Source organism: Pseudoliparis swirei, chromosome 9, assembly GCF_029220125.1.
Source record: "Pseudoliparis swirei isolate HS2019 ecotype Mariana Trench chromosome 9, NWPU_hadal_v1, whole genome shotgun sequence".
NCBI classification, from domain to species: domain Eukaryota; kingdom Metazoa; phylum Chordata; class Actinopteri; order Perciformes; family Liparidae; genus Pseudoliparis; species Pseudoliparis swirei.
The window spans coordinates 8,393,302-8,529,962 of record NC_079396.1 but is presented as its reverse complement, the minus strand read 5'-3'; the positions used below and the strand labels follow the sequence as shown (position 1 = coordinate 8,529,962).

At 43.2% G+C, this 136,661-nt stretch overlaps 7 protein-coding genes and 1 pseudogene across 12 annotated transcripts; 1 reads left to right on the top strand and 7 right to left on the bottom strand.

Moving 5' to 3' along the window:
- Nucleotides 1-36,336: 36,336 nt before the first annotated feature.
- On the bottom strand, nucleotides 36,337-49,975 carry zgc:136971 (S9 family peptidase). Its single transcript, XM_056424135.1, is given in 15 exon segments — nucleotides 36,337-36,790; nucleotides 36,916-37,022; nucleotides 38,023-38,125; nucleotides 38,205-38,398; nucleotides 38,569-38,657; nucleotides 38,982-39,062; nucleotides 39,514-39,574; nucleotides 39,651-39,772; nucleotides 39,869-39,906; nucleotides 40,298-40,369; nucleotides 40,371-40,623; nucleotides 45,669-45,744; nucleotides 45,834-45,908; nucleotides 46,430-46,569; nucleotides 49,635-49,975. Coding segments are annotated over 15 exon segments (1,632 nt in total). The 5' UTR covers nucleotides 49,756-49,975; the 3' UTR covers nucleotides 36,337-36,690.
- A 2,579-nt stretch (nucleotides 49,976-52,554) lies between these two features.
- On the bottom strand, nucleotides 52,555-65,199 carry ifrd2 (interferon-related developmental regulator 2). Its single transcript, XM_056423686.1, has 12 exons — nucleotides 64,751-65,199; nucleotides 59,641-59,757; nucleotides 59,376-59,460; nucleotides 58,600-58,724; nucleotides 58,319-58,476; nucleotides 57,577-57,630; nucleotides 57,160-57,338; nucleotides 56,917-57,025; nucleotides 56,646-56,780; nucleotides 56,359-56,487; nucleotides 54,270-54,362; nucleotides 52,555-54,052 (listed from the first exon to the last, which is right to left on the bottom strand). The coding sequence occupies exons 1-12, from the start codon at nucleotides 64,791-64,793 to the stop codon at nucleotides 53,972-53,974; spliced, it is 1,308 nt and encodes a 435-aa protein (XP_056279661.1). The 5' UTR covers nucleotides 64,794-65,199; the 3' UTR covers nucleotides 52,555-53,971.
- Nucleotides 65,200-67,023: 1,824 nt separating this feature from the next.
- On the bottom strand, nucleotides 67,024-73,973 carry amt (aminomethyltransferase). The gene is made up of 9 exons (XM_056422270.1): nucleotides 73,660-73,973; nucleotides 72,372-72,539; nucleotides 71,741-71,821; nucleotides 71,405-71,536; nucleotides 71,242-71,320; nucleotides 70,598-70,743; nucleotides 69,791-69,976; nucleotides 69,445-69,595; nucleotides 67,024-68,824 (listed from the first exon to the last, which is right to left on the bottom strand). The coding sequence occupies exons 1-9, from the start codon at nucleotides 73,783-73,785 to the stop codon at nucleotides 68,649-68,651; spliced, it is 1,245 nt and encodes a 414-aa protein (XP_056278245.1). The 5' UTR covers nucleotides 73,786-73,973; the 3' UTR covers nucleotides 67,024-68,648.
- hyal3 (hyaluronidase 3) lies at nucleotides 73,836-81,289 on the bottom strand. Its single transcript, XM_056423762.1, is given in 4 exon segments — nucleotides 73,836-73,892; nucleotides 80,463-80,756; nucleotides 80,759-80,988; nucleotides 81,070-81,289. Coding segments are annotated over 4 exon segments (801 nt in total).
- si:dkey-20d21.12 (uncharacterized protein LOC556245 homolog) lies at nucleotides 76,662-80,332 on the top strand. The gene is made up of 5 exons (XM_056422278.1): nucleotides 76,662-76,983; nucleotides 77,360-77,432; nucleotides 77,645-77,790; nucleotides 79,623-79,841; nucleotides 79,931-80,332. Exons 2-5 carry the CDS (start codon nucleotides 77,428-77,430, stop codon nucleotides 80,065-80,067), a joined length of 507 nt encoding a protein of 168 aa, XP_056278253.1. The 5' UTR covers nucleotides 76,662-76,983; nucleotides 77,360-77,427; the 3' UTR covers nucleotides 80,068-80,332.
- LOC130199071 (N-alpha-acetyltransferase 80) lies at nucleotides 81,156-85,248 on the bottom strand. Of its 3 annotated transcripts, XM_056422277.1 has the most exons (5): nucleotides 84,864-85,248; nucleotides 83,326-83,426; nucleotides 82,504-83,170; nucleotides 81,354-81,375; nucleotides 81,156-81,210 (listed from the first exon to the last, which is right to left on the bottom strand). In XM_056422277.1, exons 2-4 carry the CDS (start codon nucleotides 83,328-83,330, stop codon nucleotides 81,358-81,360), a joined length of 690 nt encoding a protein of 229 aa, XP_056278252.1. In that variant the 5' UTR covers nucleotides 83,331-83,426; nucleotides 84,864-85,248; the 3' UTR covers nucleotides 81,156-81,210; nucleotides 81,354-81,357. The 3 variants fall into 3 exon arrangements, with proteins under 3 accessions (XP_056278252.1, XP_056278250.1, XP_056278251.1); XM_056422275.1 differs by lacking the exons at nucleotides 81,156-81,210; nucleotides 81,354-81,375 and having other exon boundaries at nucleotides 82,082-83,170; XM_056422276.1 differs by lacking the exons at nucleotides 81,156-81,210; nucleotides 81,354-81,375 and having other exon boundaries at nucleotides 82,082-83,170; nucleotides 85,014-85,248.
- On the bottom strand, nucleotides 84,107-84,233 carry LOC130200212 (U5 spliceosomal RNA; annotated as a pseudogene).
- A 673-nt stretch (nucleotides 85,249-85,921) lies between the features above and the next one.
- prkar2aa (protein kinase, cAMP-dependent, regulatory, type II, alpha A) lies at nucleotides 85,922-132,130 on the bottom strand. 4 transcript variants are annotated; one of them, XM_056422272.1, is made up of 11 exons: nucleotides 131,467-132,130; nucleotides 130,378-130,645; nucleotides 103,344-103,379; nucleotides 93,925-94,061; nucleotides 93,073-93,179; nucleotides 90,557-90,698; nucleotides 89,909-90,010; nucleotides 89,296-89,370; nucleotides 89,129-89,194; nucleotides 88,544-88,682; nucleotides 85,922-87,405 (listed from the first exon to the last, which is right to left on the bottom strand). In XM_056422272.1, the coding sequence occupies exons 2-11, from the start codon at nucleotides 130,610-130,612 to the stop codon at nucleotides 87,281-87,283; spliced, it is 1,164 nt and encodes a 387-aa protein (XP_056278247.1). In that variant the 5' UTR covers nucleotides 130,613-130,645; nucleotides 131,467-132,130; the 3' UTR covers nucleotides 85,922-87,280. The 4 variants fall into 4 exon arrangements, with proteins under 4 accessions (XP_056278247.1, XP_056278248.1, XP_056278246.1 ...); XM_056422273.1 differs by having other exon boundaries at nucleotides 130,378-130,649; nucleotides 131,899-132,130; XM_056422271.1 differs by having other exon boundaries at nucleotides 130,378-130,649; nucleotides 131,467-132,129.
- Nucleotides 132,131-136,661: the final 4,531 nt, after the last annotated feature.

The window sequence follows — 136,661 nt, the reverse complement described above, 5'->3', positions numbered from 1 at the left end:
TGTATGAGAAATATGGAGCAGATTCCATTATGTATGGCTGAGTTACAACAACGTCAATTTTCATGGCGAATGGCGTTTCTTTCCAAAAAAAAATTAGCATATGGAAAAATTAGCATATGGATGTCTTCAGGGTCATTATGTCATGATGTATGAGAAATATGGAGCAGATTCCATTATGTATGGCTGAGTTACAACAACGTCAATTTTCATGGCGAATGGCGTTTATTTCCAGAAAAAAAATTAGCATATGGAAACATTAGCATATGGATGTCTTCAGGGTCATTATGTCATGATGTATGAGAAATATGGAGCAGATTCCATTATGTATGGCTGAGTTACAACAACGTCAATTTTCATGGCGAATGGCGTTTATTTCAGCAAAAAAAAATTAGCATATGGAAAAATTAGCATATGGATGTCTTCAGGGTCATTATGTCATGATGTATGAGAAATATGGAGCAGATTCCATTATGTATGGCCGAGTTACAACAACGTCAATTTTCATGGCGAATGGCGTTTCTTTGCCGGTCCGGCAAACGCACAAAGTTTAATATTATTGAAATATTTTAAGGCCATTTCAAGACAAAGGTCTCAAGACCATATAGGCCAAGTTTGGAATGTATCGGGTTTAAGCTCTAGGAGTAGTTAACCCCTAAAATCATGAAAAGATTGATTATAGCGCCCCCTAATGTTCAAACGTTATGAAAAAATTAAGGTAGGTTAAAGGTGTCCTTGTGGACATAGGCTACCAATTTGGTGAGGATAGTCCAAGTGATTTGGAAGTTAGGTGTCTTTACAAATAAGGCCACACCCCTTGGATGTTCATTGGTCCATATCTTCTCTACGCAATGACATATTAACTATCTTTCAAAGATTTATTATGGCATTGAATCAATAATGAACCACAACAAGTTGTATATGATTCGGACCAAGCGTTTAGGAGAAGTTGGAAAAAAACAGTTTTTAAAGAAATTCAAAATGGCGGGAAATCTAAGTAGGCGGAGTTTAGGGGTCTGAGAGGCTTTTTTGTAGAGCTGGTCAATTCTGACCTGTGGACCAAATCTCAAGTCAATCGGTCATCGGGGGAAGAAAACTATTGCTACTGAAAAAGAAAGTTTGTAGGGGGCGCTATAGAGCAGACATCAATTAATGATCACGTTACATTAATACGGGAGAGACTAATACATGTTTGACTGCCCGTGTTCATCTCTTTAAGGCCCTGTTTTCACTGATGCTTTCAAAAATAAAACTACACATGACTCTGTGTTGCACTTGTAGACCTGCAGAGGAGTTGGGACAACATTGACAATATTTTGTTGAAATCCTAAGGTTCTTTTGTCTTCGTTTTTGGTTCTGAAATGTTTTGCAGGAGTGATAAAGGCTCAATAACTCCTGCATTCTGTTTTCTTACGCCATCCCCCTTGAACAAAAGCAGTTTAGTGCTGCGAGAGCAGCAACACATGCATGAGCAGGTGTGAGTACAACACGTGCACATAACCATTCAGTGTTAACAGCCCATCGCTGCCCGGAAGAAGTGACCTGTGCAGGTGTAGAAGTTCAGGCCCATTGACCAAACACACGTTGTGTCTGAAGCGTAGAAAGTACTGAATGCTGTGTTGTCTCTGAGTAGAAAGGCAAGAATCCACTAATGAAGAGCTAACATCCACAAAGACGTGATTAATGTTCCTCTCTTCAAGTGAATTGGTCTTTCTCCGTTCAGTCGAGGGTTTAAGACGGATATGTTCCTTTCAGTCCGTGACATTCTGCTCTCTGAGCACGTCAACACCTGATGAGTTTGAATCATTGCATAAAAACCTACATTATGAGAAATATGCAACATTTGACTTACTTTCCCCACAATCATGGATTACTTAGTTAACGGTTACAGTAATGGGATCAAACGTTGTTATTATTTTCAATCATGAGCAGCCAAAGAGCCACATATCACCCTCAATGGGTGGGACCAAAACAGAAACCCAACTCCAAATGCATGATAAGGAATGATTTCATGATCCGCATATATGTCAAGTCAAATATGCTGATCAGAAAATCAGATTTCCACACTGGATCGGTCATCAAATATAGAAATAGGTTATCTTCTGTGGCAGCAGTGAAACAGATGAAAGAATAACACTTTGCCTGCTGCTGAGATGTAGGGCCCTTAAAAAAACTTTGATTCACTTCACTTAAATATTAAATGGATATATAGATTGCACAAGAGAGTGCAATGTGTGTATGTGAACATCTAGCAAGATGTGTTGCTTACACTCCTGATCCCAAAAAATGAACCAAAGCCAACAATGTTTTTCTTCAAGCATGTATGTTTTTATTTATTTATTGTTGAATTCCTTCCATCTGGACAAAATTGAGGAGAAGTAAAGGGGTCAATTTATCACTGAGGGCTCTTTGGACTGAAGCAATGACGGACGATGTGACCTTTTGTGCCCTCTAAACGGGTGGCTGAATCGTTCTAACGAAGTCTTTTAATAATCTTCCCACTCAGACGGCTTATGACGTGAAAACATCAGATAGCCAAAAAGAAAACCAACTCATCCATTTTTTCACGTCGGAAGCAATTTCAAATATGTGATTTGTCAAGTTCTATTCTAGACTGTGTGGTCTGTGAGCCTCCAGTTACTTTGGGGAGGTCTGACCCCTGAGTTCCTGCTCTCAACCCTAAAATACAAACACACACACACACACACACACACGCCTCCCGCTTCTCCTTTATCACATACTGTTTCCTCCTCTCTGTCGCCGCTTTCACCTCTCCACTCTCTTTCCTGGGTTCCCATTCAGCCGGCCGCTCTGCTGCGTTTCCTTTCCAAACAAACGGCGTCCGTTTTCTTTCTCTTTGTCGATTTTGAAAAGAAACTTTTTTTTCCGTTTGTGTGACGAATGCGCGGCGTGCGTGTGTGAGCGAGAGAGCAGCGACCCTGAAACCGCTCACAATATGTCAAATTAATGAAAGCTACACCTGCCTTCTTTTATGTTAGTAAAACAAAAACAAAAACAAGTTTAAAACAGATAACAAACTAGCTTTATGATCGTGTTTCTATAGTATCTGCTTTGTGATAGGGTTGACATTTCCTTTTTTAAATTCAATAGCGATTTCAATAAGCGTTCCAAAAACATCTCTTTTCTTCTTCCCAGAATATCTGTGCCTGAATACTGTCTCCTAACGAGCACCAGCAAGTGAGGACACCTCTTTGAGCTCTCCCTAAGTTTGGCAGAAACGGAGGGATTCCTTACCTTCAAAAAGTGTATTCATCGATGTTCATCAACCTGAGCTTGGAAAATGTGTGTGTTTGGGTGGGGGGTGTAGGGAGGGGGGGGGGGGGGTGAGAGTGAGTGAACTGCTAATTGCTTCCAGCATTCTCACTATGTCGTTATTATAATATTTATTATTCCGTCTGGACGCACATTCAGGGCTTAGTCACATCTTTCAAACTTTACGGGTTTATTCGATTTTTATATGCAAACACACATGCTAACCAAAACACACAATTTACACATCTTACACACCTCAACACATTCAAGGGGACTTATTACAAGCTACTTTAGGTGCGTTACCAGTGTGATCAGTGGGGCAGATTTATATTAAATATGTTCATGTTGACTACTTTCTTTGAGCAATTGATAATTCAGTCACTTTGCTCAAACAGTTTTCATTAAATGGAACAGTATAACCCCATGAAGTCAAGAATTTATTGCAGAATTGTTCTAATAAACTGCATTAGTTCTAGCTCAGTGTAAAATGACTGGCAACTGATTATAACTTACTTGCCAAGCATCCATCACTCCATTGTTTTGTTTAGCACTCTCTAATTCATCACTGTGGGGATCCTCTTTTCTGTTTATTCACTCACAGCAGCTGTCACTTCTGATATTAAATGTCGTTATTCCCCTTCTTCTTTTGTCCTTACAGAACAATGTTGTGAGCTACACAAAAAAATATTTGTGTAATTTTTTCCTTTCACTTAGTTGTGCAATAGTGCATTACACAGCAAAACAAAGACACATTTATATTTAGAGTTGTGCAGATTTTCCCTTAATCTGCACGGCCCAAAGAGAAGCCACATTACTCTACTGCAGAACTATTGTTAGCCGATATCCCAAATTTAATTTAGACTACATGAACTCAATGGTCTGAGGGTTATACCAGGGAGCAAACCTCTCTGGCTCCTGAACGCATCATCTCACTCTTCCGGTAAGCTCCGGTTGCCAGCTCAGCAGCGAGCATGACTTCTTCTTCTCTCCCTCCCGCTCCCTCTTGCTCAGTGTGTCTCATGTATAGTTATCCCTCTGCCTCCCTTAATGATAACGATACATGCAACAAGTGTAGTTTATTTGCTAGGTTGGAGGCAGGTCTAAGTGGGTTAGATGCACGGCTCCGCGCCATCGAAGCTCAGACAGCTATGCTAGTTAGCCCGCCCTCTCCCGTAGTCGGCGCGGAGCTACAATCAGCTGCTAGCTGTTCTCCGGTAGTCCCCGAGCAGCCGGGAGGGTGGGTAACTGTTCGTAGGAGTAGTAAGTCTACACAGAAGCTCGCTGTGCACCAACCACTTCACGTTTCCAACCAGTTTTCCCTGCTCAGCGACACACCCGCTGAGGAACACACCCTGGTTATCGGGAGCTCGATAGTCAGGAACGTGAAAATAGCGAAGCCGCGGACCAGAGTCGTGTGCCTCCCGGGGGCCAGAGTGGGCGACGTGGAGTCTTGTTTGAAGCTGCTGGCTAAGGACAAGCGGAGATACAGTCAGATTGTAATACACGCCGGTGGTAATGACGCCCGAGCCCGTCGGTCAGAAGACACTAAAATTAATGTGGAATCCGTGTGTGCTTATGCCAAGACGTTGTCGGACACCGTCGTTTTCTCTGGCCCTCTCCCAAATTTGCAGACAGACGAATTGTTTAACCGAATGTCGTCTTTCAACCGCTGGCTGTCGAGGTGGTGCCCAGCGAATATTGTGGGCTACGTAGACAACTGGAAGACTTTCTGGGGAAAGCCTGATCTGATGAGGAGAGACGGCATCCATCCCACGTTGGACGGAGCGCATCTCGTTTCTGCAAACATGACCAAGTTGATCAACGGACAGCCATATCTGTGACAACGCAGGGTTCATGTCAGAAAGCAGAAACAGAGTAGCCCCACGCCCCTGTCATCCCTGTCACCCAATGTCCCCCATAGCACACCCATCCCCCGGAGCCTCCGCCCCCTCTCACCCCTCTTGATTCATGTTGTCTAACTGAAACCTGGCTGAGCCATGAAGAATATGTCTGCCTAAATTTATTGACTCCTCCAAGTCATATTAATACTCACATTCCTCGAGGCACCGGTCGAGGAGGTGAAGTAGCAGCCATCTTTGACTCGAGCCTATTAATAAATCCTAAACCTAAATTAAACTACACCTCATTTGAAAGCCTTGTTCTTTATCTTTCACATCCAACCTGGAAAACACTACAGCCAATTCTATTTGTGATTCTGTACCGGCCACCAGGTCCATATTCAGAGTTTATATCTGAATTCTCAGAATTCATATCAAGTTTGGTTCTTAAAACTGATAGTTATTATTGTAGGAGATTTTAATATTCATGTGGATGTTGATAATGATTGCCTTAGTGCTGCATTCATCTCATTGTTGGACTCGATTGGCTTCTGTCAGAGAGTACAGAAACCCACTCACAGCTTTGGCCACACGCTTGATCTTCTTCTTACTTATGGCGTTGACATTGAGCATTTGAACGTCTTCCCACAGAATCCTCTTCTGTCAGACCACAACCTCATAACTTTTGAGTTTATACTACCGGAGTGTACACCGTTAGTCAAAAGTTTTTACACCAGATGTCTAACTGACAGTGGTGTAGCTAAATTTAAAGAAGCGATTCCTTCTGCATTTGATTCAATACCACGTCTCAATATAACAGAGGACTCCTGGTCTAACTTTAGTCCGTCCCAGATTGATCATCTTGTTGATAGTGCCACAGGCTCACTGAGAATGACACTGGACTCGATAGCCCCTCTGAAGAAGAAGACAGTGAGGCAGAGGAGGTTTGCTCCCTGGTATAACCCTCAGACCCGCAAACTGAAGCAAACGTCACGAAAGCTTGAACGCATATGGCGTTCAACTCATCTGGAAGAATCCCGCTTAGTTTGGCGAGATAGTATTCCTATAGACCTCAGTGGTAATGACTTTATGAAATTCTTTAATGAAAATATTTTAACTATTAGGGACAAGATTAATAATCTCTTGCCCTTAACCAGTGCCAATCTGTCCTCAAGTGGAATGGCCTTGGAAACCGCTCTATGCCCTGGTGTATATTTGGATGGCTTTTCTCCCATCAACTGTGACCAATTATCTTCAACGGTTTCTACTTCTAACACGTCTACCTGTCTCTTGGACCCCATCCCGACGAGGCTGCTTAAAGACGTTTTGCCTTTAATTGGCAGCTCTCTATTAGATATTATCAATGTGTCTCTGCTAACAGGCCACGTACCACACTCCTTCAAAGTGGCTGTTATTAAACCTCTCCTGAAGAAGCCCACTCTGGATCCAGAGGTGTTGGCTAACTACAGACCGTTCTCTAACCTCCCCTTCCTCTCCAAGATCCTTGAGAAAGTGGTCGCAAATCAGTTGTGTGACTTTCTACATCAAAATAGTTTATTTGAGGAGTTTCAGTCAGGATTTAGAAAACACCACAGCACAGAGACAGCACTGGTGAAAATTACAAATGACCTCTTAATGGCAGCAGATAAAGGACTCATCTCTGTACTGGTCTTGTTAGACCTTAGTGCTGCATTCGACACCATTGACCATGACATCCTATTACAGAGACTGGAGCAGTCGATTGGCATTTCAGGCACGGCACTAAGTTGGTTTAAATCCTATTTATCAGATCGATCTCAGTTTGTATTTGTAAAGGATGACGCCTCGATAACCACCAACGTTAATCACGGAGTTCCACAAGGTTCTGTGCTTGGACCAATTTTATTTACCTTATACATGCTGCCTTTGGGCAATATTATCAGGAAACACTCCATAAACTTTCATTGCTATGCAGATGATACTCAACTATATCTATCGATAAAACCAGAGGAAACCAACCAACTAAGTAAAATTCAAGCATGTCTTAAAGACATAAAAACATGGATGACCTGCAACTTCTTGATGTTAAACTCAGACAAAACCGAAGTAATTTTACTCGGCCCTGAGCACCTCAGAGATCAATTATCTGGTGATGTGGTTTCTGTAGACGGCATTGCCCTGGCATCCAACACCACTGTAAAGAATCTTGGCGTTATCTTTGATCGGGACTTGTCCTTTAACTCCCACGTAAAGCAAATCTCAAGGACTGCATTCTTTCATCTACGTAATATTTCAAAAATCAGGCACATCTTGTCACAAAAAGATGCATACAAATTGGTTCACGCGTTCGTTCCTTCGAGACTGGATTACTGCAACTCCTTATTATCAGGCTGCTCTAATAAGTCTCTTAGGTCCCTCCAGTTGATCCAGAATGCTGCAGCTCGTATTCTCACTAAAACTAAGAAAAGAGATCACATCACTCCTGCACTAGCTGCTCTGCACTGGCTCCCCGTAAAATCAAAAATCACTTTTAAAATTCTTCTCTTAACGTACAAAGCCTTGATTGGTGATGCACCATCATATCTTAAGGAGCTTGTAGTACCATATTACCCCACTAGAGAGCTGCGCTCACTAAATGCGGGACTACTTGTAGTTCCTAGAGTGTTAAAAAGTAGAATGGGAGCCAGAGCCTTTAGTTATCAAGCTCTTTTATGGAACCAGCTTCAAATTTCAGTCCGGGAGGCAGACACAGTCACCTCGTTTAAGAGTAGACTTAAGACTTTCCTCTTTGACAGAGCTTATAGTTAGGGCTGAATCAGGTTCACCTGGTCCAGCCCCTTGATATGCTGCTATAGGCTTATAGCTGCCGGGGGACGTTTTAGGATGCACTGAGCACCTATCTCCTCTTTTTTCTCTCCTTAGGGATGAATTTTCATCTCTCAATCACACGTTACTAACTCTGCTTTCTCCCCGGAGTCCTTTTGACTTCACGTCTCATGGGGTCATCGGACCCTATGAGACGGCATAGATCCTATCTGCCTGATGGATCATCGAGGTCTGGGTCGTGGAATTCCTGCTACCGACTACGCCACTGTCCTGTTGAGACTCCGCCCACTGTTGAGACTCCGCCCACTCCTCCTCTCTATCGCCATCTGCCTGATGGATCGTGGAGGTCTCCATCATGGAATATGCCTACTACCAACTATTCATACACTGTCATATTCATTGAATGTATTTTAACTCTGTCCTTCTGTACACATTACATCTATTGCACCTGTCCATCCTGGAGAGGGATCCTCCTCTGTTGCTCTCCTGAAGGTTTCTTCCCTTTTTTCCCCCCTGAAGGGTTATTTGGGAGTTTTTCCTGATCCGATGCAAGGTTTTGGGGCAGGGATGTCTATGTGTACAGATTGTAAAGCAAGACAAATTTGTAATTTGTGAAATTGGGCTATACAAATAAACTGAATTGAATTGAAACTCCTCTGCTTTTTTGTGCTTTATACCCTCCGGCTGTTCAGCACACCTCCGCAGAGCTGCGTGGCATACAGTCTTTATGTTTGTAACGAGAGAAGGATACAAGGAGACAATAGTTCAGGAAAGAAGGTTTGAGACCTCTGAGGAGTAATTCAGTGGGAGAAGACGCAAACATAAACCAAAACACCTCATATCTAGTTCAGACTGAATTCAGATTTCATAAAATAGTGTATTACTGCAATTCATCACAACATACACTGTAGTCCTTCACAGAAACCTGCAGGCTTCTACACGTGTGACTGAACACGCGGTGGCTTGTGTGCATACGTGTGCTATTTTGAGTGCACGAGCATATCTGTGCATGTGTATACCTGTGAAGGAGTGTGTGTCCCCTCCAGTTTCTGGATACGTCCTCTTACTCATGCAGACTATTTCATCATGGATGAGCTGGGCTGGACCCACGAGGCACGATAAACCTCTCAGCGCCGACGGGACGATGAATCTCACCGGGACGGAGAAGGTTAAACATGATTGATGAACAGAGCTGGTACATTCACCTACATGCGGGAGTAAGTTAGCAAGCAGCAACTAGCGATAGAGTTTGGACACTAGATTTTTATATTTTGACAAAAAACTTTTTTCGTTTGTCTATTTTTTTCATTTTACTTTTTTAATTTCAAGAAAAAATCAATTTGAGTCTAGTTCTAGTCTGTTTATTTGTGGGTTTTAATTTAAGAGTTGATATATTCTTTTATTTTTATTTGGAATTTGTACGTCCATTTGAGGTAATAACCGTCACTATCTTTGTAGAGTTGCTATGGTTACAAGTGTTGCTCTTTCTATTGTGAGGCTAGTGGAGGAATATGACTAAATGTATTTTTTTTTTTATCAACCCATAATAATTGTGAAAGACAAATGAGCAGTTTTTTGCAAAATCTTATTCAACGACCAGCATGTACACCTGCAGGTCCTCAAGAGCTGATTCAGTCACTTGACCTGTTACACGACTCTTCATACGCATTCGGGCATTCAGGAACCTCAAAGGTCAGCAAAAGTAAACACATGTATGGACTAACAGTTCCTGCAGTAATACACCAGACTGATTCTCCTTATTGAATCACGTTATCATTTCAAAATGCTGTTGTTTATATTACAACGGCTACCTCTACACTCCACTACAGAGCAAACAATTATGTATCTATTAATAATGAATAACCAACATTCATGAACAATATTGTTTATATGTATGTATGAAGTTAGAGCATGTGTGAAAGAAGCAGGAAAAGCAACAAAAAAGACGTATTACACATTTTTGTCACAGACACTTAACAGTATAGAATGTTGAGATTGAGTGCAGATCCATTTACACTTTATTTTGGCCACATGCCAATCATCACATAACTCTTCAATGTCACATTTACAACCATCATGAAACAAAAGAGCTAGAAACAGGATCTAGGAAATCTTCCACACGGGAGCAGCTTTCAACAGCATGACTGATAAAGGAAAACAGATCATTTTACACTGAATGCAGGCCAGATGCCAATCACTGATGAAATTATAGGAAACCTTTAGCTTGGAAAACTTGAAAGAAAGGTTACAAATTCAAACATTAGGTCCTCACATTACAAAATCAAATTGAGTTGGCCTCTGGACTTGAAATGTAATAACTTAATGGAACTGGTGTAAGAATGCAAAGACAAACACTGTGGATGGCATGTACTGTTGGAAAGATATACTATCCATCTCTGAAGTAATTTGACTTGTGTAAGTACAGCACAATATCATTTTTTTAAAGTTTGATGCCTAAAACTAGGAAGCAGCTGTGGATGTGTCATCAATGTATTTCAATTTACTTTCATTGGAAAAACGGGAAGAAATGTAAAAAGTGCTTTATGTCAGCTTATTTCAGTGTTTCAAAGAACATGTGATCATATTGCCTGGTTTTTTATGTGACCTTACCTTTTCGTGGTCACAGTTTTCTATCTACCATTATTGTGAATTAATGTTTTAAATTAAACCTGTATTTTTTGTATGAGTTGCATTTGTTCAGAATTAGAGTAATGTATCACAAATGATTCCCAGTATTTCACAATACTATAACTCACACCACCATTGTTTTGACATCAGGATTTTTACGATAGTGATTAAAGATTAATTTCCGAGGAGTTAATGATGAAGTTGGACTATTGGCTCATCTGGACAAGTAGCAGCCTGTTTGGCCCACAGGAAGAGAAGAGCTGAACTTACCTGTGAGCTCATCTTGCCCCAGGGCAGCACGGTCAAAACGTACTTTACTTGGGCCGAGAGCATTCGGGGGGGGGGGGGGGGGTGTAAAGGTCAAACTAAAATATAATAATAAACAGTTGAGGACACCATCACTCATTGATTCACCATTTCACTCTGTGATTATCATCCTGTGGTGTCAAAAGTATTCTATGCTCATGTAGAAGAGGAATTCACACTAAAATATTCCTATTACATTTTCTAAAATACATAGAGTAGGTTTGTTTAGATCATTAAGCATAATTACATGTTGTGATCAATACTAGCTATAACTGCTTGTATATATAACGTAACCTATATATAAGAGAACCATTTTTACTGATGCTGAAAATAATATGCCATGCTCGTAACTTACCCGTAGTCCCTGAAATTAACCTGTTATTTGGCAGTCAGTATATATGGGAAGGGGTTAAAGGTCAAAGGCTAAGGGTTAGGGGCCAGAGCGATGAGCAGGGCAGTAAAGAGAGAGATCTGCACAGGCATGCCTCTACCTCCAGGGCCTGATACCATGTTTATTCTCTAAACAAAGACAGCATGTGAAAGAGGCACATAATACACAAAAGTAGGACTGACTGCCCAGACACACACTAAACAAGACTAAATACAACATGACACTCACAGGTAGTGTATTTGTATTTTATCTCTTGCTCTGACCCGTACTTCCCACCATTTCTCCCTCTTACTCACATCTTTTTAAGTTACATTAATTGACCCGTTTCCAGGCTTTGAAAACTTACAGTAAACAGGGTCCTGTCTGAGAAACTAGAGAATGGGAGGAAATGAGAAAGCCATTCATTTTTTCCCACTGTAATTGGAGGATACAATTTCCCTCAACGCTTTGTATGATTTATAATGAGATCTAATGACGCTTTATGTTAGCATTCCCAGGATGAGGTTATGTAAAGGTGGTAAAATAGTGATTTCATTCACTAAAAGTATTTACAAAAGAAAAAATAGATATACCCTGATATAGATATTAAGGCCCTGTTATATATATATATATATAACATAGCCATAATATTTAGTTCTGTTGACTTTATATATAAATATAGTTATGTTGACAGAGATATAGATATATCTAAAGTCAACAAAACTGCTCAATCTTAGTTTGAAGCAAGATATTGAGAGCTCCTGTGACATGAGGCGAGTGCCTTTATCTCTAACTGCATGATTATATCCTCTATGCTGGCCGGTCCATAGTTGATTGCAAGGGAGAGAACACATTCCTCTTCTTACAAAGGTGTGGTTTAGATGTAGTGGCCCCTGAGAACACCCCTCAGGCCTGGATAATTGGAATGTCCCAATCAGGCAGTCGAAAGATAAAGTGGGCTAATAAAAAGGTTCTGTGTGTCTTTATATCCTGAGGTTAAACAAAAAAAACTGTAAAACATCACCTTCAATACACTGGTAGATGGTGTGATTTAATGCTGCCACAATCTGCCCTCAGCAACAATTTTTGACTTGTAATGAGCAAATATAGCATGCCATCATGCTAAAATAATATGGTTGTCAGGTTCTTGTGACGGGGTGAGGCTCAGGCGCAGAGTGACAGGCTGGACGCAATATAAATCACAAAAAAGCACTTTTTAATGAGGCAAAACAGTTTACAAAAAAACAAGGTCCAAATTCAGGGCAGGCAGTCAAACAGGCAGAACCAGGAACACGGACAGGACGACGGGAAAAGGACACGGAACTAGAGACGACAATCCAACAGGAGACAAGGGAAAGACTGACACAATATATAGGGGGGTAAACAGGTGTACGACATCAGACAGTAACGAGACAAGAGTGGCTGAGGGCAGGTGCAGGGAATTAAACAATTAAGACAGAAGACACAGAGGAGACATAGGAGACACAGAGCACAGGAGAAACAGAACAGGGTGTTACATTGGTGAGCATGGTAAATATTATACCTGCCAACCATGACCAGATTAGCATTGTGTGTGTGTTGGCCTGATGACATTAGCATTTGGTTTTCAAGCACGATATTCTCATTGGGTGGCAAATATGGCTCTAGACTTTTAGTTTAAACATTTATTTATTTTTTATTTTCTTCAACTTTATTTAAACCGCAGGGAGACATGTCCATGCATTGAAAATATCCTAAAATATGTCATAACATTAAAACATCTTACAACTAGTGGCACCTCACAAGTTTCTGGGATATGTTTTGGCTTCAATGCTTGCGCTGTTAGCTAAAGTTGGATAACTAAACTTGGACTTCACCTGTGCGGCTCTCAATCATATGCTGGCTCCCTTAAATGTCTGTTTGTGGACCCCTGATCTTTTAAAAATGCTATTAATAGTTAGTGTGCAAGTTATAAATCATTGTTGGAAAACACATTTCTTAAGATGTGACAACACAAGAGTGAAGGTCTGATTTGGTTTAGGTGCAGTCCTCAAATTAATAATCACGACGGCTTCGTTACTTAAATCCACATATCATTTTGGGGCGCTCGTTGAAAAGAGTGATGCTGTTGTTCTTCTTGCCAGAATGGTTTCTCTATTTTACGTATTAATTGTGAATTAATTGTTGTGGTCTTTGTTGGTAGTTTCTTCTGAAACTTGTTACTTATCTTAACTCGTAAATACATTAGGAATTAGAAGTGATTTACACGATCAGAGTTTCCATTGAGGTAGATGATAGGTTCAGGCGTGTGCAGGTCAGGAATAAAGGTTCGGTTGGCATATGAACATTATTTATTGGAGAGTGAGTGTGTGTATTCACAAAGGTGCGACAAGCTGCATAATGCTAACTTCGCCCCCAGAGCACACAAGCCACAAGCTGGCCCTCCTCCACATGGGAGAAGTCACTGGCAACACTTCCCTAGTACTCCAAACACAGCTGTGTACACGCCAACACACACACACACACACACACACAGACAGTAAGCTGGCAGAGGAAACACACCTTACAGTGATAAAACGTATCAGTCTCAAATCTGGCGCTCACACACCACAATCGTACCTGGTCTATCTATACCTGAAACACACATTAGCCAAACTGATGATCAAATGTGAAATCATCAATAATAATAGTCTAATACTAGAGCACAAGAAAATGAAAAAGTCTGAATAAAATATTATCGTACTGCTCATGGGTGGAGTTATATCGTACAAGTTTCATTCTGTAAATGTTTAAAAACAGTGACCTTTCAATATCCGTAACCAATGTATCCGTACTATCTCTGTGCCACCTTCATATCCTTCACTTTCCTTCCTTCCCTCTCAGTCCTTCTCCTTTCCTTCTTATCACAAAGTAAAAGAGGAAGGGACTGTACCACATCGAAAAGAAAAGGACTATTTGTTGGTTTAAAAAACATTCATGTCTCAACTAATCCCAAATGTTTAAATTCTACTAAACTCTTTGAAAGACCATGGAGTGTGCGTACGTGCGTGTGTGTGTGTGAGAGGGAGAGGAGAGAGAGAGAGAGAGAGAGAGAGAGAAACACTTGCAACTTTGAATCCAACTCCTAATGATGCTCGGCTGGAGGTTTCACACCTTGTGTCCCTAGACTGACCAATGGCACACAAGGTCAGCATGTAGCCAGAGTGTGGGCTGATCCAATCAGAGGAAAGTACAGCAGTGGGGCAAGGGGTGTAGGAGGAGGTGCATTTGCTCCTTAAAATCCTTCTCAAATTCTTATGATGGAGCATAATCGGATTCTATGGAGCTTAGTGGGATTTTACCCCAATAAAGTGTCTTATTATTATTATTACTAGGATTTCTTTGTTTAGCGGTTGCCCTTATCTCCGGGCTGAATTAGGGGGATTATTCCTTTATTCCACACTCCCACTAATAATTCTGAGAAACTGTTTCCTCAGTAATTAGGTCTGTGCAGTTTCCCACAGTAACCACAATATTGTAGTTATGAATCTGAGAGGTTAAAGGAAATACATACTACAGCTTTTTGATTTTCAATTATTTCCCCTCATTAACATTTTACTAATCACGTTTCTGTATTATTTTCTTACAATTGGGGCTAAATTATTTTGACAAATATAATGCTTTGCGATATTAGAGGGAATGATCATTTTCACATATTTATTCTCATTTTCATTGATAAACATTAAAAAAAACTGAGTGCAGTGTAGAATATGACCTGTGGTCAAGCTTAAGTCCTGCTTTTCTGCATCAGCGGGAGACTGACAGGCACGGATAAACTTAGGGAAACTCTGAGATGTAGTGATGATGATGATGATGATGATGATGGATATTACCAAGTACACATCTTTATAGTGCGATACAGCATTATATATTTTCCGTTTTATTTTTAGTGGACCCTATGAGACGTGAAGTCACAAAGACTGCGGGGAGGAAGCAGAGTTAATAATGTGCAATGGAGAGATGAAAATTCATCCATGAGGAGAGAGAGGAGGAGAGAGGAGCTCATTGTATCCTAAACATCCCCCAGCAGCTATAAGCCTATAGCAGCATATCAAGGGGCTGGACCAGGTGAACCTGATTCAGCCCTAAATATAAGCTCTGTCAAAGAGGAAAGTCTTAAGTCTGCTCTTAAATTATGGTGTTTTTTTATAAATGCACTCCCTCTTATCTTCATCTTTTGTCTGCATCTCATTTTCCCCGGTGTATTCCTCTTCACGGCTCTGCTACACAATTTACTAATTACCTTCGCATTGAAAATGCGGAAGGTTATGTTTTGATCGCCGTGTATTTATTTATTTGTATGCGTGTTACTCGCACAACTCAAAAAGTATTAAACCGAATCGCATGAAATTTGGTGGGATGATTGGTTATTATCCGGGGACCAGTTGATTAGATTTTGGGATCGATCGGGTCAAAGGTCAAGGTCATGAAAAGGTAAAAATCTTCTTTTTACCACAGCGCGATCAATTTTTACCTTCGCATTGAAAATGCCGGAAGGTTATGTTTTGATCGCCGTGTATTTATTTATTTATTTATTTGTATGCGTTTTATTCGCAAAACTCAAAAAGTATTTAACCGAATCGCATGCAATTTGGTGGGATGATTGTTTATTATCCGGGGACCAGTTGATTAGATTTTGGGATCGATCGGGTCAAAGGTCAAGGTCAAAGGTCATGAACAGGTCAAAATCTTTCGCAGAACTCAAAAAGTATTGAACCGAATCGCGTGGAATTTGATGATTGTTTATTAGGGACCAGTTGATTAGATTTTTTTGGGGATCGATCGTCAAAGGTCAAGGTCAAGGTCATCAACAGGTCAAATCTTCTTGAATCGCATGAAATTTGGTGGGATGATTGGTTATTATCCGGGGACCATTTGATTAGATTTTGGGATCAATCGGGTCAAAGGTCAAGGTCAAGGAAAGGTCAACATCTTTTTTTTACCATAGCACGATACATTTTTGTCCAATTGGCATGCAACTAATGCCAAAATGTTCATAATTCAATGCCCAATCTTGTGATATGCGAAGGTATGCGCTCTACCGAGTGCCCGTTCTAGTTATCCAATTGGCATGATGCAACTAATGCCAAAATGTGGCTGCGGCGAAGGTATGCGCTCTACCGAGTGCCCGTTCTAGTTACATATTGCATTTCATTTCATTGCATTTTGTAACACTGGACTTAGACTCCCAGAGGTACGCCGGGCCTGAGTTGAAGACTTTGGACTTACTTCAATATTGGGGCATGAAACATGTGCAACACAATGAATCAATTCCACCTTTGCAACCATCTCTGTTGTGCTGAGTAAACAGATTCTTCAAATTGGAATTCATCAAAAATAAATTTGAAATGAATGTCATCTAATGGTGACATTGGATATGTGTGTCATCTGTTTTCCGGACCACAGAGAGGGAAGGAGGGAAAGAGAGAAATGGGTTTTCGTGGGCTGATAACCGTTTAGGGGCTTTATCTCATTGTCTCCGAATGCCAAGGACGAACTGTGGCAGGCACACGAGCCCGGTCACAGTCTGTCAGCTCAAGCCTTGTTCATCCTGTGATGACTTCAGATTCAACATCAACCTCCAGCCACAATAAGGGGAACACACACACACCGTTTTAAAAGCCTAAATGTCCCTCTCCTTCTGGAACAACATACACATAAATGCCACTTCCGCCTGGCTACATGTGACCATCAGTCTCCAGCTGGTTTAGAGCCCTAATGTGTTGATGCCAGTGGAGCACGGACATGGTGAAGACACTGCAACAGCTGCTTGGTCTTTCAATCACATTCCTCGACCACCTTTTCTTGCTTCACCTCACAGCCCTCATCTCTCACGAGGATGTACTGCTACTTCACAAATACACAGTGTCTATTTAAAGAAAGGTGGTGTAAATTAGTAGCCTCAAAACATCTTTATGCAAACTTTGACCTAATGTATATTGCTATGGATATGAATTTAACAACCCAAATGTATAGCTCACTGCCATTAGGCCGACCTGTTTTCAGCTGACATACCAGTCGTCCCACTGCGACACCAGTGACGTCTAACCATTGCTAGCCACACTCGTAGCTCTGCTTCTAGATTAGAATTGTCGGTTGCTCAATCACACTGTTAATAATCTAGTATATAATAATCTATTTAGTAGGAGAAAAAGCTACTTCTGAATCATTTATATTGGTACAAAGTTAATGTTATTAGTCATTAAATGATATGACGCAAAAGAACCAGATACTCTCTGGTACACAGCTCCCACCCACCAAATACACACATGCAAAGTGCCTTCACATGAAACCAACCGCAACACAAACAAGGTGTGCGATACGCTACAAATGAAGAAGATAAAGTGGAGCCGAGCCATGGCGGAAAAAAACTCCTTTCCTGACTTGGCAGGTGCTCCTACTCGGCACAAAGAGCATCTGTCACGCTCAAAGAAAATTACGAAAGGGTAAACTCTAGAAAATGACTGTATACAGTCCAGGCACGAAAACAATAACAGGCAGCTAACCAGCCGCCTGGCACACGCTGCCATCTGAGTTCAGGAGGCGGATGCAATTCACGCAAACATTCAAGATACATATGGCAGAGAGAGAACCATGTCCTTAATCAAGCCTAGTGAATTTATCAACGGTGTGTGTGTGGGTGGGTGTGGGGTGTGTGTGTGTGTGTCTGTGTGTGTGTGTGTGCAGACATGAACAAACAACTCACCTCTCTATCGACAAGACAAATGAAGTGTAAAAAGGGACACGTGTGCTACAGTGTGCTCACGTCTGATTTTACAGGACGGACTGGAATGCAGTTGTTACATGAAAGCCTTTTTGTGAAAAAAAAATCTATACATTTTTTTTCTTCTATCTGCCATTATCTAAATACACAGCAGAAAACACGCAGAAAACACACACCAACGGGTTTCTCTTGCACGCAGTCAGATGCAGACGGAGATGGTACAGACAGGCTTTGATGTGGAAATCAAAGAGTTTTGAGCAAACACACAAAGTGCATCAAACTGTCATGTTAGTGTATGTTTAGAAATGAGATCTATCAAAGTGTGACTGAAAATAGAGACAAGTGGCTAATTGTACGGCAAACAGAGAAGTAGCTCACAACTGAAATCCGGGATCAAGATACAACTTAAATGCTTCCAACTTCCGCTGGTTACAGAGACTTTTCTGTGTCCCGCGGTTCAAATAAGGATTGCGTCAAAAGAAATAACACTTAACATATTTCAAATGCGCAGCCAGCAAAAAAACTAAATACATGGAATGACTAAATAATTCCCGGATGAAAAGTGCACGAGTAATGAAAAGCAGGAGCAAAAGTGCTGGAAAGTTGTTTTGCTGTGGTTGGAGCCGCAGTGCTGTAATCAGCATGTGGGCCGACATCCTGATTACAGTCCAGCATCGCATTCCACTTCTGCTACAGTCAGCTGTGATTAGCATGTGGAGAAGCCTGCAGGGGTGTGTAGGTGTATCTCTGTGTGTGTGTGTGTGTGTGTGTGCACCTGCTCTTGAGCTTCTGTTTCTAAATGTGAGCATAGTGACCTTTTATGTCTATGTGATTGTCATTCTGAAATTTTGTGACGAAAATACACCTTTTTTTATCATCTGGATATCTCATTTGCCTCACACATCGTGCTGGTGATGAGTTCTGTGTGGATGTGTGTGAGGGGATTACCTCAACCGGATACTTATCACCAGTGGCGGTGCGTCCATAGAGGGCGCTAGGGCGCCGCCCCTCTTAAAATTTTGAGATGAAAAAAATTAAAATAATAAGAATTATATATCCTGTCAAAAAATATTATATTGACGTGCTAAATGTGTGTGGGAGACAGTCAGCCTGTCAACAACCACTTAAGTTAAATGTGACATAAATAATATATCGCCACTCATCATCACGGAGAGAAGCCCCTCCCCATTTTCGGGGCGCCGGCCCAACATGTGTGTGCGGCAGCGAGCAAACATTTCACGGTCGTTTCGGCAAGCACGGCTTCTCATTGGCGGATGTAACGTGAATCTTGGGGCGCAAAAATGTGCGCCCTGGCCAATGACATTGTTTCTTATTTCACGTGACTGGACTATTCGGCCAATCAGAGACCGGTATCATTCCCTCAGCCAGAGAGCTCCACGGAGCTACGCGAGCAGGTTGCTAACCGGAGCTGTCAGCTGGAGGCTCAGTGAGTAATGCGCTGTTTAGTTTCCCCTGTCTGTTGTTCCAAAGTCCTGGGACTGAAACTCTCTGGACTACAACGGGGTGAACGATCTAAAGAGCTTCAGACAAGTGTAAAGCACGAATCTTGCCGCAGTTATCTAGCTAACAGCATGAAGCTAACTAGCTAACAGCATGAAGCTAACCCTGTTTGCAGAGCAGAGCAGCAGAAGGAGACCGAACTGGCATCGCAAACACAACGAAGAAGTTCTGAAAAACAGACACATTCCCTCAAGAATAATGGAAACAGGCTGGTCACAGACATGATTGACTTTAACCAGAGAGTTATTGAGAAGTTTGCCAACTTTAAAGAGAGGAGGCTACTTTTCTTTACAGTAGTGGGTCTACTCTGTCAAACACCCAATGTAACATGTGCTGCATCTCTTTCTGACTCTATTCTGCTCTGAACCTCTTTCATTTGAGGGTGAAACTTTTATTTTGCAAACCTCTGAAACACAACCCAATGTTCCTTAAAGCTGCTCTGAACCTCTCATGCCCAAAGTTACAGTGTGTTGATAGTTGTTATTGGACAGTGTTGAGCACGCTGTGTTCTTGAAATAAAGCTTAGTTTTTTTGCAATATTCTACTCAAAACCTCTTTTCTTCTCATTGTTGAGTGCTATTTAAACTGCGTCGCCCAACTGCGCGCCCCCCCCCAACAAATTTCACCAGCCGCCACTGCTTATCACCTGTACCAGCCAACACTACGTCATTCCGTCACTGACGAGATGAACAATACGCTGTGTGATGGCAACAGCAGAGTATCTGCGTATCACAGCAACACCCAAGGGTGCTGTTGGAGTGACTCATCACTCCCAGTTGACCCAGATTGTGGGGAAAAAAATTTATGTGCAAACGTTTATGACTTTTTGAGAAAATGTCTTGACAGCATGAATTCAAACTTTGAAAAACTATTTGGGAGAACAAGATGTGAAAAGTCAAGCCCGACTTCTTCGAACCTTGCAATTTCTTTCCTCTGTTGGGATGACTGTGATAATACGATGTGGGGTGATATTGGGGTTTGCGGTTATCATGCTCGAGGCTTAATGCTTATCATCTGGAGATAAAGGTCATGGGGGAATGAACAGAAGTGCCTTGTGGGAAGGAGGCAGTAAAATGGTGAAGGCAAAGAAAGAGGAGCACAAGAGCAATGTCACTCTTTTAAATCGAGAGGGAAAGGACAAAACGAGAGCACGCTTTGGAGGAGGGACAGAGAAGCTGAGACGTACATCTGCAGCCTTTTAGGTAAGAAGCTGAGAGGCGAATGGAGAAAATGAAGAGTGACGACTTTTCACTTAACCCCGTAGTTAATCTGTCCTCACCTAGTAATAGCTGCCTCTTCTGTCATTCAGTCTCATCACAGCTCCAGGCTTCTCACTCACACTGCTCTCTTGCTGTCCATCACTTTACCTTCTTTCTCTTTCTTTCCTCATCCATCCATCCAAGGGCCTCCCTCCCTTCACCTCTGGTCACCGTCCACTGGGGTGTGAGGAGAGGCAGGTTCTGGCAGGCCCTGTGTCCTCCAGGCCTCCTTGTCTAAACACATGATCACATATATGAGGGACAGAGTACCTTTGCACTTGTGTCATAAATCTCTAATCAACCATGTCTGGCAACATCCTGGAGGTCTGCAGGTGGATGCATTTTGTGCAAAGACATAACCACGAGAAGAAGAAGAAAATGTTGTGCCACATTCACGCAGTACGTTTAGAACTTTTCCTTGTGTCCTCTGTGACAGGTTACACGAATATCTAACTGCAAGTGCAAAAACAACGCCAGGACATAAGATAGAAGAAGCCCACGGTCCATCTTCAAATTCTCAACTGAGAAGGATACTTTAAAAAAATGTTTTCATAAGATGCTGGTACTTAGAAGTTCATATCTATAATTATCAAGGGTCTCAAAATAACCCCCAGATTTCCTTTTAAATCCCCACACATTGATTCACACACAACGCACACACACACACAAACAGGCAGGCATGAGGTACTTGCATTAAGCCACGCACAAAAATGAAAGCAGCCATACAAGCGCACAAACACACACACACAAAAACACTCACGCAGCTGTGTTATTCAGCTGTGTGCCCCACCGCTTCTCAGAAAGCTTGTTTTTCAGAACTTGTTTGTGTGGACCTCACAGAGCTGCAATGCACTTGTGAGTAATAACTGTCACTCCTGTCGAGGCGCTGAGTTGATAAATGACCTGCTGCGTGTAAAAGAATTAACATCTGGGTCGAGAGAAGTTCGTCTTCTTTTCTGATCTGCTGAAACCACTTTTTTTTTAATTTAGATTTTTCCTCGAAGCCCAGAAGTCCTGACATATTTGCTCAGAGATTTCGAAATACTAATCCCAAACAGCTGACTTGTGTCATTATTGAAGTGGTAATGATCTCATCTGTGTTTATGCCTTACATATTACATATTCATACGATTCTATTTTACTAAAGTGCCTACATGCTGTAACGTTGTTGTTGTTGTACTTCGGCCAGACGGCATTTCACTTGATTTGAACGTGCGTCTTTTGCTGCTGTTACGGTTACCGGTAAGTACATTGCACATCATATATCAAACAAGTCTTGTTGAGTATGTGAAAAAAACAAAATAATAAATATAAATAAAAAGCAGGTCCCATAACAGGCTTGTTCAGTATCAGTAGATGTATCCTCAACATTTTCCTAGTTTAGTTCTAGAAAACCACATCAAGTTTAAGATGGTCATCGTCATCATCTTTCTAAATAGGATTGCATTGAAAATATCTCCGAACCTCGAAGGGATATCTATTAAAATGACAGTTCAAATATGACAACAATCAATTAGCACCCTGTTGAGTGCTGCTGGTGAGGCACGTGTGAGGTTCTGGGACAGGGATGTTGTATGTGTACAAAGGTACATTTGTAATTTGTGATTTGGGGCGATAGAAAAAACACACAATTGAATTGATTTAAATATCACATTGTAAAGTTGTGCTCTTCATTTCTTCATGTAGGAAACACGAAAAGCAGAGCAGGCCGGCAGAGAGGGAGGTGGACACAGACCGTGTTTGTGTTGGTAAGCTGTACATCTCTTCACAGCCCATTGAACTGGTCAAGGGAGGAAAGGTGTGATGGATGGAGCGAGGACTGGAAGAGAAGATGGGCGGATAAGCTCATGGGCGCCACAAATTACAGTTAGGGAAAGAAACAGCTGACTCGGGGGGCAGAAAATGTAAGCAGCGTATTTTGTTTTCTGGTGGAAAATCAGAACTGGGAAGGTCATTTGTAAACGTCCACGCGTGTTGACAGAATGCAGGTCATTTCAGATGACACATGGCATGTACAATCTTTGGTAAGATTAATGGTTCAGGCTGTTGTTGATGTTGTTGTTATTCCATATTTTAACCCAAGCAATTTTCAAGTAATTGAAAAAAACATTGTAGGCCTACCCACAATATTTACATTATAAAACATCTGTTACATGAATCACAGGAAAGAAGACAACAGAGATGAGCCTTAAGAATATGCAATCAAATACATTTAAGAAATCTTTGTTGTATTCTTTTTGAAGAAAAATGACGTATACTTAAAGAGTCAAAAGCAGATGTTTTTTAACTGAGTGCACCCTGGGGAGGCACGGAAGAGTTGAGGAAGGGGTACGGAGGGAAAGACCCCATGTGAGATGAAAGGCGTGGCTGTACTAGAAGCAATGAAGTTTTTGTAGTTTAGTCTTTTGATTTAGCCGCTTATTAATGCCCAATTTCCTCAACTTGCATCAAAAAATCCTATTAGTTTTTGGAGTCTATGATGTTCATCGTTCATGTCATAAATCCACAGAAAAGACAAAAAAGACGCTCCCTATAACTCCAGAACCTGTGAATTATCTCTAGTCATTGCAAACAGCTGAACAGAGCTCACCTGTGCCAGAAAGCCTAACATGTGAACAACGAGGAGCAACAGCGACAGCCTGAAAACAACTTGGCTGGAGCAGCTGATTGAAACACAACTCTGGTTATTTATTGTGAAACATGCATCCATCCGCTGAGAATATTCTAAACAAGCTACAGGAGAGGCGGCTTCAGGGGCTATTATCTCTTTTTATGGATCTCATTTGTTTCTCCTTCTTTATGTCTTTTTGAAACTCACACACAGAGGCTGATACTTCAACAAACACATAAACCGATAGAGAGTACAGGACATATTTTGCTCTGAGCCTGACTGACAATGCTTCGAACAATGTGCCAGAAATAGTGGCATTTAAAGCCCCATTATGTAGTTTTTCCCTTTTAGCGCCCCCTTCAGTTTGAGGTACACTTGTATTGAGTTGGGATCATGTGTTGTCCTGTATTATAATTATTTTATAAAAGGTGACGAGGGGGAGGTGACGCAAGGTTTTTTTTGTTTGGAGCGCGCTGTCTGGTGAGCGGACTCAGAACGGCAGCAACCCGGCGACTGTTTCTATTTTGGATTCATACCAACAGGCGGGATCACTAATAGAAGACTGCGCAGGAACACTGTGAACTGGGCCCAGCACCTACCGGACTAGGGTGAAGTAGCGCGGGGATTGAACGCGGCGCCTCGCCACGTTTCCGCCTGGTCGGTCAGCTGTTTGCCGGCTTTTGGGGGGAGGGGGGTGTGTGCGCGTGCAGTCATTTACTTTTGTTTTGGGGGACTGCAAAGACTTTGGGGACTGTCGGGATCCGGGGATTATACTTCGTTTTGAGTGGGTTTGATTGTTTGTAGTGTATGTGTTCATTTTGGGGGCTTGCAGATGCATTGAATTTGATTTAATATAATAACATTTGGGTTTCCGCATATCGACTTTTTCTTTTACTACCATTTGAGCAGAGAGTTAACACCAGAATTCGCAGATCCGCCCATTCCCTTTTTTTTAGCGTATTGTACCTTTTCCCCTTGATTGAGTTGCTAAGGGCGAATTGTTACAACATAACCAAAAGAATGACAACATTTAGTTTAGATGAAATACCGATCGAGTTTTCAGCCTATATACGTTGTTTTCTAAATGTGGAGTACGTGTGATCGAATACAATATTGTTGACAACACCAAAAAGCTACATAAAAAAGCTACCCTTATACTGTAGCTGCGAGCGTGGACTGGCACTATATGACATTGCGTAATCACTGCCAGAAAGCAGGTCGAAGTACATCCGCCCCGGATCGGGCGGCCCCAGAATCCTACATAGCGGAGTTATTTCCCCACAGACCCCCGATGGCAATAGCGGAGCCGCAAATCGCCATATTAAAAGTCATTGTAGCGGCACAACTTTTTTCAAGCTGTTATTTTAAGGTAGAATTGTTACATAATGTTACTTTAAGGATGTTGTTTTATGTCTTTCTTATCAAGATATGTCAGGTAAATTCTTAACTGCAATACTCTTATATTTTCATGTTTTTCCTCTATTGTCTTGACCCTTGCTCTTATAATTGTTAACTGCTTATTATGGTATGGAGCATGAGGGGGGTACTTTTGAGGCAGTGGAAGGCACAGGTTAGCAGATGGGACAACAGGACATACATATTGAACCTATAAATGAGGGTGAAATAATCATTTAAAAGGGACAAACAACATTGAAAAGGACAATGAGCTTGAACAGATTGATATGCTCAAGTATAAATCTTTATAGTGCGATACAGCATTAATCTGTTCTCTATCAATATTTATTTCCCATGACGGCTGACCCCCCTGAGCGGTGCTGCAAAGTGGAAACAAGTGAGCATGTTGCGAGACAAATGAGAGACCATCCATCCATCTGCAGCACATATGAGCATTAAACCCAACCATATGTGAGGAAGGAAGTTTTTATTGACCATTACGTCCAATTTCTGTGCATATTAATTCAGAAAGAATGCCACAGCTGTTTTCCACTACATGGAGCAGCTGAGCGTTATTCACTTTCTCACAATGAAACTATTCCTATAAAATTATCCATAACTACTTTATGGCTAAATTCATAATTATGTCATGGTAATTTAAAATGCATTGATTTGCTCAGATGTTTATGAAATTCCCTGACTTGCAAAACTCTATGATATCCGATAAATTTCACGACCTCTAAGATATTAGCTTGTATGGAAATAAAGCAGTTTCCAAGTTAAAGAGCATTCCACAAATATTATGTTAATATCGCAACTATAGAGCGTATTCACGTGACGTCAGAATCTCAATCGCACCATCTTGGGGTCCACTTATTAAATGTCAGAAGAAGTTGACCTCTCGTGTCCGCTGTTTGATTATGCTAGAGCCCAGCAACCTCATGTCCTTCTGCATTACCAAAGAAAGATTTCAGCGGTTGGAATTGAATATTCGCAACGCTTTTTTACCTGATTTTACTCGCTCAACACTTTATGTAGTTAATTCGCTAGTTACCCCTAGTTACCAGCACATAGCCCGGTCACATTCCTGTAAAACAGTTTTCATTTCCGCTATCGACCATGGGACATTAACAACTATTTCTGCGTTATACTTGTTGTGGAAATACCACAAATGTCGGAACATCAAGCGCCCCGTGTCTGGGTTCATATATGATCCGTAGTCGCACAGCTCCGCCTCCAGGACGAGTGTCTGGATGAAGCCGCTTCCAGCTCCTTCAGGACCAGCAGTGTCTGTTTGGTGGCCGTGCTGAGTGCTGTTCCCATGGAGCCAGTGTTTTACCTTGAAATGAATCACAGAGTAAAGGCAGACATCGCCCGACGGAGTTGCCACGTTCATGGCTTCCTCCCAAGTTTCCATCCACAGTTCCTTTTGCGCAAGTGAATGACATTGATTTTCGCTCGGTGAAAAAGAAAAGAGATTATTGACGAGTGTGTCAATGGAAACGTGCCCACAACCCGATGTGTCAACAGAAACACATGAGAACAGTCCTAACGCTCAGACGCCGAGTGAAGCCGGAGTAGATGCATGACAAGTTGAAGTAATAGCCTGTCTTGTTGAGCTGATAAACCCATATTCTGAATCATTAGTCCCACATCCAACAATGAGGCACAGTACCACAATCACAAGGCACACCGCTTTGAACTGAAATCGTGTCTCCTTCAGGATATAATGGTCATTTAAGGGAAGAGCGGCATACAAACAAGCAAAACAATGCCGTGGTGGGACCCCAACATGGCCGCCAAAGGTTGTTGTGGTCACGTGAGTGAATACGCTCTATAGTCTGTTTGCATGTGAGTGTGCCTGTGAAAAAGCAAAGTGTATTTTACAGTGTTTGCCAGGCATGACGGACACCTTCACTGAATCCCGAGACGGATGAAACTCACACCATGATGCTGATGACACGAGGCCTCCCCTGCCAGCTGGCAGGGCCCATCACGACCTCTCCTCCACCCCGGGGGGCCGCTCATCTCCATGTGGAGTGTCACCTGACACATGGAGAACAGTAACGTTATACCCACTGCAAACACAATTAAAAGCTTGTTCGGACATGAAATAATAAATGCATGCACTCCCAGCTCACACACACACACACACACACAAATACACATGCATGTAAAGCCACACGAAAAAATTTAACTTTATGAGGGCTGAAGGAAAAATTGGGTTGTGCATTACATTAAAAACACACCTCCACAGCCATATTATTTTTAAGTTAAGGAGAGTGAACCCTGAGGAGTCTGGTGAAGAACGATCAGTTATAATATCTTCTTGCTGGCATAAAGGCTATAAATAAAGTCTCAATCGATAAAGAAAGACTTGGCACTCTCAAAATGTGACTACAAATATCATATTCCTCTTCCGGTATGTTTGATGTTGTTCTGTCATTGCGCTCTAAATGTCCACGTATCACTTTGCTCGGCAGCTGGGTCTCTCATCAAATATTGGTCAATAAATACTCATCATTCCCACTTAAGAGTGGGTGATTTCTAATCATTTGGTCACCTCTGACCTTTCATCTTGTGCCACAATCAGGTCCAATGCTTTTTTTCTTAAACAACAATGTCATCTAATTTCAATGTAAGTATCTCAGTACTTGAAAATATGAGATTGCAGATACAAATCACACACACACACACACACACACACACACACACACACACACACACACACACACACACACACACACACACACACACACACACACACACACACACACACACACACACACACACACACACACACACACACACACACACACACACACACACACACACACACACACACCTCTTTCTTTCTTTCTTTCTTTATCCTGCCACTTCCATTCAATCAAGACCTCAATCAGTGAAACCAATTAACTCAGAGGTCTGTCTGACTAAAAGCCTCAAACTATGCTATCCATCACATCACCAGTCTCTTTATTTTTTGACCACACAAGGAATTTACACGAACAAAGAGCCACACAAAAGCGCACATCAGTGTTGTCAGCATCAACAACTGCTTGCCTTGCTCCTGGGTCAAGGCCATTAGATCGGACCACCCTGCTGACTGGTTTACCCTTCGAACCTCCACTGAAACTAAATCCAGCAGGGGCCACCACACAGAAATACCGTAATGTCCTCTCTCAAACCCACTATTATGGTGGGGAAAAAAACCTCACAGGCAATAACACAGAATACATTTATTACATTAAGAAGCATTTGTGTGCAGGCGAGCACCGAGTCACAGTGTAGCGAGACACTTCAGCACAGGAAACGCCGAGCAAAAGGCAAAACATGTTAAAGTTAGACAAGTATAGCATAGACACACACTATTTGACTCCCACTAACTTTCTACTTTTTGAATCTATAGGTACTTTGAGGATACAGTAGGTTAAATATTCAGTTCGGAGCAGTTTGGCTTTATCAAAAGTCAGCAATTCTAGCACTGTGTTGAATTATTAATAAATACATATTTGAGTTTATGCCTTGTTTGTGTGTCTATATTGTATATGAGCTATGTTAGTCTGAACATATCCTTGTCAACATGGATGTGTGTGTGAATTTTAAAATGTGTCTACAGTAAGTGCCTGTGCAGTGTAGATGTGTGTTCAGTGTCTGTATTCAAACACGTGAATGTGTGTGTGTATATGTTTGTCCGCATGCGTGTGTGTGTCCGTCCTTAGTTTTTCCCTGACTCGGCTGTTTAAATGATCCAGAGATCAAAGTGTGGAGAGTTAGTCGAACACTGCAGTGAAGTTTCAGCAGCTGATGAATAAACATGAGGAGGGACGTTTATGCAATGCACACAGCACAATAAACACTGCCGCTGTGGATGGACCGCCTGCTGAATCTCAACATGGGTTCAGAAGGATGAACACAGATGTGCACGTATAGACACACACACACACACACACACACACACACACACAGGGTCAACACATTTGTTAAGCGCACACTTCCACAGATATTTTTGTGAAGAACAGAACAACACAAGAAAGAACACACACAGCACACATACTTCATAATATAGTAGTGTGTGGTGTGTGTGTGTTATGCGTGTGTGTGTGTGTTTCAGTAAGTGGGACTCATGCCTGCACACACAAAGGCACACACTTCCTCACTGTCTGAGATCCCCTGATAAATCAGAATGAATGTGCGCACACACACACATAAATGCACATGCACACATGAACGTACATGAGAGAAACACCCCCCCCCCCCTCTCTCTCTCTCCCCCCTCATAGAGAACATGACGCCTTTGGCAAACAGTCCACTGATGGATAAAGTGTTGTGGACTTCAGCAGCGAATAGCAGCTTAGACGCCTGCCAGACTAAACAATAACGATAATATCCCACAGGGTAGAAAAAGAAGGAGAAGACAAAGTGTGTGAGAGATGGGAGCAAAAAAAAGAATTATCTCCTTGAAACTTGAAATTAATTAGTAAGTCTGAAATCAAGCAAAGATCAACAACCTTTCTAGTGTTGCTTTATGGAAGTGGATCGTTGCCCAGCCAAATATTTGAGAGAGACAAGACAGACTTTCACCCAGTAGACCGCTGTTTCTGTATTTCGTTTTTAGAGTAAATTAAAATAAAGGATGATCTTTTTTAACCAGTTGTGTTGACTATCCTTCATCAATCCTTTCATAAAAACACAGGACATTCACCCAGCAGAGAGACATTTGTATCCCGTGTGAAACCAGCTGTAAACTTTGACTTCATGATGTTAGTAACGTTGTCATGATTGTTACATAACATTAAGTAAAAAAGTCGTACATGTGGTTGTTGTATATTGCTAGTTACTAAAATTGGTGCATTATAAGTCACTCATTTCCAAACAAAGATAATAATGAGTTCATTATTGTGAGAGGAAATAACTTTTCTGCCACACTTGTGATGCACTTTATAACATGAACGAAGTAACAACGTTACATCGTTTAATATCAAGATGGCCGACGTCAGACCACTTACGTATATGGCCAGAACGATGTGGCTAGCTGGTTTGTCCGGAAACGGGATGGCGGCCATGTTAAACCTTTTCTTTGCAGAATGAAGTTCACCACTTAGAGCCATTTAAATATTGCATTTAGTACAATAACAGTTATGTAAAATGATGCCGAACATGTTCACTCTTTATTCAGCAGTGTGTCAGGATTTAAACTCCTGTTCCCAGACCCTCTGAGCAAAGTACCGACCTAATATTAGATATAGATTTTTGCAGCTTCTTACTGGCATCACTATACAGGCCATGTCGATATAAGCCATTAAAACATGTGAGTAGGTTGCCTTATAAACACAGCAGCAAACCACAATTCAATGTATTGATATTATATTATTATATTAATTGCATAGTTAAAGACAAAAGCATATACATCACATACTCACAATGGTACAGACACGCACACACACACGCACACAATGTGAATCACTGAGCAGTGTAATGACAGGTGTCTCTATAGCAGCATCCCTATTGGTTTAACTAATGAAAGAGCATCCCATCTCTTAACAATAAATTATGCATCGCACGTATTACAAAACGCTCCACTGCATATATTATTAATACAAACACACACTGTATACACGTATAGACGTATAGACACACACACACACATTGCTGCCTTGAACGTGAAAAACTCTGAAATGAACTAACGACTCTTAATGTGAAGAAAATACTTTTGCTATGTATCACTTTTATGGGGCATTTGAAGTATTGTTTTTCTGACCTGTTCTAGAAGATGTTGGGAAACATGACGTCCTCTGAGTCCTTGCAAAGGTCTTAGAAGAGCAGAACAGGGGGCCACTCAATTCCAGCAATTGCCTCTGTATGTCAGGTTCTTGTGACAGAACTATAGAAACGACAATCCGACAGCAGACAAGGGAAAGACTGACACAATATATAGGGGGGGGTAAACAGGTGTACGACATCAGACAGTAACGAGACAAGAGTGGCTGAGGGCAGGTGCAGGGAATTAAACAATTAAGACAGAGAAGACACAGAGGAGACATAGGAGACACGGAACACAGGAGAAACAGAACAGGGTGTTACACTGTATACAGGACCACTTATGCCCAAGCTATAGTTTTAAAACACTGACTTTCACATTATCTTTCATGATAAACATGATGACAAAAAGAGCACTATTGAACTGAAGCTCTGTGTGTTTTACAGTAAAGAGTCCATTGTACATGGGCTATAATCTTAGAGAGAACTGCCCTTTCAAGGTTCTCTGTTCATATCCTAAAATCCTAAAATAGATACAACAGCTCCTTGCCATTTTTTCTTATTAGGAATAGTATTTGTTTGTATTAGTTTTTATTATTATAAGTTAGTCCATGGTTGAGTGAAGTTTTCTCATATATCAATGAAGGCTTCACAGAGGTCCGGTGAGCAAGAGGTCAACGGTGAGGAGTTCAATCAGAAGAGAGAGAGAATACCTGAAAGGGTTAGTGTGGAAAGAGAGGACGCTTTAAGTGCTCACATTTTACAGCAGGAGGCTCTGGATAAAAATCAGACAAACGAACTGCCTCTCAGCTCTCGTAAGGTTCCAGGCTCTTGGAGGGAAAAAGGCCGCCCATATATGGGCTGTATTCGTCTTCTATCCCATCAGGCGAGATGCAACAACCAAACATGCTAATAAAATCCAAATAATTATATGAAGGACTGTGGATGTGCTGGCGATGTAACCTTGACATCGCTTCTTTTTGGTTATCTTTAATTGCAATTGATGAGAAGGAGTGAAGGCTGGATGCAGGCTGTCAATCAAACTACCAGATGTTCTGCTCGATGTTAGCAAGCAGCATTTTAGTTGGTTATCTCACCGACACAGTGGATAGTTTACCGCAAGGGTGAGGCCAGGGAGATAATGCCAGACTTATGGCAATCACTTCATCTGCAGGACTTTCTTCAGCGAACTGATGGAGGGAAAAGAAGCCTCTGAAGCCTCAAAGCGGTCTGCTATGTGCAACTTGTAAGACAATCTCTACAAAGAGCAGCTTCATCTGGACTGAAGTATTTTCACGACTGTATTGGGACAAATTTATTAGCTTTCAGAGGTTTTAACAGATGGCCAATGTGGGGTGAGTTTAAGAAAGGCCAGATAGGCCTATATGTGGAGACTTTGAAGAGATATCGTTAAGAAAGACTTTGAGCAGTGAAAAAAAAAATTCTATCAAATTCAAGTTAAACAAACCATCAGGTCATTTACACATCTAGTAACCACAGCAACAAACGGCAGCACCAACATTTAAGAAATGTAACTATATCAACTGGACGAGGGCTTTGCAGCTGTCCCGTCCTTCTTTGGGTGTATGCTGTTCAAAAGAGGCTAAAAGCCTAATCTATAACCAGGAGCCAAGAAATCTCCTCCTCATATTATCCTGCATGGCACCAGGACAAAGATAACTTAGGACGCAGCTTGGGAACATGGAGATACAGGACGAAAGGGATGATGGAGGTGAGCCAAACGTGTGTGTGTGTGCGTGCATGTGTGTGTGTGTGTGTGTGTGCGTGCATGTGCATGTGTATGTGCATGCGTGTTATGGAGTGCAGTCTACAGCTATTTTACATCATCCCACCAACATCTGTTTCCATTTCACTTTGCCAGATTATGCTTTTATTGATAAACCAACTTTTCCACCTCAGGGAAACATAAAACACGTTTTATTAATTGTTTCTAATAGAATCAAAGATTACACAAGATTCCAAATGTATGAAAGAAGTTGATTTACAATTCTTGGAAATGGGTAAAACATACAGTATTTCACTATACCACAACAAAAAAGGATTGATAAGGTGCCTCACCAGAATCTGAAAGCAAGCACAAATCAGACCCCAAACCCTTTAGAGCACCCTAATGACCACCAAAAGCCCCCCCCCCCACCCCCCAGACAACAGCTCAACCTATTATAAAACAAACTCAAAGACATTATTGTCCCAACCAGCTGCTTGTAAACCCATTTGAATCCGATAGACAAACCCATGGTTCTGTTGGGATTCATCAGCATTTTAAAAAGTAAACAGCTGAGGAAGATTTACCACAAGAAAAAAAATAAAAGATAGCTGAAGTGAGAGAAAGTAACAGACGTCCGAGAAGGAACGGGGGAGAAATATTGAGAAGGGGGGGAAAAGTGAAAGGCCGCGACACACAGCGCTGACTTAACGGAACGTCCTTTCTTGAGTCGTTCAAACTACTATTAACAGTCAAAGGGATAAATAAATCAAAAGGGAGATGGTAAAATGCTGCTTCCCCCCGTTAAGACCTGTGTTCACAGGCTTGTGAATGAACTCTGTGTACACACACACAAATGCTGTTTTGCGGTTAAAAAACAGGGACACAAAGGAAATAACGAGGACGGAGGGGAGTCAGAGGAGGAGAACGTAACTGGAAACAAGAGGCTAAGGGCCACCTTTGAAAAGAATCATAGAAGCCAGACTGTAAGGAGTCATTTTGACTCGCGCCTCTTTTCAAAAACACACACTCATGAACGCGTATTGTCTCGGCACACACACACACACCCTCTGTCCACAGGTGAAGGTCATGGCTCAGAGGAGTGGACGAGAAGAGGGGAAGATCCCATTTAACCAAGCAGATGTTGGAACTCGACTCTAAATCAACCGGCTCTTCAGACTCAGATAACATTACTATATTTGGTTTACAGTTGCAAAATTTGTTTTCCATCTCTATCAAATCTAGTGCTGCACCAGGTACGGTGTTTTCAAAAGGACAAATCTAACCAATAAAAAGTACCTATTATCAACTTGCTGTGTTGATTTAGCCCAGGGGTGCTCACACTTTTTCAGAATGCGAGCTACTTATAAAATGACCCGATGCGCACAACAGCAACAGCTGTAGATACGATCAATAACAGACGGCTATTTAATTTAATAAAAGAACAAAGACGTGCTCTTTAAGAAAAGGGACCTTAAATTACTTCTGCTGTAATTTGGCGCTATAGAGAAAATTACAGGGTGGCGGGCGGAGATTTCAGGGGGGCGGGACACTTTTTTTTCATGTCATGCGATCTACCAATACTACGCCGCGATCGACTGGTAGATCGCCGCGATCGACGTATTGAGCACCCCTAATTTAGCCAATTTAGGAAATGTGCTAGTTAGCTTAGCACAAAGACTGGAAACTGGGGTAACCGACTAGTCTGCCTCTGTTCAAAGGTAGCAGAATCTGCCAGCTCCTCCAAAGCCTTTCTAGTTGGCTGCCAGACAAACAGATATTCCAGGAAGCTGCAGCACAAAGCCACATCACAAAGATCATACCCATACCTCTTGTGCTCAGCCAAGCGGCGAGCTCCATATTTAGCAGACAAGCATGAGAGTGGTCTCAATCGTCTCACCTCAACTCTCATCTGAGTGTGAAAGGTCCAAAAGGTCCAAATGATCCAAATCATTGACCAGACTGCCCAAATCCTCATAGTATTCATAGTGCTATGTAGAGATGCAAAGATACAGATATTGGCCTTGTGCTAACTCAGATATCTGGATCGGGAATCTGTGACAATCAGCCGATCAATACAGGCACAGCTATGATTTCGTTGTTTTCTAATTAACAACAGGACAGTTTCCACTTGTATGAAAAAATAAAAAGACAGAATTTGAACATTGCCATAAAATTGTCCATGCAAATTCATATTGCTCAAAGATTGAACACCTTCCAACATACGCTTCCCTCTCCAGCACCATCCTCAGGCCAAAATGCCTCCTGGTAGGAGGATTCGTTATGAAATTTGCTGAGTAAATTCATGCTGCCCCCCTTGGGAATGACGCCTTCACTCTGATGTCCGTTTTGTAGGACAATGCAACCTCCTATCAAATTGTATTCAGCTCTTTTCCCATTGTCCTCTGCCGTGCCGAGGGGAAGCACCAGAACAAACCAAGTCCAGAAGACTCTTTGTCCCCTGCGGCGTCAGAAAACACACTTGCACTCTTTCCTCCCTTTGTCCGCCCGCCTCCTACATGCACCCGGCATGAGCATGAGTCTTTCCCCTGTCTTCAGCCTTCAACAATGCTTCATCTCTGTGCCTCGGCCCACACACCAGAATACCACAGCGTGGCGCCCTGAACTTCTCTCTCTATCTGGCTCGCTCATTGTTTGGAATCCCCAGTCGCCTCTGTCTCACTCCTCTTTTCTTTCTCTGTCGCTTTCTCATCAATGTCTCTCCCTCCCTCTCTCGCTCTCTCTATTTCTCTCTCTATTAATCTCCATCCTTTTATCCCTCCATCTCCTAAATTGGTGACCTCACCCAACACCCACATTAGAGTGACTTCATCGGGCAGCAGCTGCAGTCAAGGCCGCAGAGTGTTGGCGGATGGGGACAATTAACACCGCCGGTGTGTCTGGGACGCCGGGGTGAAACCACAGAGGGGAAACTTCTGGAAGCCGGCAACCACCTCAGGCTCTCATCTCGGGCACTTACCCCTCCAAAAGTTGGCATCTGTGAATTTTATTTGGGGGCAAATGTGGGTCAGTGGTTAGCAGGTCCGTCTTTCAATCACAGGATCAGCGGTGCAATCCCTGCCGACGCTAGCCCTAGTTGATGTGTCCTTGAGCAAGACACGAATAATGTTAGTCGCTTTGGATAAAAGCTTCATGTAATATAATTTAATGTGTCGCCTGCAGCAACTGAAGAAATGTCTGAGAAGTGAGACTGTTCACGGCACATAGAGTCTCAACAACAGAGATAACATGGTGACCGTATTCTTTTCACAAGAAAGGCGGGCCAGGGTTTGCTTGTGAAAATAAAGCTTTGAGATCTTGAGTTTGCATGAGGGTGAAAAAGTGAAAAGGTGCCTAATGGAGGAAAAAACGAGCTAAACAAGTGTGTGGCTGTTTCGCTCGGCAGATATTTACTACTCTCTAACAGTCTGTGACGGTTAACTTGTCGAAAGGGTTACAGTAGGTTATTGGTTGGTTTTGGGAGGAAGGCGGCCAGGAGCCTAAATGAAAGGCTCCAGATGAGGTTTCGAGTAGTTTGGGTGTTTCACAGCTCTGCAGGGGGTCTGCGTGGTTACACGGGTTCAAACGTCTAAGTCTTAAATGTGACTGTGTGCGTTACATGCAACACTTTAAGCTCAGGAGTTTCTTTTCCTTTCCTTTTTTGGACAAGAGGATCTCGCTTGAATGAAACAGAGACACTCATTTTAATGTGTATGAATTGATCGTATCCTGATTCACACAAATACATTACATTTTGTATATAAAACAGCCATATACAACTCACAAAGCTGGTATGATAAAGGGAAGCTGAGTGGAATAAATGTTCAGATAAAAATGTTTCTACAGATGGAGACTGCCATCTGCTGGACATTGTGCTAATTACATTTATCGTATAATATCTTTGCCAGTCTGTTCTCCTGTCTGTCTGTCTGTCCGTCCATCCATCCATCCATCCATCCATCTATTATATTGGGATGTGAGGGAAGAATAATAAATAATACATTTGTTTTATAATTGTAGGGATAGCATAAATACATTTACAGTCAAAGCTCAGGGACGTTTTCATAAGCATCACTGTAACCAAACAAGACTCTACGCATTAACACAGGTTTAATAAGATATATTTTTTATTAAATGCTTTGATTAGGAAAAGTTATTACAAAATGTAGTACCTTGTCACATATTTCTTTGTTGTCAAAAAGGCAGAGGTATGTTCAAAATTAACAACTGCTGGAAACTAAATGTATCCTCTCTCATGAGCAACAGATTGCCTTCAGCAATTACATTTTCAGTTTCAATTCAGTTTATTTGTATAGCCCATTTTCACAAATTACAGCAAAGCTTCATCACTGTGTGTGTGTGTGTGTGTGTGTGTGTGTGTGTGTGTGTGTGTGTGTGTGTGTGTGTGTGTGTGTGTGTGTGTGTGTGTGTGTGTGTGTGTGTGTGTGTGTGTGTGTGTTTAGAGATGCTGGTGCAGCCACAGCACCGTGTTGAGGAAGCAGTCGGCCTGTGTGTCCACTCTGGACAGAGAATGACCATCTTCTGGAAACCACAACAATCTGGATAGACAAACAGAATGATGCTAAAAATCTGTGTTTTAATAATCACAATCTTTGTCTTGAATCAAATCCTCTGTTACATTGATGACATTGTCCAGGTGTGTTTATTGGGTGCTCTGTTGTACCTGACAGGTGAAGCTCTGCTCTTCAGTGCTTTATAGAGCTCCAGGCCCTGGTGAGGAGACACTCGCCGGTCTCGGGCCACCAGCATCAGAAACATCGGCGCCTTGATCTACAAACAAACACGCAGATGAACACACTGACGTGAAATCGAGTGTGTGTTGGCCCAGGTAAATGCCTTAAGAATACCAAAACCATGACATCCACTTGTGAAGTTTGAGCTCTAATGAGACTGCTGAAGACTTCTCTCTTGTCATCGAGGCAGCTTCATTCACAGCAGAACGGAAACTAGAAAACATCTCCTCCAGGTGCGTGTGCGGCAACCACCGCTGTAATGTTTGACTGAATGAATACAAACTGCAATTGTCTAAAACGTCTCGGATGTATTTTTTACTTTCATATCTCATACAACGCTTTTTCACTCGTTTTAAACAGCTGTCGGCACCGGCTTCGTGCTTCAGCTGTGTCTCAAGGGCTTAACTGCAATCTGAAGCTTTTAAAGTGTCTACTTGCGCGTCAACACGATACCAAATGGCAAGGCAATGAATAAATATATTTGGATTAATCATGATTAATCCACAGAAACCTGTGATTAACCTGATTAAAAATTGTAATCGTTTCACAGCCCTAATATATTTATCTACATTTTGCAACCATGTGCGGAGCAATGTGCTCCGTCCAGAGACCAGTTTGTGAAGCCAAAGACTCGTCCTGACTTTTGTGCAGCAGCTGTGAAGCAAGAGGCAGGAACCTCTTGTTATTGGAGTCTTGTTGCTGTGTTTATTCATGAACAGACCGTAACCTACACTGTACATCAACAGCCACTAAACAACTTCACTGAAAGCCTTTCATTCTGCTCCAACTGCCAACAGCTGTCTGCTTAGAGTGAATGCAGCAGCCATCCCTCCCTCCCTCCCTCCCTCTCAGGCAATCAATAAAATATGTTTTCAAAAAGGGTAAATCACTGGAGTCACAAGAGGTCCTCGTGCATCCAGGGGGACCAGATGATGCAGCTTTGGCTGTAACACAAATGCCCGCGCTCAAACACATCCTCTCCTCCAAGGCCGGTTATCATGAGCAAAATACTGTCTCAAAGGTGTTGCGTGTCTGACCTGAGCAGCATGTGTGATGGGTGACTTCTCTAACATGGCAGCCAGGGCTTCAGCAGTGGGTATCTGGTCATACGAGTACTGAATGCCCACACTGGTGTAACGCCTGGAGACACAGAGAGTGAGAACATTCAAGTGGTTTGTGTGCGTGCGTGTGTGTGTGTGTGTGTGTGTGTGTCTCACACCAGTCTACTTTGTCACTGGTGCCCAATAAAGTAGCAGCATTAATGACAGGGTTCCTGGCTGCACACGCTCGGTAGAACTCCGGGTACTGACCAACCAGATGGCAGGACAGGAAACCCCTGTGAGAACCACCAATCACAGCCAACCGATCGGGGTCAAGGCCGATGTCTCTCTGCACCGCAGTGCGCACCGCGGTCTGAGTAAAGACAAATTAGTTTCAGTTCCAGGGTGACAATGACCCTTTTACCACCACAATCATAGTCTCCAGTCCTCAATATTTTGAATTCTCAAATATTTCACAAATTCTTCTTACGTACACGTTTTTGTTGCCTACGCCACTCTATCCAGGACTGTGTTAGTTATTACCTGCACATCTTTTACATCCTGGCTTCCGATCTGACCGATCAAGGATAAAATGCTGTCCTGGCCGAACCCCGTGGATCCCCGGTAGTTCACTGAAGGAGACGGAAAGAGGGAGAGAGAGGGAGGACATCTTGATCAAAAGAGACATGGAAACATTTCTGTCTGTAAAACTATTTTTTCTTTTAAAAAGGGGATCAATTCAAACTATTTTTACACTAATTTTATATCTACTGTATCTCACACAAAGAAGAGTTTGAAGTAAACTATGTCCTCTTGTTATATTTGCAAAATGCCATCTCCATTTCAAGTTTAAGTATGCAAGTGTGTGTGTGTGTGTGTGTGTGTGTGTGTGTGTGTGTGTGTGTGTGTGTGTGTGTGTTTGTTTGTTTGTTTCTCTGAAAACAGAGGGATCTCACCCATGAGCACAGCAAAGCCCAGTTTAGCCAATCCAGCTGTGGTGCAGTTCCACTCTGCTGGGAACTGGGAGTGAGGCCCACCTGGAGGAGCAAAAAAACAACATAATATTAATCAAGCAATTTGAAACAAATAAGAAACTAGAACGGGCACTCGGTAGAGTGCATACCTTCGCATATCACAAGATTTGGCATTGAATTATGAACATTTTGGCATTAGTTGCATGCCAATTGGATAAAAATTGACCGCGCGATCGTAAAAAGAAGATTTGGACCTTTTCATGACCTTGACCTTTGACCCGATTGATCCCAAAATCTAATCAAATGGTCCCCGGATAATAACCAATCATCCCACCAAATTTCATGCGATTCGGTTTAATACTTTTTGTGTTATGCGAATAACACGCATACAAATGAATAAATAAATAAATAAATAAATACACAGTGATCAAAACATTACCTTCCGCATTTTCAATGCGAAGGTAACAAAGAAGCCAACATTACCAGCCCGCTAGACTAATAGAATGTAACCTACCAGTCTGTGGTGTGTTGACAATGTCCAACAGGGTGGACGTCCTCCTGCTGCCCAGGTCCAACTGTGGAGGATTAACAGTCACTGTTAATCAAACGAAAACACACACACACACACACACACACACACACACACTGTACCTGCTGCAGACTGAGGCACTGGTTGTGGGGTCCAAACACTCGACCCTGCAGGTCGAGCAGCGTGGAGCCGTCTGGACTAAGCCTGGGACAGGACACTGACAGGTTGTCCCCAGACAGACACTCTGGTTTGGAGGGAGGAGGCAGTTGAGTATTCGAAGGAGCAGAGAGTGTGTGTGAGTGTGTTGAATTAACAAAGACAAAGAGACAAAGGTGCTCACCACAGTTTCCATACAGGTCGAGCTTGAATAACGCTGACCTGAAAGAGAGTTTTAGGAGTCAGAGAGATCAAAATAATCCGTAATCTCCACTATTTACTTGGAGCCCTGCTCTACAAAATCTTTATTCTTACGACAACCACATTAATTTAATGTTTAATATACTGCTCAAGAAAATGACCTCCCCTGCCACCAACATACTGTCTGATCTTTGTATGTAAATACGGCCATTTTTAGGGCTTTTATATGAAGTATGTATTAAAAAAAGAAGAGTCAGCAGACCAATGCGGATTTAATGGTTTGGGTAAAAGGAAGCATTAGAATAAGTAATGTGCCACTATCATTTAGGTCTTTTTTTATTTCTCCAATTCTTTTAAGTTGCGGTTGTTTTTCATGCCGCCTCTGAATCAGACAACAAAGCATTAATCTGACCTGCGGTTTGAGCAGAACCGCAGCCCGAGTCTGAAAGGTTTGTGGTACCAACCGACAAGAAACTCAGACTTTATTATACAAAATGTACTATCCTTCTGATGTATTTACAATCGACATGTTATTCATTTGAATGCACATAAAGAGCAGGCCTATTAGTTGTGTGTGTGTGTGTGTGTGTGTGTGTGTGTGTGTGTGTATGTGTGTGTGTAATACCTTCCTGCATGCAGATTCCCCATCATGCTTTTCGATTGGTGTGTTCGTAATCTTCTCAGCTACATACAGCAGTTTGTTCTCACACTCCGACCATGACAGACAGCCAAACTGGGCTGGAAGCACGCACACACACACACACAGACACACACACACACACACCAATAAGTTTGAAGATAAGCACATGAACGCATCATCTCACTCTTCCGGTAAGCTTTGGTTGCCAGCTCAACAGCGAGCATGACTTCTTCTTCTCTCCCTCCCGCTCCCTCTTGCTCAGTGTGTCTCATGTATAGTTATCCCCCTGCCTCCCTTAATGATAACGATACATGCAACAAGTGTAGTTTATTTGCTAGGTTGGAGGCAGGTCTAAGTGGGTTAGATGCACGGCTCCGCGCTATCGAAGCTCAGACAGCTATGCTAGTTAGCCCGCCTCTCCCGTAGTCGGCGGAGCTACAGTCAGCTGTTAGCTGTGCCCGCGGTAACCGTGCAGCCGGATGGTTGGGTAACTGTTCGCAGGAGTCGTAAGTCTACACAGAAGCCCGCTGTGCACCAACCACTTCACGTTTGAACCAGTTTTCCTGCTCAGCGACACACCCGCTGAGGAACACACCCTGGTTATCGGGAGCTCTATAGTCAGGAACGTGAAAATAGCGAACGCGGACCAGAGTCGTGTGCCTCCGGGGCCAGAGCGGCGACGTGGAGTCTTGTTTGAAGCTGCTGGCTAAGGATAAGCGGAGATACAGTCAGATTGTGAGCCCGCGAACTCACTAAAATTAATGTGGAATCGGTGTGTGCTTATGCCAAGACGTTGTCGGACACCGTAATTTTCTCTGGCCCTCTCCCAAATTTGCAGACAGACGAATTGTATAGCCGAATGTCGTCTTTCAACCGCTGGCTGTCGAGGTGGCTGCCCAGCGAATAATGGGCCACGAGACAACTGGAAGACTTTCTGGGGAAAACCTGATCTGATGAGGAGAGACGGCATTCATCCCACGTTGGACGGAGCGTCTCATTTCTGCGAATATGACCAAGTTGATCACCGGACTTAATCTATGACAACCCAGGGTTCAGATCAGGAACCGGGAGCAGAGTTGTAGTTTAACACCCTTCTCTGCTCTTCCATTCGAGCAGTTACCCACCCTTGACTTTAGAGTAGAGACTGTGTCTGTCCCACGGCCACTTCAATTAAATAAATCAAAAGTAAGCAGAAGAGACAATAACCTTATACAAGTTAACACAATTATTTCAGCAGTGCAACAAAATAGGTCTATTAAATGTGGTCTCCTAAATATTCGATCTCTGTCATCTAAAGCTGTGTTACTGAATGATTTAATATCAGATAATCACATTGATTTATGTTGCCTAACTGAAACCTGGCTGAGCCATGAAGAATATGTCTGCCTGAATGAATCGACTCTCCAAGTCATATTAATACTCACATTCCTCGAGGCACCGGTCGAGGAGGTGGAGTAGCAGCCATCTTTGAATCGAGCCTATTAATTAATCCTCAACCAAAATTACACTACACCTCATTTGAAAGCCTTGTTCTTAGTCTTTCACATCCAACCTGGAAAACACTACAGCCAATTCGATTTGTGATTCTGTACCGCCACCAGGTCCATATTCAGAGTTTATATCTGAATTCTCAGAATTTATATCAAGTTTGGTTCTTAAAACCGATAAAGTTATTATTGTTGGAGATTTTAATATCCATGTGGATGTTGATAATGATTGCCTTAGTGCTGCATTCATCTCCTTGTTGGACTCGATTGGCTTCTGTCAGAGAGTACAGAAACCCACTCACAGCTTTGGCCACACGCTTGATCTTGTTCTTACTTATGGCGTTGACATTGAGCATTTGAACGCCTTCCCACAGAATCCTCTTCTGTCAGACCACAACCTCATAACTTTTGAATTTATACTACCGGAGTGTACTCCGTTAGTCAAAAGTTTCTACACTAGATGTCTAACTGATAGTGCTGTAGCTAAATTTAAAGAAGCGATTCCTTCTGTATTTGATTCGATACCACGTCTCAATATAACAGAGGACTCCTGGTCTAACTTTAGTCCGTCCCAGATTGATCATCTTGTTGACAGTGCCATAGGCTCTCTGAGAATGACACTGGACTCGATAGCCCTCTGAAGAAGAAGACAGTGAGGAAGAGGAGGTTTGCTCCTGGTATAACCTCAGACCCGCAAACTGAAGCAACGTCATGAAAGCTTGAACGCATATGGCGTTCAACTAATCTCGAAGAATCCCGCTTAGTTTGGCGAGATAGTCTTAAAACATATAAGAAGGCCCTCCGTAATGCCAGAGCAGCCTATTACTCATCAATAATAGAAAAAAATAAAGACAACCCCAGGTTTCTCTTCAGCACTGTAGCCAGGCTGACAGAGAGTCACAGCTCTGTGGAGCCGAGCATTCCTATAAACCTTAGTGGTAATGACTTTATGAACTTTAATGAAAAGATTTTAACTATTAGGACAAGATTAATAATCTCTTGCCCATAACCAGTACCAATCTGTTCTCAAGTGGAATGGCCTTGGAAACCGCTGTATGCCCTGGTGTATATTTGAGGATTTTCTCCTATCAACCGTGACCAATTATTTTCAACGGTTTCTACTTGAACACGTCTACCTGTCTCTTGGACCCCATCCCGACGAGGCTGCTTAAAGACGTTTTGCCTTTAATTGGCGGCTCTCTATTAGATATTATCAATGTGTCTCTGCTAACAGGCCACGTACCACACTCCTTCAAGGTGGCTGTTATTAAACCTCTCCTGAAGAAGCCCACTCTGGATCCAGAGGTATTGGCTAACTACAGACCGATCTCTAACCTCCCCTTCCTCTCCAAGATCCTTGAGAAAGTGGTCGCAAATCAGTTGTGCGACTTTCTACATCATAATAGTTTATTTGAGAAATTTCAATCAGGATTTAGAAAACACCACAGCACCGAGACGGCACTGGTGAAAATTACAAATGACCTCTTAATGGCAGCAGATAAAGGACTCCTCTCTGTCCTGGTCTTGTTAGAATAGAATAGAATAGAATATACACTTTTATTTATCCCCAAGGGGAAATTAGTTCTCTGCATTTAACCCATCCTTAGTTATTAAGGAGCAGTGAAGCAACTGGGGTTCAGTGCCTTGCTCAAGGACACTCGACTTGCAACTAATGGATCGAACCCACAACCCTGCGGTTGCAGGACGGCCCTCTTACCCCACTGAGCTAAAGCCGCCCCAAAAGACCTTAGTGCTGCATTCGACACCATTGACCATGACATCCTGTTACAGAGACTGGAGCAGTCGATTGGCATTTCAGGCACGGCACTAATTTGGTTTAAATCCTATTTATCAGATCGATCTCAGTTTGTATTTGTAAACGATGACGCCTCGATAACCACCAACGTTAATCACGGAGTTCCACAAGGTTCTGTGCTTGGACCAATTTTATTTACCTTATACATGCTTCCTTTGGGCAATATTATCAGGAAACACTCCATAAACTTTCATTGTTATGCAGATGACACTCAACTATATTTATCGATAAAACCAGAGGAGAGCAACCAACTCTGTAAAATTCAAGCATGTCTTAAAGACATAAAACATGGATGACCTGCAACTTCTTGATGTTAAACTCAGACAAAACCAAGTAATTTTAATCGGCCCTGAGCACCTCAGAGATCAATTATCTGGTGATGTGGATTCTGTAGACGGCATTGCCCTGGCATCCAACACCACTGTAAAGAATCTTGGCGTTATCTTTGATCGGGACTTGTCCTTTAACTCCCACGTAAAGCAAATCTCAAGGACTGCATTCTTTCATCTACGTAATATTTCAAAAATCAGGCACATCTTGTCTCAAAAGATGCAGAAAAATTGGTTCACGTTACTTGAGACTGGATTACTGCAACTCCTTATTAGCAGGCTGCTCTAATAAATCTCTTAGGTCCCTCCAGTTGATCCAGAATGCTGCAGCTCGTGTTCTCACTAAAACTAAGAAAAGAGATCACATCACTCCTGCACTAGCTGCTCTGCACTGGCTCCCAGTAAAATCAAGAATCACTTTTAAAATTCTTCTCTTAACCTACAAAGCCTTGATTGGTGATGCTCCATCATATCTTAAGGAGCTTGTCGTACCATATTGCCCCACTAGAGAGCTACGCTCACTAAATGCGGGACTACTTGTAGTTCCTAGAGTCTTAAAAAGTAGAATGGGAGCCAGAGCCTTTAGTTATCAAGCTCCTCTTTATGGAACCAGCTTCCAATTTCAGTCCGGGAGGCAGACACAGTCACCTCGTTTAAGAGTAGACTTAAGACCTTCCTCTTGACAGAGCTTATAGTTAGGGCTGAATCAGGTTTGCCCTGGTCCAGCCCCTTGATATGCTGCTATAGGCTTATAGCTGCCGGGGACGTTTAGGATGCACTGAGTACCTATCTCCTCTTTTTCTCTCCTTAAGGATGAATTTTCATCTCTCAATCACACGCTACTAACTCTGCTTTCTCCCGGAAGTCCTTTTGACTTTACGTCTCATGGGGTCATCGGACCCTATGAGACGGCATAGATCCTATCTGCCTGATGGATCGTCTGGGTCGTGGAATTCCTGCTCATGACCACGCCACTGTCCTGTTGAGACTCCGCTCCTCCTCCCCACCGCCATCTGCCTGATGGATCGTGGAGGTCTCCATCGTGGAATATGCCTACTATGAACTATTCATACACTCTGTCATATTCATTGAATGTATTTTAACTCTAAATCTGTCCTTCTGTACACATTACATCTATTGCATCTGTCCATCCTAGGAGAGGGATCCTCCTCTGTTGCTCTCCTCCAGGTTTCTTCCCTTTTTTTCCCCCTGAAGGGTTATTTGGGAGTTTTTCCTGGTCCGATGTGAGGTTTTGGGGCAGGGATGTCTATGTGTACAGATTGTAAAGCACTCCGAGACAAATTTGTAATTTGTGAAATTGGGCTATACAAATAAACTGAATTGAATTGAATTATACAAAACTAAAGCTGTACTAGTGCCCCCTTACTTAACAAAAGTGGAAAACACAATATAGGACGATGCAACAGTTAAGCTCAGCTATTTTTCAGTGATTATGATCCTGTTGGGGAGAAACAAGAAACGGCGTGTTTCATTAAAAGTGTCCGTCTCACCGTCATCGTACACCTTGCCGTGTTTGTTGAGAACAGTCAGGTTGAGGCATTTCCTGAGGCCGTGTCGGTCCCATACCTGAACGGCGACAATCAAAAAACCGCAGCGGTCTGTCAAAATGCTCCGGTATTGATCTCTCAGAGGATACTGAGGTCTGCTTTTCTCACCTCCAGGAGTTGGTGGCCACTTGTTTCCCTGACAACGGCCCTCAGGCCTTGAATGGGCGAAAGTCCACTCAGCACCTGACGTGCAGAGGAGAAATAAAAGCTTGAAGCCAAACTCAACGACGCCAAAAAGCAATGTTTCATTTTACTCTCTGTTTAAAACTGTGTTGCAGCAGTCACCACACAGTGATGTCACGCTTCCCCACAACTGCAGCAAGCAAAGACGTGATTTTAAACTGCTATTAAGTTCCTCTTCAACCCCAAAATGCCAAGCAGGTTTTTTTATGTTTATATCAAATTTTTTGACAGCATTTTTTTTGTGACTTTAAGGAATGGTTAAGGATTAGATATTATTTTATTAAATTCAATTAATTAAAACGGTAAATGCAGAAGTATGTGCAGCACTTTTTTCATCAATGATAAATATGACAACATGTTCATCTGTAATGCTGCTCAGATTCTATATTCAAGCAGCAGCAATATGGAATGAGCATTACATTACATTAAAAAAAAAATGTATGTGCCTCTTTAGTGAACTAATGCCAATAACAAGATTTTAGTGAAATTTCAATGGATTTTAGGGTTCAAATATACAAAACTCACTCTCCAGACACCGGTACACAGGGTCCTGGTGGACGAACAGTCCTGATGCTCTTGTGGTCATTGCTGTCTGTGATCAGAGTCCACTGCTGCGAGTAGCGAATTCTGGAGCCTCGGACCAGGTCGCTCTGACTCCACTCTGAACGTGAACATGGTGACACATTTTCCAAGTTAGGTTATTGTTCAACTTTAAAAATGTCTTCCCTGGGACATATCTTCATCGAATCTCTGTAATAACTTGAGGATGCTCACAAAAAGTATTTTCCTTTCGTAAATGGGTCGTGTTGAACCCACGATCCAATATACTGTGCAATATACCCAGTGAGGTATAACCGTCAGGTTGATGGGTATTCTTCCAGAGAAAAAGATGGCTTCACTCTATAAACCTTTTGAAACCCTTAAAGCATTCAAGGTTTAGACAGGGATGCAGCTTGAGTCCAACTCTCTTCAACATCAATGAATTGGCATTAAATTATGATATTCCACGAAAGAAAAATTAACGCCTCCACAAACATACATTCTTTCCAGATATGCTTGTCCTACAACATTCAACATGTATAGCATATACATAGCTCGGCCTAAACACCAGCACCAAAGGAAACTTCCACCAAGCTGGGAATCACCTGGGAGACGAGGCAAGAATGATTTTTTAAACACTATCAAAAAGAAAAGTCAAGTTGGACATCCCAATTAAAATCTGGCTTCAGATATTGGACCTATTTCCCTTTATTGTTGCGAGGTCTGGGGTCCACTCACCGACCAAGATTTTACCACATGGGACTAAAGCAAATGGGACTCATGCAAAATGGGAAAACACCAAAGTGATGAATGCAGAGCAGAAGGACGACACCCGCTGACTATGAAAATTACGAATGAAATATTTAAATTGTATAACAACCTATAAGAAAGTAACACTGACACGCTCCACAACGAAAGCCCTCAGCCACAGGTAGACTCGGGAGACAGAGTTGCCCCCCTGAGCCAGCTGGTTCCACGACTATTTGGAGACAACGAACAACAAATCAGAACAAATTTGAATGCGATCTGGCCCTGAACAGAGAATACACAGTTGCAAAATAACTGGCCACTCGGACTGACTAAAAACTAAAGAAATCTTGGAGTATGTTCGGACTCGGTGAGCAGCAGCATCGCCAGGCAGAGAGGACTACTCGTAACATAATTTGGGAAAAAGAGCTGCACCTTTTTAAACCACCCGCCAACTGTACCAAGGGATGTACACAGATTACAAACGCACAATAATATTTTGAAAACACGACAAACAATGACAAGCGTTCCATACCTGCTGAGTGAAACACAGCAATGTGAAAACCCAGGTGCAAGATGTGTGGTGACAGGAAAACCAGTGTTCAATAGAATAAAACCAAACAAGACTGTCAATCATTGGAGTATATTTACAATGACCATTAGCACTGTACATAGCCATAGCCAACTGTCCATACACATACTTATTTATCTCTATATATACACAAATAATATGTACACAGTTCCTATTTGTACTTATATTATGTTTTTTCTATTTTAGTTATATGTATGTAGAGCTCACAGTAGAGCACAATACCAATGTTTCTGTTTATTTACACTACCGTTCAAAAGTTTGGGATCACTTAGAAATGTCCTTATTTTTCAAAGAAAAGCATTGTTTTTTTCAATGAAGATAACATTAAATCAATCAGAAATACACTCTATACATTGTTAATGTGGTAAATGACTATTCTAGGTGGAAACGTCTGGTTTCTAATGAAATATCTCCATAGGTGTAGAGAGGCCCATTTCCAGCAACTATCACTCCAGTGTTCTAATGGTACATTGTGTTTGCTAATCGCCAGAAAAAAAGAACTTTCATGTGAAATTCGCCAGTCTATTCTTGTTCTTAGAAATGAAGGCTATTCCATGCGAGAAATTGCAAAGAAACTGAAAATTTCCTACAGCGGTGTGTACTACTCCCTTCAGAGAACAGCACAAACGGGCTCTAACCAGAGCAGTAAGAGAAGTGGGAGGCCCCGGTGCACAACTCAGCAAGAAGACAAGTACATTAGAGTCTCTAGTTTGAGAAATAGATGCCTCACAGGTCCTCAACTGGCAGCTTCTTTAAATGGTACCCGCAAAACGCCAGTGTCAACGTCGACAGTGAAGAGGCGACTCGGGATGCTGGCCTTCTAGGCAGAGTGGCAAAGAAAAAGCCATATCTGAGACTGGCCAATAAAAAGAAAAGATTGGTATGGGCAAAAGAACACAGGCATTGGACAGAGGAAGATTGGAAAAGGTGTTCTGGACAGATGAATCCAAGTTTGAGGTGTTTGGATCACACAGAAGAACATTTGTGAGACGCAGAACAGGTGAAAAGATGCTGGAAGAGTGCCTGACACCATCTGTCAAGCATGGTGGAGGTAATGTGATGGTCTGGGGCTGCTTTGGTGCTGGTAAAGTGGGAGATTTGTACCAGGTAAAGGGATTTTAAATAAGGAAGGCTATCACTCCATTTTGCAACGCCATGCCATACCCTGTGGGCAGCGCTTGATTGGAGCCAATTTCCTCCTCCAACAGGACAATGACCCAAAGCACACCTCCAAATTGTGCAAGAACTATTGAGGGAAGAAGCAGGCAGCTGGTATGCTGTCTGTAATGGAGTGGCCAACACAGTCACCAGATCTCAACCCCATTGAGCTGTTGTGGGAGCAGCTTGACCGTATGGTCCGCAAGAAGTGCCCATCAAGCCAATCCAACTTGTGGCAGGTGCTTCAGGAAGCGTGGGGTGAAATTTCAATAGATTACCTCAACAAATTAACAGCTAGAATGCCAAAGGTCTGCAATGCTGTAATTGCTGCAAAAGGAGCATTCTTTGACGAAAGCAAAGTTTGAAGAAAAAAATTAATACTTCAAATACAAATCATTATTTCTAACCTTGTCAATGTCTTGACTATATTTTCTATACATTTTGCAACTCATTTGATAAATAAAAGTGTGAGTTTTCATGGAAAACACGAAATTGTCTGGGTGATCCCAAACTTTTGAACGGTAGTGTATGTTTATACTTTTCATGCTGGTGTTGTAATGTTACACCCCTCTGTTCACGCATTTCTGTACGTTTCTTTTTTTGTCTTTTACACTTGCTTTGGCAATATTGACGTGACCTTTCAATTGAATGGAAAGAGAGGGGGGCGGGACATAGAGAGGGGCGGTCACCTGCAGTCACGGTGTAAGTGCGGAGCTCTGACAGCTGCTCTTCTTCTCTCACGTGGGCGGAAACCGGCGCAGGGAGACCGCTGACCTCCCCGTACACCGCGGTGACTCGCCCGGGGTCCATCCGTGCACGCTGGTGTACGCGCGCGCGCACAGAGCTCACGTTAAAAGCACCAACCCACCACACGTGCACGCTCAACACGAGCGGTTTAGACAAGCGCAAGCTCGCGCAGCGTCACACCGTTGGCAGCTGCTCGGAGGGTTCAAATAATCGCGTTGCTTGGTTTACTGCAGTCGCATTTATTAATGTATCGACAATACTATCCCCTCTCCTGGACTAGATGAACGTGTAACCACGATGATGGTTCCGCTGTCAGCGCCTCCATGTTGAAATCACGAATGGACGATACCACTTTGGCTCCGTTTGAAGGGGTGTAGTAGAGAAAGCTGGCCACACGGTAGCAGCGCACCATGACAAATATGGTCATTCTTGATGTACATAGTTATATCACTGATGAACTGGTTAATAGCTAAATTAACACAAGTCCTGATATCATTATAGTGCACTTCTTGAACAATTATTAACGGTAAAACACAGCAATTATGTATTTTGTTCTAGTTAATGTTTCGTACTATCTGGACCTTGAGTCTGAAATAAAAGTTTGATTGATTGATTGAACCAAAATAAAGGCCAAGGTTTTCTCATATTTCGTTATTATCAACTTTAACCCTCAAATAGTGCTGTGAGTGTTGGCCCTTAAAATCCAGAACCAATCGCGTTTAACATAAAGTCAAATTAATAATAATTGCAATACACAATACAGTACTTTAATACTACTACGACATGTTATATCTCTGATTCCACATTACGCTGATGATTCACATGGATTGCAATCCACACAAATAATGATGTCTATGACTCATCTCAGATATGTAAGTGCTCACAGTAACATAGCACGGTCAGTATGAAGGAAATGACATCAGCTGTTACTGATTCATAAGTGTATGAAGTGTTTGTCTTTGTGCATGACTTTCTGTAGATCATACTTCATGATAAAATGGAAGGAAGACTTTGTATGATTCTGGTCTGACGTAACTCTGTTTTGATAATAACACAGCATGTTGGAAGTCATCAGGATCAGTCTGGCCGAAAAATAAAGATGAATGGAAACATGAAGGTATGTAACCTGCTACCTTTCAGCTTTCTGCAGTAACCGCATTTCTTAAAGGTTGCGTAAACAACAAGACTGAAGGGTATACTACGAAGTGAGATCAGGGGCTTCGTGAGTCAATGAATAAACCTTGGTATGACTGTATTATATACATACTTATGATATGTTATAAATCTGCCTATAGCACTATATGAGTATGCAATATGTGATAGCACTATATAATACAGTAGTATGATAAGCAGTACCATATGCATTGGAATTGCTGGTCAGTCACTGCCTTTTTATTTTCTAGGATCAGTGTATAATAAATCACAGTTATGAAACATTCTAATCACTGTTATAATGCTTTATAATGTGATTATAAATTAATGTTAAGTGGTCATTGTTTTCTTTATGGAAAGTGACAAACTCAAATCATTCTTTCTATCTAAGACCAACAAACGAAAAATGTATGTTCACTTTACTAATGACAACTTTCACAGGGATTATGTCATAAGAACAAATATATAATCAATTACAACTATAATCCTGTCACTATGAATCAGTAGCATTGCGCTAAACAACTGTATAGTCGGGTTACCTTGGTACAAATCTGGCTAGGTCTCATAGTTGGATCAGCTGATCACATCTGGATCAGCTGTCATTCGGCACTAACAGCTGGAAAGACTTTTTACAGAGTTTATGTCTGAAAACATGATCAACTAGAATGGGCACTCGGTAGAGCGCATACCTTCGCATATCACAAGATTGGGCATTGAGTTATGAACATGTTGGCATTAGTTGCATGCCAATTGGATAGAAATGGTAAAAAGAAGATGTTGACCTTTTCATGACCTTGACCATGACCTTTGACCCGATCGATCCCAAAATCGAATCAAATGGTCTCCGGATAATAACCAATCATCTCACCAAATTTCATGCGATTCAAGAAGATTTTGACCTTTTTCATGACCTTGACCTTTGACCTGATCGATCCCAAAATCGAATCAAATGGTCTCCGGATAATAACCAATCATCCCACCAAATTTCATGCGATTCGGTTTAATACTTTTTTACTTAAGCGAATAACACGCATACAAATAAATAAATAAATACACGGCGATCAAAACATAACCTTCCGCATTTTCAATGCGAAAGTAATGATCAGTGGAACAGAATAGTTTCCTGGTCCGGGCAGTTTTTAGCTATCAGTCCAATGAAAACCCACTTAAAATATTGATTGAAAGGATCATATAGTGTTTTCAGTTGATTTAATGGTGGAAAACTACTTATACTAATACACGTTTATCATTGCTTTCAAGTGAAGAGATGTTTTCTCTGTAGCCTGTTTACCAAACAACATTGTGTATTTAGTGTACAGTGTGTGGTACTTGTACTTTGTTCTGTGTCATGCGTATACACACAGTGCTGGGTTCTACCGGTGGAATGCATTGGTCTTATTTATGAATTATTTGAATCTGTATGTTTTGCAATTCTGATTGTGACGTCATTATAAAATAACAGAATATGATTTTGCTTTCTCTTGGCCACTGAAATTAATTTATGAGGCTTAATGTTTCAGGTTCAACTTAAAATATAACCCTTAATAAACCCAACACTCAGGAATGATCAGCCTCATTTGACTGAATGGAAATGTGTATTAAAATGTATTTTCTCCAACTGATCTGTCGTTCACTAAAATCCAGTCTTTCCAGGATGCATTCAACTACATCTCCTTAAAGAACTACATTTCTGAAATGACAAGACGCAAGAACATCCTTAAATAGTCTTTATTTATTTTGATCCATCTTTTGCCCGTGTGCCGTAACACCAGAACCAATGAGTCAAGTTTGGTAAAGCTGTAACATGTGGGGCCTGATCCTGCACTTCAACAATAGGAACTGAGAGAGCTGATGAGTTTTTCACCAAGCTATGTCAAATTCCCTGGCAACTGTTTTAAAATATTAAAATCAAAAACACCTGACCACCATGAGCGGCTTGTATGCATTTACTGCTCATCAGAGGATCAGTCAAATGTATCCAATGATTCAAGTACACATCTTACCATATATCTCTACGCAGTCCATCTGCAATACATGCACATGGTAGGAGCCACCCACCCACATTTTAAAATATACATGATAAAAACATTATAAATTCTTTTCTTCATTGGTATCCCATTATTGTATTTGTAAATGGTTCTTCGCATTTTTAAAGTTTCTTAAAAATCACACAGTACTGGTTTTATTACAATTATCCACCAGAAATGGTAAAAAATATTTTTCCTCAACAACAAAATATGGCAATAGAAATATGATCTTTTTTTTTTTTTATGACGAGAAATAAAATAAAATAAAAACACTCACACAACCACCACACACATTGTCTTTTAGCGTGCGTTGTTTGTAAAGTCTGTTTCTTGTTGGGCAGTTAGAGTAGCCCCACTGGGAGGACAATGAAGAATATTTAGCCGACAGATTCATCGTGGCTGTTTGTCTTTTCTTTGTCAAAGAAGTTGATGCTCGAACATTAAACTTCAGGTATTAGCCAGGACCGATTATGTCCACGAAGAGCAACTTTATGTGGAAACTAAAGTAAATAAGAAGAATAAAAAATTTAAAAAGAGAATTGACTGACCCATCAAGCCACCAGGCAGCAGTTTAAGTTGACTATCAGGAATGAGCACAACGGAGGCTTTCTCATACCTCAAAATGTTTGAGTCTTACATAATAATTTACTTGCTCTGTATTTCTTTAGATAAAATAAAATAAACTTTTTGATACCTAGAGATGAAATGTCTTTTACACCTGTAGTTTTAATCCCACATATAAATACTTTTTTTTTTTTTAAAGAAGAAAAAGTTAAGCATTGAATTGCAGTATCGACTTTGAAGCTAAAATGTGTGAATTTTTCGAATGAAAAAAACAAACACGAACGTCTGCGAGGAGGAACAATGAAGTTGCGTTCGACAGTGGGAGCTAAGAATATAAATGTTGGCCATCTTGCATCTGGAGAATTAGTCTACAAGTGAAATACCCTGTTCAGTTTGTTGAGTCTTTGTGTCTGACAGCTGAAGTGTCGAAGACATCATTCTGCATCCATCTCACACGAGCCCAAGGAGTGCCTTGCATACCATCCATTCACTCCATCATCATCCTTCTTCTTCTCCTTCTTGTCCTCCTCCTCTTCTCACATGACGTCAGCCCTTTTGTCCCGGACTTTGCTCCGTTGTTTAGTCCTGGCCTTGAAGGCAGCCGAGTTGAAAAGATGCTGTTGAAGAAAAAGATTAGAAGATGAGTGCCACAACGTTTTTCTTCTCGAACTGTAAACACACTGGATGCCGTGCTTAATTTGGCAGCATGTGCAGCTGAATAAGAGTTTCAGCATAACAAAATACTGAAATAAATGCATCACACACACACACTCCCAAGGTCAGACTGTTGCAGTCAGCAGGTTTGGGATTCAAGGGCAGAAGAAATGTGGTTACCTTCTCTAATCGAGAGCTCTTTTTGCCTTTGGTCGTAGCGTCCAGTATGAGGGGAGAGCCGAGGCCAAAGATGTCTCTCAGTAGTGGGTTGAACTGCACCAAAACAAAAACCGTGGAGTTAAAGACATGGCTTTGGAGACAATAGTGAAACTATTGACTTTGATGTTTTTGTATTCATGTGATGGAGACCTTCAACAGTAAAAAATAAAAAATAAAAAATATAAAAATTTGAAAGGAAAGAAATGAGTCAATTTACTTGACAGCTGCGAAAATCTATTTTTCACCTTAAACATCCACTAAAATATTGAGAACTTAATTAAATAAACTCTTATGTCATCTTGCCTACTGAGGACCTACATTTGGATTCCCTTTCTGATCTTAAATCATTGTTACATTTTGCAGTACGAAAGCTCCTTATCGCGAAAATGCTGAACTCGGCGTGTCTGTGCATTATTGCTTAGCCTATTTATAATAATCGAATAATGTGGCAGTGGGATTCACCCACACACATGTGGTGCATGTGTGGGTGTGTTCACCAGCATTATACTCATATTATAGCTCAGTCTAGGGATGCAACTAACGATTATTTTGATAATCGATTAGTCGGTTGATTATTTTATCGATTAATCGGATTAAAAAAACAAAAAAACTGTAATTTTCAACCCTTTATTCAAAACAGGGTTCGTACGGTCATGGAAAACCTGGAAAAGTCATGGAATTTTTAAATGGCTATTAGCAGGCCTAGAAAAGTAATTGAAAAAAATAAAATCCCAAAATATTTGGAAGAGTAATGCAAATTTGTTTTCATTCAAATTTTAATTTACACGGTATATATAATGTATGCTTTGGAATTCTCATTGTTAGTTTAAATACTACATCTTCTCACTTTGTCACGTATAGACAGAATTTTCACAAAATGTTTCATCATGGAAATTTGGTTTAAAGTCATGGAAAGGTCCTGGAGATCCACTGGTCAGCATGTGGATGAACCGTCACAAACAGACTGACAGCTTTCCTCTCCTGAGCAGTGGTCCCCATGTGGACCGGCCCCCTGAACAATATCAGAGACGCGTTCAGATTTATTATTTTTTCACCTGGCCCGCTGCCGTTGAGATTGCAGTGAGACGCGGAAAAAATGTGAAGTGGTGCTCTTCGCAATAAAACATCTTTGATGGACGTGTCGCGTCTCGGCCAATCAGCGTTCAGATGTCCGCAACGTTTGGGAAGTTAGGTTAGCTTGAATGTTAGTCCGCTACATCTGCTGCTGTCACGCTGCACGGTGTAGCGATACTAACAAAGTACCCGTACGTTAAAAACGATGTGATTTAGCATATTTTTAGTATCGATACTCCGCTCCGTTAAATGTTGTCTGCACGCGCAGCGCTCACAGCGAGTGGCGTCGTGGCTTATCTCCGTTGCCTTTCTCCGTGGTAAAATATTTTCCGCTATCCGCCACGGAATAAATAACCACGTTTTCTACGTTATACTCTCGTGGAAATGCCACACACATCGTGACATGTAGCACCCTGGTGTCTGGGTTCATGACGTCACCCGTTGGCGCACTCAGCTCCGTGAATGTCTCCGACTACGCGAATGACTTCCGCATCCAGCGCCACGAGAGCAGCAGCAGCCAATTAGATTCACTAACGGAGGAGCAGCTCAGCGCTGATTGGCTCTCACAACGCAGCGTTCCGTCTCTCCTCTCCCTCCGCTCTTGTTTCTCCTGCGCCGCTCTGCGCTCAACTCAACTTTGTTTATACTCCGTGACTTATTGAGCGCCGTAATAATCGCGCGACACAACGAATCGATAATGAAATTCGTTGCCAACTATTTTAATAATCGATTTGTATTGATTCGTTGTTGCAGCCCTAGCTCAGTCACAACTGAAGAGATGTAACTAAAACTAGTACCGCTCTATGAAGGATCAAAAGCAAATCACATGACACTGGCTGCACAGTTGCAAGTGACAGAACTTGAGCGGGCTGTGAACGAGGCTGCAGCAATCAAAGTCACACTTTTCCCCACTGGGGCACAAACACATCATTACTCAAGTTAGAAAACGCCCAACCAGGCAGCAGTGTTTCCTGACCTGTAGATGGTGTCTGACTCCGGACTCCAGGATCTCTTTGAAGGCATCATAGATTCTCCTTCTCATCCAGCTGTCGATGTAAACGCTCTCGATTCCAAACTGGATCTTCTCATCGGTGAAGTCCTCGTTCTGCAGGCGAAGAAAGGAAAACATCACACGGTCAAAGCAAGAGCGCGTGTGCACGACGTGAAAATACATTTCGAAAATATATGCATGTTCAGGAACCAATTTATTGATAGAGGTAAAATAATTATTACAAATGTCATCGATGCAGCGGCGACACAAACCTCGATGTAATGTAGCACGTCCCTGAAGACGGAGCGCTGTTTCCGCCGGTCGTTCTTGGCTCGATGCTTGTTGCTGTCTGTGGCTAAACTCTTCAGACAGTCACACATACTTTCACTGTCCTCCACGGCAAATTCCTACACACAAGTGACATAATTGAAGCAAACAAATATGATAATAAAAACAGGGTTAAAAAAACAAAACAGAAATGGGTTGACTGGTAAAAGCAGTAAACAAAGATACTCAATTATGTCTGTGTGTGTGTGTGCGTACCTCATCTATATCTCGTCTGAGTTCCACCAACAGGGCGATGGTCTCTCCCACTGCTATCCTGTAGTCGACGTCACAGCTCTGCAGACACGCCTGCAGTTTGGGGAGGTGACTGCAGGGAGAGGGAGAGATTCACTGCTGGATTCGTCAAAGTGTCCCACCCATGAAACTTAACAGAACTAAAGTGAAGGACGACTTTACTCTTTCGTCCACACGGATGCATCGATTTTCATTTGTTCTACCCACAGGTCCAGCAGCACGGCCAGTCTTGACGTAGGGTAGAGGGTGACCAGCAGCGACCAGGCCTGCAGGGCGGCGTTGTGCAGGGCTGGACTGCCCGGTTTGGATGTTGGCAGCGTTCCCTCTTTGTTGGGGTAGGAAGCCATGAACACACTCTCCAGTAGGGTCAGGGACTTGATCAAGTCCTGGAGGTTCAGTGGGGATGTTGAGGGAAGGGGGAAAACAACAACTATAATGAGATAGAGAAGACACTGATTGGAATTTTCAGAAGGCTTTTGTTGCCTGATTTGTCTTAGTTTTTACATTAAGTAGGTATTAACAGGTTAACAGAAACCCTGAAACCACGAGCAGTCAAACTATTTCCCTGTAGCCAGAATAATGAGATCGTGATGGATTCAGCCTTTGAGAGCAAGTTGTTCTCACCTCTCCTTCTTCAGAGGTGGAGACATAGCAGCACATCCCCAAAGCTCTGGCACACTGATGGAGAAAAATTAAATTAGTCAAATAACCAGATTTTTTTTTTTTTTAAAGGACAGCGAGCATGAAGAGAGAATTCCACTGATGAAAAGTTTGCGACATCAAAACACGTATGACCATTGCAATCGAGTTGCTCCTCCCAAAATTCTAATGCAATTTATTTCTTAAGTCAACCCTAAAATTTGTACGTTCAGAAAACTCCAAAGTGGTAAATAACCTGGTTTAGACAACAGAAGGCAACTATTGAGATTAAAAGAAACAAAAATACTGTGATTTTTGAGCACATCACTCAATTATGTTGGCATATATTTGTTTGTCCAGAGTTCCCAATCCTGACAATGGCTGCTGTTGATGTCACAATGTGGGAGTGGTCCTCAACAGGTTCATAAAGACCGTCTAGAACATACCCGTTGATAAGGGCGGTATCAACTGCAGTGTCATGGACAGTCCACCTTAAAACAGAACTTCTGAACTATGACTCACTTAACTTAGTGAGCGGTTGAAGAAATGCATTTCAGAATTCTCACTAAATCAACCAGATGTTGGTCTTGTTGTTGTCGTTATTGTCACATTGCCGAGTTCTCTAAGGCAATGAACATATTTTTGATCCAGCATTGACTCACGGCATGCATACGTCCGAGGGGTTTCTGTAAACTCTGATATCCAAAAGGTTAATGTGATAACTCACACTCTGGCGGACTGCGACGTTGGCAGTGTTGTCGAGGAGAATAGCGGTGAGGACGGGGCGAAGCATCTTGAAGCCCTCCTCTGCCTCGTCTCCGCCCCCCAGCTGGATGCAGAGCAGGGTGAAGACTGTGGCTGCCGCTGCCTGCTCCTCTGCGCTGCCTGCAGGGGAAACAAGGGTTTCTTTATTAGTTGAACTGCAGTTCTTTTTGACGGCATTTCGGTTCCACCATCGGAGACGAGAGGATGAAATGATTTAAGCACCAGCAGGTTATTCTGTCGTACCCTTCTTAAGGCTTCTTTCCAGGCAGTCGCTGATGGTGAGGCGTCGCTCCGTCAGGAAGTCGTACAGCAATTGGGAGGAGAAGGCCAGTCGCAACGACTCGAGACCGGCGAGACGCGTCTTGGTGCTGAGAGGGACACGCCGAGAGGAGACCGTGGTCTGTGTTCATATCTCTCATGGTCTGGTGTTGCACCAGGACTTTGCATGTCTTTCCATTCATTCCTGACTATTCCCATGTCATACTATTTACACTCCCGTTCAAAAGTTTGGGGTCACCCAGACAATTTCGTGTCTTCCAAAAAAAAAAACACTTTTATTTATCAAATGAATATAAAATGTAGCCAAGACATTGACAAGGTTAGAAATAATGATTAATATTTGAAGTATTAATTTTGTTCTACAAACTTCAAGCTCAAAGGAAGGCCAGTTGTATCGCTTATATCACCAGCATAACTGTTTTCAAGCTGTGCTAGCATAATTGCACGGGTTTTCTAAGGTGATTAGCAAACACAATGTACCATTAGAACACTGGAGTGAGAGTTGATGGAAAAGGGCCTCTATACACCACTGGAGATATTTCATGAGAAACCAGACACTTCCACCTTGAATATTAATTTACCACATTAACAATGTATAGAGTGTATTTTTGATTAATTTAATGTTATCTTTATTGAAAAAACAGTGCTTTTCTTTGAAAAATAAAGACATTTCTAAGTGACCCCAAACTTTTGAATGGTAGTGTATGACTGGGGGAAAGCACAAAAAAGCACAGGCTCACCTCTTATCCATCAGGTTGTCTATGCACTGCTTCAGTTTGTCTAATGTTTCCTCCTGGGCCGTCTGCTCATCCACCGGCTCCCCTCCTGTGTTGGGCAAGTCGACACACAGGAGCTGTATTCAGCTTTAATGCTTCAGTTTAGGGTCATGCGAGTTGTACACAAAAGAATTGCCTTTGGTGAATGTAAAGCGGTACCTTTGGCAATGATAACAAAATAAACAAGCATGTATGAATAAATAATGCATTATCTGCATTAAGTACAAACCTACGCCCTCTTCCACCACAGACGTGCACTCGCTGGCACTGCTGCCGGGGCTGAGAATGTCAGACGTCAGCTCCTCATCACTCGCACCGGACTCTCCCTTCACCCCATTTCTAGTACCTATGGTCAGAAAAAAAGACAGATAGGGAAATAGTGAGGCGAGAGAATGATAAGGGAGAAGGGATACTCGGAAAAGGACAAAATAGCAGACACACCGGGCACTAGAATGCCATCATTTAGGAGACAGTCTTCTTCTATGAAGTGTCGTACCAGCTAATGACCGGTTACTCACAACTTAATTCTCAACTCCACCAACATACTGGACTGTATATAAATAAGTGATATTATATTTAAACTGTAATAGGACATGTATCTGGGTACACACACACACACACACACACACACACACACACACACACACACACACACACACACACACACACACACACACACACACACACACACACACACACACACACACACACACACACACACACACACACACTCTTGAGCTACAGCTCTGCAGTGTAACACCCCGTTATATAAGGATGATTTAAGTGCGTGTGTGTATATATATATATATGTTTCATTCCTCCGGTCATTTTTATATCTGCTCTCCACAATGCCACGTCATGTTTTACTATCAATCTCATACCACACAGGGAATGATTATCTCTGTTAATAATCAGGGCGTACTGACACGACACGAGGAGGCAATCCGTGTTCCCACAGCTCCGCCCTGTGTGGGCCGTAAGTCGACTGAGTGAGTCAGTTTGTTACACTGAGCTCAGGCAAGCTAAGCCGAGCCTGAGGGTCCTGCTGGCTCAGGACTTTCTACTGTGGGTTGGATTAGTGAGACCAGAGGGGCCATTCTCTTATTCAGTGTGTACCATCCAGACCGGTCCGACTGCAACTGTGTATTCATGTCAACCAGGACAGTCAGTCGGTATGAGTGTTGCAGCCATGCCACACGGTAGCTGTAGTTACTTTATCTGTGAGAGGGTCGTCCCGCAACCACAAGGTAGCCGGTTCGATCCCCGCTCTCTCCATAGTTGCACTTTGAAGTGTCCTTGAGCAAGGCACTGAAACCCCAGTTGCTCCCCGGTCACATCCCGACAGCCCACTGCTCCTTAAGAACTACGGATGGGTCGAATGCATAGAAGAATTTCCCCACAGTGGAACCATAAATGATAGATTATATTATTAGTCACACTACCAACAATAGGAACAGACTCAATGCCCAAATATACCGTAAATATGACAACTTGCAACATTTTGTCTGATTTCATTCAGCTAAGTCTCAACTCAAACGCAGCTACATGAGCAACTGGAAGGCCGACTTATTGATTATTACCATTTGAGCTCACAATGTGTAAACTAAGAACACCAAATTGTAAAGATGTTGTCTGAAAGTGAATGCAGATGAACGTGTGACCCACAATGTAGCACACTATCATTTAAAAAAGAAATTCTGCATTCTTCTGAAATCTAAACAATGTAGCTTTAACCCCATTCACATCATACTTGTTTTGAAATATTTGACAAATGATTGATCACTGGATCGTAGCTGGGTAATTAAATCAATGCCAAAACGGTATCGTCAACCGTTGCAGGTTGCGGTCTAATTAATAACTGCCTTGTCATTTGTGTCAGTATATTACAGTCAGTTGTAAAACCAGGTGTGCAGGTGAGCTTATGCTTCTGAACTGGCCAACCGTGTGACAATTCCAGTTTTTCATTTTCTAAAGGTTAAACCCTGAATGCAGCCCTGCCTTCCTTATGCAATATTCTGATTCCTGCAGCCTCTCTTTCACATGGCTACCACTCGCAGATGAGATAACACACCGTATCAGTGACTTACTTTATCATCCTTGACCCACAGAACAGGTTACTTTAAAGCTGCTCAAACACACACCGCTCCATGCCTTCCCATGCAGGCCTGCCTGCCCACTCACAGCGATGATGAGTGTGCGCTCCCTGCCACGACCCACGCGTCGCCTCCACTTTCTGCTTTCAGAGCAATCACTCAAACAGCTGCAGCTGTCGGTGCCCGAGGAAGAGGACCTGCTGACGGACATATCGGAAGTCCAAGCCTGAGGGGGAGTCGGATATAGTTGGAGTCACCTGGCCAATGGCCATGACCTTGTAGTGAAGCTGGAAGACTATATTAACCTTTGAACTCATGGTTGAATGCACTTTTTGTAAATTGCTTTGGATTAAAGTGTCTGCTAAATGACATTAATGTAATAACCTGTGAATTCTCCACAAGGTGTTACCCAACTACAGTTTTTCAAATGTAAAATCCGATTCTGCCCAGTTTGTAATCTGTAGAAATGTGTGGAAACGTGCAGATTTGAACTCTTAATCCACGAATCAATGAAACACCACTTGTTAAAAACAAATAAACACAAGGCAGCTGCAAGGACATGTGAGATGGGAAAGTCACAAAGAATAATGACGTCAATTAAAATATAAACCCCAACTCCTCCGTTTCTCTTGCAGTGAGGCAATTTGAAAACAGTGTCAAGTAGGGCTGCAACTAACGATTATTTTGATAATCGATTAATCGGTTGATTATTTTATCGATTAATCGATTAATCGGATTAAAAAAACAAAACACTTTAATTTTCAACCCTTTATTCAAAACAGGGTCCGTACGGTCATGGAAAACCTAGAAAAGTCATGGAATTATTAAATGGCTATTAGCAGGCCTAGAAAAGTAATTGAACAAAATAAAATCCCAAAATATTTGGAAAAGTAATGCAAATTTGTTTTATTCAAATGTTAATTTACACGGTATATATACGGTATGCTTTGGAATTCTCATTGTTATTTTAAATACTACATCTTCTCACTTTGTCACGTATAGACAGAGTTTTCACAAAATGTTTAATCGTGGAAATTTGGTTTAAAGTCATGGAAAGGTCCTGGAGATCCACTGGTCAGCATGTGGATGAACCCGGTTTCCTCTCCTGAGCAGTGGTCCCCATGTGGCCCCGCCCCCTGAACAATATCAGAGACGCGTTACGATTTATTATTTTTTTCACCTGGCCCGCTGCCGTTGAGATTGCAGTGAGACGCGGAAAAAATGTGAAGTGGTGCTCTTCGCAATAAAACATCTTTGATGGGACGTGTCGCGTCTCGGCCAATCAGCGTTCAGATGTCGACAGCGTTTGGGAAGTTAGGTTAGCTTGAATGTTAGTCCGCTACATTTGCTGCTGTCACGCTGCACGGTGTAGCGATACTAACGAAGTACCCGTACGTTAAAAACGATGTGATTTAGCATATTTTTAGAATCGATACTTCATTAAAAGAGCGATCAGAGCTCACGCGCTGCCCCGATCCGTCAAATGTTGTCTGCACGCGCAGCGATCACAGCGAGTCGGGGCTTATCTCCGTTGCCTTTCTCCGTGGAAAAATATTTTCCGCTATCCGCCACGGAATAAATAACCACGTTTTCTCCGTTATACTCTTGTGGAAATGCCACACGTCTTGACATGTAGCGCCCTGGTGTCTGGGTTCATAACGTCACCCGTAGGCGCACTTAGCTCCGTGAATGTCTCCGACGACGTGAATGACTTCCGCATCCAGCGCCACGTGAGCAGCAGCAGCCAATTAGATTCATCAACAGAGGAGCAGCTCAGCGCTGATTGGCTCTCACAACGCAGCGTTCCGTCTCTCCTCTCCCTCCGCTCTTGTTTCTCCTGCGCCTGCGCTCACTTTTGTTTATCAACTTTGACTGTTATATTATTGACTTATTGGCGCCCACAACATGTCGATAAAAAAATATCGATAATGCTACTTTGCCATTAATTTATTTTTTTTTTATCGTTGATTGTTTGCAGCCCTAGTGTCAAGAATGTTACACTGGCATGATATACTTCATACACATATGAGGTATAGAAACCGAAGTTTGGATGTAGGTACACTTTCTTTACAGCCATGTGCTGTTTGTTTTAAACAGCCATCAAAAGAGGAATGGCGAGGATCGTCAACTTGCGGTGTTCAGGCACGACATGATGAAGAAACTCAAAACAATCAAGTGATTTTGCCAATATGCTGCCAAATAAAAAGACAACACCAAGAGGCTTTGGAAAAGTTAACCAGCAGTGAGGGGAAGGGGGGGTTTAAACTTTTCAGATGCAGCTGGAAAAATGCATGGATGACCATGATGGAATAGAAAGACATCAGAAGTGAGCACGGCTTTCCTGGAACTTTGTCTTGCAAAATACTGACGCAAGTTGAGACGCCTTGAATAAAAATCATACAAATGTACACAGATGTAGAACATCTTAGTCAGCGTCTTTATTTGTAGTCTCTATTTTTAAGTTGGAGCGCTATTAGCCGAAATCTATATCTCCCATAACCCTACATGTGCGTGTATTTCGAGGCTGGCACGTGTGCACCTCCCGGATGACGTCACTCCATACAACGTGAGGGGCTGCAACCGCTCGCCTTCTCCGCCCGCAAATGTAACACCATTACAGACACACGTGCGTGTCCGCACCGCTACTGTACAAAGGATACACAACGTGCAACTGGGTTTTCCGAGCTGCACGTAAACAAACTGTGTACATTAATGCACCGAAAGACTCCCGTTGGTTGTTGTTGCACATGTTGCTCCTCTCCCACGCAAGTTTATCCAAAATGACTTGTTCCATAGTGCCACATGGTTGCTAAAAATAAACTCCGTAACCCGGCAAGTGTAGCTTTAGCCAATCAGGGCCTCGGTCGCGAGAAGAAACCACCGGTTAACCGCGAACCAACCTTTCTTCCATTCTTCTGCATTTTAAAGTTATATACAATCAGTAAAGCGAGTGGCTTCGACACGAGTATCACAAACACACCGCGGACCGACCGCAGAACTCTAGCAGCATCGCTGTTTAACATTGTAGTCTGGAAAACCGCGTAAATCAAGCAGCTGGAGTTAAGGGCAGCCACACGCTGGGACGGCATCGCGGTTTTAATTCCGCCACGTGGGAAAGAGACCCAAACGACCAACATGCAGCTCACGTCCACCGCGCACATTCACTCCGTTAACTGCCACGTCCAGCAGTTACTTCTCATCTCAGAGCAGCTGGTGCGGCCGCACGGATGTTATTGCTGCTCTTACCCGGCTTGCTGGAGCCACGCTTCCCTTTTTTCCTCCGTGGCATGTCGAGCGGCGCGTTGGTCCACAGTTCACAAAAAGCCGAGGCGACGGCTAGCTCGAGTTAGCCCGCTTCCAGTCAAACCGTGACGGCGGCGCAGGAGTCCGGGGCTGCTCTCCGTAGCTCGTCCCGGCAGTCGGGTTAAAGCTCACCGAATGACACGCTCTCGAGCACGTTGTGTTGACACTCCGGCTAACGGAGGCTAGCGTCCTTCACGAGCTCCGAGCACGTTCGGCAACTCCGTTTGCTTCAGTCCCGGATAAAAGAGTTTTTGGCGGAGAAAAAGTCACCTCTCTGGTGACTGTTTTCACACTGTATTACCTGTGAGTGTTCCCCGGTAGTCTATATCTAATACCCGGTTGCAAGAGGGAGTAATTTCCAAAGTGTTTGGGACGAGGTTTCGAGCACGTTGCTGTCGCCAAGCCCACCATCTTTCTCTTGGTAACCGCTGATCCAACCAGCAGCCGGGGTTGCCAGTTTAGTTTTGCTAACATCCCCCGTTTTCGGTATCGAAACCAACCTATATACGTAATGTAATAAACCCTGGTTTCTGGGAGAGTTGAGTGTTTAATCTTATCTTAATCTAAAGGATGGGTCTGGAGTAAATATCATACCTGCAAACTTGTCACCTTTCGGCGAAATTCGCCGTTTTGAAATCAAAATAGGCCATCCACGTGAATAGTGTAGAGACGAAGAGTTTTTGTTTTGGGTAGGGGGTGGGTAAATTGGACGGCCGGTGTTACACCCCTACTGGTTTTCAAACCTACTGGTTTCCCTACGCGTGCGTGTGTTGTGTTCTCTTCACATCTGCAGCGGGGCTCTGTCTCGCTCACCAGATTTTATAAAAATATGTGTTTCTTCATGTGTGATGTGTAGCGCTCACTTGTACAATCGTAAATAGATGTGACATGTGGCTTCAAGAGCTCCAGCAATATGTTCTACATTGTTTTGTAGATGGAACATTACTAGTATTCCATTCTTCCTGTTGTTCAGTGTTCGCAATGTTTCTAATCTCTGTTCACAGTACCATCGTCATTATATACTCGTCACGAAAGTCAATTAGTTGTTGTCGGTATTGTGTGGCTGTTGCGTTGCGAACAAGCATCGCTAAACATGTTTCAAAGTGTAAATATCCGAACAAGGTAACCAGTTGTTTCAAATCCCCTCCGCCAAACTGTTCCCATGAAACAAAAGATGTGACGTAATGGTTGAATATATCAATTACTTGAGTTAAAATTAATATCTGGTGGCGCAGCGCACAGACTGCGCGGCTTAGAGTGCAGTCTCATTTTACGTGACAGGGATCGAAACCAGGTCGGGCGATCTTTTTTTTTTAATTAAAAAAATATATATTTATTTCTTCCTCCGTGGCTGTGATGCACTGCTCACTTATACAATCGTAATCGCCGAAATGGATATGAACGGAGGCTTGAAGATCTCCAGCAATATGTTTGTGAATGTGTGACGAATCTGGTGAGCGAGACAGAGCCCCGCTGCAGATGTGAAGAGAACACAACACACGCACGCGTAGGGAAACCAGTAGGTTTGAAAACCAGTAGGGGTGTAACACCGGCGTTTATGAGATTGGAGTGAGACACGGAGAACATGAGATGTGGTGATCTTCGCAATAAAACATCTTTGATGGGACACGTCGAAGGAACAGGCTCCTCGAACAGAATCATGGAACAGAATCATGGAACAGAATCATAGAACAGAATTATGGAACAGAATCATGGAACAGGCTCAAAGCTCAGCAGAGCACACAAGTAAAAAAAAAAGGAAGTTGGTTCATGAATGACTTTAACCATATTATATATAATGATAATGTAAAGTTGTTATTACTATTATTAGGGCCCGATCACTGAATTATTAAGAGGACCTTTTTTCTTAAAATGTTTGTTATTATTATTTAGATTTGCGGTCAAAACAATCAAAAGACTGTAGTCAAAAAACAACGTGGATGTGGAGACAACAAAAAAGTCACCTGCGCCCCCGTTGTCACCTTTTTCATCCCTCATGAGTTTGCAGGTATGAAATATAGTGATACAATCAATCAGACAGAACTCTGTTGAAATGTGAAGGAAAAATAATGATAAAATCACTGAAATAAAACAACACTTTTGAGAACTTTTTTGTAAAGTGCCTTTTATACAAGAAAAGCAGTTTAAAGTGCTTTTAAATAAAGGTAGATCGATGTAAAATGAATATAAACAAAACGGAAAAAAATTCACTGAGGGTCATTTTAGGATTTATGGAACATAAAGTCTACAATGTGGAGGCCAGAAGCAAACACATACCTATCCAATTTCCCACTGCACATAAATATACTACAGATCTCAATTACACCGAAATAAGCAGGTTTCTTTTTTGGCATGAACATCTTCCATCAGGTGTAACCCCACTGATGGTCTTATCAGTGTGGTATACAGCATGAATGGCCCTGGAATAAACCGTGGCACTGCGTGGGTTCTCAGAACACACGCACGCCACAGTCTTTACCAAATATGTCCCCCCCAAAAAAATGAAATCTTATTTTCAAACAACCAGTACAAAATGATAGTGGGTAATAATAAATTGTAAATTAAAGTTTCTTTAATAGACATAAGACATTTTAAATTCAAATAAAGTGTTATGCAAAATGTTTACATGAAAATTAAATTAATTGAAATCAACAATGCGCCTTAAAGACAGAAATGACAAAGACAAACGTATAAATCAGTAGTAGTATTTTTCTATTAATTATGTTATTAGTTTTTTTATTTTTGAAAATCATTCAGAGCTCCACAGAAAGTCCAAAGACAATGAAATTACATTTCAAAAGGTGCCAGACAGAACACACATAATCACAATTCACATTGTTTTCAAGTTAGGATCTCAGTGTGCCACATGTAGCGTAAACTTCTATTTTAGGTTCATTACATCACGATAAAATAAAACTTTTTATTTGATATAAAAGGTTTATGACTAAATCAACTACAACTCTCTCAATTTCCCTTCAAACAAGAACTCTGTAAGAAAATCTCCTGATTAAAACAAAGATGGCACTTTCACAAACTGAACTGGTTTATGTTAATTGGCACATTTTAGACAGGAGTTTTGTGTTGGAAGACCTCCATTGATCGAGCTGTTTAAGACTTAACAACAACATGAATAAAAAGGTGTCTCTGTGGGATTCAAAAGCCCTTTAAGCAAAATGCAGAGATGCAGTTATTTGACATCAGTAGAACCATTTGGAATCTTGTAGTTTTGGTCCAGCGGTAACAAAGTAAACAAAAAGTTAATTAAATCATTGTATTTAATGAATTCAAGCAGCCTCAGTGGTTCTGTTCTGACTTTAACATGCTGCCGTCCGCTTATAAAACATTAGAAGAAAACAAATTAAAAACTACTGATTGTGTTAACAGAGCATCTAAGCTCATAACATCATACATACATTCTCAGACTCAACCATACTGCATGTAATTAATTTCATGTGCATGCATCCCTATGTGAAGTAGCATGCCGAGCTGTTCGTAGGGTGTCCCCATGCTGTTTGAAATGTGTTATTACATTTGAGGTCCTGTTGTCCTTAAACCACCATTCAGTTTACACAATGGAACTTTGCATCTCTGCTTTAGTCTCTCAAAGGCAAACTGCTAAACATTTAATGTGCTACGCAAGGAAAGGTTCCGAGACACATACCGTATCGTACAACAATTTAGCATTTTTGGATTATTTCCTCTCAGAGGACTATCAATGAAGACGTTCAGTCTTCACACTGGTGTTGCATTGCTGGAGGTAAACTGAAGGGGGCAGCATCGGTAAATATGGGACAGAGGGCAGGAATGGTCGAGAGTGTGTGTGTGTGTGTGTGTGTCCCTCCTATCCAAAATAGTAGTTGGTGGGTACGAAGGGCATCTTGCTGACTGAGGCGGGCACTGCTTTTTTCCTGACCTCGACCTGGATGGCTGTCCCGTTTTTAGCGAATGCCGCGTCCACGTAACCCATGGCTACATTCTTTTTTAGGCAGGGAGACGGGCAGCCGCTGGTCACTTCACCTAAATAAAAACAGCAGAGAATAGGTCATACGTTTCAATCCCTTTCTTGACACATCCTCAGATAATATAAAAGCCAGCGAGCCAGAGTAGAAACATTTGGAAGAAGGTTGGTCCTCCTCTCTGGTTCAGATTCACTTCCTGAGCAACACAGACTTGTTAATCCACTCAATCTTTGGCTGCTGACACAATACATCCTTTCACTCGTTCATGAATTCCACCACTATTCCACTTACAATTTGGCTTCTGCATGCAAAATAACACGTGAATGTCGTCTCAAAAAATTATGACTATAATTTATATGAATTACATCGACATGACACATTATGTATGATGTCAAACTAAACTGAATATTTCCAATCCAATTATATACTTATTTTTAAATTGCGACCCCCAGTGGCAGTACCATAACACAAACAACAATGCATTCAACTCAATGTGGCTTTAATATTGAATCTTTTTTTCTGTCTGTGATGGTGCTGTGTGTTATTTTTTTTTTTTTAACTGTTAATTTGATTTCACGTCTACTACTACCAGTGATTTCCATCCACCGGTGTTGCGCCACTCTTTTGAATGTATTGATACCGTTGTGTAAACCACTTCCACCGTGTTTGCGTGCTGACCTATGACCTTTCCATCGGGGCTGAGTATGGGTGTGTGTTGCCTGACGGGGGGGCCTGTAGACACCAGGCCGACTCTCTTCCTGGCCGTCTTGGCTTTGATCTGAGGTACAATGACGTCAGCGCCGGGGAAGTCCTTGTTCTGACGCCGACGCTTTCCTGCACGTAAGTAGACAAAGCAACAGAGTGAGTTGACGGAAGGGAAATCTCATCCAACTATTTGCTTCACAAACAGAGCTGGAGAGATTGACATGTTTTTTAAAAATCACTGGTTCCATCGCAACCTTCTTCCAAATCAGTCAGAAAAAAAAACAATGAATGCAAATATGTTGAAGTGAACACAGTGAGCCTTTCCTATGGTCCAGACGAGAGTGCCCTCCACAGGGGTGGTGCTCTCATCGATGTCATTTCCATAGAGACAAAGCCCCGCCTCCAGTCGTAGACTGTCCCTGGCGCCCAAACCGGCCAGCTTCACCTCCCCGTTAACCAGCAGCTTCTCCGTCAGCTCCACCACTCTGGACTGGGGGACGGAGATCTGGAACACAAGAGACACAGGCAGAGTGGAGAGACGGGTCTCTATCCAAGGAGTCCAGTGTTGCAGCGGGGAGGGCCTTTTTTCATTTGATATATATTTATATTATACAGAATATAATTACAAGTCATGCCATAGTGTGTGCCATGGAATAAAAACACAGAGTGAGTCAAATGAGTCTCACTGAGAGAGAAAAAATTAGACACAGATAATAAACAAACTCCCACATTCCCTCTGTTAGACATGGAGAGACCCACCCACACCCATCCTGATATCTACAGAGGCCCGATGGAGAGAGAGAGAGCGAGAGAGTGAGTGAAAAAATCCTGAATATATAAAGTAAACCATTAATCTGGAATCAGGCTGCAGGTTCAAGGCTCTTCACTTCAACAACTGCTTTAATTTGGAATCTTGATTCCATCTAGGCTTTTGGAATTGTTCCTGTCTAGGTTTTACAAACTCAGGTAGAAAACTGTGGTTTGCATTCATTCAATCAAACAGTTTGACCTGCAATCACTGAGTGCCCTTTTATGGTTAAGGCCACTGTGAGAAAAATATAGACACAAACATTGTTTTAAAGGATAGAAAGGAAGCAAAGAGAAAGAGTGAGTGGGAAATGCTGACCTCCACCCCATCTTCCCCGGTATATCCACAGCGAGTGACCCTGCAGCCAGGAATGCCAAACACAGTGGCCAAGTTGGAGGTCATGAAGGTCAGCTTGGTGAGGTCCTCTCTCAGCCCCTCCTGGAGCACCTGAGCCATGGATGGACCTGACAACCACAACGCAACCGATAAACCATCTACATATACTATGGCGTGGAGACAGTCCTAAACAGAGGAGCTCAAAATAGCCAGAAAAATAAAATAGCAATTAACATAACATTCAGTCGGGGGCAAAGAAAGCCACTGAGATAGAAATCACTTTGAAAGAGAGGAATTAAAGTCATGAAATCAAGATAGAGGCAAGGGATATCTAAAAGAAGTAAGGGTCACTGAGCCATCTTGACACCATTAAGTACAGTTATAAAAGGTCCAGACTTATTAAGCATGTCCAGTTTGGCGATTAGCACCACCTCCTGGCAGTAATATGAAACATAATTGAGAAAGTTAGATCTCCTGAATATGATAACATAACACAACACCAACTGTTTGATGGCTGGTTATTTATTGATAACAAAGATTAAGAATACTACTGGCTTGGCACTAATGTTTTACTTCCTTCTTTTATAGATTAGAGGAAAGGAATGAAGTAAAGAGAAATGTTTTACCTTGCACAGCGATCAGCGCCTCATCAAGGAACTCCAGATCCACATCAAAACCTGCAGCTTTAAACTCTGCCAGTCTGGCCTGCGGGCACAACACGCACAGATGCTAAAGACACGTGCTCTCACACACAACCACACACACACACACACACACACACACATTTACCTTCATATGCGCCGAGTCCTTGTCAGCGCAGCCAGCATTGGAGACGACGTAGAGGTAGCCCTGGTCCGTCTTCGTCACAATGAGGTCATCAATAATCCCTCCTTTCTCAGTGGTGAAGAGGGACAACGTACCCTGGGTGGGAAGGGGGTGGTGGATGTGTTAGCTTTGCAAGAAACACCCATTGTACAGTGTAAGGTGGTCGGAAACACTCCCAATGCATTGCTAATGTGTCCGTAGATACTGTTACCCACATCCCAACTTAAAAGATTGCCTCTGTATAAGTGGACAAAAAGAAGTGTTATTGTCAGTTGAACATGAAACATTCCTTCATCTCACTTGGTTGTCCTTGAGTTCTGCAATATCCGCAACAACGAGAGACTCCATGAACTTCACCCGGTCTTTGCCGTGGACTTTGCTCTTATAGAAGAAGAAAGGAAAAAAAGAAAAAGGATATATTCAAAACCAGTATCAGTGCGTTGTCGGGGGTCACACCTGTGTGCTCACCTGTGTGCGCGGATGTGTCGGCGCGACACGCGCGAGCCGGGCGCGTTATGGGAAGCGGCGCTGCTGAACAGAGAAGGTGAAGAATGTGTGAATGTGAAAACATAGAAACATTCTCGCATGTTGCTGTTACGTGCGCCTGCCTGCCAGTCTGACTCGCTGTTTCGCTGTTTTGGGGTGAATGACGTCACGTGCGACCTGGGTGGTAACCACTGTGTTAATCTTTTTTTTTTTTTTTGGTTGAAAACATTCGGGCTAATGAAAAATTCGGGGCTTTGTCCGGGTTTTTAGCTTCAGGGACATGTTCAAAACACAGCAATGGGATTTTTTTTTTCTGGCGGGTTGCTTCGTAGATCCAAAACAAATCTAATGGACAAAGTGCTGTATTTTACCACGACAATGTGCAATGGCCTTACAAGAGGTAAAGGTTCGGGAGTGAACTGCGAGTGTTTACTGCTGATCTCACCTGCAGCATGTGGCTGACGTCAAAGATGGAGCAGTGCTCTCTGGTGTGCATGTGCGAGGCGATGTGACTGTCTTTGTACTGGACAGGCATGCTCCAGCCGGCAAAGTCCACCATCTTGCCCCCCCGCTCCCTGTGGAAGTCAAACAGCGGAGTCTTCTTCGAGGCGGCCTGGGGAAAGTGAAACGTTGTGACCGAGTGTACCGGAAAAATAGGGTGTGGAATGTAGTACGTACATTTTGATGCATTATACTACTAAATGGAACAAATAATGCAGTTAGTTAGTATTTAATTGGTCGCGTGGTATTTTTCTATGTAATAACAACCACTGGAACATATTGCATCCCATCCCAAAGAGGAAGCACTCAAATGGCAGCATGACAGGTCAGTTGTTTCTACGCCCCGTGCTCTGTTCTTTCTGCCCTGACTTCTGATCTATGAACCCGCCAGTGAGGAGGGGGGTTCTTATCAGCGCTGCAGCAGAAGTGCATTATGGGGAAGAGTGTGTAAATTGTTATTTGACTAAATTGTTCAAGTCCAAAGTCAGCTGTTAATTTGAATGAACAAAGGAGAGGGGGTTTTAATGTGCGTTCACACACACACACACGCACACACACGCACCTACAATTAATGAACTATAGATTACGGCTCGCCTCATGGTTAAGAGTGGGACTTTAGTCTTTTTACCCTCATTTGCTTTGTGCAACACTCAAAGATAAACCTCTGCTGACTGAGGATTTAGAAAAAGGATATACAATAAATAACTTTTAATTTCATTCATATCCTCATCAGTGAGTGCAGTCTGAATGAAATACATAAGCATTACTGAATGATTGTGGGTCAGGTCACAGCACGGTGGAGTCAGTCACTCTGGTTTTAATAAGAGAAACCATGTTGTGCATCCCAGTGCAGTGAAGCACACAGAGGGAGGGAGGCAGTCTGCGGGGACAGATGCACATTACGTCTGCATGAACTAACGCTGCTGTGACACACTGATGGCATGATCGTAAGTCACACTAACAAAAGGAAAGCAGTGACGCTCAATTGTGACAGCTCCATCATCAACTCAATTATCCAAATTATCCAGGAATTAAAATGTAAAAATCTGACATAAAGCTTTCTCTTAATTTATATTAAACCGACTACCGATAAACAATGATCACAGGCTATATGTCTCCGACAGTTATAAAATAGGTCTAAGCAGGCACCACTGTGTCCAAAAAGGGTCCTTTGAACTCCTCGTCCAGTAAGAAGACATGCACGCGCACATTGGACAAGTTGGTGCACTTACTTCTCCGCTCGAAGCCAGCTGCCTCTTCCCCGCACAACGGGCACCGGCCAGCCGCAGCAAACCGTCCCTGGAAGCCCGCAGCCCGAGCCCCGAGCCCCCGGTGCCGAGCAGCAGCCGAGCCCACATGGTGCCTCCCGAGTCCCCGCTGAGGTGTCACGCGCTGAGCGGTCTGACGGTCACTCTCCGCTTGTTCCACCGGACTCTTCGGACTCCACACTTCGGGATTCCTGCCGCTCGTGTTCTGGCAAAAACACGCGATTGGAGAAAGGAGCAATGGCTTGTGGGATATGTAGTCGATGAGTTTGACCTGGAGTTCAACGTAGCCTCATCTAAGATACACACGGATAACATTATATGGATTATCTATAAGAGCCTTATTAATAGTATAGTAGAATAGTATTTTTTTTCTTAAAGCTGGATTCTCTAAAGTGGATCTCATAATTGTGACCCACTGTTTACGGCTTGTTAATTGAAAGCGCTATTTTTAAACGTGTTGCTTTGTGTGTTAGTTTGTTAAAGTTAGAGAGCTACACAGATATTCGTGCCGCTTATGAGTCCCAAATGTGGTCGACATCGGCAAAAACAATTGACCAGATTTGTATATGTGGTCCAAAGATGGTCTGGACCCAGGGATGGATTAACGAACGGGCCTACCGGGCCCAGGGGCCCATGAGCTCAGGGGGCCCCTAAGCCAGAGCCTCCGCGCGTGACGTCGCTGTTATTAACATTGTATTGATATGAATATGATGATATGACACGATGCGCCGTAGCCGGTATATGCTAGGCTTAAGTCATTCATGTCAGTAACAAGGCCCCAATAGTCCTACTCAGGGATGGATTACCGAACGAGCCTACCGGCACCAGGGGCCCATGAGCTCAGGGAGCTTTTGCACTACACATACACTATGCTGATTTGCACTACATGTTTCGCTTTACCTTTTCTTGCTTCTCAGTTACGGATTTTTGTAAATAGTTAATTTAAGAATTTAATAAATTATCTTTTGAATTCAAACCTTAACTCGGTGTGGTATCCCTACTATGTTATTTCCACTTTGAGCCGTGTGGTTGTAACGATTACAAAAGTTATTCATTTAATACATATAACCGAAGTCCCTGCTATCATATAATTTGCGTTATGTTGGCTGCTCAGCTCCGGTATCGTTGTTCCATACGGACTGTTTTGTTAGCGATTATTTTTATATTTTTTTGCGGGGGGGGGGGGGGGGGCCTTGACACGTCCAGGCCCAGGGGTCCGTGGTTTCTTAATCCGTCCATGTCTGGACCACATGTGATGATTCAGCACCACGAGTATGGCACAACATCAATAGGCCCAAATCAATTTGCACAAATAGGGAACAATTGGAGGAAGCTCATTGGTCAATGATAAGCAAACTGCAAAAACTACAAATTCCTTTTTTTTCAGCAGAATTGCTAATTTACTCCATTAAAATTGCACATATTTTGCACACATATTTTCTTTATTGAAAAGTGAGTAGTGAGAGAAAACATGGTGAAGGGTATCACATGGCTTGTGTTCACAGAGCCAACAGGATCCTCACAAATATCTGCTGCTTTTTTATTTTTATTTTTTTCATTGTTTTTTAGAGAGCTCTCCATGTTGTTCTGTGCATACTTTTACACTCATTTATGTACGTCAGCAGCATTTATGTTTAATATTAAATCGGCACAAGACTTCATAATGCCTATTGTACATATTTCAATTGCTATTAATGTATTTAGATCCTACATGGAAATCAAAATGTAATATCATTTGTCAGGTTTATTTGGTCTGATAAAGTTGTCCACCTGTCCTACCTGCAGGCACGTGCACAGACATTTTGCGGGGCAGGTGCTCAAACCTAAAAAAAAGGGCATCCAATGCCAAAAAAAAATTCTGACAGAGTTGAAGCATAAGCATCACTACACTGATGATGCTGTCCTCGACCTTCGTTTCCTCTGGGCAGGATCAGACCGCTAGCTTACATTTTCTTTATGAATAAAGATGAATTATTATATAGCAACAACAGTACAATCGTTCTGATTGGATAATGGTCCGTCATGCCAGCCACGTATTGCCCTCCTTGCTGGTCTGATACGGATCCGTATTGCCCTCTGACCTCATTTTCAAAATGAGCGATATTGATAGACATCAACAGCCAAGAGGAAATTCAGAAGCAGCGAAAATGTGTTATTGAAAATAATGAAGAGGAGAAACTATAGTTTGGATCACTTGTGTTGTTACTTTACTGTAAATTAAAACTATTTGAGCTGAACCGTGTTGTCCGTTTTCTACAAGATTGATCGTTGTAAGACTGTAACAGACAAAACAAAGAGATACATACCACATAAAACAATGAGGCACAAGGATAGCATGACACCGAGAGCTAGCATTGTTAGGCTCGTGAGCGCCGCGGAGCATGTCGGGGTGAAATTCTCACAAGAACTCAAATAAATGCCCCGTCGGATATCAAATCACATTTGGGGGGAGTTTATGACAGAGAGAGTAACTTTTATTCTTAAATACGGATGAATAAAAAAAATGTGTCTCGAGCAAAAAGGGCACTTTTTTCATCCAGGGCAAAAGGGCTGGTGCTTGAGCACCACTAGGGCTCTATCTGTGCACGTGCCTGCCTACCTGTGTATGCAATGCTATTTGTGTGTGTATGTGTATGTGTGTGTGTGTGTATTTGTGTGTGTGTGTGTCTGTCTGTCTGTCTGTCTGTGTGTTTATCTGTTTGTACCCCACCATGCCCTCCATCCACTGAGTCATCCTTTGGCCTGAGAAACTAAATATATCCCCATTCCTGCTACTATTTTAGGCCTGGAAGGCCAGCAGGGTTGGGTGTGTGTGTGTGTGAGCATGTTTGGAGGGGTAATAGGGTTGAGAAGACTCTCTCTCTCTCTCTCTCTCTCTCTCTCTCTCGCTCGCTCTACCTCTAGCAGGGCAGCTAAATCAGAACATGGACACAACCAGACATACTTAGTAGGAGGGGGTGGTTTTCGGGTGTCCTACAGTTGCTCAGTGACACACAAACACTCACACACACACACACACACACACACACTCTCTCATGAGGTTCCCGTTTTCCTTTATCCATCAAGGACTTTACTGGAAACGCTTTGTTTGAATTTCTTTGGATTACTTTGGTGACTGTGTGTATATTCAATGTATCTCATTGCTGCTCCCGTGGGGACGGACACATGTTTTGGTCGACGGGTGTCTGAGTGTGAGGCGACTGGGTGAACAAGAAGAACGACAGATTGACCGGAAAAAACAAGCAGAAAATAAAACCCGACACAGCTCATATTTCATGGAGACAGACGGTAAGAGGGAGGAGAAGAATAGTATTCTTTAAACTATCTTATCCCCCACCAATTAATCTGGTTCGGCTACAGTGTCTTGAGCACAGTGAGGGAAAGCAGGTAGTCAGGCGGGTAATCATCCACTCACTTATTCAGTTAGTCCTTTGGTCCTTAAGTCAAATTCTATATTGTGCCTTTATGGGATTGATAACCAGCTCCATTAATAGCCCTGATAAATCAACCATTCAAATGTTTGTTTTGTCTTCAAATAGAAACCAAGTTCATCTGTTCCACTCTCACATGATACGTCCTTCAATGCATGAAATACACAGTTCTATTTCTATTTTAACAACAGAATAACCTTTAATTCTCATCCTCTTTTCTCTTTCACTTTCAGAACCAACCCATCATATTCGTATGTAAATGAGGACAAAGCATCGGCAGTAGCTGCTGCATGTGTCGACGATGAAGTAAGCCAGAAGTATTTAGACACAATGGCTCCAAATTAAAAGCAGTAACCTCAAAATAATGTTATTTTGTATGGCTGATATTCCAATACCAACAATATCCCAACAAAGTTATGGCACACATTAGGAAGACTAATTAGCGTCCAGATATATTCCCTGGAAAGTAGCTGTTGACTAGTGGAGTGCCATCTTGAAACACCTGTCCGTCCCTCAAGAGGAGGCGACATGTCGAGGCCTCCGTCCTCCCAGACCACGCCTCAGTTCTACAGGGTCAGCGACAGAGATCTCACCGAGATTGAGCTTCATTCTGTGGATTCTATCAACGATCTCCACCGAACACACCTCGAACTCAGCCACAAAGGTACACACACACACACACACACACAACCCCCCCACCCCCACTCAGTCACAAAGGTACACACACTCACCCCCGAACACAGACACAAAGGTATTCACAAACTATGAACACAGAGCGACAGACAAGCATCAAACGCAGCACCCAGAATGCAACCACAAAGATACACACTCACTCTGAACACAGACACAAAGATACACACTCAGTCTGAACACAGACACAAAGATACACACTCACTCTGAACACAGACACAAAGATACACACTCAGTCTGAACACAGACACAAAGATACACACTCACTCTGAACACAGACACAAAGATACACACTCAGTCTGAACACAGACACAAAGATACCCACTCACTCTGAACACAGACACAAAGATACACACTCAGTCTGAACACAGACACAAAGATACACACTCACTCTGAACACAGACACAAAGATACACACTCAGTCTGAACACAGACACAAAGATACACACTCACTCTGAACACAGACACAAAGATACACACTCAGTCTGAACACAGACACAAAGATACACACTCACTCTGAACACAGACACAAAGATACACACTCACTCTGAACACAGACACAAAGATACACACTCACTCTTAACACAGACACAAAGATGCAGACTCACTCTGAACACAGACACAAAGATACACACTCAGTCTGAACACAGACACAAAGATACACACTCAGTCTGAACACAGACACAAAGATACACACTCACTCTGAACACAGACACAAAGATACACACTCACTCTGAACACAGACACAAAGATACACACTCACTCTGAACACAGACACAAAGATGCACACTCACTCTGAACACAGACACAAAGATACACACTCAGTCTGAACACAGACACAAAGATGCACACTCACTCTGAACACAGACACAAAGATACACACTCAGTCTGAACACAGACACAAAGATACACACTCACTCTGAACACGGACACAAAGATACACACTCACTCTGAACACGGACACAAAGATACACACTCAGTCTGAACACAGACACAAAGATACACACTCAGTCTGAACACAGACACAAAGATACACACTCACTCTGAACACAGACACAAAGATACACACTCAGTCTGAACACAGACACAAAGATACACACTCACTCTGAACACGGACACAAAGATACACACTCACTCTGAACACAGACACAAAGATACACACTCACTCTGAACACGGACACAAAGATACACACTCACTCTGAACACAGACACAAAGATACACACTCAGTCTGAACACAGACACAAAGATACACACTCAGTCTGAACACAGATACAAAGATACACACTCAGTCTGAACACAGACACAAAGATACACACTCAGTCTGAACACAGACACAAAGATACACACTCACGTCTGAACACAGACACAAAGATACACACTCAGTCTGAACACAGACACAAAGATACACACTCACTCTGAACACAGACACAAAGATGCACACAGACAATCTAAACACAATCACAAAGGTGCACACACACATGCACACCTTAAATGCAGACACAAAGGTACACATATGCCACAAATGCAGACACAAAGGTACACACACACACTGAAGACACCTACAGTTACACACACACACAATAAAGACACATACACACACACACACACACACACACACACACACACACACACTGTAGACAGCTACATAGGTACTCACACTGTAGACACCAACGACGGTACACACATATACACCCCGAACGCAGCCACACAGGACCCCAAAGAGAGCGCAGAAAAGGTAAAAACACACTTCGAACCAGCTACAACAGCACAGACCCGCTGACCGATCTATTTGTCGTTGATCTCAGGGTCGAGGCCTCCTCGTCCTGCGTACTCCCCCTCCTCCAATGGGAATCTCTGCACAAGTGACACGAGAACTGTCAATCAAAGAGGCCATCCGGTCAGCAGCAAATGGCAGAGTCGCCTACAGGATATGTTCACTCCCAGTTCATCACATGCCTATGCCATGGGCTGTGCTATCATCACTCTGCTTCTGCTAACAGTGTTACTCATCTTCTACTTGTTGGGTGAGATACCATATTCATTCGTTTTCATTTGTTCACCTTGATATTTCCTGGACATTTTGCATTGTGACAGTTTGGCTTTTTGCCTCCAGTCCAGCAAGGCGGCGCAGTCCGGACGTTGACTGAGGCAGTGAAGGAGAGAGAGGTTGCAGCCACACAGCTGTCACTGCTGATCCAGGAACTGCAGGCGCTGAGACTCAACCTGACAGCCATGAGAGGAGGGACATAATGTGCCCAGAAACCCTGTGTTTCAAACTGGGAACTGATGAAACCATTTCAGTTTCTAAAAAAACACTTCCACTCCCTCCTGCCCCGGTATCTGTATGAAAAGTAGCATATCTCAGAAGTATTTAGCAAACTGATGATTCAGCATTATCGCTCATAATAATGAGTAACTTTTAAGTGTTGCCATTGTGTCACACAAAGCTGTTTCTAGTTTGTGCGTCACTGACAAAGTAACATGTGTAACAACAGTCAAAATTCATTAAAATCCAATTCCCATCCATATTTTTGTATTGTGTTTTTTTGTATTGAAATTCCGCCTTTTTTTAATTATGCAAATTAAACAACATTCACAAATGCACATTTGTTTTAATTAATTTGTACATGAAGACTTTACATCACATTTTCGTCCTCTTCCCCTTGACATTCTTGCCCGGTCCAGCCCGGGTAGCACCGACACAAGAAGTGCTTGTGAAAATGTTTGCCGTTGAAGGAGCCAATGTTGATTTCATTGGAGTCAGAGGTCGTGGCTGGACTTGAGGCGACCATGCGACCAGAGCCGGGGCGTCGTCTGGCGCAGCGGCCGTTGCCGTGGCAAAGTTGGGGGCTGCAGCGCTTCGTGTCGGACCTCAGTGATTGTCCTTTAACTAACTCCCACATGCAGAGCAGTTGGTTGGCAGTCATGTAAAGGAGGTTTAGGCTGTTTCTAACAGGTTTGACGTGGGCGAATATCTCTTCATGCTTTCTGGTTTCCTGTACCTGACCATCAGCACGGCCTCCGTAGATCCTGCCAGCCTTTGAGGCAGGTAGACGCTGGGATAGAGAGCAGTGGACTGATGCCAGAGCCAGGACAGGCGGCCATTTTGGTCCTTGGTGCCCCCCTGGCAGCGTCCGGTGTAGCTTTTATCTGACCACACATTCAGGTTCAGTTTTCATCAGCACTGACACTTTATGTTGAGCAATTGCAAAAAGTGTATAATATGTCATATTTATTTTCCTCGTGAAAAGCGCTGCTGTCGGTTCTCCACTATATCAAAGCGGCCCAAATCCAGATGGACGTTGAAGCGCTGGTGACAGCGGGCCGTGGGCATGTTCCACACCACAACAAAGGGCCTGTCCTGCAGGATGGCAGGGGCGTGGGGGAGGACGACTCCATGGGGGGAGGTTGGTGACAGAGAGGTGCAGGAGAGGGCAGAGAGGAAGAGGAGGAAGAGGAGAGACATAACCATGGCTGCTCAAATTTGTAATTTGTGAAATTGGGCTATACAAAATAAACTGAATTGAATTGCTCACCCACTCACGTGTCTCGTCTTTCCTGAAAGGGGAGAAAGGGGGATATTTATTGATGAGGAGCATCTTGGCATCGTGAACTTAAGCAAATACTTAATTTGAAGCGTTTATTTAAATATTGAAATCCCGACAGGCAATAACATTGAAAAACAAAGACGAACTAATGTGTTTTCAATAATTTTCTTTATTCACAGAATCTTTCATGATTTAAACGCTATATACGATCAGGTTCTTCGATGTAAAACAGGTCTTTAAAACTTTAATGAGTTTCGTCATCATTTGTTAGCAGCAGATATGACCTTTGACCTGTACCATCTGTGCCCCAATTCCATGCTTTTCTTTAAAGATTCCCGACAAAATATAATATATAATATTATTATTATTAGTAGTTATGAATTCTTTAAACTACATCTTTCTAAACTCACTGAAAAATCTAGTATCTACCAATATGAAAATATTGTTCATTTCAAAAGGGTGAGTGCTTCCTTCCTCTCCGAAAAAGTCACTTCTCAGAGCGGGTGACCTTTAGGTTCACACGTCTCGTCTCTCTTTCTCAGTGCCGGACAAAATTTCTATTTGAATCTAGGACGGACTCAGGTGCACAAGCATATCACACACACACACACACACACACACACACACACACACACACACACACACACACACACACACACACACACACACACACACACACACACACACACACACACACACACACACACACACACACACACACACACACACACACACACACACACACACAGAGGGGAGGAGTTCCCAAGTGCATCCGGCCGTGTCTTCATCAAATGTCTTTGTGCATCCAATAGATGGGGACTCCTCTGGCGTCTCTGTAAGGAGTTTTGGTCAGAGTCTGTACTACAACCTGCCCTGCAGACTGAGGAGGCGGGGGTGGAGCAGGAGGGATGGGAGGAGGTGGTGGAGGAGGGATGGAAGGAGGAGGTGGAGGAGGGATGGAAGGAGGAGGTGGTGGAGGAGGGATGGAAGGAGGAGGTGGAGGAGGGATGGAAGGAGGTGGTGGAGGAGGGATGGAAGGAGGAGGTGGAGGAGGGATGGAAGAAGGAGGTGGTGGAGGAGGAGGATGTAAACCAGAAGGAGGAGGTGGCCCCACAACACAGGCACCCTCTTGTGGTACCTGAGCATTAATCCTGGTCTGTGTGTTTGCCTCTTCTTGTTTTTGTTCTTCTTCTTCTTCTTCTCCACTCTGCATTCGAGAGAACCTCATCAGCATCTCCATGCAGGGAGCGAACGCGGCCATGGCGCCCGCGTTCTGCACCGGCACCGACAGCACGTAGCCGAGGTGGGAGTAGAAGTGCTGCTTATCGCGGGTCGTCAGGCACAGGCGCGTGAACCCTCCGCTCCCGGCGTAGCGCTCGGCCTCCTCCATCAGGGTCCGGCCGTAGCCCTTCCCTCGCTCCGCGTCCGACACCACCACCGACTCCACAAACAGGCTGCCGCCGCGACCCACGACCCGGGACAGCCGGGCGTGGCCGAGCAGCCGCTCCGTCTCTCCGTGGCCCCGCAGGAGAACCAGGCAGACGGGGAATTCCGGACAGGACTTCTGGAGGGAGTGGACCCGGGCGGCCCGGCTCCTCTGCCACTCGCAGTTCACCAGGTCTGCGCAGGGAGCCAGCAGGTCCGGACGCCGGTGGATCGGCACCGCGCTGATCTTCTCTGGTCGTTGCGAGACGGTGAACTCTTGAACTTCTCCATCCGGCGTCGGAAGCTCACGCGCTTCCTCGACACCGCGGTCTGACGTGGGGGCGGGTCGCAGGTCGCCGCCATCGGTCGCCGCTGGTGACCTGCGGTGATCAGGTGGAAGTAGAGTCAGTCTTCATTCAACTGCTGCGGCCGATTGTAACAGCTTGACGTTAGAATTAGTTTTGAACATGCGGTTCCTCGACTCTGGGGTTAGTCTGACCACGGTCTGAGCCAGGAAGACAACATGGACACTCACGACATTGTTTGTGTAATCGAGCCGATAAACCAGACGTTCGTCAACTTGAGAGCAGCGCCCGTGGGTCAGACATGTCACCGTCCTGTGGGCCGCCCGCTCTGCTGGAAGAGGAGACACACGTGTGAGCAAAGAAGCTAGAGGGCTGATCTCCTTGTCTCCTTCTATGCTCCCTGTTCCCACCGCGACCTCCAGTCCTCTTCTTTCTGTGACGGGAGTCGTGTGCCAGGTGGACACAGATGGAGGGGTCGGTGTTCAGAAGCGGAGTCTGCTTAGATTACAGAGGGGCCTTTAGTCATCAAGTGCAAGTGACTTTTTTTCGTCCCGATGTGCGCGCACACGCCGGATCGGAGCTCTTCGGCGCGAGACGGAGATCGGAGTCGTGTTAACGCGACACGTAGAGACAGAATGACATGCTGCTGGTTAGAGACGACCAACAACAGACGTATTGGAAGCTCATTCTGCGCATGCGTTAAATGCGGTAAAAAAATTTAACTAATTAATCCTGTAATTTAATCATAACGCGTTATTTTTCACAGCACTAATATATATATGTAACCTGTGTGCTTCCTACTGTGACGTGTCAGCATGGCTACAGACTTTTTGACATTCCACAGAAGGACTCCTTCCATATAAGAATATATTCTGTTGTGTGTCCTAGATAATGTTTTATTCCAACGGTCCATCTGATTATAACAATTTGTTCAACTCCTATACTTCAAGTCTCAGATCCCCTTCAGAATAACGATTTATAATAAATGTGCTTATGTCATTAATCTTAATTAATAATAATGTTAAGATTATGTTGAACAAATGAGGAAGCCATTTGTTGCAACTCATATTGTTCCTCTCCACGGAAATCTTTAGTAAAAGGCGAAAGATGTATGCTCTCTATAGAGAAACTAGAGTGTAATGAAGACGGCAGAGTGAGTGCCAGACCAGATTCCCCGTCATACCTCCTTCGGTTACGTTTCAGAGATTAAAGTTCAGCTGTAAATAACAACAAAGTCGTGCAGAAACCCAGAACAAAGTACTTATATTGTCTGTTAACCGCATCGCAACGTTTCGAGTGAAATAATTGTAAATAGTTCAGCATAAAATTGCAACGGGCGCGCTATGCATTTTGGAAACATGGCGGTCACGCCCCTAAATTTTAAACATGTCTTCAGTTTAAAAAGTACATGTTTCTAATGGATGGAACTGTAATTTGGTGATATTTGTACGAATTAAGGACGTGAAGCGTTTAGTTACACCTTAGGGTTTGCGTTACTTTCCCCCACGTTACGCTTAAACTGTGCGCCAAAGACTCAATGAACCAAGAGAGTAATCGCCCTGGAGATACTTTTTAGTAGTCCACTTCCATGTAAGGAGAAGGACAGACCACCACGTGACGGTGGAAGTCAGTGCTGCTTGCTTGCTAGCTCATTAGCTCAGTGTTAGTCCCACATGCAGTGACATTTGTTAGATATCACGAGGAATCTGTTTAACCGGCGAACTGAACTCTCCATTGGTGTTTCGCACCACACCGTAACGTTACCTACATATTTAGTCTCGCAGGCTCGTCTTCGGCGCTCGTCCGCCCCTCACTCGTGTTTGACTGACATCTGACATGCGGTCGGTTGTAATTTCTTGCACCGCCAGGCAAAAGCTGATAGCCGTCAGTAGCGTCTGTTCCACGGTCAGTTTCTCACCGCGGGTGAACGCCGTCTTCTCTGTGACAGGAGCAGGGTTGCCAGGTCTGTGTGACAAAACCAGCCCAATGGCCAATAAAACCAGCCCAATATCAGAACTCAAAATATGCCCGTGCCAAACCATATACACTGCTTTTAAAGTCCATGTCCAGTACCGCTGCTAACCATGTTGGTGCCCTCAGCATAACTCCTTCATGATGCCCCCCTGAGATAGAAAAGTGACCCACGGCGAGCGTTGTCGACGGGGGAGGGGGTGCTAGTGAGTGTGCGCGGATGTGTCGGCGTGTACGTGCTGATCTGGAGTCAGTTTGGTAGGATTTGGGTATAAATAAATTATTTCATTTAAAATATGGATTTTTATTTAAAGATATTCATGTAAGTTGCATGCAAAATAGGTCTACCCGAACCAGCAGACAAAAAAATTCAACCCGCGGCAACACTTCAAAAGTAGCCCAATTCCGCGGGAAAACCGCGGACCTGGTAACACTGGACAGGAGGAACATGTTGCAGGTTCTCTTACTGGTCTAACAGGTCATGTACGCCACCTTGCGGATGGGAGTGCATAACGTTACAATAATAAAACTATAACAATCATGTTTTGAGGTTAGGTGTCAATTATCAGACTTCTGTTGACGCTCAAACATACTGCTATCTAACAGCGATTCACACAAAAAACAATGAAGCCACATTAAGAGAGGACTGCAGTCATCGTAAATAGACCCTCACCAACACCGACTGTCACACATTTAACAGGATATTAGCTTTAGAATCAGAAATCAGAATCAGAAACAGTTTTATTGCCAGGAATGTTTTCACAAACAAACGAGGAATTTTTTTTGGTGGAAGGTGCAACATTTGGACATGACAAACAAACAACAATCAACACGACAGAAAGACAACAAATAATGTGAAGTGTTTGGGTGTGTGCTTTATGGCATCATACACTGTTAATCAATCACAATCACCTCATGAGTATTAGATACATGGACCCTCAAAATAACAGTGAACACATTCAAGTTTGTGCAGATGTTCAACAAAGGAGGCAAGACTTAACAAAATGTTTGCTTTATTTTTTTGTTTTTTTTATCCAGGACAACTCATTCAAGGATAAATAAGGATAAATAAGCAATAAATTTTTTTTATTAGAATTTCTTTTGTTTTTACATTTTGTCAGATGGATGGTGAATTTGAACATAATTGGTCAAAGCAAAACAAAAAAATAATCAATGAATATATAATAACAATACATTAATAATTAATTCAATACAATGAAGTGTGGCATCAATTATAGAATAACAATGGCCCAGAAAACATAGTTTTTTTAAATTGTTTTCACTGCTTCTTCTGTGTTACTGCAATAATCACCAGCACTAACTCAACTCAATCAACAACAGTAGAGGAAGAAATGGAGCGCGCTCACAAAGTTATGCACCCCGGCCTCCCAAAGAGGAAACACTTTTTTTATTTAAATAATATTTTATCAAAGCTTCTGTAATAGTTTTTTTCATCTTCATAAAACATTTCTAAAACTTTTGTCTTCGTTAAACTCTCTTTTTTGCATTTTGATTAATTTTCCTTTTCAGAGATTTAAAAAGTTTTGTCTCCATTTTACCACAATGTGTCCGTTTTTGCAAGTGTGGTTGCCTATATGTTTTTGACAATATGTGTATCTGTACCCGTGTGTGTGTATGTTAATGTATCCTGTGCTGAGACTTTGTTTAAGTTGTGTGTATGCTCATGTGAATACAAAGCCTGCACGTATGAAGATGGGTGTGTATTGTATGTCTTTACACTGCGTTACCTGTATTAAGGTCATTGCAGCGAAGACATTCCTACTGAGGTTACTCGACGCTGGCTCAGGGAATGAGGTGGGTGGACTTTAGCTTGCTCTCTCTCTCTGTGTGTGTGTGTGTGTGTGTGTGTGTGTGTGTGTGTGTGTGTGTGTGTGTGCGTGTGTGTGTGCGCGTCTGCGTGCGTGAGCCTATTAATAAGCGTGTTGAACTAGTATGTGCATGAGGAGACTAAGTGAAGTGGGCATCTCTCAATGGTGTCAATGTACATGTGTGTGTGTGTGTGTGTTCATACTGCGTGGAATTGTAGGTGAGCAAACAATTCCTCATTTGTTTGTACACCTCATGTAAAGCTTATGAGTCTGTATAGCCACTGTATGATGTGAGAGAGGACATGTGTGTGTGTGTGTGTGTGTGTGTGTGTGTGTGTGTGTGTGTGTGTGTGTAATAGAAGGCACGGAGGGTGGTGTGGGAGGCTCAGTCTCTCAGGTCCATGCTGGAGCCGAACAGGGCCACCAGCTGCTCCTCATAGTGGGTGATGTTCCTCTTCATGATCTCCTTACAGGATCCCAGGAGGCGCTCAAACGCCTGAATGTCTATTACTGCACAGATGGAGAGAACGACAGAAGCGAGCCGTCATCTCAGTGGCCCAAAAACGACAGTCCTTACAGAGCATCCGTCAGACAGCACACAAATAAATACATCCAAACTCCTTGACCTTTGAGGTCAAATGGTCAAACATTAACTAAAGCAGATGGTTTAAATCTGTGCATTGACATTTGTCAGATACAGGTAGAGACATTGCTGGTCCCGTCTTAAATGTCCTCACAGAGCCCTTGAAGTCCCGCTCATCTTCTACAGCCGTAACCGAACAAGGAGGGCGATAAGAGGACAACACACGGTAAACATTGTATATGAGCAACTGTTGGCTGGCAGGCTGTTGTAGTGTTGGTACAGTAAACAGAAGGTACGCTGAACAAGACGGACAGGAACGGGAGAGGACTGAAAAGAAGTGCGTGGGGAGAAAATAGGGGAGCAAAAAAAATAAAAAAAGATTGACGCATAATGTGAAAAACAACGATCTGTGAATAAAAAATAGCATTAATAATTAGCATTAAGCACATTGATTGTTTTTATTATATTTTAATTCTATGTACATGTTCATTTTTATGTACCCTTTCACCGAGTCAAATTCATCGTATGTTCAACGTACCTGGCAATAATAATAAATATTCTGATTTCACAACGGACGGAATAGAGCCGACAGAGAAACGCAGCTTAACATCCGTTATAAAAAAAACCTGTGTTCATTTTCAAAAGTGAAGAGCTGCTCATCCACTGGTGAGCCTGAAGTAGAGCATCCACTTTAAAAGGGCTTGACAATTACTGAACAGCCTTTACTCAACAAAAGAATACAAGGACGGGATGACGAGCCAAACAACAATCGTGAATTCATCAACAACTAAAATGCCAGCAGGACATGAATATCACAGGGATTGGTGGAAGGTTGAGTGGTTTAAATAAATGCTTATGAACTGAAAATGTCATTTGATTATAATCCCATAAAGTGCTCTTTAGATGAAGGCGTTGAGTTACCTTGTATTGATGGAAATCTCACATTGAAATTAAGCTACGTTAAAACCCACATCTGACTCCACTATCGTTTGTTCTTGTAAGCAGCATTAGCAAGGATGCTGACAAATGTGTGAAACGAGTGTGTCGGAGTGTATTTTGTCTTACCCACACACTTGACACCACCCACTGCGTAGGCTGAGGCGGCCCGGGGCTTGTTAGTGACCAAGGCCAGCTCCCCAAAGTACTGACCCCTGCTACAGCGTGTTATCTCAACCTCCGCATTGTCTGCATGGTCCGCCTTTGTCTGCAGGGAAGAGAGGAGAGGATTAAAAGGTTAGGAACCACTGAGCACCGATTTTTTCTTCTTCTTCTCCCCCCACCTCCCAACCAACGAGACGCACTCAGCTGCTGAGCAGGCCATTTTCGTTCCCGCTGTTGCTAGGCAAAACCAGGAAACACTTTTGTACTTGGGTGGTCTCCATTGGAGAGTGAATGGTGTCAGAAGGCTCTGCACAAATACATTTGTTGAACATTTATCAGCGTAAGAGTGGCTCAATCTTTTTTCATTTTTTTTTCAAACACTGCCGACGCGAAGGTGCTGGAAATATGTAGTCGAACCGGTAGAGGGACATGCATTCGAGTACAAGGTCTCTGATGGATATACGGTGAAATAAATTCCCCTTAGCGGCAAAAGAGTTAATCAAATTGCATTGGGAGTGGTGAAAGAGATGAAGGCGAGGAGCATCTTACTTTACTCTTCATCATGATCTTCACCTCCCCAGATTCTACTATATAGAAGCATTCAGCCTTGTCTCCCTGAGGAGAACGAAAGAAGGGTATGAATGCATGTTACGTGTTGAAATCCTTAATATTTCATTGCTGTATAAAGCCACATCAGTTTCTGTTCAGTGTCATACCTGTGTGATGATGCGCTCACCATCAGGAAACTGCTTTGATCCTAAAACATCCACAATCTTCATCCTCTCGTTTGCCTGCAGCAAAACATATGAGGGAAGACGGAATGAGGGGAGAAAAATAATATGATGAATGTAAGAAGCAAAGACGAGTGTTTCATTGACGATGCAGGCAGAGAACAGCATGTAAACCGCTCTTCATCAGACCTCCCTCCCTCAATGCCTTCCTTGTCTCCTACTGTGCTCTTCTCAACCTTTCACTCTACTGTGGGGCTCTCTATAGTTTGGGCTCGATGGTTTAAATGAAGGGTCTGTGTCTGTTCATCGAGCAGTGTTAGAGAAGCGGCATGTATGCCTAAGAAATAACCTTATACAGCCATCACCCGAACTCAACATATCGGATGTTGCCGAGCATAGAACAGAGTTTCTTCCATCATAAACTGGCTGGTATTTCGCTGTTAGCTAGATGTCTTGGCTTCACATGTGATGATTGAATAAACAAATATTGTGTAGTGCCTGTGAAGGAAATGGAGGGGGGGCGGGAGACGACGACGACGCAAAAACAACTTGAGCCAATAAGAGGAGTTCTTTCCAGCGAGCCCACAAACAAACTCACCTCCAGTGATTTGAGTAAGGGCACGGACTCAATGAAAGCCTCGTACACCCTCCTCTTCTTTGCGTTGTTCTTCAGAATGAGTCTACGAAACGTTGCACGGTCCTAGGGAGAACAAACACGAGTAAACAAACACTTCCTTGAATGCCAGATCGATTCTCTCTGACTGTGTAACGACTGCCGGTCCTGCTGTGCTCGGCCACAAGGAGGCGCTGCAGCAGCACGGACCATTGGAGCAGAGCCAGGCTCCATTCACAGATAACAGGACTTCATTCTTCAGGTGTCTGAGTATCATGGCTCAATGAGCTGTGGTTGGTAACTCTACCCAACTTGCTCACAATGCAACCCTAAAGAGACAAGTTCAGGGTGAAACTATTCAAAATAGAGATTTCAAGACACTAAAAGGTGACACTTGCTAAAAGAGGACAATAAAGAAAGGTTGGTACTGATGGAAATGCAACTGAATTCATCTCGTTTGCAAATTGGATCATTTATGATTTTAAAAACTCCAGGTGTTTAGGCAGTTTACTTCAACTGAAATGTGTGTTTTACATTGGGGCATTCTGACTTATTAACAGTCATCAATTAAAGTGGCACATCGGATCTCAATCTACAAATTGTGTCCATGTGCATGTTGGTCTAAGTTCTCACCAGTCCCCATAGCGCCCCCTCCTCGGTGGCGATGATGGTGGCGGCGCGTGGCGTGTTGTACATGAGTGCCAGCTCCCCGAAGCTGCCCTTATTGTTATACTGACCCACCATTGATCCCATTACCATTATGTCATACACCCCCCTGAGACAGAGAGAGAAGAGAGGCAGAGAGAGTTAAGGACAACCAAAGAGACAAACCAAAAACAACCCAGCAAATGGGGAATACAATAAAAGAGACACAAATCCAAAAGGGAACACGAAAAAAAATTAACGACAATGATTTTGATTTATGCAATTGAGCCAAAAGAGGTGACCAGTGTGTTGTTTGTTGACCTACTGACTGGTTTAAAAAGACATCTAATTACAGCTTATCTGGGCGCCGTGTTAGTTTGGCAGACAGGTTGAGCTAATCATCGTTGACTGTTTTTGTCAGAGCACTTGTGTGTACGTTTATATTAGTGGATTCATACGTTTGCAAATAGTGTGAACAGTTATGGCTGAGAGCAGTGACCACTGCCTATATCTGTATTTACAGCATCAAAACGGGTCATCATGGTTGTGTAGGTTTCTGATCGATGGTAATACTCCAGCAGAGTGGCGCTCTCCCTCTCTCCGTGTACGAGGATGACACACCTGGGGAAGGTAATTTGCTGCGTTGTTGCTCAGCAGGATTAACCAGTCCTTTTGTAAAATAGCCTGTCCTCCCAGTTGCTGGTGTATTAGTATTTACTTAGTTTGACTGGATTACCATGACAATGGGGACAATGACCACTTGTGATGTTGCCTGCCTGAGCACGGTTAAGACACCGTTTGAAATCCTGTGATGTTAGCTCTTTATTGAAAAGAGACAAAGTAGGTTTACAGCTGTGAATATTAATACATTATGCACAATTAATTTGAGAGTGATTTCCAATTTCAGAACACAAGACAGCTAGTTGACTGGAGGGCACACATTTATTTTCAACCTCCCTTTCAACCTCATACAATCGTTAGGAGGTATCATTTGACGGCCCAGTCTGATTAAGTTTATTGCTATGCTTACAATGCGAGAAATGCTGCAGGTGTGTTTAAATTCCATAATACAAAAAGGAAACATTTAAAACAATGCATTTGTCTATGCTCACACCACACCCTGTTAGTGACATGAGCTACCACCTACACGTTTAACAGGCCAGGGAGAATCCCTGGATAGTATACGCGCTGCTCTTAAAGGTCATCGGACAGCTCGTGTACAGGGAGTCAGCTATTAGAACGTGTGTGTGTGCAGATTGAAGGATAGCACTCAACAAGTGGAACTAAACCACTGTGCTAAACTGATATGCACCATGCCAGGAAAGAAAGGAGGCCAGGGTGGGATAAACAATGACCAGCCAGCAGCTAACAGATTAAAAACGTCAGGCTTGAGGTCTTTTTGTAGGACAAAAAAAAAGCTAATTGGGCAAGCAAAGTAATGTACGTGACTGTAGCTGGTGAACAAAGAAATGTTAATTCCCCTCAGTGAAATCTCATAAAAAGTTTCCTCCATTATCTAAAAAGAATAAATTCAAATATACAATGTTTAAATTGTTTTCTTTTACAAACAAAGACAGTATGATGAGATGACCCATTTTAATTTTCTTGAAACTAAATATTGTATTCCAGCCTGGGCTACAAAACCGGTCGTGTAAAAGGCCTGTGTACATAGCAACAGTTTACATTAGCAACAGTGCAGGGAAAGTCCACACCGCCTTCAGAGGCACTGTATACGTGGGCACGCCATCATGATCATAAACGACCAGCAGGATGTTGTAGATCATTAAGTGGTCCACACTATCATTTATTGCATTCAAATACAAATTAAAACATTTTAGAAATGTACACCTTTTAACTGTCAGATTAAAAAGTATGGTATTTATTTAGGATGGCAATTGATGGATCCGTTTCAGGTTTCTGTTCTTATTTACTTCTCTGTAAATGAATTATACAGGACGTTACATAATATGAGCAATTATATTGTGTCTGGAGGACAAAATAGATAGTCAAACACACACAACTTGCACAGGCATCCTCCTCTCCTTTGTCGGCCTTTTTTGCAGTAACTGTCGAGCAGGGTTCTTACACATTTTGACCAATGCATTTCCATGACTTTTCCATGACTTTTTTATGACTGTAAACCAAATTTCCATGACCAAACTAAAATCTCGGTATAAACATGAAAAATGAAGAACATTTTACGTATTGAGAGCGTACGCCGGCTTATATTTTGAGCATCTTTCTTTAAAAAAAATATTAATTATTTCAAACTCGGTGTAATTGAACATGTGATTATTACAAATTTTCATGACTTTTCCAAAACTTTTATGGTTCAAGTTTTTCCCATGACTTTTCCAGGCCTGGAAATTACCATTTTAAAATACCATGACTTTTCCAGGTTTTCCATGACCGTAAGAACCCTGGTCGAGCCTCGCTGTCATCCAAGCTTGTGAAGACAAACTGGCAGCGCTTGAACCAACCCAACACGAGAGTCGGCCTCCTACCTCTCTATGACGTAGAAGTTGTCCCCATCGTCGCCCTGGTCGATGACGTGATCGAGGGGCTGAACCCGCGACTCAAACATGGCGTCCAGCACCTCCGAGAATTGCTCCTGGATGGGGGTAGAGGGGAAGGACATCAGACACACTGACGCGAGGAAAGAAGGTGCAACGGTAGAAATGTGTGTCTGGAGTTCAACTAGCAGCTCAAAATAGCCTCCTGCTCCTATCCGAAGGGAAAGCACACGAGAGAAAGAAGAGGGGACAACTTCATCATGTCATGCACAAGTTGTACCAGGATATGCAATGTCAGTCAACTATTGTTGTCACTGGGGTTTAAGTGCATCATAATGACAGATTTATGAGAGTAGATGCCAAGTGCTACAGGGTTAACAATGGAAACAAAATGGAAACAAATAAATATCAAATGAATGTGTGCCAAATCAAACGTGGACGAGTCAGACATGATTTTTGGAATTGTTTTTTTTGCAAAAGAGGCCAGACAATCATGTCCAAATATAGTTTTGTAACGCAGACAAAACAACGAGCTCACAATAAGAACATAGTAACATGGGTGTTCGTCTTTGTTCCCTTTCTCTACTGTTCATCTAGTGAACTGTATTAATATCTTTTAATAAATGGTTTTCGTAAAGACTTATCTGAACTGCCCTGAAAACAGATGCTTTTATGTGATATATATATATATATACACACACATGTATATAAGTATGTATACATATATTCATTCAGATGACTAATTGAAGAGGGAAAGCCTCAATAAATGAGGGGAGAAACCTTTAAATAAATACAGATGCCGTCATACATGTCACAAGCTAGTAATGCGTGTGTACGTTTTACCTGATCAAGTGTTTTAAACAGGAGGATGTCTCGGCAGGACTCTTGCAGTCTGCAGCGCTGCTCATCTGTTTTTGGGTGAACCACCCTGGGCTCCGTGTCCTCGTCGTCATCGTCTGGGTTGAATGCCTCCGCACACACTGGAGGGAGGAGGACACGTAAAGCCACTTTACACGTTGCACTGGCATGTCCAGTTTGATTCCACTGTAATTAGACTGAGCAAACAATCCAGGTTAGAAAGTATTCTCTGGACATATTCAGAAACTCATTACGCCACAGTAACCAGAAATGTAAATGCAAGAGATACAAATAACAATGACAAGGATTTAAAAAAACACCAAGCCAGCCAAGAGGTTAAAGGCAACTCAGGTATTGATAACTGTCAAAAAAGCACTACCACTATACTTGTGGTTAGGGAACAAGAAGGACAGTGCTGTGACCGCCGGGGCATCTTAACCTCTTGGTCAGTAGGCAGCACAGACTTGTCATTAAAGCCGTGTCCCACACTTAGCGTGATTCTGCACCGATTTAAATGCAATGTCTGCAAATTGCACGCAGATGTCCGTCAGTCACAAAACAACTTTAAAGCATGGAGATGTAGTTTAAAATGTCAGTTATATCATATTTTATGGAATCGGGACGGACTGCACGGAGGAACACACACACCCACAAAGATATTGTATAACACACAACGAGGCGATGGCCTACAGGAGAAGGGAGGAAATGACACGCACATCGACATGTTTCACCACACTGGCTGGCAAACATTGACACGGTCATTTCAAATCGTCACTTTGTATCCGAGCTTCTCCCAACTGTGTGGTGACACACTCCACGTCTCGCATGACATTTAGCACAAAACACCTGGAAGTCTGTGCGAGTGAGTGTGTGACGTCTCATCTCCAGCATTCACACCAGTCATCTCTGGAGCAGTGAGGGCTCTGGAGTCGCGACACGTTAACTCCTTTAGTTCTGCTTGATCGAGCAGGTAAATACAATGGAGCAACAACAAAAAAGCTGTGAGAATGTGAGAAATGACATGTAATGTAATGAGCCTCCGGGCTTCGCCAACCAAGTTTCAAGTTTCAAGTTTTTATTGTCACATCCCCTTTTATACAAGTATAATCGGTTCGTGAAATTCTTATGTGCAAAACACCCGACAGCAGTAGCAGACTAAAAAAAGAATAAGAATGAGAATAAACTATACAATATCCACACAAAAAAAAGAAGAAAGTATTAACAATATATATATAAAACAATGTAATAGAATATACATCATGGCAATATATATATATAAAACAATGTAATAAAATATACACTTTTTTTGAGACTATATATATATATATGTATATACATACAATATATATATACAATATATATATATAAACAATGTAATAAAATATACACCATGGCCATAGATATTCACAGAATATGTTCTGGTGTGTAGTGTTAATGAGGGTCTCAGTCCTTGTTCAGCAGCCTGATGGCCTGACTGAAGAAGCTGTCCCTCAGTCTGTTTGTGCGGCACCTGATACTGCGGTATCGCCTGCCTGACGGTAGAAGGGTGAACAGTTTGTGGCCGGGGTGGTTATTGTCTTTCATCATCCGTTTGGCCCTGGCCACGCACCGCTTGGTGTATATGTCCAGGATGGAGGAAGCTCACCTCCAACGATGTACTGTGCCGACCGCACCACCCTCTGTAGTGCCCTACGCTCCAGGGCGGTGCAGTTCCCGTACCAGACGGTGATGCAACCTGTCAGAACACTCTCGATGGTACTGGTGTAGAATGTTCTGAGGATGCGGGGGGCCATGTTGAATTTCCTCAGTCGCCTAAGGAAATACAGGCGTTGTTGGGCCCTTTTCACCACGTGAGTGGTGTGCGTGGTCCATGTGAGGTCCTCGGAGATGTGCACGCCGAGGAACTTGAAGCTGCTGACCCTCTCTACTGCAACTCCGTCTATGGAGATGGGGGTGTGCTCTCCTCTCCGCTTCCTGTAGTCCACGATCAGCTCCTTGGTCTTCTTGGCGTTGAGGACGAGGCTGTTCTCCTGGCACCACTGTACCAGTGATCCAACCTCCTCCCTATAGGCTGTCTCGTCGTCGTCTGTGATCAGCCCCAACACTGTTGTGTCGTCAGCAAACTTGATGATGACGTTGGAGCTGTGCATGGCCGTGCAGTCGTGGGTGTACAGGGAGTAGAGGAGAGGCTCAACACGCATCCCTGAGGGGCTCCCGTGTTGAGGGTCAGCGGCTCTGAGGTGGTACCGCCCATCCTCACCACCTGGCGGCGGCCCGACAGGAAGTCCAGTATCCAGCTGCACATGGTAGAGTGCAGGCCTAGACCTCTGAGCTTGGTGTCGAGCTTGGCGGGAACAATAGTGTTGAACGCTGAGCTGTAGTCCACAACCAGCATTCGCACACAACAGTTCCTCCGGTCCAGGTGGGAAAGGGCGGTGTGAAGTGCCATGGCAATTGCGTCGTCGGTGGATCTGTTTTGACGATATGCAAATTGCCATGGGTCCAGCGTGGCAGGCAACATGGAACAAATGAAGTCCTTGACCAACCTCTCGAAGCATTTACTGACAATCGAGGTGAGGGCTACGGGTCTCCAGTCATTCAGGCAGGTTACCTTGGGGTGTTTGGGGACAGGCACAATGGTGGACATCTTGAAGCTCTCAGGAACAACAGCCTGGGACAGGGAGAGGTTGAAGATGTCTGCGAAGACTCCTGCCAACTGGTCTGCACATGCTCTGAGGGCGCGGCCGGGATGTGGTCGGGACCTGCCGCCTTCTGGATGTCCACCCGCTTGAAGGCTCTGCGCACGTCAGCCTCTGAGATGATCAGCAGGCTGGTCTCCTCGGCGGCGCTGCCTTGGCGGGCTGCCGTTCACGTCGAACCGAGCAAACAATGTATTTAGCTCGCCTGTGAAGAAGGAAGATGAGTTCTCTTCACCGCTGGTTCTCCCTCTGAAGTCCGTGATTGTCTGTAGCCCTTCCACACACCTCTCACGTCATGGCTCTTGAGCTTTTCCTCCACCTTGTTCCTGAACTCCCGCTTGGCAGAGCCGATGGTCTTCGGAGGTCGTGCGGGCTCTTTGTATTCCGCCATATTCCCGAGTCAAAGGCGGTGTTACGCGTGCGGAGTGCAGCGAACATCGCCATTTATCCACGGTTTCTGGTTGGGATAAATCCGAACCGACTTGGTAGGAACAACGTCATCTATGCATTTCTTGATGAACCCGGTGACTGAGGACGCGTACTCACTGGCGTTGTTGTCCGACGCGACCCTGAACATATCCCAGTCAGCACGTTCAAAACAGTCCTGTAGCATAGACTCTGATTGGTCCGACCAGCGTTGCACTTCCTTCACAGCGATTGGTTGCTGCTTAAGCCTCTGCCTGTAGGCGGGGAGTAGTTGGATGGAGCGGTGGTCCGATTTGCGAACGGTGGGCGGAGGAGGGCTTTGTATCCATCCCGGAAGGGAGTGTAGCAGTGGTCGAGAATCCGCTCCCCCCTCGTGTTGCTTTTTATGTGTTGGTAGAACTTCGGGAGAACTTTCTTCAGGTTCGCTTTGTTGAAGTCCCCGCCACAATGAAAGCAGCCTCCGGGTGTGCCGACTCCTGCTCGCTGATCGCCCCGTAGAGTTCCTTCAGCGCTATGTCCGTGTTAGCTTGAGGCGGAATGTACACAGCAGTTACGGTGACTGCTGTAAACTCCCGCGGTAGCCAGAATTGTCGACACATGAGCATTAGGTACTCCAGGTCCGGGGAACAGAACGACTTGAGAGTATGTACATGACTTTGGTTGCACCAAGATCTGTTTATCATGAGACATACCCCCCCTCCACGATCTTTACCAGAGAGAGTCTTTGTTCTGTCCGCGCGGTGGACGGAAAATCCTGCCGGCTCGATGGCTGAGTCGGTAACCTCCTCCGACATCCATGTCTCCGTAAGGCAGATGATGCAGTTGTCCTTAGTTTCCCGGTGGAATTGAATACGAGCCTGTAGCTCGCATAGCTTATTGTCCAAAGACTGTACATTTGCCAGTAAAATGGTGGGTAGTGGGGGTCGATTGGCTCGACGTCTCAGCCTAACCAGCACGCCAGCTCGCTTCCCCCTCCGTCGGCGACGTTTGCGTGAGATCGCGCCTAAAATGGACGGAGATAGTTCCGCTACTGTTCCTGGCGGGACGTCCGAGTAAGAGTTGAAAAACTCTGGTAGGCGGCGAGCAACTGCCGATCCAATCTCCAGAAGTGTGCATCTCCAGAATGTGATGCAGTTAATTAAGCGGGAGAACATGATCTCAACCAAGGACAAGATTAGGGTTGGGTACCGGAAACCGGTGCCAATGTGGTACCGGTTCCAATACAACCGGTATTACCCGACCGAAACGCAACGCATATTTCGGTGCTTCTTTCCGGTGCCTGAGCCGATTGAAATTGAAAAAAACTATTGTTGTGAACTTCTCTGGTGACTCCGCCCTGTCAGCAGGTTACGAGCCTCTCATATTTAAGTTTGACAGCGGAGGCTGCGCCGTGTGTGACTACGTGAGGCCGTGTCGAGCACACCAGCGTCAGGCTGGGCGCGACGGGGAGACCGTCACCGGTCCTCCTGAACACCTGGAGATCGATGATGACGAGCAGCCTTAACTCAGATTAGTACCGTATCGTTGATTGCAAGTCTTGCATTCATAAAAGTAGCCCAATAAATAATAAATTAGCCATTATAACCATGTTTAAGCTAGCACGTAGCTTAAACGTAGCTGTACACCAACACATCTGCCAGCAGACTGTCACGAGCGTGACAGTCTGCTGGCAGATGTGTTGGTGTCCAGCGGTCCCGGCTGTATACCCGGTGTTACCGGGAATATAATGACGGAGGAATAAAGACCGTGGGGCGTCACTTTGTTTCAGTGTAACTCTCGCTGTCAGAAGCAACACTTTATTTGTCACGTGTCATCTTCAGTCCCTCTGATTGGTTGTTCTCTTTGCCCATCAACACAGTGACAGGATTAACCCTATAAAGTCTGCACATGACGATACATATCACATCATGTGGGCGACTATGGGTCAGTGGGTAGCAGGTCCGTCTTTCAATCAGGGGGTTGGAGGTTCAATCCCCGCCCTAGTCGATGTGTCCTTGAGCAAGACACTTAACCCTGAGTGTATCCCTGTAGCTGCGTCTACGGTGTATGCATGTAACAGGATTGTAAGTCGCTTTGGATAAAAGCGTCAGCTAAATGACATGTAATGTAATGTAATGTCATCATATAATGGAGAACATATATTGTGTTTGTTAACAGTCTGATATCCATTGTTTGTCAGTGCTCCATGATAACGGCTTCTACAGGGAATATGGCCAAAGAGTGTTTAATGTCCTCATTGTGCGTTTAAAAAAAAAAGAAGTATCGGTTTAGGCACCGGTATCGTTTTAAAAGTACCGGTTTAGCACCGGTATCGGAAAAAACCCTAACGTTACCCATCCCTAGACAAGATACAAGCCTTCATGAGGACACGTATGTGAGCATAAACAAATCAGCCTTGTGTATTCTTCGTGAATGGGATAAAAAAATATGATACGGCTGAGTGCCGGCAGGTCCATCATCAAATCTACATCTATCTCTGGCAGGACGACAGGACAACAACACACCTGCCAATAGAAGCACTTCTTGTGAGTCTGCGTGTGTTTTGTTTACTAGTTCACTTGTAGCAGGGCAGTGCGATCGAATCAAATGCTAAATATTCAATCAAGTCATCATTTGCACCCTGTTTTTTAGGCCAAAGAAAATAAACTGTAGTTCTGATTGTGGCCTTGTGTTTCTTGTGTGAAAAAACACTGATTGCCAATAACGTTGATGCCGTCCTCCTGCCTGAACGTAGAGTGAATATCACTAACTGAAGCCACCTCACAAGTTCAGCTGAACAAAACATTCGGCTAACTATTTAAAAGATCGAGGACCTGGACACTATTTAGCAAAGTGTAATTTTGACAACACCGTAAACTGTAGAGACGGCAACAACAGGTCAGGATGTCACGTTTTCCACTGGGAAACTATGACTTTGAATAACTTCCAGGGGCTATTCATAGTTGTTACAGCCTGCTTTTTGGGGAGCAATGACTTTTTCGTCACCTTTCATCGAGAAATTCCCCGACTGCTTTTCTACAATTCTTAAAATGGCTTTACATTTATTCTGTGAATACACTTTCCTCTACCCTGAATGACCAAGGAAAGGCATAATGTTGAATATATTTGCGATCACTTGGTCATGCTACGTTCACACCAAAAGCATTGCGAATCTTTGCGCGCGTAGATCCCATGTAAAGTCAATGTTCAGATGCGATTGATTGCGATTGCCGCAAATTATCGCCAGATGGCGCGTTTGACACGAATTGCGCGACGCGAAAAATCTGCTCATTCCCCTAGAGTTTAAATATAGAGTGAAAGATTTGCCCTACGGCGAACTGCGAAAGCCAATCAGCGTTGAGATGCTCCGCCGTTGGTGAATCTAACTGGCTGCTGCTGCCCTAATGGCGCTGGAAGCAGCAGTCATTCAGACGTCGTTGGTTAAAGTCACCGAGCTGTGTGAGCCTACGGGTGATGTTAAGAACCCAAACACGAGGGCGTTAGATGTTCTGACGTTTGTGGGATGTCCTCAACAAGCATGAAGCAGAACTAGTGGTTAGTTCTTCCATGGTGGAAATAACCGCTGTTTTTACGGAGACACGCCCTGGAGATAAGCCCCGCCCCCTCTAAGGGAATCACGCGAAAAGCCACAAATAGCCAAGCGAGTAAACTCACACATAAAAGTGGTGTGAACGCGATATAAGAAATAACAACTTTAATATAAAATGTCTGCGATATTAAGCAGACATTTAATACAGAAATAAGCAGATTTAATGATTTCAATGAATCAAGTAAACATTAACAGCACTTTGGAAGACCTGCATGCACGCTGGTTGAGAGTTCACTCGGCCTCTGATACAATAGATAACACGGGCAATTGTTCTCTAGTTGCACTCTACTGTACATTTAGTGGCCAGAAAACAGGAACACTTGGACAATGTAACTTAATACAATAACTAGCGCTACATTAACCGTTATCCCACTTTAAAGAGAAGCTTAACACCCGTCAGAGGTGTAACCTCGGCAGTCAACGGACTGTGGTGGTGGACAGGTGCACGCTGGCGGTGGCGAGAGGCGAAACAGGTCGGATCTTTTCAAACAGAGGGCAATGAAACTGTGCTTCTCTGCCAAGTGTCAAGTTGCTCTTTAAACTTCAGTTCGAAAGTAAAGAAACGCCTTAAAACGTAATGTAATCCAGTCCCGTACCACCACAGACTGGTTGAATAAGTCTCTTAGGTCCCTCCAGTTGATCCAGAATGCTGCAGCTCGTATTCTCACTAAAACTAAGAAAAGAGATCACATCACTCCTGCACTAGCTGCTCTGCACTGACTCCCCGTAAAATTAAGAATCACTTTTAAAATTCTTCTCTTAACCTACAAAGCCTTGATTGGTGATGCTCCATCATATCTTAAGGAGCTTGTATTGCCCCACTAGAGAGCTACGCTCACTAAATGCGGGACTACTTGTAGTTCCTAGAGTCTTAAAAAGTTGAATGGGAGCCAGAGCCTTTAGTTATCAAGCTCCTCTTTTATGGAACCAGCTTCACCATCAGTCCGGGAGGCAGACACAGTCACCTCGTTTAAGAGTAGACTGAAGACTTTCCTCTTTGACAGAGCTTATAGTTAGGGCTGAATCAGGTTCACCAGGTCCAGCCCCTTGATATGCTGCTATAGGCTTATAGCTGCCGGGGGACGTTTTAGGATGCACTGAGCACCTATCTCCTCTTTTTTCTCTCCTTAGAGATGAATTTTCATCTCTCAATCACACGTTACTAACTCTGCTTTCTCCCCGGAGTCCTTTTGACTTCACGTCTCATGGGGTCATCGGACCCTATGAGACGGCATAGATCCTATCTGCCTGATGGATCATCGAGGTCTGGGCCGTGGAATTCCTGCCACCAACTACGCCACTGTCCTGTTGAGACTCCGCCCACTCCTCCTCTCTACCTCCATCTGCCTGATGGATCGTGGAGGTCTCCATCGTGGAATATGCCTACTACGAACTATTCATACACTCTGTCATATTCATTGAATGTATTTTAACTCTAAATCTGTCCTTCTGTACACATTACATCTATTGCACCTGTCCATCCTGGAGAGGGATCCTCCTCTGTTGCTCTCCTGAAGGTTTCTTCCCTTTTTTCCCCCTGAAGGGTTATTTGGGAGTTTTTCCTGGTCCGATGTGAGGTTCTGGGACAGGGATGTCTATGTGTACAGATTGTAAAGCACTCCGAGACAAATTTGTAATTTGTGAAATTGGGCTATACAAATAAACTGAATTGAATTGAATAAACACCTCTCAGACAGTTCCAGCACAAATTACAATGATCCGATTTACAAAACGTGTTGTCTTGGATTGCATTACAATGGGCCAGGACCTGATTCTTTCCGCTGAGTGTTTGTGAGCCACCAAAGCTAAATTCTTCTAAATAAATTCCAGATAAAAGCGAAAAGTAAAATGTGAGAACACCAAACACTTGCCAAACCTACTTTGTCCAATTTGCAAACTGAAAAAGGACCGTGGAAAAACACATCTCTGGGAAACAGGATGAGCACCGTATTTACGTTGGATCTTAGTTGTTGTCGTCACACAATGTATTCTTCGGGCTCAAAAAGGATCATTACGTCTTACAACATGACAAATACACAGAAGGTGCACTTATACCACACAACTTTTCCTCCAACAAAAAAACACTTTGAACCACTTTGTTAACGACATCATAAAAACAAGGAACTCTAATCAAACGGTATACAAAGTTATAAACTATAGATATTAAGACCACATACTCCTTTATGACAACACACCTTTATGACACCATGGTATAGACAGCAGGGTCAACAGTGACAGGAGGACAGAAGTAAAGATAAACATCAGCAGACGCACCCAGCGCCTAATCAAAGTGCAGCGCTCTGTGACGACTGACGACATTCAATTACTCATGTGTAAACACCGGACGGGTACGGAGAAGCGTGAGAAAACGAAAAACCACGTACACACGAGACCAGAGACGCCAAAAGAGAAACGGAGGGAATGCGGTCACACTAAATCCCAAAGTGTTTTAAATCCCAGACATTTGTGAATATACTCATTATCAAAAACATCAACGACTGAGAGGCACAAATCAGTGCGTCTGCCGCTCGGCCTCAACATGCATGACACGCACAACAACGCAGACACTGAGCCACCTTGGCAGTGATGCATGCCGTGTTGTCCCTGGTGTGGATGACACTTGGGTGGAATGACGTCAAACATATGCATACACACAGACATGCTGGTGAGCACGCACACACACTCCTTACCGGACACTCTCCTGTTGAATCTGCTGGGTGGTGGAGCTATGGAGAGCGAGAGAAACAAAAAGGGGAAATTAACATCATTGTTTTCAAATCATGACATTTTATACGATTTTGTGATTGCTTTTGTCAGGAAGACATTTCATTTGACAATTAAAAGGTAGTGGTCAAATTAAATGCCGTCCTTACACAATACCATAGTCAATCACAAGGTTTAGCTTTAGCTACAATAAACATTGTGCCAATTAATGTTTATTTACATTCGGACATTATTTGAGGTACGAATCTATTGGAGTTGACCCACGAGAATGTCACAGGCCTCTGACATTAATCCAGAGGAGTTTATACACAGATGTGACATCCACATATGATATTAGCCAGGGAAGAGCAGCATATAGCCTACATTTATCATCCTGGTATGAGAGTGACGTCTGTGGAAATATGTAGAATCCATTCTATACAGGTAACAGGAAATTGGTTAACAGCAACTCAAATTAATAGAAAACAATTGCTTTTTTGTCTACGTCAGCAATCATTTCACCTAGTGGCCATTGGTTTTCCTTGGAAAAAGGTGGAGCTCTCATTCCGTAATAAAGCATCCATGTATAATTTTGCCAGGCAGTGAATGACATAACCTTTCTTTAACTAATGTTCCTTACAACATCAAACCAAAGACAGGAACAAAAAAACTTCCTGTGCAAGGCAAAGAATGCTTCCTGTAAATGTCTAAACACAAGCTGTAATCAAGTTTCATTTCTAGTCACAATTGCAGCGCTGTGCAGTTGACACTAGACAGAATTCATCAGAGTAGAGGCAGCCAGGCGGGACGCTGCTGGATATGAATATGCATCAGGGATAATAAAGTGGCCGGTAAAGAGAGTGTGTGAACCGTGCGCACGAGTGAGAAACTGCACACATGGGAGTGTGTTTGTACAGTATGTGTGGTTGCGGAGTCAGCGCAGCGTTTGTCTGTATTCCCTGTTTAGGTGTTCCGCTTTGGTGCGTCTGTAAAAAGTATCCTGATCTTCTGAATGTATCACACACACACACACACTTAGATATAGACTGCGAAGACGAGAGCCTGGGGGAAACTCACACATCCAGACAACTTTCCCCTGGTCACCAGGTAAAATTCTTTTAAAAATATTCAGAGGAATGTAAAAATTATAGGTACAAATATTTTGGATGGCAGGTATACAACATACTTATTAGGATCGTCAGTTGTTCGCTAGTAAAAAACAAAGTACATCGATCACATGAGTCTCCTATAGTCTCTAATCACAAAGGCGCTGCTCTCTTTATAGATATCGTCTTTCAGAGCAGTCCATTTATCAGCATCATGCATCTCTAAGGCAAGTCCCAGGACAGAACCTATAGACCTCTAATTTTAACAACTCAATTGATTTTAAAGGATCGAAAGCAATCTCCAAACCATGTTTGGTTGCCTACCAACGAGACAAATCCACAAGCCAGACAAAATGTGGGAAATGAGTAGCAACAGTCAATTCTTTGACTAATTTCCTCCCTTTATCTCTTGCTTTTACGTTAATCTCATCCAAGTACTTGCATAGTATAGCCCACACCGTAGCAGTGCAACCAAGAAATGCCTCCGCCTATTACAACCACAAGGCAACAGCTCCTTTTCCAATAGCAACTTCCCATCACCAGCCACTAAAACACACGTTCACATTGGATTCCCCACCAGGGTGATTTTTCATGTTCATGTAGAACAGGCCTATTCAACTAGCGGCCCGCGGGCCGGATGCGGCCCGTTTGAGTTTAACTACGGCCCGCAAGACTGCCTGCAAATCAGTATAGCTTGGTAAGAAAAAATAAAACTGACGGACATGCCTCTTTTATACATTGAGACATCTAACCCAGAGCCATTGAGTTTCACTGTTGCCTCAACCAAACCTGTATGGTTACATCTTTATGTTACGCACCCGTGTTGGTTGCCGGTGTTACACCCCTACTGGTTTTCAAACCTACTGGTTTCCCTGCGCGTGCGTTCTGTTCTCTTAACATCTGCAGCGGGCCTCTGTCTCGCTCACCAGATTCGTCACACATTCACAAACATATTGCTGGAGATCTTCAAGCCACCGTTCAAATCCATTTGGGCGATTACGATTGTATAAGTGAGCAGTGCATCACAGCCACGGATGAAGAAATACATTTCCGAAAAAATAAAAATAAAAAGATCGCCCGACCTGGTTTCGATCCCTTTCACGCAAAAGGAGTCTGCACTCAAAGACACGCAGTCTGTGCGCTGCGCCACCAGATATTAGTTTCATCTCAAGTCATTTATATATTGCCGGCTGTAACTCAGTGGGGTAAGAGTGGGTTCGATCCCCGCTCTCCCCATTAGTTGCAAGTTGAAGTGTCCTTGAGCAAGGCACTGAACTTCCAGTTGCTTCCCGGGCGCTTCACCGCCGCCCACTGCTCCTTAATAACCAAGGATGGGTTAAATGCAGAGAACTAATTTCCCCTTGGGGATTAGTAAAAGTGTATATTATTATATTGATCCATTAAGTCACATTTCTTATGTTTTCATGGGAAAAGTTTGGTTGAAGGGATCTGAAACAACTGGTTACCTTGAGCGGATATTTACACTTTGAAACATGTTTATAGTGATGCTTGTTCGCAACACTTTTGCCACACAATACCGACGCATTTTCGTGTGTGACTGTTTACCTGTGGAAATATACATTACTGTTTTTAATTTTTAGCCATTATTTGATCAATATTCTGTGCGGCCCTCACACCCCCCGTGATTTTCTTATTCGGCCCACTTGCTACTGAAGTTGAATAGCCCTGATGTAGAAGATTACCCCTTCTTCTTCCCATTAACGTTTCAATTGTGTCAACCCTGAAGCAATACACAAGCAGTAGTAAGGCACTCAAATGAGTTCAATACTATTCCCAGTTTCTCTAGCACCCCCGCCCCTCTGTGATTTATTGTATAGCTCGCCCCCTCAGCTGTCTCAAAAGAAACAGACCTTCCTCCCCCGTGTTGCTCCCAAAGTTTCCACGACTCCTCTCCCTGCCTCCAACTTCTCTTTTGCATTCGAGTCTGGTTTCTTACTTTAGCTCCTTCACCTCCAGATATACATTTGGCCCTTTGAAGGTGGTTGTTAAAGAGGACCAACACAAAACGAGAGAACGTGGTGTAAGGCCTCTGCCCGATACATTTTTTATTTCAATATCCTCATCAGTTTACGACCAAGATGAAAGTCAACCTCCAAATAACAGGAGATAAAGGATCCCAACCTCATGATCTCTGCTGGTGAACAGTAACGTTGAGTCAAAAGCACTTGAGCAGGCGACTACGTTTACACTGCAAGCATCACACCGGATTGTCCTGGGTGACTGCTCTTTTACCATCATTTACTGATGCAAGGATGTTTCCAATGCCAACATGAACGGACAGCAAAAACAATTGCAGAAACAAATCTGCTTCTATTTCCAATGACTAATATATGTCCTTAAATGAAGACTGAACTGAGGCTAGGGATGCACATTTAAGCGTATTTTAAATCGCAATCACGATTTTCACTTGATGATCGACTGCTATGTAGACGCTGAGAATGTGCGCTCTGTTCTACTCCTCCATCATCATCATCATCATCATCATCACCATCATCTCATGCACTTCCTAAACTAAACGGGCAGCCACCACGGAGGAATAAAGATGTTTTTACTTTTGTTCATTTACGGGAATGTAGCACAACATGAAAGTGACAGCAGTGCTCTTGTTTTTACATTTTGGATAAATAGTTTAGGTACAATTTTATTTTGCCTGCAGGAGATAAACTGAAAATAAGGAAGGACCAATCTTATTTTGGCCCTAAAACAAACTAGTTTTAAGGAATAAAATAATTGTGATAAAGAATCAGGATGTAAATAATGATGTACACAATCGTGACAACCATTTCGTCCGTTATCTTGCAGCCCTAACTGAGGCTTCTTTCCAAATAGCAATCAAATCAGTTATCTTTATACAGCTTTCCTCTGGTGTGTCATCTCGTACTCTATGCTCATGCCAGCGCAGCCAAGCCAAGATGTGTGGTGCCAAAATATTAAACACCAGACTATTGTGACTAGTGAAAAACAATAGATTTTCATCTTCACAGTAAGGCAAATAAGATTCAGCTAGAGACTGCTTCCACATCCCCGCTTTGGACTCGACCCTGACCTCTGACCTCCATGTCCCGGGCCCCCGACTTGATTAGACAAAACAAACAAAAACTAATAAATAAGATTGACAGAAATTGCAGTAATTTGTCCTAAAATAATATCCAGTAATATCCTTTAACTTCACTGAACCTTCCACTCATTAGTCATCAGCTATCTATTCCGTGGTGCATATGTTTCCCTATGAATCCCATTCTAAATTAAACCTATCTTCCTCTTTCACTGCTGAAAATGCACACTGTACATCCATGAACATTGATTCTTGTGACATTAATGTATCCATTCCAACATCTTTCAGTTTTTTCCCCTCCTGTGAGCTACATTCTTGCTGGCATGGGGAGAAAGTGAGCGGTAAGGCCAGTCAAGTATTGGTGGATGCACAAAGATGTAAACAGTGGAGTTGGAAATGAAACGGATCAAAGTACGAGAGGACTGATAATTCTGGGGAGAAAATAAGGGGCATGTGGTGACCGAGGGGTGAAGGCACCGAGCGTGAACTCCAAGGTCACGGTTTGCTGGGTGGGGAGCTGAGTTGCGCGTCATTCCTCGTCTCTCTCTCCTCATTGCCTGTCATCTTCTGTAGGAAATGGGGTCTTGAAGAAAAGAATACCGTTTAGTGTCATCACTGAACCAAACTCTCTTAAGCAGAACATGTATTAGTTACACATCTACAATATTATATAAAAATACATTGATCCCATATATATCTTTAGAAAATTACTAGCAGTAAGTAGAGTATACACAGTGTGATAAGTGGGCTGAAACATGCCAGAGGACCGGGGCACTTTAAAGAGGTTGTTATCATGATTTTTGTAAATGATAGTTTCACTAATCTTAATTCCAGTACGTTGTTTCCTTCAACACAATCCTCCTTCCCTCGAAAACAAAATGATCTGCAACATGACCACCTGCCAGGAGGACAAATTCCAAACTGTCTAAAATGATTTGCTATGATCCACGTCAAACTCATGAAGAGGGTCAGATCGCTGCAGGCACCGCAGCAAGGAGGCACAGAGAACAACACAAATGCAGAATTGAAGATCAACACACAGACCCAAACAAAGCAGGAGGCAAGCATTTGTTGTGTAGGTGTAAAAGACCGTAGTTAATCCATGCAAATTCATATTCCTTATATTGTTAGTACATTACAGCCGAAGTACACAGTGGTTTTGGGGCTATTCTTGACTTGTTTTCAAATTTAAAAAATTGTCAATTACCTGAACACATTAGCCACGTGTTTGTATCTAAATAAATACAAGTTCAGAAAAGCGGATGAACCTCATTAAGTTGAGTTATATTTTGGCGGCTGTTTTAAAACAGAATGCAGAAATAAACAGGCTTGGTGGTTGTTGGAGCCGATTTGAAAACGCATCACGGATTGCCTCCATCGGTCACATAAAGGCAGTCTGTCAAGAGCAGGTGGACATAATACAAAATGTGTGTTAGCATGTGTGCATGTTTTTTTTGTTTATTTCGCTGTTGGGGCCGAGTAAGTCCGAGTGTGCAATGTGTGAACCACTCTCCCTTCAGTCATGTGAGTGGGGGAGGGGGAGTTGGGGGTGGTTGTGATGGTGGCTGTGTCAAGTATATGCCTTAAGTTGCCTTGGAAACCTAACACAAAGAATATCTCATTGCCATAACAACGCTACCCCCTTTACCCTCCCTCCCCCTTCGCCCTCCCTCCTCGGCAGCCATCCAGCACCTTTTCCTCTACCCAGCTGGTAACAAGTGGCTGATCCCCCCCCCCCCCTTTTCTCTTTCTATCTGTACACCCACTCACCCACTTGCCATAACAGCATTAAGAGATGGAGAGAAAAGAGAGATGGTGGGGAGAGACAAGGAGAGAGGAGAGGACAGAGTGACAAACGGAGGGGAAGAAGCAAAAAGACAAACGAGAAGGGGTGACGGGACAGGAAGAATAGATTTGTTCAATTAAATTTAGTTTTTTAAATTTTATATAAAGCCCAACATCACAAATTACAAATGTGCCTCGAAGGGCTTTCCGATCACATCGGATCAGGAAAAACACCCAAGAAATAGAAAAAAAATGTTCACGGGGAAAAATGGGAAACAACCTTCAGGAGAGCAACAGAGGAGGATCCCTCTCCAGGATGGACAGAAGCAAGAGATGTCATGTGTCCAGAAGGAAGCATTACAGAGTTACAACACATGCAATGATTATAACTGATTGTATGAATAGTTCTTCGTAGGCATGGACCACGATCCAGACCTCCACCTTGTTGTGTGTAAAGAAGCAGATAAATGATCAGACAGGGTGATAGGAGAACTAGAGCTTGTGCGCCATAACTGGTGATTCAGAGAAGAAATGCAGAGATGAAAACACAAACGAAGAGAAAACCATGTTGAGAGATAAAGAGAGACCCCCCCCCCCCCCCCCCCCAGTGAATAAGTGAATTAGAAAAAAAGGAGGAACAATTCATTTGTGGCTGCCTGGTGTTTTCCATTGATTTCTCTTACAGCCATTCTAAGTATGTCTGCTCGGCGTGTCAATACATCAGTCCGTTAGCAGGAGAGGAGACCGCAGCCTGAATGTGGCCACTCAGCCTCAGACACTGCACATTTCAATATCTTAATACTTCTCTTATCTTTGCTTTAACAACATGGCTACAGAGTGGTAAGATTGGCAAGTTGGATAAGACGGTGGGGAATGCACACACAGGGTTTTTCCTGGGTCAAAATGGGTCTTCGGTGCTCCCAAATTTTTTTTTGTCGCGCTGTGTGCGCACCGTCTATTCGTGCAGGTCGGGCTGTCGAGTGAGTGATCAGCAGCTGTCCGCTCGGTCCATTCGCGCACCTCACAGTTGCGTATTGATCAGACAAGAAGACACGCTTATCAACTCCAGTGTTTCCCCTACTATTATAACAGGGTGAAATCTCCCCCCCCCCGCAAACAATTCTCGGCTCGCGCGCGCCTCGTTCAGCGGCGATTATTTTAAAAAAAATTTCATCGCAGACTTTTTTTTGCCTTAGGCGCTCGGGAAAACGGCTTAGGCGCGCACCCAAATTTTCTCTATGCAGGAAAAACCCTGCACACACACAAAAGAGATATCCAGCGACATGTTTAGTCAGGATTAAATGAAACCTAACTTAAAGTGCGGCTTGTAAGTGGGTGAGACAAAGGCAAACAGGCAATATAAGGTTTTTGGAAGGGTCTGTTATTTGTCCGTCCACCTGTTGCTTCTCACACCTCCTGGTTTCCCTCTTACCACTCTGCTTCTCCTAATAGAAACAGTGAAGCGCAGGATAATGTTTGGCTTAAAAAGGCTACTTTGGCAGAGAGTCAACCACCATCTGGGGATGGGTGGGCAGTCGGTCGGTTTTTAACACTGAAAATAGCTGCGTATACTTGGATGCTGCCCGACTATACATTTGTTGCTTTAAATGCAAAGGATGATGGCGTTTGACTTCTCAATTCCTAACTTTAAATAGACAAAGATTTTCTTGATAGAACTATTCATTTCAGACTGCAAATATCATAAAACTCAATCTTGTGAGGAGTAGAGGCACGGTGACATTTATGTCAACTAAATGGCCAATTTGTGCTCATTTTGAGGATCAGAAGACAGCAGACAGACGGTTTCCATTTTTTGTTCTTTCTTCACTTCTTGATTCTCAGACATTCCAGGGCACGTTGACAACTAAGACCCATAGAGAAATGAAAAAAGGATTGCGCAAGGCACAATCTGCAAAATTCGGTGAAAATGTTGCCCTTTGGAATCGTCTTTTTTCAGTTTGTCAGGGCGGTGTAACCATGATTCATAGCAAAACCTATTAAAAATATTAGCCTTTGAAATAGTGCTGAATAAGGCCAACAATCCATTCAATATACTTTTTATTTTTGTATAGTTTTACAAATGTGAAGCAATAAATGTCTCATTTTAAATGATTAAACTAAATGTATACATAAGTAATGAGTTTCTGGCCTGCTGTCATTGTAACAACTGACCTTTGAAGGTCCTCCCTTCCTCCACCTAGAACCCTTTCCTTGCCTATTTCTCCAACATTTCTCTTCCTCAATAGCAGCCGTCGCCCTCCGTTTCTCCTCTTGTAATCACCCACCTTGTCGCTCCATCACTTTCCCCCTCTCTTCTGCCATGCCTCTCAAGGTCTGATTGAGAACCCTCGGGTCATATATGAAGCAGGGAGCTTCCCCAACGTGTGGCCTACAGACGTCACTGTCAGCCTCCACTGGCACGCACGCTCGCGAGCACGCACAGTGGCCTCACCATGCTTTGGCCAACCACGTACAGTACGAGATACTCGTGTGCAACTCAAACAAGCGCGCAGAGGAGATGTAAGACAAATGGATCATAGCAGACTCGATACAAGTACAGCTCCAGTCTCTCCAGCATTTATTCGAGCACATTAAACGGTGGTTGACTTAAGTAACATTTGGGGTGAAACACCCTTGGCCCGGATGGTTGTTGTATTTCTAGGCGACCAAAACGGTAACAATTAAAGTCTAACTTTACCCTAAGGTCTAAGCCTGAATCCACATAATGCATTATTTTTGAAAGATGGGAAAGTAAATTGGGCAACGTCCACTTCCTTTTAGCGAAAGGCCTCGATGGCTACAGCAGCTTTAATAATAGCACTATGGAATGGGGCAATGAGGTGATGAATTGACTGTTTATCAGACTACAGATGAGAGAACAATTGCACTACGTTGTCCTAGTCAGCACAAACCCCAGCGCTTCAGTCTCTGGAGTGGACAACTGCATTAACATTATTACATTACATCACATGTAGCAGACGCTTTTATCCAAAGCGACTTACAATAAGTGCATTCAACCAAGAGTACAAACTCAGAACAACAAGAATCCAGAAAGTAACATTTCTTCAAGAAAGTCGAACTACAAAAGTACAATAAGTAAGAGCCAATTAAGTGCCACTGAAGTCCTTATCTGTGTTTTAATCCGGATAGTCGGAAAAGATGTGTTTTTAGTTTCCGGCGGTAGCTGTAGAGACTTCCTGATGTCAGTGGGGAGCTCGTTCCACCACTGAGGAGCCAGGACAGCAAACAGTCTGGATGTAGAGTGATTAGCTCGAAGTGCAGGAGTCACAAGTCGGTTGGCTGTTGCCGACGGAGCGAATGTGCCGGGGTGTACGGTGTGACCATATCCCGGATGTAGACGGGGCCCGATCCGTTCAGAGCGCGGTACGCCAGAACCAATGTTTTGAAGCGGATGCGGGCAGCCACCGGTAACCAGTGGAGAGCGGAGGAGCGGGTGAATTTCGGGAGGCTGAAGACCAGTCGAGCAGCTGCATTCTGGATGATCGATTCGATTAACAGTTTCATTTCATGATGTAGATTAGTTCGAGACAGTAGACTACCTCAGATTTGGCTTTGAAATATTAGGGCTAATTTAAAAACAGTGGATGGTGCCCTTTTAACAATGAAATGCTGATATAATTTGAAAGGAAATGTCAACATTAACACTCGCATTAATGCATTTCATCACATTACGGTCACATCATTAAGAACATGTGGCCAATCTCAGAATGGACTATGCCGTGGCAGAAACATGTCTATCACAAGGTAGCCACGCCTAAAAGCCTACCGTGCATTATCGTCGACGTTATTTTAAATGGGACCATAATACTTCTGCACTGGCTTCAATTGTTTGGACCCGGAGGGTTCCGCCTGATGTTTTGCATTTCAAATAGTTGTTTGATGCTGTAGAGAATGTTTAGTAATTGCCGGCAAACTAATCAATACCTCACCTTCTACCTACTTGGAGCCACTGTTTATCATCATTATTTGATGTCAATATATCCTTAATCCTTACAAAAAGTGTAACTTTTTCCTTCTGCACAGTTTCATCTCTCCCCAAGCAGAAAGGAACAATCATAAATCCTAGCCTGCATGTCGTCCGCAGAGAGGATATATATATATATATGTATATTATTATAGTCTGACTCAGATTTCACATGTTTTTCTCTCTAACTGATTCTGAGAGTGGGCAATATACAGATTTGTATTCCAATAACTGTTCCATTATTGAACTGATGGGGACATATTTTACTGAATAAAATAGCTTTTAGAATGACAATCTAGGAGCACGGCTAAAAGTTGCTGTGAGAGATTGCGTCGCATGCAGCTCAACATTTTCAGATGTCACATGGAGCAGACAGTCGAGAATAAACCTGTTGAAAACTTGTCATACAAGGTCAAATATGCAGTGCAATGTAGGCATCAGGTCTGCTGACGTATCACGTCTGCTGGCTGCCGTGCGTCATACCGTAGTCAAATTATTAGTGTCAAACGGCATGTCAATTATTGCCTCCAGCAAATTGGAGCCCTACCAAAGGGATTGAGCAACCACACACACTCCAGATACTGAATAATAGGATCATGATGTCGGAATTATCATTTATTATAATCACACGTTGTTGATGTAGGTCATCAGGACTGCTTTGTTTCATGCCCCTGGCTGTTTCTCTCTTATGAGCGTCAGCTGGAAAACTAGACGGCAGATCATTGAAGTAGATAGAAAAGAAAAGAAAATCATGGTAAAAAGGGTGGCGATCAAATATTGTCTGTGACATCTTCCTGGTTCATATCATAAAACAAGCAAGGAACATTATGGCAGATACCTTTGAGACGGCTGAGAGCAAGGCCATAAGTACAGTTGAGCTTCTCGATGGACTGTGGCTGTACCGAGTGGTTTACTACTTCTTATCAAATGTTATAAAGTGGCCAGCTTTGCATTAGTTGTTTCAAGGTCTGCATTAACATAATCTCATTTTCAAAATACAGAAGGTTGTTTTATAAGCTGGAGGCCTGCATAAGCAGAAGATCCCGATAAACCACTAATCAGGGCTGCTCTGATCATTGACAGCATAAAAGAAAGAACGTTTGAGGGGCACGGAAGCAAAAATGAAGACGAAACCCTCTGAAAAGCAGGGAGCATTGATAGGTGTAGTACCAACCGGGTAAAGGTAGTATTGGACTGTACTATGCGTGAACTCCTGGTGAATATATGAACCATGCCTCTTTGGGCAGAACTGAGTGGGCCTTGAGACAAAGGCACGTGGGTGTAGCTGGACACGTCAGGCAATATCTGGACCGAGGCTTTTTGACAGTGCAGATATTTTACACTATTTTACTTCAAACTTGTGCAAAGAACGGCATCTCTCCCGTACTGACGAACCAGTTCAGTTGTATAGACAGCTAACAGGATGAACTGGTAGTGCCATGTAGAGTCACATGTAATTAGTTTATACCTTTCATTATATCTCCGGTACGATCACTTACATGAAGAGGAGTGGAGATCTCTCACTCCCTTGCAGTGACACCCAAATGTGACTGAACCTGTAAGCAGACGCAAAGCGTGATATACGGAGCATAAACGCGAGGAGCACAGACACAGGAGAGAAATTGGTAAGCTCGCTGGGCCAATCTACAGTTTCTCAGCTCTGATTTATGATTGTGCGAACTCGTTTGGATGTGGAGTTTATTACACAGAAGTTGCACACAAGCAGAGATATGAGGTTACAAGATATCAGCGACACTAGGGATATCTGTACTTCACATATGACCTCTTTGTGTTGCTCTTGCAGCAGCTTCCATTCTTTTTTCCCCCTTTTCATTTGTTCCTTTCCTCTTTTTCTTATGTTGGTGCTCTGGTTTGATGTTACCATTGTTGTGCATCTTTCTGTTCTCTGGTGGAGGCCGTCTCATTCTTTCTCTTCATCATTGCCAAGAAAGCAGTTACTCTCGTCATTTCTCGCAGCCTATATACCCTCCTCTTCCTATGCCATCAAGCATTCAACAGTTATTCTCACGCTCTGCACTGTTTGTGTCCTTGTTTTCCACCTTGAGATTCCCTCCTCACTCTTTACCTTTCCCATTATCTAACTTTGTCCTTTTCCCTCCCACAAATGTCTCTCTCTCCCCTCACTCTCTTCCCTAGTCTCATATCTGACTCTCCCTTTCCCAGTATCTCCCCCTCTCCCCTTCTGTAGCACTCTCCAGAAGACATAGGCCCTTAAAAGGAAGTAGGCCTGTCCTGCTTGTTGCTGCACTGATGTTAACCCTTTCCCAGCATCAACAAGTTTGCTGATTCCACTTAACCCCTTTAAGTCTGACATGCTTTCCTATATATATATATATATATATATATCACTGTGGCCGTGGTAACACGTCTTTTCAATAAGCCTATTGTGATCAGATGTAGCAGATCGGCATACATGTTTGACACTTCTAGGCAACCTGCCTGATCGGGATAGCAAATGATCCAACATGTCGTCACAGGGACAGGCCTCGAAGATAGTCTTTAAATGGGCAGTTTTGTTTTGGGGGGTAAGATAGCCATAACAGTGAGCTGAAAGCAGCATTGACATGCTAATCGGGGGTTTGGGTCACAGTGAAATCTGCAGCACTTTAAACCCTTGTACAAAACAGAGTATTTTTTATATGAGAAACATATCACGGGAACTTTAATATAGTAAGAATAGTAAAGTAGCTCCAAGGATTTTTGTATAACGGGAAGGTAAACCAATCGTTATTTATATGGTCGATAGAAATCCATTTCTTAAATGTGGAGTTGGTAATCTTGAGAAACTAGTAAGAGAAAAAAAATCATCCAATCAACAACAAAAAAACCTCTTATCCAATATAAGTAGTTAGCAGCACTAGCTCCCTTCAGGCCTCTTTGCAAAGACACCCACAAGTATGATTATTGACAAACAACTAACATGGCTATTGTTAGTACTTACAGCTGTCAAGCCATCAGTTTGAGTTAGACTTCTGTGACGTGCACTAAGTGTACGCAGGCAGGTAGGCTTATTGAAGTTCAGCTACAGCCATAGGTACCGTACTTGTTTATTTTTTCCATTTTATTTATTGATTGCTGTCGGGATGTAGAGAATTTTAACAAATATGATATGGTTACCAAACACACCAAAACAACATTTGAGTAGGCAGTATACATACCATTAGTAATTCAATAGTCAGCTTCCATAAATAAATTACGCTTACTTCAAATTATGCCCTTTGCGAATTACAATCTCATTGAGGTGTTGACATGAGTTATCCCAACATTCAAACATAATTTTACAGATTGTACAGAGCACACTATAACAGTCTAGCGGCTACCATTCAATGCTTTGGTGGCAGCATTAATGCCAGTCCACACGCATATGCCATTTAGCAGAGGCTTGTCCAAAGTATCAGAGAGCATTATCGTGCTCATTTAGTATCTGTGGAAATCCCCCCCGATGGTGTTAATTACCTTCGCATTGAAAATGCGGAAGGTTATGTTTTGATCGCCGTGTATTTATTTATTTATTTGTATGCGTGTTATTCGCAGAACTCAAAAAGTATTAAACCGAATCGCATGAAATTTGGTGGGATGATTGGTTATTATCCGGGGACCATTTGATTAGATTTTGGGATCAATCGGGTCAAAGGTCAAGGTCATGGAAAGGTCAAAATCATTTTTTTACCATAGCACGATACATTTTTGTCCAATTGGCATGCAACTAATGCCAAAATGTTCATAATTCAATGCCCAATCTTGTGATATGCGAAGGTATGCGCTCTACCGAGTGCCCGTTCTAGTACTATATGCATTAGGTTACATAGGCCACCGGTAGTTTCAGTGAAAGAAACAGAAGTGACTCTTTTACAGATACGACACGGGTGATATTCTTACATTTCTGGACACGTAAAAAAAGACAAGAGACAAGCTACACTGCATGGAAGCAGGACTAAAGAGCTTCCAATGTCAACCTAATTCACTAGCGGTTACTTACCTCGTTAATTCCTGACCTGCCCGTTCCACTGTCCTACAGGACATGCTGCTCTGGGAGTAAACCAAGTAATGTCCCAGCTCATTTAACTATCGCAGGTCTTACTGTCTCTTCATTACTGACTTTTTAACGAGTACAGTTTCACCTTCAGATAAAAATGGGCTCATGACAAAATACTGCAGCAATGTAGAATTTTCTGTTAGCTTAATGTTCATTTTTTGGGGTTTAAATACATTATCAATAGCGTGAAATTCTAACGACATATACAATTATTTTAAATCCTTAATTTGTGTAATTACGACTTGTGTAAATTATGAACATTTATGGGAGAGATCAATGTAAAGGACTGTAGATTGTTTATGGGTTGATTTGCCAAGACTTTGTTTCTCAAGGCAGAGAAGTAAAAGGTTGTTCCTCTCACGGACAGCCCCTCCCCCCCCCCCCCCCCAAGTCCTCCCCAAAACAATTTTTTGGAAGAGGCACATTTGTGAAGAGAACTAGCAGGCACTGGTCATAACTCATTATTGCCGACATCAAAGCTGTGCACAGTGCAATGTGAACTGCGAAAGAATATGCACGAAAACTTACAAAAATATGAAGGTATGAACTGAAAATATCTTAAATCTGGTAACACATTACTGTACTGTGTATAGCAGGCCTATTAAACTAGCGGCCCGTTTGAGTTTAACTACGGCCCGCAAGACTGCCTGCAAATCAGTATAGCTTGGTAAGAAAAAATAAAACTGACGGACACGCCTCTTTTATACATTGAGACATCTAACCCAGAGCCATTGAGTTTCACTGTTGCCTCAACCAAACCTGTATGGTTACATCTTTATGTTACGCACCCGTGTTGGTTGCCGGTGTTACACCCCTACTGGTTTTCAAACCTACTGGTTTCCCTACGCGTGCGTTGTGTTCTCTTCACATCTGCAGCGGGGCTCTGTCTCGCGCACCAGATTCGTCACACATGCACAAACATATTGCTGGAGATCTTCAAGCCACCGTTGATATCCATTTCGGCGATTACGATTGTATAAGTGAGCAGTGCATCACAGCCACGGATGAAGAAATACATTTTCGAAAAAATTAAAATTAAAAGATCGCCCGACCTGGTTTCGATCTCTTTCACGCAAAAGGAGACTGCACTCAAAGACATGCAGTCTGTGCGCTGCGACACCAGATATTAGTTTCAGCCCAAGTAATTTATATATTGATCCATTAAGTGACAATTCTTATGTTTTCATGGGAACAGTTTGGTTGAAGGGATCTGAGACAACTGGTTACCGTGAGCAGATATTTACACTTTGAAACATGTTTATAGTGATGCTTGTTCGCAACACTTTGGCCACACAATAACTACGCATTTTCGTGGAAATATACATTACTGTTTTTCATTTTTAGCCATTATTTGATCAATATTCTGTGCGGCCCTCACACCCCCCGTGATTTTCTTATTCGGCCCACTTGCTACTGAAGTTGAATAGCCCTGGTGTATAGCATGCACCCGGGATGGTGTTCCCTCTGGTTCTTTTCACAAAGTCCACTACGTTATCAATGACCACCTGTATGATTCCAAACCAGCAGAACTTGAGGAATGTTCCCAGTCATCAGCAGAACGTGACGTTGCAGAATGTGGAGGAAAGGAATCCTTTTCTGACTTTATCTGGCACTGAGCTTATGATCCCAGCTGTTGCAGGAATTCTGCAACACAGTCTCAGACACAACAAATAATACGTAGTCTCCAACCCCAGAAGCTTCTTACATTAAAACATTTTGCCTCCTTTGCAGTTACAAGAACCTACAAGAGATGGGCCTTTAATTATGTTGGGTCCTGACAGCCTGGAGACAGCACATGGAGCAGTAACATCCCAGTAACCAGGGATGTGGCACATCATGTGTGTGGTAAAGGCAAGCTGAAAGACATTAATAATTACATCAACATCTGGTGTCGAGTTCTGACGTGACAAGCACTGCAAAAACTTTTCATATCCCGAGAAGGATGATGCCCCATTAATTTGTTTCGGTTCCATGTGGGGGAAACGTTTACAAATGACACTAGAATGGCATTAACACACAAGCACAGCCAAATAGCTGGACTCTAGAAGTCCTGTGTGGTGGTAAAACATCAAACTGCATAACAGCATTAACGGCCAGCCCGCGGGGTAGGAGAGTGCAACACGCTCACGTCAAACTGCTGGGGTGTAACGTAAACAAGGCCAATCTGGTCTCCCAATACGTGACCATTTACAGTCACAAAAGAACTCCAAACCTCCACATTCTCAAGCCTGCGTTCAGAGTTAGGTCATTAGATGCAATACCGATTCACTTGGACCTTGTGGATACCGCTTGCCCTGCAAAGGAACATAAGAATGTACACTTGTACTCATGTTAATAAGGTGTCAAGTAATGCAGGCTATTTTGAGAGGAAAGGCAGTTTATATAATGTACAATTATAAATATACAACCTAAACCGCACGGATCAACAACAACAACAAAAGTCTCTCTCTCTCTACTGACAACCAGTCAACAGTGCAGCTGCCCTTTAAGAAGAGGAAAAAAAGAGGGTTACACACAAACACTTATTATCCGAACTGCAATACAAAGACAGTAATATGAAAAACTGTCATATCAAGGCTATGCAAATATACTGATAAGAGCGGTGGGCTGTGCACTACTAGTAACCTTCCAATTGTCTATCTGAATCATGATTACGCGAGGCCACTGCCACTTCCGGCAGCAAATGACAGAGCAGTTTCAAGGCCGGTGGTTTCTATGGTGACCATGGCTGTGGCAGTTAAGGACCGTGTGATGTAAAACATATAATCTCTGCCGTATTAAAACGACCCCCAAAATGAATCCTTTACTGGCTGGTTAATAGTTAAATACTTTTTCTCTGCCATGTCTAGCCCAATCACAGCCCACATTATACAACATTAAAAAAAGAAGTGGAACTTCTTATTGCCCTCAGCATTTGTACTAGGTTTAGTGTTATGCAACTAAGAAAAAAAATGAAAACAAGGGTGCATAATTCATTATATCTATCCGATTTTCACATGTGAGCTCAACTGTTCAGTTGACGAACCAGGTCGGAGGCAAGGAGTGAATCAACCACAATGCCTCTTTGTCTGTTTGGCTCTCTGCTCCCAGCAGCCAATTAGGCAGAAAACCAACCATCATCCCTTTTCTAGGAGTAGTACTAGCCTGAGGCTGGGAAACTCTTTGGTATCCACCTGTGACTGGCCTGGTCTCTGATTACTCTGATCTGGTGAGGTCAAACAACACATCAATCAACACTGCCCCCCACACCATATTATGTGACATATTGCACACACATTGACCCCTTTACCTCCAAGACAAACATCTTCACTGTTGTAGACATCGGAACATGCCACACATGTCACCTTCGTGCAGCGCTAAATTAGATTTGATCAATCACATCGTCTCTTCACACATAAATCTAATGCATGGTCAGGTTTTGCTGTGAAGATACTTGAGGGACGGGGATCATCTGTTGGCTGGGGGGACTGGCTGTCTCAATAATACTCCGTGCCTGTAGGTTTGCCAAATCTCCCAACCAACCTATCCACCTGAGGCCCGTCTGTCACTCTCCATCTGCACAGCTGTGCTTCACCCTTTGAAGCAAACAGGTGGGGTACAAATCATCCCAAGAATCAACAGCCACTTTTTACAGATAAGACAAACGTTTGTGGAAAACTGCTGAAGAACATCTCGGCGAGATCCTGTCTGCCAAGGTGTTTAAAAAGGGCAGACAACCCCCCTCCCCCCAGTTGAAGATGAAATGCATTTGGCTAGTATTTAATGTTGGCTCGCACCCACTAGTTACTCTCTCATTCAATCTCTTCTCATTTAAGGTTTCTTTCTTTCTCTACACTTCTACCCCTTGTTAATCTCCCTTTTCTATCGTCTCTCTCTCCCTCTCCCTCCCCCCCCCCCTCTCCAAGTCATCTTGTCTAATGACATTGGGCCCGTGTTTAGACCAACACATGCGGCGCAAAGGAGACAGAAGGTCAGAGAGAACGACAGGGTAGGCTCAGAGGAAACCGGAAGAGAGGGATGTCTGATGTAACAACAGACCGACAATTAGGTAAAAAACAAAGACTTGGTCGTCAATGCTCTGGAAGGGTGGAGATTTAAATGCGTCAAAAAGGCTGACATTTGAAGAAAAAAAAGATCAAGTTAACAGGAATGTGTAAGAGTGCGACAGAGACCAAATCATGACATTGGCTTTTGTCGTTCTGTCCCTCTGACCATGGTAAAGACCGATGCAACAGACCTCACAATGGATGACAAATTGGACATGTTACCGTGACCCTTTTTCAAAAGCTCTTGTGCAAGTGTAGGGTAGAAAATGATAACGCAAAAAAAAGGTAGCCGACTAGTCCCAGCACATTGGTCAATTTTCTTATCTAAAATGAATAGCTTGGGAAATACTGACAACCAAGAACTGTGGGTGGTAACTATCTACTCTCGGCACAATGTTGAGTAACCAACCATGGTTCAATTTAAACAAATCTTGTGGCCTGATATTGCAGGATAGGGCTGGTTAATGTTTGAATCCAATCACTGACTATATTTACATTGCCTTCAATAATATACTAAATTCACCTATTTGTAAACGTGTATATAATTCCCATTCATATTCATTCTCACCATGAGCATTTCATATAGCCTGTTGTAGGAGGCCACCATTTCCACATTATATCTCATTTTTAATTTTTCTACGGTGGCTTACCCTTATATGCAAGACACTACTCAAAAGATCTCTTATAACAATAGAACAAAAACGACAACAAAAACACATGTCTTTAACTAGTAGATTGTTATCATAGATGGTTGCCCAGAGGAAAGACACAGTATTTGAATAATAGCTGCACTGGAAGCATGTTTGTAGATGAATATAAAGTGGAAAAGATTGCTTGTAAAAGGACAAAACAATGGAAGATATGTAGAGTTTTTGCCAGGGAACATCTCTGCCATGCTTTGTCAAACAGTTAGTGCCGCTGTGTGACAAGATGCTGTGAAAGCGCCACCACGGAATCAGAGTTCAGAGAATGATTATGAACATATTCTTACTTGTCTAAAAGTGTGTAGATCATCATTGTAACTTGTGAACATCAGAACACAACTGTGACATATTGTATTAAATGATATGATTTCTCTAACAGATGGTGTAAAGGAAAAAGCATCCGTTTGCTTCTTTTCCTGAGGATTTTAAACTTTAGAATCCCGGTTCACTCAGAGCCAAATGGGGAGCCAGTCACGCGACATTGATCGCTGCAGGGCTGATTCACAAATCTCCATCCTGTATCTGACCACTTTAGCCCAACTCACCCACTTTCTCCTTGGTCCTATGCTGTGGAGTGTTTCTGGTCTTTTTCGCTTTCTCTCCATCCCTCTTCCAGACTTTGTTTCTATCCCATGCCCTTCTCTCTTCTTCCCCTCTGTACTGCCACTACTCTCCTGGGAGAAACATCAATCCATGGGCATACAGCCAGTATAAGTATTGTAAGAGCATTATATCAGCCCACGGTTAGTTTTTGAGACAATATCATTGTAGAATTATAATTATTTTCAAACCATTATCTCCTATAAGTATCTCACTTCATGCGGTAATCAAATAAGCAACAATGTACCTTTATTAATGCAAAAAGTCTATCTTGTAAGTACTACTTGGTTATAATCAATATGCTGATATTAAGTTTTAAAATACTGGATTTTAGGATTAAACTCACCTTCTCACTTTCAAAGAAGATCTTCCACCGAGACCCTCGATGCACCCTCATCCCCCACCCAGAAATGACAATGTTCCTTCACTCCCTCTCTCTGTACGGAGAGGAACAGGGGTCAGTTTGGGTCCACGGCCATAAAGTGTTTCTCTTTAAACATCCCAAACATGTACATGGCCTTGATGGAAACACTCGTTGCTGCCTTAAATCTCAAAGTTGCAGATCTCCATCTGAATGTTACATATTGTCTTTACAATAAAGAGTTCTCCTCAAATCATTTACACTCAAACATTTTAGTAATGTTTTATCTTACAATGCAGTCTGAGGCGAGAGGTAAATGTGTCATAGCTTGTAAATTCACGACACAACATAAAGGAGAAAGTGTAACAAATCATCTCAATGATTTGGAATAGGAGGATAACAGATTGACATAAATGTTTGGCTTTCATTTAGTTACTGAAACTGTTTCGTGGCAGTGGTCAGACAACATTATGGAACTAGAGAGACGGTGTGTGTCGGAGCAAGAGGAGCGTGTGAACTCCAAAAAGGAGCAGCCAAGGAGGATGTACTACCACTGGCTAAAGGCCTGCCAACCCCCCTCCATTTCCTCATTTTTCTGCAGTGCCACTAAAGATAGCTTGAGGGCAGAGAATGAGGAAGTACCAAAGTTCAAACAATCAGTAAATGCGAGCAAGCCAGATTGTACCACAGCCTGCTCCGTCACATCTGTCTTTTCCCCTTTCTCATGATGGGTTTTGTTATTCCATTTGTTAGTTTTTGTCCATTTCGATTTGCATTTTCACATTATTTTCCTCCTTCCGCTTTTGTTTCTCTGTTCTCTTGCGAAGGAAAGCTAGCTTTCCCCTGTTGCATTCTAATAAGATCCCTAATGACAAACAAATATACTGCTCTGTTCATGTCCTTTTGGCAACCACAAAAATGTCAGAGTGGATGCACAGACACGTTTCCTTTCGTGGAGATTAGATAAAGGCGGCTACAGAATGACACATGCTTTCAATTACCATTCTCTGCAATGCAACAAGATCACGCGAGAATCTCGATATCGCACGAAAATCCATCTCGCCAGGCTTCTAGGAATGCGCTTGGGTCCAAAGCACGGACCCATAGGTGTCCTGTGAGGAGCGACGGGCTGCTATCGGCATGATCAAGGTGTGGCGAAACACAGCGACAGTTTTTTCAAAACAACAAAGACCCAATTCAAGACTTTTCTTGTTCGAAAAGACTTTTCGGTAAGACTGATTGACAGATGGTTCATGCAATCCCTTGATGACTTCTTAGATGGTTCTGTGTAACAAACTATCTGGCGGGTCAGGTTAGACTTTAAATACCTTGTATGGACGCGATTTTAAAATGCGTCTTTGTGGCTTGAACTGTGGCCTATTAATCGACAAATGCTTTTCCTGAACTGCTATGTTGCACAGTTTCAAGTTATTTTGCTTTATCTCCAGTATGAGGTGCACAATATGGATAATATTTCGCCAACACTCGCTCCTTACTTCAATTCATTGATATAGACACAGAAAGGGATACAAAGATGTGGTTACATAGAAATATGAGTTATAGATGGAAAAAAATAGGGCAGTGGAGAATCCGGTACAAAGACATGCAGGGAGATATGGCTCCAGAGAGATTCAAAGAAAGAGCCTCAAAAAGATAAGAAACGCAAAGGAGGATAAGAGCAGGCAGGTTGGCAGGAAGGTAGACAAACCAGCAGACTTGCTTTCAGAGGAATGATAATGATTCATGTACTTTGTCTTGCTCTGTGTGTGTGTGTGTGTGTGTGTGTGTGTGTGTGTGTGTGTGTGTATCTCTTACTCTTTTCTTCTGTTTAACAGCAAACCAGTTCAATTAACAGACATTTGGTACGGCAGAGATAAATACATCCAAGACCTAAAAAGACAAGACGAGAGAAAAACTGATAGGTACTGTATTAAAAAGAGTCAGAAAGCCAGACTGAGTAGCCTGAGCCGTCTGGGGGCTTTCCCACTTCACGCTGTCAGTCAGTCAGTCAGTCAGGTCTCTGCAGGGATGCTAGGCTGCATTAGATTTGCCTGCAGGCTAAAAGCACACTGGACACACACTGCAGCCTGCTAATTGGGTCACCTGTTGCACAACACTGAACTGAGAAAAGCCACACACACTTATACAAATATACACATCTACACACTTGGGGCAGGGGCATTTGTCCATTCTCCCGCTTCCTTTAAAAAAAAAATGTTTTCACAGCAGCCATTTTGACAATGTAATTGCAGGGTAAACACAAGTATAATTGATAAAACTGACAATAGCTCCATTCTAATTAGTGTAACAGCCATTACAGTGAGCCAGCATGCACAATGCCAGGTCCCCCAGCCTACATAAATGGAACAGGGCCATCAATATTTTTTTTTCCCAATCACACCTGTGTTTACCCTGCAATTACATGTCAAAATGGCTGCTGTGAAAAGCACACATGCTTGCGTAAGGTTTTACTGGCGATCGTTATCTGCCACTATTCAGTAAAATATCCGATCAGAGCATCTGCATTTTTGCTTTTCTAGTCACCGATCCAATGTTACATCGTAAACAATGCATTTTAAATGACACGACGATGGCAGTGCATTTAGGCTGTGTTCAGAATGACTTCTAAGGTAAATTCGAACGGTGAAAAACCTGAAGAAATACAGTTACAATCTGAACCATAAGTTGTATGATCCGCTACACCACTAGAAGACAAGTTCAGAAAAATGAAAATGGTCGCCTACATAGATAAAAAAAGAAAGAAAAAAGCTAACCTTTCTATGTCATGAAAGTCATGAGGTGCATCTACTAAACCCACAGCCTAACCATTACTATAATGGAGAGCTAAAATGAGCGAGAGAAAGGATGAGGGAAAACAGAGGAAGGCAAAACAGCAGCGGGGGTAAGAGGAGGGACAAAGAGAGGAAGTCAGGGTGACAGAAACAAAGTAAGAGTAACAATGAGGAGGAGGCGACAGAAAGAGGCTTCACCACAATCTGCGTGATCATGTCTCGAGAAACATTGACCTCAGGGTTTAAAGGCAACCAATTATGCAAGTAACATATTGGTCTGTTCCACTCACACACACCTTGTGGTCTTCACTGACTGCAAGACTGAGGGTAGGTGGCTAACGATTTTAGATCAGGTCAAACTTACTTCAATTTACTTGAAAGAACGACTGAAAGCAGCTGATGACACAATTTCGCACCAGAATAATGTAACACAAACAATCCACAGCAACTGACTTCTGCGTTTCAGATCATGTGAGAACTTCCAACAAAGTTCAGACATTTTAAAATGTCTCCAGGACTTCCAGGCCACCCGCTTAGAAAGGTGTACATGTATTATGGCCACTTACAAGGTTATAGGAATAAGCGTTGGCTGTATTCAGAGCAATAATTGCAGACCTTCAGTTCAAAACAAAAAACAACCATCTGGGAAAAAGTGCTTTCTAGTGGAAACGGGCTATGCAATTAAAAGGAAACACTTAAACATCTTCTGTTGATGTTATGAGTCTTCCCAAGACCTTTGCTGTCATGTGTGCACACATAATAAACACAACACACACCTAGGTCATATTTTGTTAAATTCTAACATGCGTTTAAGAAATAATAAATAACACTCCTCCAAACAGATTGTAGCATTTAAAAAAAAGGTACATTTTAAAAATCTGTAGTAAAAAAACTGTTCAGGATTAATAAGAGTTAAGCCTAAAGTCTGTTAGGTGACACGTCATCGAGCAACAAAGATGTGATATATTATGTTGATAGCATGAGCCGATTCCTTATTTCTTTTTTTAAAGACTCACAGCCTCTCTTCTCCCTAAATATCTTTTTCATATTTGCTTCATCCTTTGCCGTCTTTCTTATACAAACTATTTAATTTGTTTCTATTATAATCCCTGGGACTCATCAGCTCCTCTATGCATCTTTTAATAAAAAGCCTCACTTATTTCAGTCACAGAGGCATCCATTCACCTCCTTCTGTTTCTCTTGGTGAACATGAATGAAACTAGAAGACAGGCCAACTGGAAAGAAAAGGCACAATAAGTCCATTGTGTTGAACCTTTTTTTGTACTTTCATCTACCGCTGCCTTTTGTCACTCCAGTAAATACTGTTTAAAATAGACACATTTCACCTTGATTCACCAGGTAAGTTAGCAGGTGAGTATCTAGAGCACTCCGTTTTAGTGCAATGTCATTTATTCTCAAACTCAACTTTACAGAAAAGTACAGATCTGAATTAAAAGTTAATTTCAAATGACACAACATACCATATATACATTTTTTAACAGAATATCAGCCTTAACACACAAAGGGTTCCTTGAATCTGAAATCTTTAGACAAACATCACAAGATATGATGGAGGTACAACAGTTTCTATTCAAAACAATATCTCCCCTTGTTAAGCAGTTTAGGCCTGTGTCGTGATCCTGTTTTGGATCCTGGATTAAGGAAGCACGAGTTTGCAAAGCATGTCAAATAGGAAGTCATATTTTAGGAGTATACTGTAGTGTTAATGAGAGTACATAACCAGCTATCTAACCTATTTTAGGTGAGTAACCGGCACACAGCTACACAGCGACCTTCCGGCAGCGCAAATTAAGGTATACAGCACACAGGTGAATCATTGTAACTGTAAGTATAGCAGAAGAAAAGAAAACAAAGAGTTCAAGAACATTTACAACAAATACAGATCAGTTTAATGTTACACAAATGGCATTTCACCTTGAAGCTAGACTTTTTTGTTAACAAAATAATGTCATCCTAATCAAAGGTCCAATACAACTTTTTCCTCTTCTTTTTTCACAATGGCCATATTTCTTAATCAAGAGGTCAAAACTCAAAATGAGTCATTGGCATACTTTTAGTGGGGGACCTACCGCCTGACAAAAAGCAGCATTACGTTTTCATGAGCCTCTAAAAGTGAGAAACTTGCTTTTCAAACCACCCAGGGTGTATCAGTGTGAAGCATGTGCTTAATATTGGCCCTACAACTCTGACACAACATAGTTATTTTACTTTATGATATCAAGTATTTTATTTGAAATAAAAAGTAATGTCCAAATTGGAATGAACCAGGGCAGTCATGATTACATAATCAGAGTCTTAAAGCACTAGGGCACCATACAACTGTACTTTTGATAGGCTTGTATATAGGTACATCCTTTGTATTCTAGCACTCTTGGTCCCTATACTGTCAATGTATTGATTTATTGTCTGTCGTCGTGTCACTGTTGCAAGGGTTGTATCCGATACTATCTGATACAACCAATCTTTTGTGTACTGTGGAAATAACTAGGAAAACCCATCCCTCTTTTGCTATCCCGAGATAGAGATATTTTGGTGTGTTTTTTCACGAGACCAAACTGTTTTGGAGCATGTGCTGCTGAACTACAACAGCAGAACTGTAGTTTATACCTCTGGGCTACACCAGTGGTCAGGCAAGAGCACATGCTGTCTTCCATTATAGAGGACTGTGTTGTTCCCATCAGAAATGAATGTCCCCTGGGGGCTGTGGACACGAGCCTGGCTCGATAATCTACTGTCATGGATGTCATGTGTGTGACCCACAGCATCCAGGCGAAAGCTCCTCTTCGGAGCACAACAATGTCAACTCCCTGTTCACCAACTGAACGGATCACTAATCAAAATGTACTAGGAAGAATTGCTTATTGGCATCACCAGACTGGAATTTGAACGGGCGTGAAATCAAGTCATAACACATCTGTTCTCTCACACGCACGCACACACACACACAGCTCCTTCAGCTGAGGTCACAGCTGTTAGACGGTGGCCAAACTCCAGTTGTGTGCGCATAGAAAAAGAAACGGTAATCCCCCGTTTACCCCGGGCCAGCTTGTACCAATCTCCAAGGTTGGCCAATGGGGCATGATAAATACGGTTAGCCTATAAATGCAACAGACTAAGACTAGAACTAAAGATAAGACAACAAACACTACCCAAGTTGAGGGAGAGAAGTCAGAAGGAATCCTTTTTCACTTCCCCCAACAACTGGATGTTACACTCCATCATGGCTTTAGTATCTGCCAATGATCCTCGCAGCAGAGAAACCATGCAAGCCACCATCAGACTTGGGAAGCATTTAGATTTCCACACACATAAGCCTTTAAGGCCAATTCATACTTTCGGCGTCTGTGTGTCGGCTAGGTTACGCTTTAGTCTCGTGACGTAAATGTCCTCATCCGGCCGTGTCTGAATAGAGTCGATGCGAACCCTATGTGGACGTCCGTGTGCAGCCGAAAACATTTAACGCATAGCGAGCCCACCATGAGCAAGCAAGCTGTGTCGTTCTACAGTCCGGTCCAGTTGGTGGCCTATGTACCTCCAGTTAGTTTTGAAAAAAAGAAAAGTGACAACAAAGTGGAGGACTGTTGAAGAGCGGTACCGCTACGAACTGGAATGGATGAAAGCGCACGTGCTTCTGCAGCCGTTGGCAGAATGCCGGAAGCACGTCCAAGGCTTCAACCGATTTAAAGTTCCGTCATTAGCCACTTGCACATCAGATAATTGTAGAAGATACACCTATGATGGGTTCACAGATCATCGCAGCTGATTGTAAAAATGCATCACAACAGATGAACCTATTGGAAAAAAACTGAAGCCCCATTCACAAGGTAGCAGCCCCCGGCTCCCCACCACACGGATGTGATCGAGGCCGCGCTGCTCTCAGCAGCCCAGAGGAGAGTGAAGCTGTGGAGCCGCTTACATCTTTTGCCAGTCTGACAAACACAGGGCGTGATGTGAAAGAGACATGGCGTCACTTCTACTGAAGGTAGCGTACTGTGGGGGACTTTGATGGTTAGAGCTGCGATGCAAAGATTGTACAGTTCATTAACTCTCCAATTTAAATGTGTACATTGCTGTTGAGAAAAGATATGCATATTTCAGAATCAGATTACAATTTATTGTCATTGCACATTGTAAATTGCTTTGGATAAAAGCGTCAGATAAATGACTAGAATATAATCCGAACAGCCAAATAGATGAGAATGGAGGTGACTTAAATTTGATGAGTGGCAGATGAGGGCTCTTTCTGAACTCTTTGCTCAGTAAGATGTTCTGGGTTCACGTATGTATAAGTATTGCAGGCCTCATACACTAAGAAAGCTGTCTCTCAGGAAGACGACATCAGTGACAAGACCTCAAGCCTCCCCTTTACGGCCTCTCTTTCACTCTCCAATAGCCTCACAGTCTCTTTCATACTATCGTATTTCACTTTCCTTGCAGACAACTTTCAACGCAACAGGTGATAATCAAAACAAGAAAACGTCCACTTACGTTCAAAGTCAGAATCGTCATCGTCATCTCCGTTGGACTCCGTCTGCATCGGCTCCCCATCAAACACGACTCCTTTTCCGGTCTTTCCACCGGCACCATCCTGGCTTCTGGTGTCCCGCAAACGGGTGAAGTACTGTACTGCAAAATCCACCAGGTCTGAGGGCCTTTGTCGCAGTACCTCCACGGTATAGCCCTGCAGCAGTTCTGTCAACCCCACCGGTATCTCAATACTCATGGCTGTGTGTGGCACGGTGGCGGCGTTTGCTATCTATCTATAAAAGGAAGGAAAACAAGTAAGAATTTGTTTTGGTTCAGAGTCACAATTGTGTTTGAGGACTGGGCTGTGATGTGGCCAAGTGTTGCTTCATGAGTGTGAATTTAAAGTGGGTAATGACAGCTTTGCATGGCAACTGGAATGTACAGGCACAGCCAGAGCAACTGAAAAAAACCATCAAGTTTGACAACTTAACAGATCCTGCACTACCGGTAGTGTCATGACGTACATGAAGCGTTACTGTGACATTGTCAGTGAGCGGCCACTTTATCGAGGGTTGAGCCCAGGAACACACAGTTCCCACAGCTGCACCGGACAGATATAAGTCGAAAATTTGCCACAAGGAGGGATAGATAACCAGTGGCATTAGCTGGGCTTCAGGAACATCATCCTGATCCTAAAACTGAGGCGTAAACTATGGGTTGGTGGCCGACAGGAAGCAGCTAGCAAAGCTGCTAATTAGCTAATATTCATGTCAACCCGTTTACTGCGCTGTTCCGTCCGCAGATGTACCGAACTGGACGTACCTATCCAACTTAGCCAACAAGTTATGACTGCAGCCAACGTGGAGGGAGCTGCTGTTCAAGCGCAGTCTCGCTCGCAACCCCATCAAGCATTAGCTAGCTCTCTTAGCTAGTGTGCCACCTTCAAGGGAGCCGTAACCGTTAGCTGTCGTTGTGGCGCACTGGCCGCGGGGAGCTAAGCCACAGATAAGAGGCGAGCCGGGTAACCGCTGCCATGCAAACGCAGCAAGTTGCACCGAACCGGTAAGCCGGTTTCGGTAAGCTAACTTAATGTTACCCAGTGTCACTTACGTGAGATTCGGTCTCCCCGGCTAAACTAGCCAGTCCCCTCCTCCTTCTTGGTGTCTGCCTCGTCTCCCCTTGTTTCGTCTCTTCTTTTTAGCCAGTCTAGCGACCGTATTCCTCCACGGAAGACACTCGTCCAACGCCACACACAAAAAAAAAGCGGCAGCAATTGTACGACGGCGTTGCCCGGCTCACGTCTCAGAGGCTATTTTAGCTCGGCGGCCAGCTGCAGAGCGACGCTGGCTGAGTTGAGTGGAGAAACGCGACCGCCTTCGCCGCTGCAGCCTCTTACGACGTCCACGCACTCTGGGAGGGTGGGACTTGGTGTGGCGGCGGGGAGAGCGGGCTAGCTGACGGGCTAACCGGCTGAGTTCGCTAACTACTCGTTAGCAAGCGCCCGTTTTCCTTTTTGGCGACCGCCTCAAAGACACCACTCACTTGGAGTAACAAGTCAGCTGCTGCAGACAGGTGACAAATCCTCAGCTCAGCGGTTACTGCGTAGAGACACGCCGCCGTTAAGCACAACCACGAAGTACCTTGCGAAAACAAGTTTCTGACGTTACTCCAGCGGTGTATTACAACAGGAGAAGCCTGAAAAGAAAAATTAACTAAACGCACGTTTCCACCGTCCCGGTGAGGCGCTCCGCAGCTCTTCACGCACGATTGAACCGCTGCCTCCAGCAAGCGTGAGGAGGCGTGGTTAGAGTGGACCGAAAGCGTTTGACATTGATTGACAGGGAGCACGGCCAATGGGAATAGACGTATAGAATATCTCAGCCAATTGAATAGCATCGTCTAACTAAAGGCGGGATTAAGGGCAGAACCATATTTCTACACTTAGAATTGGACCACACCCACAGAAATGGCTTGACAATTTAGTAGAGACCTATAAATATTAGATAATACAAAACAACATACAAATCCTAGCCATGTCTGGATATATAAAGACTGAGAAGATGTGTTTTACTCTTGTATGTATTTCCGCCCAAAAAAATATTCCTATATAACTGACATCTAAAAGGAAAATGCTCAATGTTGTTGGAATTAACCCTGAGAAACCCATCAATTCAACACAAATGTTAATTTATAATAGAAACGTAGAGGTCAGATACCTTTACACAGTCTGCAACAGAATGCTTTTCTTGAAAGGTCTAAATCCTCTATATTAAAAAGTCCCAAAACATCACAGATTCTCTTCTGTCCTAGTTCCCCTCCTTGCCCCATCCCTCACTAATTCCCTTGTGCCATCTGCCATCTGTCTATCATGCTTTTCTCCATCCAGACCTCCAAGGCTCTTCGTAGGTCTGCTAGTATTTGCTCTAATCTTCTGAATGCATATTTCAAATATTCATATAATGCTATAAATTGCATTTCATTTGAATAAATCAATCAATCCAGGTTTTTATTTTATTTTTGTATACATTACTTCAGTGCATTACTATTGCTGATTCTTGTTTCTCCATCCATCTTCTGCTCTTATTTATTAGATTGGTCTACGGTTAGTTTTTTACTGCAGAACTGAGACCGTCGAAGTGGATCAGGGTCGTTAAGATAGATAGATAGATAGATATATACTTTATTAATCCCCAAGGGGAAATTTGTCGAGCCAGTAGCAGCAACACACAAGAATAAAAATAAAAATAAAAAACAAAAAATAAAAAACACAAATATAAGAAGGGTTAGGGTGATCTGGCAAGAGGTGAACTGTTGTAGAGCCTCATAGCCGTCGGCAGGAATGTTCTCCTGTATCTGTCCTTGTGGCAGCGGAGCGTGAGGAGACGTTTGGAGAAAGTACTCCTCTGTCCCTGTAGGAGGTGGTGGAGAGGGTGGTCCGGGTTGTCCAATATGGACACCAGTTTCTTCAACGTCCTCCTCTCCACCACCTGTTCCAGGTGCTCCAGCTGGCAGCCGATGATGGAGCCAGCCTTCCTAACCAGTTTGTTAAGACGGCTGGTGTCACTGGCTCCGATGCTGCTCCCCCAGCAGACAATGGCAAAGTGCAGCACACTGGCCACAACCGACTGGTAGAATAACTCCAGCATCTTGCTGCACACGTTGAAGGATCAAGCTTTCTCAGGAAAAGAGTCGACTCATCACCTTCTTGTACACAGCGTTGATGTTGGCCTTCCAGTTCAGTCGGCTGTCGATGGAGACGCCCAGGTACTTGTACTCCTCCACCATGACCACGTCCACTCCCAGGACACTCAGAGGTGTAGGAGCTGTCGCCTTCCTCCTGAAGTCCACCACCATCTCTCTGGTCTTGGCCACGTTCAGCCGCAGGTGGTTCTCATCGCCCACTTTACAAAGTCACTCACCACTGCCCTGTACTCCTCCTCCCGTCCATCCCTAATACACCCGACCACTGCAGAATCATCAGAGTACTTCTGCAGATGGCATGACTCCGTGTTGTACTGGAAGTCACTGGTGTACAGGGTGAAGAGGAAGGGAGACAGAACAGTTCCCTTTGGGGCTCCAACATCACTGACCACCGTTCCAGACAGCACACGCCCATTCTGACAAACTGTGGCCTGCCTGTGCGTTAGTCAGTGATCCAGGAGAAGGTGGACGCGTCCACACGGCCACCGCAGCTTCTCACTCAGCAGCAGTGGCTGGATGGTGTTAAATGCACTGGAGAAGTCAAAGAAAGTGACTCTCACAGAGACACCGGTTCCATCCAGGAGCGACTGAGCTCGTTGCAGCAGGTAGATGATGGCGTCGTCCACTCCCACATGAGGCTGGTAAGCAAATTGCAGAGGGTCCAGCGACGATTTCACCTGCGGCCGGAGGTGGGCCAAGACCAGCCTCTCCAGCACCTTCATCACATGGGAGGTGAGGGCGACCGGTCGGTAGTCGTTGAGGCCAGATGGTGCTGACTTCTTTGGGACAGGGACCAGGCACGACGTCTTCCACAGCACCGGGACTTCCCCCAGCCTCAGGCTGAGGTTGCAGAGGCGCTGGACGACACCAGACAGCTGGGTGGCGCAGGTCTTTAGGACCCTGGGGCTGATGCCATCAGGACCTTCAGCTCTGCGCTGGTGTAGTTTCTCCAGCTGTCTTCTCACCTGGTCAGTCGTCACAGAGAGAGGGGGGAGGGTGGAGGAGCCCATTGTTATTGAGGGCTCGGTGGATGTGCAGCTCAGCAGGGGGGACAGAGGGGGAGGAGGTGTTTGGGAGGTGTGATGTGTGGAGGAGACAGGAGAGGGCTGTGAACTGAACCTATTGAAAAAACAGTTCAGCTCGTTGGCCCTCTCCAGGAGCCCCTGGCTGTCTCCTCCCACCTAGAAGCCAGTTATCTGGTTCATGCCATACCTCACCCCCTTGTGTTGTTCAGCTGGAGTTTGGCCTCCAGCTTCCTCCTGTAGGAGTCCTTGCCCTCCCTGAGCTTCACCTTTAGGTTGCGCTGGGCTTTCCTCAGCTCATCCCTGTCTCCAGACCTGAAAGCAGCTTTCTTCATGTTAAGAAGCGCCTTCAGGTCCCTGGTGATCCAGGGCTTGTTGTTGGGGAAGCAGCGCACAGTCCGTGATGGGATGGTGGTGTGTTCACAGAACTTGATGTATTCCGTGATGCAGTCGGTCATACTGTTGATGTCCTCCCGTGCGGTCCACACAACACATCCCAGTCCGTTGACTCGAAGCAGTCCTGTAGGCGTCGTTAGCCTCCAGAGACCACCTCCTCACAGTCCTGGTGGTCACCGCAGCCTCTTCACCAGAGGAACATACCTGGGTGTCAGCCGGACCAGGTCATGATCAGACCTGCCGAGGGGAAGGGCAGTGGCGCTGTATGCGTCCTTAGTATTAGCATACAGCAAGTCCAGAGTTTTATTGTTCCTTGTTGGGCAGTCTATGTATTGATGGAAGGTTGGCAGAGCTTTTTCCAATGTGGTGTGGTTAAAGTCACCAGTGATAGCCATGAATGCTCCAGGCTGATGATTCAGCAGAGCAGACACAGTGGAGTGGATGGTGTCCACAGCTTCCTCAGCGTCAGCTGATGGCGGCACGTACACGACAACCACAATGGCGGACGTGAACTCTCTCGGCAAATAGTACGGGCGCATCCCCACGGCCAACAGTTCAATGTTAACGGTGGCTCTACAGGTACCTATTCTGAGAGGTTTTCCTAAGCACCACCACAGTCCATGTAGCATCTCCTCTCTTCCATTTCCTTTCCTTAGCTGTCACAGAGGTAAAGCCGTTGCCATGGCCACAGCAAGCCTGGATTTAATTCCTCAAACCAGTTTCTGATTGGCTTAGGTCTTTGTTTTCAACAAACACAGAGGAGACACAGATCTCCAGGCTCCCTCTGCTGGGAGAATACACTTTGCCAATAACACGTAAAGATGTATTGTTTAAAGATGTGTTCACAGAGTTTGCAACCATTTCCAAACGGTGCTTTTTTGTGTGCAAAAAAGTGATCAAACACGTCAAAATATTTAACCCCATCAATACTAAATGTCTCAGTGCCACAGGGATGGAGGTTGTATTACACTGCTAAAATAAATTAGCTTGTGAAAATGGCTGTTTCCCCCTCATTAACGCTATATATACTGTATAAGACTCATGCCTGTGTTTCCCCCATGTGTGGCATTTCATTTTTATGTTGACTAACTTCCCACTATACTGACAGGAACATGAACAAGTGGCAGAAAAACCTTGATTTCATCTGAAAGTGACAGATGAATATTCACACATACAGTCAAGATTCTAGCCTTGGTTTTCCTGGAAGTGCCCTCCCATGGGAGTTGCTGCTAATGTGGTTCCAACTAACTCCAAAAATGTCTCAAGATGAGCCTCCAGCCTAGATTTTCAGAGAGAAAATGGGCCAGGAAAAAAATGCAAGGGAGACTGAGATGTCTGCTTGTATGGATGTTTGTATATCCTGTCCTCTCCAAACATCACCACCACAGACTGCTGACATACAGCCAGTTTCCTCTGAAGTCGTTTTCAAATGTTGTCATGAGAATGTTCGAGGGAGAGATGGATGAGAGAAGAGAGATTCACCAAGAGGGATGATGAGTGGGCTACTGTACCATATGCTTGCTGTGATGTGGGTCTCCTCGCTCGTCAAATTTTTGCAGATAATAACCGAAGGTTTTAAAAGTTTTAACTGACAATCCGTGATGGAGGAATACACCATAAAAGACGCAGCAGAGCATGGGTTCGAAGTGTGCTAATGCTGTAAGATTTTATTACACTAGGACCTAA

Bases quoted from the DNA above. Each gene is read 5' to 3' on its own strand.
- ifrd2 (XM_056423686.1), bottom strand. From the start codon at position 64,793: ATGCCACGGAGGAAAAAAGGGAAGCGTGGCTCCAGCAAGCCGG. The intron at 57,339-57,576 runs GTGAGAACAACT...CTGAACCTCCAG, and splicing joins CCACCTCTGAAGAAGGAGAG to GACTTGATCAAGTCCCTGAC. The intron at 54,053-54,269 runs GTAACCACATTT...TTTCTTCAACAG, and splicing joins AGAGCTCTCGATTAGAGAAG to CATCTTTTCAACTCGGCTGC.
- amt (XM_056422270.1), bottom strand. From the start codon at position 73,785: ATGTGGGCTCGGCTGCTGCTCGGCACCGGGGGCTCGGGGCTCGGGCTG. The intron at 71,822-72,371 runs GTGAGATCAGCA...TTCTTCTATAAG, and splicing joins ACGTCAGCCACATGCTGCAG to AGCAAAGTCCACGGCAAAGA. The intron at 69,977-70,597 runs GTCAGCATTTCC...CTTGTGTTCCAG, and splicing joins CCGGGGAAGATGGGGTGGAG to ATCTCCGTCCCCCAGTCCAG.
- si:dkey-20d21.12 (XM_056422278.1), top strand. The intron at 77,791-79,622 runs GTACACACACAC...CGTTGATCTCAG, and splicing joins CCTCGAACTCAGCCACAAAG to GGTCGAGGCCTCCTCGTCCT. The intron at 79,842-79,930 runs GTGAGATACCAT...TTTTGCCTCCAG, and splicing joins ACTCATCTTCTACTTGTTGG to TCCAGCAAGGCGGCGCAGTC.
- prkar2aa (XM_056422272.1), bottom strand. From the start codon at position 130,612: ATGAGTATTGAGATACCGGTGGGGTTGACAGAACTGCTGCAGGGCTAT. The intron at 103,380-130,377 runs GTAAGTGGACGT...CGCTCTCCATAG, and splicing joins TGACGATTCTGACTTTGAAC to CTCCACCACCCAGCAGATTC. The intron at 90,011-90,556 runs GTGAGAACTTAG...TGTTCTCCCTAG, and splicing joins AGGGGGCGCTATGGGGACTG to GACCGTGCAACGTTTCGTAG.